Genomic DNA, 144,179 nt, shown 5'->3' on the forward strand with positions numbered 1-144,179 from the left:
GCAATTATGAAATGGGTCAGAATAAAGTAAAGTATCCTAAGAAATAAGCCTCATGACTTTCAGCTTATCCCATGACCCATGATGAACTTCTGCTCTCCAGCTCCATGATGGAATGTGTTCTTTCGAGTCCGAGATATAACGCCRCTTTAAAAAAAGAAAAAAAATGGCAAATAGCCTTTTTAAATAGATACGCCTCAGATTGTTTTGTCTCATTCATCAAACGCTTGGCACCAGGACTAAAGATACAGTACACACTGTAGTGTGGTACAGGAGTCTTGTTTTGGCCTGAGGTTGGCTGTTTTGATGTTCTGCGTCTTCAGTTGAGGTAGAAAAATACATTTTCAAATATACAAGCACATACAGCATCATTGTATAAAAGTTTATTATTCCATAGAATACATATTTAAATATGTGCACAAAGATGTTTCAAACAAGTGCAACATAAAACCAGACCTTAAAGCATGCACTTACTCTCCAAAGATGAGGTTGTGCCATTTGCGGTTTGAGATATATCAGAATACATAGTCATTTAAAATAAATGGTTAAACAAACATCCATTGACATAACCTGTCAGGTCAAATAACATTTTAAAACAGAGGCACCTTTTACTGTAAAACATGCAGATAGCCATCGCTAACATTTTCTTGTTTATTTGTCACTAAAATTGTAAGGTGTAATGTGTGGTGGAAGTTTAGGGTTTGGCCTGAGGATAGGTAGGGACTCAAATGTAGAATAGCCCCTATACCACCCCATTCGTAGACAAACAGTCTCCGGTGTAAACTCTATACAAAACACCAGTCAGCTGTCATGAAACTAAATGATACAATACTGCATACTGTAGTATCACGTCGAGGAATTAAGCTGGGATGTAATGTGACCTTTTCATAATGGTTGCCTGAGTGTAGAGGTCTTTACTGTATGGAATGAGCGGATGTGGCATGGGGAAGTGTGTGAGGCGCGAGAGAGAGCGTGTGTAAGAGAAACAGGTATTTGAGCTTGGGGCCACACTAACACTATGAAACATGCAAAGTCATGAGGTTACAGTAGGTTAGGCCAGACAGAGGAAAGGTTGGGGGCGGGGCCAAGGAGGATTTGTGAACTCTAATGTCCCCATCGGAATGCKGGAGCACGACAGAAGTTCCGAACAGTTCAAACCAACGTTCCTGCCCCACAGAGGAACAGAGGTAGCCTAGCGGTTAGAGCGTTGGGCCAGTAAGTGAAAGGTCGCTGGTTTGAATACCTGAGCRGACAAGGTGAAAAATCTGTCGATGTGCCCTTGAACTAGGCACTTTTTTTSCTCCAGGGCCGCTGAACTACAATATCTGACCCGGGGAACACATTTCACTGCACCTATCCGGTATATGTGACAAAAACATTACTACTACTTTGCACACACAGGAAGTGGGGAATGAGGAGGGTCACAGATGAGTGATTTTTCCAAATAAAATGCTAATAATATACATCTAACTGGTTCATCATTATTTTAAAAAAAAACTGTTCTAGCAAACACTAACGCCTGTAAGGGAGGATTTAGTGTGAATAAGTAGGTTGATATCGCATCTATAGTATACATAGCCGTGAGGCTCATTCAAATTCAGAAGATTTGTGAAGACAGAGTTAGCATAGTCTTGGACTAAGATGCACTGTCAATGACCGGCCACATCATCATCATGATGATGGTGACACTTTGCTTCTTGAAAGTCCAATATCTTGAAAACTTGACTGCTGACATAGAAAATATTTCAAACTGTACCAGGTGGACTATTGAAAAAAATTAACTTGTTTTTGATTGGATTTTCCCTTTAACAGTTCCATTTGAATTCCACAGCCCAGCCAGGCAATTTATAAACTTAATCTCTCCTGTAAAATAGTGTTAAGACATTATTTCCCCACACTACTAGGCTAGTATTTGGTTTGCAACAGTTGGGGTGTCGTCTAAACCTTGCTGCTTGCCTCCGACCTGTGCAACGATGTTGCAGGTTATATTTGCGATCTCCACCGTGCCATCAGAGAGAATGAACGTGACAAGACTGACAGCTTCTCTTAGTCAGGAAAATTTATTTATACAGGGTAATAACAATGGATATGTCAAAAGAAATGGCAATAGAAACAAAGGTAAAACAAACTAAAATGCACATAGTTTGCCATCATTTCAGCTGCTTGATGTGATAGTGTCAGCTTTAGTTAGCTAACTACCAAAGGAAAAGTAGCTAGCCTGCATGGCAACCTTTTTTGGATGACCAGCTCATTTGGCTAGCTACTGCATTATTTCAGAACTATCAACTGGCTTTTGCTCAGACTAGATTGTCTGMTGGAAGGATGAAATAAAACAAATMTACTCATTAAAATAACATTGAATGAAAACACATCTTTAAAAAAAAAAATTGGTAACCGTTTTATAAAAGCAATCAGGCCCCAGGAATTATCGTGAATAACATCCTCCTAAGGGCTGTTTCCCTGATCCTCCATGTTGGGCCTTAGTCGTGAGTTATTCACATGATAAACCTGGGTTCTCATGTCTTATTTCTTAATTACAGTTCTGCCTATGAACACAGCCTACTGTGTACCTATGACCACCCAGCAGATGTTCTTCTATGGTCGGCTCAAATGAACCCTTTATGCCCCATGAATCCTCACACACACTTTGTAACACCTCTCCCAAGACCAACACGGAGCTCACATTTCAGGGTCAGCTCAAACAAAGTTCCTCCCCCCTTTAAAAAAAAACAAGTGTACAGGCTGATGATCCATAAGCTAACAACAAAAACCTAATTGAAATAAATAAAAAAAACTATAAAAAAACAACCATCATTGCTATGACTGTAACCAGTTTCAACCATTCCAGCCCATACCCAGCATTGTATTGAGAGAAGATTGTGGTTTGGGGATATCTTTGGTCATATCCTTACCTAGTTAAAAAGGCACACAAGACCATGTGCTCCTTTCTTCGAAGCATAACTGGCAGTTTAGAGTCGCAAGGCCACTAGAAAACAAGTGACTTGGAGTGGCGATGGATATTAGCAGTTTAGCATTGAAGCTTTCCAACAGCGAAAGCAAGTCACAAGGCAACAGAGGTGAATGCTGGCAACAGCGTACCATCAACCCAATGCCTTGTTCCCAGGTCTTCCAAGGCAGCTAGTCATTAACTGTCCCGGTTTGTAGGCTAATGTTCAATCCAGTCATGAACTGTACTGTAGACTTACTAAGGCAATGTCCCATTTAAAAGAAAGTCCAGCACTAATCTCCTTCTCTCACCCTTCAGTCCTGTTGAGTCCAGTAGTGGTGGGTTCTTTCAATCCCTCGTCTCTTCTCTTCCCTCCCTCCCTCCGTGCTGTAACTAGTCTCTGTGGGTGTCATCAGTTTAGTGTCATGCTGGGGATCAGTTGTCTCAGTGCCAGATGTCTGAGGTGGATCTCTTCCTGATCATGGCACTCAGTGGACTGCGAGACAGGGACCTCCTCTTCTTCCAACGGACTGCAAACCGACACAGGAGAGAGAGAGGGAGTTAAATGTGRTGGCTGGGCTTGGTTTTAATCACATACAACTCTCAAGAAAAAGACAGTGAAATGTGCAAATACAGGTACATACACATTCATGCGTTAACTGAAGACTATCAATTGATCCCTTTGAAAGTTTCCCCTACTGATAGGCAATCCCCTTACCGCCTGCCTAAAAATGTTGTTTTCAATTGAATATTTCAGTGTGTCAGGTGCTCAGGCCATGTTCACCTCGTCTTAAGCTAGCTGTTAGCATGGAGTTTTTGGAGGTAGTAGGGGTGGTGGGCATATCCTCTCCCTCCTTCGCCCCAACCTTTTCTGGGGTCAGTGTGCCGGTACTTCCYCCGTCCCCCTGCCAGTCGCTCAGTGCCCTCTGGAAGGAGTGTGCCAGACAGGCCGTCATGTCACGTGCCCGCTCTGCCCGGCTGCACCAGAACACCCGGCACTGCAGCTGTTGCCCACGCTGCTTACAGATGTACAGAAACACGTTGGGTCTGGTGGCGTCGGCCGCGCAGTAGGCTATGTCCTGGAGGTACGTCTTCGTGAGCTGGCGTCCTGTGCTGAGCTCTTTGACTTCGACATAGCGTGGACGAACAACCAACGCGTGGTCTTTGCTCAGCTTCTTTCCATTTGCGGCCCCTTCGAGCAGACGGGCTATGGCATCCTGGGCCTGCTCTCGATCCAGGGAGAAGATTTTCTCAGTGCCCAGGTAGTGGACCTTGAATAGCGGATCGCCGTGGGAGTCCAGGGAGAAGATTTTCTCAGTGCCCAGGTAGTGGACCTTGAATAGCGGATCGCCGTGGGAGAGGGACTCTGTGCGGTCGCGGCAGAAACGGCGGCGTAAAGCAGCCGGGGATTTCTTGAGGGTCTCCATCAGGTGGAAGGTATTGAGAGACATAGTGGATAGGAGGGTGGGTTTTGAAGGGGTCAAGGGGGGGTTAGTGGTAGATGTGGCACAGGTGTCGTGGTCTTCAGTCCTTTTCCTAGTTGTATTTCCCACTTTCTCTTTGAATCGGGTGCAGTTGGAGTCAACGTTTTGATCTGGAATACAGAGAAAGACGAACAAATTGCAGCCTAGTTAAATACATTACCACACAAATCAGACACATGAATTGCCAACACCATAACATAGGTTATGTGGTATATGGACACACGGCTCATGAGAGATTTGACTAAAAAAAAATATATATTTTTTTTTTTTGTTGAGAGGCGAACTATACTTTTAAGCGTATTATGCAGAGTGGACACGTGTCAGTAGTTAAAGGGGACTGTTAGGAGACAATGAACTGGGTTGTGGAAAAACAACCTAAGAGCCAGCCCAGGATCAGGTGCAGCAATAAAACAGTCTGAGGCAATATTCACTCACTAGATTCAGTACAGAACCATCAAATATTTAACAGTTACTGTGCCTCATCTTAATAAACCCAGCTCAACCTAGCTGCTGAGCTGGAAAAACAGCAAATCAAATGACAGTCCAGTGGAGGTGTATCCCCCCCCCCTTCCCCATATTAACACCAAGGCTGTCATAGGCTTACCCTTCACCTCTAGCGCATGATCTGTAGGCTTAGAAGACAAAACATTTTGTTTTTTACATTACAAATCTTAAGTGATTTGATGTGTACTTACTGCAATTCATGGCATTGACTTGACCGGACTTGTGTTACAACTAGACACTACATAAGAGCCAATGTGACCCAAACAATGGACTGTCTAACGGAGGTTAAGCATCACCAGCTGGACATAACTCTCCCATTGTCTTAAGAATGTCCCGAAAACACCACTCTCCTCTTGGCACATTGTGTGAGATGTACGGCCCCAGCCATTGTTAGGCACTTCCCCTCCCCTTTCTCTTTTCTCTGCCATTCTCTCCATATCCTACAGCCTCCCTCAGATGTTGCTTTGACTGCGAACCGCCGACTGTTCCAAGATGATGGCCATTGTTAGGCAAGCCCACTTCTCAGGAAACAGCTTCGCTTTCTACCCCGCCACACATAATATTTATCCTCCTAAAAAAAATGGCATGCTTTGGTGAGATGTCAAGAGACCTAGACATCAGAAATAGTGTTATCACACACAAATACAGACCTCTTCTCACCCCACCCCAGGCTACAAGTTAAGTAATCTTCCACAGTAAATATGTTCAGTTCTTTTGGCATGTCTACAAACTGGTAGATAGCAGATACAGGTGAATATGTACACATACAGTAACGCCGATCGTAACTATGTTCAGAATGTGGTCAGACTGCATTTTTCTGCACAGTCCTTTTTAATAGGATCAAGAATGTCCATTAGTAAATAGAGCAATGTGACAAATCCCAGAGGATATTAACTGATGTACTGTACTGCCCTAGTGGCAGACAGTAAGGTCTGTGTGTCTGTGCAGACTGGGAAATATGGAGTGGTTGAAATGCCATTATGCACTGAGGACATAAGCGGTTTTTCCCTTAGTAGAGTGTCTTTACTAGATGGCCCCGATTATGAGCCAAAAGTCAGCAGCACATTGACGTTCCAATGACTCCACAATTTCGTAAACCCACAATTTCAAACACATTCAATATGCGCCAAAMGACACTTGATTTATTGGTAAATGCATGTACTTTGGAAATTCACAAAAATAGCCAACTGCGTCGAACGTCAAATAATTTTCATTCTGAAAAATAATAGTAATAGTCACATGAAATTGGTTTGTCAGTTTCCCTTCTCATGACTCCAATTACATTACAGTGGAGACTGTTACTGAATCTAGTTGATAGGTAATCGACGTGTTGGGCTGTTCCCCGGACTCCGTGTGTAGGGATTTGTACAATGCTTAAACAAGGCTATTGAACTTGGTGTCTTGTCTTTAATCTTTTATCCAACATATCATACTGAAACAGAGACCACGTCCCATCATTTTGCCTTGAGTGAGTCTAAACGCAAATATGCCTCGCACGCTATATGGTTTTGGAAACATTTGACGTACCTTTCATGTGAGCGAGATACACACACGATTATTTACGTTTCTAAACGTTTAAACATAGTGTCGGGATTGTAGATCACATGGAGCCAGCTGTGGTCCGTACCATCAACTGAAATCCCAAAACGGGCTGAAAACCCCTCGAGTTCAGTAGAGTGAGGGAAAAAAATATGCATCTTACCTGGCTTCAGTTTCATGCAAATGATGTCCTGTGGCGCTTCAAAGAGTGCCCGTCTTCACAACTGATTGGATGCAAATGAACGGTRTCTGCTTCAGCACGGTTGTTTTCTCAATTATTGGAATACTTATATAAGATCAACCAAAATGCGCGTCTCGTTTAAAAACATCCCAATTCTGACCCAAAGCTTCGCTTAGCATTGCCTGCTCAAGATTCACGATACATTCCAATAATGTATTTTATGGACTAAAACTAGAAAAGAACGTGGCACAATTTAGGATATTATGACTGTTCGGGACTAAAAACTCGTGCTTCCCTCGTCGGCTTGTGTGATACTCATCCGCTCAACTTTAATGTGGTGACGCCTTCTCGAGCTGAGCTTATGAACAGCGTGGGCGCGCCTCCGGCCTACTATGCAAGTGGACGAGCATTTGCGTCTGTGAGGGGGTTTTGAGTGTGTGAGTAAAAGGTGGGAGAAATGTGTGTGTGTGTGTGTGTGTGTGTGTGTGTGTGTGTGTGTGTGTGTGTGTGTGTGTGTGTGTGTGTGTGTGTGTGTTTGTGACTGTTAGTGAAAGGCGCACAGGGGGATAAGGGGAAAACTATAGGGCTTTGAGCATAGAAAGAGGAGAAAATACAAAGCCAAGACAAATAGTACCTGGAGGCGACGTTAGGGCTTACTATAGGGGAATGCTGGTATAGCCTATATACATAAATGCACACATAACTAAAGATGCATTGACTTGATAAAGAGGACAAGGAAAGATAACAACTCAGTCACTGTGTGTCATAAACAAATAGAAAGTAAATGACTGATAACATAATTATAGACACATTCATTGTAACATTATATAAATTAGGCCATTAGCCTAGCTCTTTCAATTAAAACAAATACACAATTGTTTTTTGTTGACAATACAGTGTCTCAGACAATAAACTGCGGTAGCCTAGGTCTATAGCCATAGCAACATCTGAAAACCACTACTGCCCATCAGTACATTGCATCATTTATAGCCTCTTGCTAATGAGGGTTATTAACCCTAGTTTGTATGTTCTTTTTTATATTTTTATGTTGGGGGCATTCGAGCTGAGGTGATGGAAAACGCTATATGGTTCCATGTGTGTGTGTGTGTGTGTGTGTGTGTGTGTGTTTCAGAGAGGAACAGTGCGCCCCTGTTTAATCTGGGTTTGGCCCAGCAGGAACTGTTAAGGTTTGGAAGTCACACCCACCAAAGTACCTTACAGTACACAGTGGAACTATTATTAGGCACCGATGACGCTATGAACCATCTACCATACCCACCCACCCACTAAACTAACATGATTTCAGCTCTACCAATGAAATAGAGCAGAACTGGCTAGGATGTGAATTGTCACGCAACTTGGGTCAAGATCTGTTTCTTGCTTTGCTCTTAGGAACAGGGCACCATTGAAAGTAGTCATTTCTGGGGTGGCGTTAAGTGTGGAGGTGGAGCAATTGAAGTTGAAAATTCATGGTGTTTGTGACGCCTGCCGTTTGGTGCGACGCAGGCCTGGTGGGGAGCATGGTGAAACAGAGGAGTCACTGTCAGTCCTTTTGAGTTTTGAGTCAGAGTCTCTAGCCAAACAAAGTCATGTTAGGATATATCAGTTATCATGTTAGAGCTTTTGTGCCGAATCTACTGCAGTGTTTCAGGTGCAACATTTATGGTCATGTCACAGCAGTGTGTAGGAGGGAGACTCCAAMATGTYGGAAGTGTGCAGGAGGACATGGGACAGAGGATTGTGTTGTTCCCGTGTATAAAGTTGTGTGTGTCAACAGTAGGGGAGCTCATGTTGCTGGGGATCGGAAGTGTCAGGTGCGAGAGAGGCAGGTTGAGGTGGCCAGAGTCAGAGTAGCGCAGYAGGTGTCATATGCGGAGGCAGTGAAGAAAGTAGAGGAGGATGGGTCAAGGGTGAGGGAGCCTGAAAGGATCCCAGGGAGTAGTAGATTTGTGCCAGCACAGAGGAATAGGGCAACAATTAATTTATGCTTCAGTAAGGTCTGCTTTTTAGTGTTTTATAGSAATGGTTATCAAATGTACCGCAGAAATGGAACGTAAATCACAGAACATAGATGTTGTGGTGGCAGCTGCAGAGAAGTATTTGGGTATACGAGATTTGTCTTCAGGAGAGTTACAAGGTGTGTTGAGGGGTGGTGTCCCGTCCTCCCAGGCCGTTGGCTTGGTGTAGAATCAGTTAGGGTCAAAGTAGTGGAATGGGGTGGTGATTTTATTTCTATGAAATAGTGGTATATAGGTGTAGGGTTAGCTGGTGGTGCCATTTTTTCCTTTTCCCATTTCCTTTTTATTTTTGTATCACAAATGTTTGATGCGATCCGCCAACCCAATCCTCAAAGAAGAAGAAGAGGAAGGCTGTGAATMGACAATCCGAAAACYGGGGTTAAGGCAATGGGCGAAAGATGATCTTAGTGGTACGAAGCTTTCAGGAAACTCACACCAGAGTATTTGCTGGTTGAAACTGGTTGCGATGGGTGGCTAAATCCYTCATGACACCGTGTCTACAGTCATATCAAGGAGGTCAGTAACCTCTTTTTTTGTTTCCAGCTCCAAGCAGCCACTTCCTGCATCTCWGAAGCAAAAGATAATGAGATTGAAGCTTTTTTGAGAACCACACAGGGGCTCATTCTAGTGGAACAATATGTTAACAAGATGTTGTGTAGATAAAATGAGTTGAGTTGACATCCACGGTAGCAGCAGTGAACCCAACAATCCAGTATTCTGTTATCTCATGTTTCCAWCAATACATTTTTGGACATCAGTGTTAAAAGAACACGCTGACATTGTTGACAGAAGMGAACAAATGAGCCGTAAAAAAAGACATTGTGAATGGGAGATTTTATCCCAAATCCATTTTCCATTTTTCCATCCAATCAGAGCATCCACTTTTATTAATTCTACTTACAGTTCTCAACAAGTAGAAGTTTGATCTGAGATCTTGGCTTTTGGGAAATAATAGGAAAAACCTCAATATATTGCAACTTTGCAAAACAAAACGGAATGTACATTTGACCAGAGCATAATGGCATTAGTTCAGGTGATTAAGAATGACTTAGATTAATGTGTGAAGTGTGAAGATACACACACTCATGAGATAATCAATGACATTCAAATGATCTCAAATTATTAATTGTACTTCCCTACCCATCAACAGCCTGTTAAGACTAACAAACACAACTTTTTTGGAGAGTGGTTAGAGAACACTTTGAGGATTAGAATTGTACAGTTGTCACAAGCTCATATTGATCAGCCAACAAATCTCTGCTGTTGCAAACCAAATGCTAGTCTAAAAGAAATGGGAGATCATGTCTAGATGCTTTTTACAGTGTAGTTCTAGCATATAAATTGCTGAGCTGATGAGATAGCGGATTTCGCAATCAGATGAAACAGAGTAAATASGCATTTCAACGTCATAGATTTTAGGCGGTGATAACTTGTGGAAAAGACACCGACTGGAATGCGGTTTTAACCAATCAGCATCCATGATTAGACCCACCTGTTGTTTAAAATATAGTAATACAGGATATTGGTATTGAGTGCAGCCAGGTCARCCTTGATACAAGTCAGTATTCGATGTCTCTCCATGTCTGAGGACGTCGGGACATGATGTGGAAACCGGCCACTAGGGGCAACAGTAAGCGCTGTTACCTTCAAGTAGGCCTCTGGTGCCAAAGGTTGCATGTTCGAATCCAGCAATAGAAACTTGTTTTTGAGAGTTTTGTTTTCAGCCTATCTCAAACTTTAACCCTTACCTTAACCATTCGGAGTTAATACCCAACCTTAAAACCTCTGAGTTAATGCCTAAACTTAAACCCTAACCTTAAAAATGTGTAGTTACGTAACCTTAAACACATAGAAATTTGACATTTGGAACAACTTAGAAATTTGACGTTTGAGAAACATGGATGAATGTCTAATTCTGACATAAGACTGTGAGAGCTGGTTAGACCCAGGCTTCCACTGAATCATATGACGCATCTGAACACCAAGGTCTGTTGAGGATAACCGTGTAAGTCGGGTTACCAGTTAGCCATGCAGGATAACCTAGTAATTAGAACATTTTGCCAGTATTGAGAGAGTGTGTATGTGTGTGTTTGCATGTGTGTATGTGTGCTTGTGCATGCGCTTGAGTGTGTGTGACAAACCCTCAAACCCTCAGTCGGCTTCTATTGAATTTAGTGATAACAATGCCCAGTCCCTGTCCAGAGGGTATACTACAAATCAGAATCAATGAGTTAGCCAGCTAACTTGCTAAATATTATGAAATAACTTTTTATTTTTTAGAAGGATAAGCTTGAAATGGGTATGGTCTAATTGACTTGATAACCAAAAACACATATCTAAGCTTTCTTAATGAATCAGAAAATCAATAGTTATTTCTGGTCGTTTGTCAAAGTTAGCTGGCTAACTCATTGATGCTGCTACCCCTGAGATGTCTTCAAAAAATTAAACAAAAGGTTCCCGCTCGCCCCACCAAACACTCCATTCAGTAGAATACTAAGCACAACAGGCCTGCGCTTGGCTGCTAGCCAATCCCTAAACATCCTTATCCCTTCCCAAAAGGAAATGTTGTTTTTGCATTCTGAGGAATGAGCGTAAAAACGTATATTTAAATCGTTGTTTCACATCACTTATTGTCAGTGGTGTAAAGTACTTAAGTAAAAATACTTTAAAGTACAACTTAAGTCGTTTTTTTGTGGTATCTTTACTTCACTATTTATATTTTTGACAACTTTTACTTTTACTTCACTACATTTCTAAAGAAAATAATGTAATTTTGAAACCATACATTTTCCCTGACACCCAAAAGTACTCGTTACATTTTGAATGCTTACCAGGACAGAAAAATTGTCCAATTTACACACTTATCAAGAGAACATCCATGGTCATCCCTACTGCCGATGTTCTGATAGACTCACTAAACACACATGCTTAGTTTGTGTTGGAGTGTGACCCTGGCTATCCATAATAAAACATTTAAAAAGTGGTGTTTTTTTATGTAAGGAATTTGAAATGATTTATACTTTTACTTTTGATACTTAAGTACTAGACTTTTACTCAAGTAGTATTTTACTGGGTGACTTTCACTTTTACTTTAGTCATTTTCTATTGAGGTATCTTAACTTTTACTCAAGTATGACAATTGGGTACTTTTTCCACCACTGCTTATTGTCATATTTTTACGTTAGGCCAATTGGTCAAAATTGATCGGAAACATTCAAAAGCACCCCCATAAACTCAACAACACAACACTGCGTCCAAGATGGCCGCCTTTGAAGGGTCGTTAGTGTAAGGTCTGTTATGGGAAACTACTTCCTCAGGATGTCGCTATGCTATTTGCACCCTGCCTGTGTTGCACTGCATTATAGGCCTACTGTACGTGCCTATATCAGAGGCAGGCCCATTGAAATGTTTACTTATAGGAATAACAAGTGGCCTCTGTTGTTTTGTTAACTGACAACAACATTTTTATGGGCCAATGTAGGGTGATATATTGGACAGGAACTGGGTTGTATATTGTGGCTTACTGTAAATGCAGGTGTGAATGGCTGTTAAACATTTATTGAGCACATTGCAGATAAAACTGTAGCCCTAGAGCTATCTTCATAGTTTCTAAATTGTTGAGAAGTACTTTTCATCAGTACATATAATGTAGTTATGAAAGTTCAATCAGTAAGGCTGGTCTGAATGGATCATCACTTCATCTTGTAAACTATAATTCATATTGCTTCTATCTCACTCATCAGCATAGCAGGTATTTATATAGTATAGTCTATAACATTACCTCATCTGTAAAGCTGCTATTTATAGGGTAGTGTTTTATAATGTTCCCTCATCAGCATAACAGGTATTTATATGGTAGCTGTTATGTTACCGCATCAGCATAGCAGGTATTTATATGGTAATGTTTATAACGTTACCTCATAAGCATAGCAGGTATCCATTGTAGTGTTTATAAAAGGTACCTCATAAGCATAGCAGGTATTGATATGGGAGTGTCCATGTTACCCCATCAGCAAAGCAGGTAATTTTATGGTAATGTTAATAATGTTACTTAATCAGGATAGCATCACGTTTTTGGTTTCTTCATGATTCCATATGTGCTATTTTATAGTTTTGATGTCTTCACTATTGTTCTACAATGTAGAAAATAGTAAAAATAAAGAAAAACACTTGAATGACTAGGTGTGTCCAAGCTTTTGATTGGTACTGTATGTAAATGTAATATTTCAGTTTTTTATTTTTAATAAATTAGCAAAAAATTGTAAAAACCTGTTTTTGCTTTGTCATTATGGGGGATTATGTGTAGATTGATGAGGAAAAAAATCTATTTAATACATTTTAGACTAAGACTAACGTAAAAAAAAATTGGAAATTGTCAAGGGGTCTGAGTACCTTCCGAATGCGCTGTATATATTTTCAAATAACTGCCCTATTTCTGGTCCACAAATTGATTTTGACAAACAAATAGGTCCCAAAACATCTGTGCAGCCCTCCATTGAATTTTGAAATCCCGACGTGGCCCTTGAGCCAAAAGTTTTGCCCATCCCTGATGTAGGCCGACTACAAACGTAAACTTTGTACCCAGGTCTATTGGGAAACACCTGAACCAGTGCACGTTTACAAGAAAAAGTAGGCTAGAACAATTTACAAAGTTGTGCCTCTTGTTTCAATGGCAAGAAATGAATGTCCATTATCTGTAAATACCTTTTACTTTGAGAGAGGCCTAGGGCAAGGCAATAGGGGCAACACAAGCTTTTGCTGAATAGGTAATTCTGGGAAGTAAGCCTGAAAATCTACGCCTATTTAATGTCTGTGGATAAATTATCTGATTTACCAGAGCAGGTTGCACTGGGTTATTGTTTAATTTTCTCTCTAAACGTCCACTGTGTCAGACAGAGACTGACCTGACCTGACCTTCTTGAGTCACATGTCCAACAGTTATCAGTAGGCGTGAGACGCGAAGTCGAGCTGAATAAACATTGTTCATTGCCTCTCGCCCTGTAGTGGGCTGCCTACTGGAGTGACACGACAACCACACATTTCCTAATATGGTTTACAGATGAGAGTTTAAAGTCTGTGGCGGAGAATGACTGAGTGAGATTGTGTCTCCTTTTTTTCTTCTCTCTTTTTCTTTCTCTTTTTCTTGCGGCAGGGTTAAGTCAGCGCACATGATGATCTCATTTCCTATTTTATCCTGGATCACCAGACAAAGTAGTGACTGATTGTTTTAAAAGGAGGAATTCAGTTTGAAAAGAATAGAAAAGACTATAGACTGTCATTTGAGGAGGGGCTGTAGAAATCCCTTTTTTATTTTTTTTACTTCATGGCCTAGCCCACTGTGCTGTCCTGATCTGCCCTGAACAAGTCATCATCTATTAATTAACATACCAAATAAACTATTACATTTCCCATAAATCTATGGTAGCCAAATTCTGGTCACAAATGTTACTGCAGCACAAGCACTGAGAGTTGTAACAACCAGTGACAGATACAGTGCATTCGGAAAGTATTCAGACCCGTTGACTTTTTTGCAAAACATTTTTTTCTAAAAAACTATTTTTGCTTTGTCATTATGGGGAATTGTGTGTAGATTGATGAAGGAAAAAAACGATTTAATCAATTTTAGAATAAGGCTGCAACGTAACAAAATTTGGAAAAAGAATGCACTGAGTCTACCAAACATCAGAAACACCTTCCTAATATTGACGCCAATATTGACTCCAATGCTTCCCGCAGTTGTGTCAAGTTGGCTGGATGTCCTTTGGTTGGTGGACCATTTTTGATACACACAGGAAACTGTTGAGCGCCTGGCACCTACTACCATACCATGTTCAAAGGCACCTAAATCTTTTGTCTTGCCCTTTCACCCTCTGAATGGTACACATTCACATCCATGTCTTAATTGTCTCAAGGCTTAAAAATCATTCTTTAACTTATTTCCTCCCGTTCATCTACACTGATTGAAGTGGATTTAACAAGCGTCATCAATAAGGGATCATAGCTTTCACCTGGATTCACCTGGTCAGTCTATGTCATGGAAAGAGCAGGTGTTCCTAATGTTTTGTACACTCAGTGTATATATGAGAGAGAGAGAGAGATCCATCCTTGATATGTAACAGCCTTGAACAGAAGGAATCATATGCACTTTTATTCCCTTGTGGCCATTCATTCCTATGGGAAAAACCGCCAGCCTACATAGATTAACACTAGAAGGCGTCTAGCCACTAGAGTAGTTCCCTTATCACAATGGTCCTATATTCCCCACACTGGGCTGGGTTGTTGTTCTTTGTGCTCCAGGCCATGTTATATATCCAGAAGTATGCTTATGCGACTAGTCTATAGGGCAGAGAGTTTCTCCTTGACCTGACCAACAAACAGTCTTAGCATAGAATTAGGGTTCAGAGTTTTTCCTGATGTTGCATCTATCAACCATACATTTTGACTAACTTATTGCTGCCTTCTCTTTGGCCTTTGTTAGATATATGTTTTGGCGAGGTTTGGTGATGTTGGTGATGACTGAACTGCCATGGAAATACTCCTCAGCTCACAGACCAATCACAGGATAGACTTAACAGGAAAAGAAGGCAGCTTCCTGTTCCGGCTGAAAAGAGCTCCTAAATTCTTTGGGAGCACATCAAGTCACAACACCAGGCCATTCAAACGGACTAAGATAAATGCCTTGGGAATCAAGTGACCCATTACAAGACTAAACATCATACATTATTTATGCTCAGTGAGATCAAGAATGACTATGATTAATTAGACAGAGAAGTTTAGTTCCAGATATTATTGAAGGGTTCTGGGCCTGTATTCACAAAGCGTCTAAGACTAGCGGTGGTAATAGGATCAGGTAATTGGATCACGCATTCAACCAGTTTGAATAGAGAAATGGACTCGTTCTCCTGTTTTGTGTCACTGTGTGTACCGCAATGAGCATTGAGAAAAGAAAGAAAACCAGAGAATTATCTTAGGTGGTCAGACACAAGATTGTAGCCAAGCATGGACAATCTCAAGGCTACAAGTCCATCTCCAGAGACCTTGATGTTCCTGTTTACACCGTACGTAATGTTATCAAGAAGTTTAAGGCCCATGCCACTGTAGCCAACCTCCCTGGATGTGGCCGCAAGAGAGAKCTTGATGGAAGATTGTAGTAAAGGATTGTTTGAATTGTGGAGAAATCACCTCGATCAACTGCCACACAGATTCAAGCTGACCTTCAGACACAAGGTATGACAGTTTTCAACTCCACCATCCGTCGCCAACTCAATGAAAGGTGGTTATATGGTAGGAGACCCATGAGGACCCCACTGCTGAGAGAAGACATAAAAAAGTCAGACTGCAATTTGCCAAAACACACCTGAACATGCCAAAATCTTTCTGGTAGAATGTCCTGTGGACAGATGAGACCAAATTAGAGATTTTGGTAAAGCACACCATCTCTATGTCACAGAAAACAAAATGAAGCCTTCAGATAAAATAACACCTTCCCTACAGTCAAACATGGAGGAGGTTCCGGCGCCGAAAAGAGAGGCCGCCTCGCTTCGCGTTCCTTGGAAAATATGCAGTATTTTGTTTTTCTATGTGTTATTTCTTACATCGGTACCCCAGGTAATCTTAGGTTTCATTACATACAGTCGGGAGGAACTACTGAATATACGATTAACGTCAACTCATCACGTTCCACCGAATGGATAGACTTTCCCGAAACGGATCCAGTGTTTTGCCTTCCACCCAATACAATGGATCTGATCCCAGCCGGCGACCCTGTGCGACGCCGAAAGAAGGGGCAAACGGGGCGGTCTCGTGGTCAGGCTTCGGAGACGGGCACATCGCGCTCCACTCCCTAGCATACTACTCGCCAATGTCCAGTCTCTTGACAATAAGGTTGATGAAATCCGAGCACGGGTAGCATTCCAGAGACATCAGGGATTGCAACGTGCTCTGCTTCACGGAAACATGGCTAACTCAAGGGACGCTAACGGAGTCGGTGCAGCCAGCTGGTTTCTTCATGCATCGCGCCGACAGAAACAAACATCTTTCCGGTAAGAAGAGGGCGGGGGGGTATGCCTTATTGATTAACGAGAAGTGGTGTGATCATCATAACAACACACAGGAACTCAAGTCATTCTGTTCACCTGATCTAGAACTCCTCACAATCAAATTGTCGACCGCATTATCTACCAAGGGAATTCTCTTCAATCATAATCACAGCCGTATAATTCCCCCCCAAGCAGACACATCGATGGCCTGAACGAACTTTATCTGACTCTTTGTAAACTGGAAACCACACACCCTGAGGCTGCATTCATCGTAGCTGGGGATTTTAACAAGGCTAATCTAAAAACAAAACTCCCTAAATTCTATCAGCATATCGATTGTGCTACCAGGCTGGAAAAACCCTAGACCATTGTTATACTAATTTCCGCGCGCATATAAGGCCCTCCCCCGCCCCCTTTCGGAAAAGCTGACCACGACTCCATTTGTTTGATTCCAGCCTACAAACAGAAACTCAAACAACAAGCTCCGCCGCTCAGGTCTGTTCAACGCTGGTCCGACAATCTGAATCCACGCTTCAAGACTGCTTCGATCACGCGGATTGGAATATGTTCCGCATCGCGTCCAACAACAATATTGACGAATATGCTGATTCGGTGAGCGGGGTTCATTAGGAAGTGCATTGACGATGTCGTACCCAAAGCAACGATTAAAAACATTCCCAAACCAGAAACCGTGGATGACGGCAGCATTCGCGTGAAACTGAAAGCGCGAACCACTGCTTTTAACCAGGGCAAGGTGACCGGAAGCATGACCGAATACAAACAGTGAGTATTCTCTCCGCAAGGCAATCAAACAGGCTAAGTCCCAGTACAGAGACAAAATCGAGTCGCAATTCAACAGCTCAGACACAAGAGGTATGTGGCAGGGTCTACAGTCAATCACGGATTACAAAAAAGAAAACCAGCCCCGTCGCGGACCAGGATGTCTTGCTCCCAGACAGGCTAAACAACTTTTTTGCCCGCTTTTGAGGACAATACAGTGCCACTGACACCGGCCCCTACCAAACCTGCGGGCTCTCCTTCACTGCAGCCGAGGTGAGTAAAACATTTAAACGTGTTAACCCTCGCAAGGCTGCAGGCCCAGACGGCATTCCCAGCCGCGTCCTCAGAGCATGCGCAGACCAGCTGGCTGGTGTGTTTACGGACATATTCAATCAATCCTTATCCCAGTCTGCTGTTCCCACATGCTTCAAGAGGGCCACCATTGTTCCCGTTTCCCAAGAAGCTAAGGTAACTGAGCTAAACGACTACCGCCCCGTAGCACTCACTTCCGTCATCATGAAGTGCTTTGAGAGACTAGTCAAGGACCATACACTCCACCCTACCGGACACCTAGACCACTCCAATTTGCTTACCGACCCAATAGGTCCACAGACGACTCAATCGCAACCACACTGCACACTGCCCAACCCATTGGACAAAGAGGAATACCCATGTGAGAATGCTGTTCATCGATTACAGCTCAGCATTTAACACCATAGTACCCTCCAAACTCGTCATCAAGCTCGAGACCCTGGGTCTCGACCCCGCCCTGTGCAACTGGGTCCTGGACTTCCTGACGGGCCGCCCCCAGGTGGTGAGGGTAGGTAACAACATCTCCACCCCGCTGATCCTCAACACTGGGGCCCCACAAGGGTTGCGTTCTGAGCCCCTCTCCTGTACTCCCTGTTCACCCACGACTGCGTGGCCATGCACGCCTCCAACTCAATCATCAAGTTGCGGAGTGACACTACAGTGGTAGGCTTGATACCAACAACGACGAGACGGCCTACAGGGAGGAGGTGAGGCGCCTCGGAGTGTGGTGTCAGGAAAATAACCTCACACTCAACGTCAAACAAAAAACAAAGGAGATTGATTGTGGACTTCAGGAACAGCAGAGGGAGCACCCCCTATCCACATCGACGGGTCAGTAGTGGAGAAGGAAAGTTTTAAGTTCCTCGGTGTACACATCACGGACAAACTGAATTGGTCCACCCACACAGACAGCGTTGTGAAGAAGGCGCAGCAGCGCCTCTTCAACCTCAGGAGGCTGAAGAAATTCGGCTTGTCACCAAAAGCACTCACAAACTTCTACAGATGCACAATCGAGAGCATCCTGTCGGGCTGTATCACCGCCTGGTACGGCAACTGCTCCGCCCACAACCGTAAGGCTCTCCAGAGGGTAGTGAGGTCTGCAGAACGCATCACCGGGGCAAACTACCTGCCCTCCAGGACACCTACACCACCCGATGTCACAGGAAGGCCATAAAGATCATCAAGGACAACAACCACCCAAGCCACTGCCTGTTCACCCCGCTATCATCCAGAAGGCGAGGTCAGTACAGGTGCATCAAAGCAGGGACCGAGAGACTGAAAAACAGCTTCTATCTCAAGGCCATCAGACTGTTAAACAGCCACCACTAACATTTAGCGGCCGCTGCCAACATACTGACTCAACTCCAGTCACTTTAAAAATGGGAATTGATGGAAATTATGTAAAAAATGTACCACTAGCCACTTTAAACAATGCCACTTAATATAATGTTTACATACCCTACATTACCCATCTCATATGTATATACTGTACTCTATATCATCACTGCATCTGCCATCTTTATGTAATACATGTACCACTAGCCACTTTAAACTATGCCACTTTATGTCTACATACCCTACAGTACTCATCTCATATGTATATACCGTACTCTATACCATCTACTGCATCTTGCCATGCCGTTCTGTACCACCACTCATTCATATATCTTTATGTACATATTCTTTATCCCTTTACACTTGTGTGTGTGTGTAAGGTAGTAGTTGTGGAATTGTTAGGTTAGATTACTTGTTGGTTATTACTGCATTGTCGGAACTAGAAGCACAAGCATTTCGCTACACTCGCATTAACATCTGCTAACCATGTGTATGTGACTAATAAKATTTGATTTGATTTGATTTGATTTGATTTGAGGTTCAGTAATGTTTTGGGGTTGCTTTGCTGCCCCTGGCACTGGGTGCCTTGAACGTGTGCATGGCATCATGAAATCAGGAGAATACCAAGGCATTTTGGAGTGCAATGTAGGACCCAGTGTCAGAAAGCTGGGTCTCCGTCGAAAGTCATGGGTCTTCCAGSAGGACAATAACCACAAACATACTTCAAAAAGCACCCAGGATTAGTTCAAGACAAAACACTGTTCTGAAGTGGCCAGCAATGAGTCCAGATATAAATCCCATTTAAAACTTGGAGAAATCTGAAAACAGCAGTTGGGAGAAGGCCCCCTTCTAATCTGGGAGAACTGGAGCAGTTTGCACAAGAGGAGTGGGCCAAACTACCAGTACAGAGGTGCAGGAAGAGATTTTCGATGTACCGATTCCATGGCACATGGTTTATGAATTGACACACAAAATGACACCAGATTCAAAACTTTGAATTTTTTTATTTAAATTATTATACAAAATTAATGCAACTTATAGAATGTTATATATATGGGGGATACAATCTTCCCAGTTCTGCAGATTTTGCTGCGAGGAGGCAGAGTCATTAGATATTTAGAGATTTGAAAAGTCATAGTCAATCGATCAATAATATAATTATTTTACAATCTGTAGGAACTATGAGAATAGAAAGGTTCAGTGCTTTTGTGAAGCATCACAGCAAGGTTTAAAAATATATAGCAAATATAAATCCAATATGGATGGTGTTAAGAGATAGATGGGAGGGGTTGAATGGAGCTGAAGGGTGGGTCTAATAACGACAAGATAACAAATGTAAAACATACGGGTCTGTAAAATGTATATAGGTTCAGAACTTTTGTGAAATAGCACAGTTACAAATATATGGCAAATAGAAATCAAACTGTATGGACCAGAAATAGAGGAAGGCCAGGACTAAAAACAAACAAAATATAACTATTGTAAATTAGATTGTGTCTGTAAAATGTGTATAGTACTTATAAGCTAGAAGTAGAAGCCCAAGTGTTATTGTTTATTAGTTTACTCCAATTGGGGGAGCGGTGGAGGGTTTGCGGGGAATAATAAAGGAAGTATATAAACAAAAATTGTGTATGTATATATATGTGTATTTGTATGAATGTTTATATATATATGTGGGTATGTGTATGTATGTATATATATATATATATACATAGATAGATAGATATTTATTTATCCCCAAAATATATGGTGGATTGGAAATTATGCAGACAATTACATTGATGGAAGCAACAATCTATCCACAATATTAAAGTTGATCCACCCCCTAAATAAATAAAAAAATACAAGGAGTCGCTAGAACGCATTGAGCCAAATAAAGCCCCTCCCCTGGTCAAACCCTCCCCTAACCCAGACAYCGCTGGGCCAATTGTGCGCCGCCCTATGGGACTCCCAATCACGGCCGATTGTGATACAGCCCAGAATCAAACCCGGGTCTGTAGTGACGCCTCTAGCACCGTGATGGAGTGCCTTAGACTGCTGCGCCACTCGGGAGGCCCTTCTGTTTATTTTCTGATTTAAATGGATGTAATAAGTTCAGAATAAAACATTTAAAAGGTTCTGTAATATTAACAGTAAAATCAAGAGTTGTGGGAACCTGTCACGCCCTGACCCTAGAGATCCTTTTATTCTCTATGTTTGTTTGGTCAGGGTGTGACTCGGGTGGGAAAGWCTATGCTTTCTGGTTCTTTGTTTTTGGCCGGGTATGATTCTCAATCAGGGACAYCTGTCTATCGTTGTCTCTGATTGGGAATCAGACTTAGGCAGCCTTTTTTCCTTTTCTCATTTGTGGGTTGTTGTCTTTGTTAGTGGCATGTATAGCCTTACAGAGCTTCACGTTCGTTTTGTTGTTTATTGTTTTGTTGGCGACATTTAAAATAAAAGAATGTACGCTTACCACGCTGCACCTTGGTCCGGTCATTTCCTTGATGACGATCGTGATAGATCCAAATCCTTGGGTAAATTTAAACTTATTTTAAGGGAGAATTGTAAGTTACTTGAAAAAAAGTGCTATGGTGCCAATATTTTTGGCCACGATTGTACTTGGCTCCAGGACTAGGAAAGCAGTTACAGCTCTTAGTAGTCTACATTAGTAACCCCATCCACCAGATGTCCCYCTTGGAACAGTGCCCAAAATAAGTTAATTTTATTGACCAGGGTCTGTGTAATGTGTACCTTGATAATGTGTGCTGTACACCTATTAAGTGGAATTGGCAAAGTGAAGAATAAAACCTTAAAATAAAAAAATCTACCTAAAATTGTTTTTGCACGTTGACATTCAACAGTTTGACGCAGGAAGCCCTAATGTTACCAAAATATTTTATTACATGTATTGATAATGTCAACCTTGTATAATGGTTGGTTAGTAGTTAACACTTGGCACAGAAGTCTATGCAGGGTTGGGGAGTAACTGATTACATTTAATCGGTTACATGTAATCTGATAACAAAACTGTAACATAATAAGCAAAAATATATAAGCAAAAATATTGTAATCAGATTACATATACTTTAGAAAAACTAAAGGAAAACCTTTAAATTCAGAAAGGATGTTTGTGGGAAAAAATACATTATGACAACTTTCTGTTTTGTCAATGACATTTAATTCAGCATTGAAAAACAGTGCAAGTTTAAGTTTGTTGCACCTGAGCCAGTCAGAGACCACTATGATAACACACCACATGTATTTGTTGGATTATTTTTGTCTTCTCCTAATGCCTGGGAAAGTATTCTAAAAGTAATCAGATTACATTACTGAGTTTGAGTATTCCAAAAGTTACGTTACTGCTAAACATTTTGGACAGGTCACTAATAACTAATTGATTACTTTTAGAAAGTAACCTACCCAACCCTGCACTTATGAAACAATGGATAATGTCATGTATTGATCTATAGCAGGGGTATTCAACTGTTACCCTACCAGGTCTGGAGCCTGCTGTTCTTTTGTTCTACCTTATAATTAATTGCACCCACCTGGTGTCCCAGGTCTAAAGGCCAATTTATGCTTGCTCTGAAAATGGGATCTGGAGGCTCCTTACGGAGGGTGTGACATAACCAAGCCTCTGGAGGCTTGCAGAGGCCAAATCGATCTCCGTACCGCATTGCTGTGCGCCTCCCAGATGTTGTAACAATGTAACATGGCGGGCTCTGTAAGGCTCCGCATTGACAGGATTGGACGATCTACAAACTTCAGGGCAATAAATATAAATATTTTATTACACATGTATTACAATAGGCAATATACGTTTATTATTCCTTCTTTACATGTGAAATAAGGGGATGCAATAAAATGCAAGATGCTGTTTTTGTGCATATAACCCTTGCCTTGATCTCCAGACTTTTTCTGGTACTTTTTCTGCAATCCTGTATGGGCCTGATATGACGCATTATGAGTAGGCCTAACAGTAGCTTACTGAAAGCTCCCCTTTTCCTTTTTCTCTCTGACTTTCTCTCTCACTGTTCACACTCATATTCTTTACAATGTTTCCATATCTAAATGCATGAGTTCCAGTGCTGGAAAAAGTACACAATTTTTATACTTGAGTAAAAGTAAAGATTCATTTTTTTTWAATTACTCAAGTAAAAGTGATTCACCCAGTAAAATACTACTTGAATAAAAGTCTAAAAGTATTTGGTTTTAAATGTACTTAAGTATCAATCATTGAAAATGTCTTATATTACGCAAACCAAACATATGATTCAAACATATGATTTTCTTTATTTAAAAAAAAATGTATGGATAGCCAGGGGCACAGTTCAACACTCAGACATAATTTACAAAGCATTTGTGTTTAGTGAGTCACACGATCAGAGGCAGTAGGGATGACCAGGGATGTTCTCTTGATATGTGCATGAATTAGACAATTTTCCTGTCCTGCTAAGCATTCAAAATGTAACCAGTACTTTTGGATGTCATGGAAAATGTAAGGAGTAAAAAGTACATTATTTCTTTAGGAATGTAGTGGATTAAAAGTATAAATTCTCAAAAATATGAATAGTAAAGTAAAGTGCAGATACCCCAAAACACTACTTAGTACATTAAAGTATTTTTACTTAAGTACTTTACACCACTGTTGAGTTCTCTAGTGAGTCTATAAAAAACCTCCCAGGTTCTCGCGCGCGCGCGTCATCAGCAGGACCCAGAGAGGCTGATTGGAACAGTGGCAAGCTCTGCCTTTGCTTACGTCAAATGAAAGAAAGAGCCGTTAGTCCGTCTAGGACGAAACCGCACTCCCTGGCTTGAACGTAAGTGTTATTTTAGACACAAGTCACCATTTTTCGAGGGTAGAGTCTTGTAATGACGGCATTTCCTCCCCACCCTGTACCTACTCAATGCCCTGTACTGTGAAAACCCCTCTGTGTCAAATCTATTTTTACCCCCAACCACTACCTCTTTTCTATTTTTAGGGATAAAATCTGCAGCCTGGTCTCATAGACTAGACGTAACATACTAAATGTAAATCCAGGACACTGAAATTAGTATGAAATGTTACGTTTGGTATGGTTACATAAGACTGAAGGTTACTTAAGGCAAAAATGAAAGGAGGGTGGTTGGACGGGGTGGATAGTTGGGCTTATAGTGCGAATGTCTAGCAACCTAAAGGTTGCACGTTCCAATATCATCACGGGCAAATTTAGCATTTTAGCTAATTAGCAACTACTTACTACTTTTTAGCTACTTGGCATGTTAGCTAACCTTTCCCTAACTTCATACCTAACTCCCAACCCTAACCTTAACCCCTAACCCCTAGCCTAAATAACTTTAGCCACCTAGCTAACGTTAGCCACAACAAATTGTAATTCGTATCATATCATACGAATTGTAATTCTTAACATATCATATGAAGTGGACGATGGACATCCACAAATTAATACATACCAATACGAAATGTAACATTGCATACTAAATGGAGGGAGACAGATTTACATGTACTATTTTACATCTACCCGTACTACAGGTTGAAAATCCCTGTACTTTGTCACTGTTATGGGTCTAATATTTAACCAGGTGATGATATGCCAAGTATAAGTGTTATAAAGTGTTGTTATTTTATAAGCTACAGGTATGGTGCACGAGCGCAAATATAACCACCACAAAACATTGTTGATATTTTTTATATACATATTTGATACACTTTTTTGCGAGAATGARGCTGCAATGGATAGCAGCTGTCTTACAGGCTCCTGACCAATTATGTTATTTTGTGTTTTTTTGCACTGATCTTAACTTTTTTGGTACATAATGTTTCCGCCATCGTTTCATATGACTGAAAAGAGCTTCTGGACATCAGAACAGCAATCACTAACCTTGATTTGATTGACGTTTTCTACTTTAACAAGTCAGAGGCGCAGGACATACTGCTCACCCCGGATCAGGCCCTTATCCAAGAGAAAAAGGCAGTGTAAGAGACTACATTGGCGAGTACATAAACTGCCTCTACCCTCCATTCTATGGGTGAAAGTACAATCACTGGAGAACAAATAGGACAAGCTCCATTCGAGACTATTCTATCAACGGGACCTGAAGAACTGTAATATCTTATGTTTCTCGAGTCGTGGCTGAACAAGGACATGGATAATATACATCTGTTTTTTTCTATGCATCAGCAGGATGGAACGGCAGCGTCGGGTAAGCTCAAGGGGGTAGGTGTTAAAAACAGCTTGCACAAGATCTCTAATCTCAAGGTTCTGCTCACCTGAGATAGAATACCTCATGATAAGCTGTAAACCATACTTTTTACCAAGATAGTTTTCATCTATATTTTTCGTAATTGTCTATTTACCACCACAAACCGGTGCAGGCACTGACACCGCACTCAACGAGCTGTATAGGGCCATAAGCAAACAAGAAAATGCTCATCCAGAGGTGGTGCTTCTAGTGGCCGATGATTTGAAAGCAGGGAAACTGAAATCTGTTTCATCTAATTTCTGGCCCAAAAAACTCTAGATCACCTTTACTCCGCACACAAAAACACATACAAAGCTCTCATTCGCCCTCCATTTGGCAAATTTGACCATAACTATAATCTTCTGATTCCTGCTTACAAGCTAAACTACAGGAAGACTGTTTCGCTAGCACAGACTGGAATATGTTCCGGGATTCATCCGATGGCATTGAAGAGTTTAACACATCAGTCTTCAGCTTCATTAATAAGTGCATCGACATCGATGTTCCCACAGTGACCGTACGTACATATCCCAACCAGAAGCCATGGATTACAACCAACATCCGCACTGAGCGGGACACTAATACGGACGCTTATAAAAAATCTTGCTATGAACTCTGACAAACCATCAAACAGGCAAAGCATCAATACAGGTCTAAAATCGAATCCTACTACACCGGATCTGATGCTTGTGTCAGGGCTTGCCAAATTAGCACAGATTACAAAGGGAATCGCAGCCACGAGCTGCCTAGTGAAATAAGCCTACCAGATGAGCTAAATGCCTTCTATGCACGCTTCAAGGCAAGCAACACTGAACTGTGCATTAGAACACCAGCTGTTCCGGACAACTGTGTGATCACGCTCTTCGTAGTCGATGTGAGTAAACCTTTAAACGGGTTAACATTCGGATTACCAGGACACATACTCAGAGCATGCGCTGACCAGCTGGCAAGTGTCTTCACTGACATTTTCAACCTCTCTCTGAACCAGTCTGTAATACCTACATGTTTCAAGCAGAACAACATAGTCCCTGTGCCCAAGAACGCCAAGGTAACCTGTCTAAATGACTATCGCCCCGTAGCACTCACATCTGTAGCCATGAAATGCTTTGAAAGGCTGGTCATGGCTCACATCAACACCATCATTCCAGGCACCCTGGACCCACTCCAATTCGCACATCGCCCCAACACATCCACAGATGATGCAATCTCTATTGCATTCCACACTGCCCTTTCCCACCTGGACAAGAGGCACACCTGTGTGAGAATGCTGTTCATTGACTACAGCTCAGCGTTCAACACCATGGTGCCCTACAAGCTCATCACTAAGCTAAAGACCCTGGGACTGAACACCTCCCTCTGCAAATGGATCCTGAACTTCCTGATGGGCCGCCCCCAGGTGGTGAGGGTAGACAACAACACATCTGCCATGCTGACTCAACACAGAGGCCCCTCAGGGGTGTCTGCTTAGTCCCCTCCTGTACTCCCTATTCATTCACGACTGTGTGGCCGAGTACGACTCCAACACCCTCATTAAGTTTTCAGATGACATGATGCTGGTAGSCCTGATCCCCGCCGACAATGAGACAGCTTATAGGGAGAAGGTCAGAGACCTGGCAGTGTGGTGCCAGGACAACAAACTCTCCCTCAACATCAGCAAGACAAAGGAGATGATTGTGGACTGCAGGTAACAGAGGGGTAAGCATGCCGCCATTCATATTGACTGGGCTGTAATAGAGTAGGTCGAAAGCTTCAAGTTCCTCAGTGTCCACATCACAGATACATGTTCAGATAAATTCAGCAAGATGTTGAGACCTTAACTTTACTCTTCTTTAAGTCACCACACTGAGAGATATTGAGAGAGAGAGAGAGAGAGAGAGAGAGAGAGAGAGACTCAGTTAGCTTACCATTTGAAGTATATTATTAGGCTATGTGGTCTAAAAAGGAAAATACAATCATGAGGATCCACTTTTATATAAAATATATATTTATTTAATTTGAACTTTTTACCCATTTTTCTCCCCAATTGGTAGTTACAGTCTTGTCCCATCGCTTCAACTCCCGTACGGACAGCGATGCGTCCTCCGAAACATGACCCTGCCAAGTCAGACTGCTTCTTGACACACTGCTCGCTTAACCCAGAAGCCAGCCGCACCAATGTGTCGGAGGAAGCACCGTACAACTGGCGACCGTGTCAGCGTGCATGCGCCCGGCCCGCCACATTAGTCGCAATCAGCACCAACTGATTGTATTCAACTGAAATGTGTCTTCCACATTTAACCCAACCCCTCTGAATCAGAGAGGTGTGGGGGGGCTGCCTTAATCAACATTCACGTCTACGGCACACAGTGGGTTAACTGCCTTGCTCAGGGGCAGAACGGCAGATTTTTACCTTGTCAGCTCGGGGATTTGATCCAGCAACCTTCCGGTTACTGGCCCAACGCTCAAACCACTAGGCTACCTGCCGCCCAACGCACAGAGAGAGCAGTGTGCAAACAAAACAAGCCTTGTAATATAAACTGTAATTACATGGGTGTATTAGTGAACTTTTTGTTTAAAACAAATATTTGAATGGGAAGAGACTGTCACTGGCAAACATGGTTACAGACCCAACAACATTATATAGTATCCCCTCCCCGAGAAGAAAAGCTCATGAGCTAATTATAATACACAAAGTAAGCAAAATAATTAAATAATTCAAACATTGCCAAATGATGAATTAGATACTAATGAGGTACACCTACAGTACCAGTCAAAAGTTTGGACACACCTACTCATTCCAGGGTTGTTCTTTATTTTTTACTATTTTCTACATTGTATAATAATAGTGAAGACATCAAAACTATGAAATAACACATGGAATCATGTAGTAACCAGAAAAGTGTTAAACAAATCAAAATGTATTTTATATTTGAGGTTCTTCAAAGTAGCCACCCTTTGCATTGATGACAGCTTTGCACACTCTTGGCATTCTCTCAACCAGCTTCATGAGGTAGTCACCTGGAATGCATTTCAATTAACAGGTGTGCCTTGTTAAAAGTTAATTTGTGGAATTTCTTTCCTTCTTAATGTGTTTGAGCCAATCAGTTGGGTTGTGACAAGGTAGTATAAAAGGCACAGGGCGAGACCCAGATGCAGACACAGGAGGCAGATGGTCCGTGTCTCTGATATTTATTGTAATACAAGGGACACCTGGAGGGGGGCACAAGCACAAGGACGTTTGAAACAGATGCGGGTGTGACAGTACCCCCCCCCCCCCTTTAGGGGCACCACCTGGGGTCCTACCTGGGCGCATACCTGGTTGACCGGGGTGCCAGCAGTGGAACTCGGTGATGAGGGCCGGGTCCAGGATGTCCTTAGCGGGGACCCAGCACCTCTCCTCCGGGCCATAACCCTCCCAGTCAACCAGGTACTGGAATCCCCTGCCCCGAGGTCGAACCCTTAGAGGCGTCTCACCGTGTACGCCGGATGACCGACGATGAGACGGGAGGTGGTTGGGCCTGGAAACAGGAGACAAAGGACTGTGAGACAAGGGCTTAATCCTGGACACGTGAAAAGTGTGATGTATACGGAGGGTACTGGGCAACAGAAGACGAACAGCAGTGGGGCTAAGGACTTTGGAAATGGGGAAAGAACCAATAAAACGGGGGGAAAGTTTACGGACTCTACGCGGAGGGGCAGGTCCTGCGTAGACAGCCATACCCTATTCCGCCCACACAAGTTGCCGGCTCCAGGTGGTGGGGTTGGTTGAGACYAGGCACCTACGCGCAGTCTCCAGGTCTTGATTGGCACGCTCCTACTGGCCGTTGGACTGGGGATGAAACCCGGAGGACGCAATGAGGGTGCAGAACGCCTTCCAGAATTGGGGCGAGAATTGAGGACCACAATCAAAGACAATGTCGACAGGGAGTCCATGGATTCGGAAGACGTGCTGCACCATGAGCTGGGCCGTCTCCTTTGCTGTAACATGGGGAGAGGGATGACATGGGCGGCTTTGGTGAGGGAACCTATCCACTACTGTCAGGATAGTGGTGTTGCCATCAGTCGGAGGAAGCCCAGTGACAAAATCCAGGGACATATGGGACCAGGGGCGATGAGGAACAGGGAGTGGCTGAAGGAGGCCAGCTGGAGCTTGCAGCGAAGTCTTATTCTGAGCACACACTGTGCATGTGGCGACGAAGGCTGAGATGTCAGGAACCATAGTGGGCCACCAGAAGCGTTGTCGGAGGAAGGCCAGGGTTCGACAGGAGCCGGGATGGCAGGTGAGCTTGGAGGAATGAACCCATTCCAGGACCTGAGATCCGTCCGAACCAGGCTCTCGATATCCCAGACAACTGTAGCTGCCAGTCATGAGTTAGGGAGGATGGTCTCAGAGTCAGATGGTGTGGCAGCGGAACTATACAGGCGAGACAGAGCATCCGGATTCACATTCTTGGACCCTGGGCGGTAGGAGATGGTGAAGTTGAACCTGGTGAACAACAGGGCACAACGGGCCTGCCTAGAATTAAGGCGCTTGGCAGTGCGGAGATATTCTAAATTCTTATGATCGGTCCACACCAAAAATTGATTTTCCGCCCCTTCCAGCCAGTGCCTCCACTCCTCCAACGCAATCTTGATCGCCAGAAGTTCCCGATGTCCTATGTCGTAGTTTCTCTCAACTGAGTTGAGATGATGGGACAGGAAGGCACAGGGACGCAGCTTTTGGTCCTCGGCAGACCGCTGGGACAGGACGGCCCCACTCCAACATCAGAAGCTTTGACCTCAACCACGGACTGACGGAAAGGATCTGGATGGATGAGGATGGGGGCTGTAATAAACCGACGCTTGAGGTCCAAAATGCCCTGTCAACAGCTGGAGACCATGTGAATGGCACCTTGGGAGAAGTGAGTGCAGAGAGGGGAGCTGCCAGTGTGCTGTAGCCCCGAATTAAGTGGTGGTAGAAATAAGCAAATCCCAGGAAACGTTGCAGCTGCACTCTGGATGTGGATTTGGGCCAATCCATCACCCCTCACCCCTCACACCTTTTTAGGATCCATCTGAACACTCCCTTCAGCGATGACGTATCCCAGAAAGGAGGAATTCTCACTTCTCAGCTTTCACAAACAGCTGGTTCTCTAGGAGATGCTGAAGGACGTGTTCTTGAGCAGAATGGGAGAAAACAAGGATGTCGTCAAGGTAGACAAACACAAATCTATTCAACATGTCACGGAGCACATCGTTGACCAGGGCCTGGAACACTGCAGGAGTGTTGATGAGTCCAAATGGGCATGACCAGGTACTCATAGTGTCCACTAGCTGTGTTGAAGGCCGTCTTCCACTTGTCTCCTTCGCGTATCCGAATTATGTGGTAGGCATTCCGAAGATCCAACTTGGAAAAGATGGTTGCCGCCTGGAGAGGTTTGAAAGCTGAGGAGACGAGTGGTATAGGGTAGCGATTCTTCACTGTGATGTCATTGAGGCATCGGTAGTCGATACATGGACGCAGGGTCTTGTCCTTTTTTCCACAAAGAAGAAACCTGCACCGGCAGGGGAAGCAGAAGGACGAATGCACCCGGCAGCCAGAGAGTCCTCAATGTACTCCTCCATGGCCTTTGTCTCAGGGCCAGACAGGGAATATAGCCACCCACGAGGTTGTGTTGTGCCCGGGAGTAGATCAATAGCACAATCGTAGTGATGATGCGGAGGGAGGAAGGTGGCGCGAGCCTTGCTGAACACCTCCAGGAGGTCCTGGTATTCCACGAGAACGGCAGAGAAATCGAAGGCTTTACCAGAGCCCACAGGAGGACGTCCCAGGGCAGGCCTTAAGGCATTACCTTAAGGCAATGTGAGTGGCAGAACGGGCTCCAACCCAGGATAGAACCAGCGATCCAGTCAATAACGGAGTTGTGCCTCTGGAGCCATGAGAATCTCAAAACAACAGGAACATGGGGAGATTCAATGAGAAGAAGCTGTATGGACTCACTGTGATTGCCCGGCACGCACAGGTTAATGGGCACCGTACTATGAGTGACCCTGCCTATGGTGCGTCCATCCAGTGCTCTGGCATCCATGGGAACAGAGAAGAGTTGTGTGGAGATACCAAGCTCCGATACCAGAGTAACATCCATAAAACTCTCATCAGCTCCAGAGTCAATGAGCACTCAGAGAGATTTAGACCGGTCACCCCACAGCAGGATAACATGGAATAGAGTACGAGTAATGGTAGTTAGAAAAATCCCAGTATGTCCCACCATAGTACTCTTACCTAGCTGATGAGTCTGGTCTTTTACTGAACAGGCGGATTTGTAATGCCCTGTTGCACCACAATAGAGGAAACTGTTGGAGTTAAGCCTCTGTAGCCGTTTGTGAGGCGACAACCTAGCTCTGCCCCGTTGTGTAGGCACAGTAGAAAACGAGTCGCTCATTCCCGATGATTCCCGAGGGTATTCGGGTGCCTTCGAATCCTCTCGGAAATGCAGGCATCAGGGACTTCCGGGGTTCTTCGGGGGCGAGCAAGCAGCCTTGGACCAACGAGTGGGGCCGAAAACAGACCTCCTCTCCCTCCTGCGTTCCCGTAGATGTACATCGATCTATATTGTTAAGGCTATGAGGGAGTCGAGGTCCAGGGGTAACTCCCGAGTTGCGTGCTCGTCTTTAATCTCCTCGGATAGTCCATGAAGAAAGGTATCGGACAGAGAATCCGGGTTCCAAGTCTACTGCGTAGTCTGCCACACTACGGGGTTATTGACGTAATTGAAGTAGCTTTCGGGCCGCCTCTCTCCCAGACACCGGAGAATTTAATACCTTCTTCACCCATGCAATGAAATCCTCCAAATGAAGGCAAACCGCCATAGCCCAGGAGAGCAACCTACCAGACATTAGCGTTATAAGATAGGCTATTCTCGAACGGGATGAAGGGAACAAAGAGGGCTGCAGCTCAAATATGAGGGAGCACTGGGAAAGAAACGCCCTGCAGGTTCCAGGGTCCCCAAAATAGCGATCAGGAGAAGGTAAGCGGGGTTTTCGGGAAGCCGGGGTGGGCTCTACAAAATCACTGGCAGGGGAATTACTGAGCATCCGGGAGGTCTCCGTTGTGGCATGCTGCCTGATAGATAGTCCACGGAATTCTTCTAGTAACGTCTTGAAACCCTGGTCATGATGTACCCAACAGCGTATGGAGACCTTCCATAAGGCTCTGAAGTAGCTCATCATGTTTTTCATGTAGCTAAGAAAGTAATACTAATTGCATGTTGTATCGTATGCTGTTAGTAGCCCATGTGCCTCACCCTAATAATTTGGTACCTTTCCCTCTCATAATTTAGCCTACTGTTCTGACTTGGTGGTGCACARGTAGCCTATAGCCTGTTTTAGAGAAATGTCATCATCGAATATTGTAAGAGCTTTCATTGTCTGCCTACATGCCCCCTTTATTTATCTTACGGTTCTGACTTGGTGTATAGGGAGAACACAAAGAATGGCCCATGTTCTGAATTCTGTCGCTGTACATTTCAAAAGTGCTGAACAAATAATTATATTGACTATGTCCGTCTTAGCTCGCTCATTAATGTCTTAATCGAAATTTGAGAATTGCTTTGCAATGCTTGATATTTTCCGCTGGCTGCCCCTCCACCACAGAAAGAACTGAGCTAGCCTGCATTTTGGAACTGCCTTATTCAAGAAAGCAAAAAAGAGACCATGATTTTAACTCAATAAAAATGTTTTACATTGTTTGCAAACTGATATGTGACACATATTAATGTCAAAATAACATGCAAAACACTCAAAAATAATAATAATKAAATAAAAATCGTATCTGTTAGCTAAACAGTTGGGGCTCAAAAATCTAATCTAATTAAATCAAATCAAATGTTATTCGTCACATACACATATTTAGCAAGATGTTATTGTGGGTGTATTGAAATACTTGTGTTCCAAGCTCCAACAGTGCGGTAGTATCTGACAATTCACAACAATACTGTCACGCCCTGGCCATAGAGAGGTTTTTATTTTCTATTTTGGTTAGGCCAGGGTGTGACTAGGGTGGGCATTCTAGTATCTTTATTTCTATGTTGGTGTGGTTCCCAATCAGAGGCAGCTGTCTATCGTTGTCTCTGATTGGGGATCATATATAAGTTGTCATTTTTCGTTTGGGTTTTGTGGGTAGTTGTTTTCTGTTTAGTGTCTGCACCTGACAGGACTGTTTCGGGTTTCCCTCTTTGTTATTTTGTTCGAGTGTTTTGAGTAATACATTTATCATGAACACTTACCACGCTGCGTTTTGGTCCACTCCTTCATACGACGATCGTTACAAATACACACAAATCTAAAAGTAAAAGAATGGAATTAAGAAATGTATAAATATTAGGACGAGCAATGTCAGAGTGGCATTGACCAAAATCCAGTAGAATACAGTTTATATACAGTTGAAGTCTGAAGTTTACATACACCTTAGCCAAATACATTTAAACTTAGTTTTTCACAATTCCTGACATTTAATCAAAGTAAAAATGCCATGTCTTAGGTCAGTTAGGATCACCACTTTATTTTAAGAATGTGAAATGTCAGAATAATAGTTGACAGAATGATTTATTTCAGCTTTTATTTCTTTCATCACATTCCCAGTGGGTCAGAAGTGTACATACACTCAATCAGTATTTGGTAGCAGTGCCTTTAAATTGTTTAACTTGGGTCAAACATTTTGGGTAGCCTTCCACAAGCTTCCCACAATAAGTTGGGTGAATTTTGGCCCATTCCTCCTGACAGAGCTGGTGTAACTGAGTCAGGTTTGTAGGCCTCCTTGCTCGCCTACGCTTTTTCAGTTTTGCCCACAAATTTTCTATAGGATTGAGGTCAGGGCTTTGGGATTGCCACTCCAATACATTGACTTTGTTGTCCTTTAGCCATTTTGCCACAACTCATGATGCCATCTATTTTGTGAAGTGCACCAGTCCCTCCTGCAGCAAATCACCTCCACAACATGCTGCCACCCCCGTGCTTCATGGTTGGGATGGTGTTCTTCGCCATGCAGCCTCCCCCTTTTCTTCCAAACATAACGATGGTCATTATGGCCAAACAGTTCTATTTTTGTTTCATCAGACTAGGGGACATTTCTCCAAAAAGTACGATCTTTGTCGCCATGTGCAGTTGCAAACCGTAGTCTGGCTTTTTTATGGCGGTTTTGGAGCAGTGGTTTCTTCCTTGCTGAGTGGCCTTTCAGGTTATGTCGATATAGGACTCGTTTTACTGTGGATATAGATAATTGTGTACCTGTTTCCTCCAGCATCTTCACATGGTCCTTTGCTGTTGATCTGGGATTGTTTTGCACTTTTCACACCAAAGTACGTTCATCTCTAGGAGAGAGAACGCGTCTCCTTCCTGAGCGGTATGACGGCTGCGTGGTCCCATGGTGGTTATACTTGCGTACTATTGTTTGTACAGATGAACGTGGTACCTTCAGGCGTTTGGAAATTGCTCCCAAGGATGAAGCAGACTTGTGGAGGTCTACAATTGTTGGAAGAATTACTTGTGTCATGCACAAAGTAGATGTCCTAACCGACTTGCCAAAACTATAGTTTGTTAACAAGGAATTTGTGGAGTGGTTGAAAAATGAGTTTTAATGACTCCAACCTAAGTGTATGTAAACTTTCAACTTCAACTGTATATGCCCCACCTGCCTAGAAGGCCAGAATCCCGGAGTCGCCTCTTCACTGTTGAGACTGGTGTTTTGCAGGGTACTATTTAATGAAGCTGCCAGTTGAGGACTTGTTAGGCGTCAGTTTGCGCTGTTCTTTGAAGGGAGTAGTACACAGATTTGTACGAGATCTTCAGTTTCTTGACAATTACTTGCATGGAATAGCCTTCATTTCTCAGAACAAGAATAGACTGACGAGTTTCAGAAGAAAGTTATTTGTTTTTGGACATTTTGAGCCTGTAATCGAACCCACAATTGCTGATGCGCCAGATACTCAACTAGTCTAAAGAACGCCAGTTTTATTGCTTCTTTAATCAGAAACAACAGTTTTCAGCTGAGCTAACATAACTGCAGAAGGGTTTTCTAATGATCAATTAGCCTTTTAAAATGATAAACTTGGATTAGCTAAAACAACGTTGGAACACAGGAGTGATGGTTGCTGATAACGTGCCTCTGTACGCCTATGTAGATATTCCATAAAAAATCTGCCGTTTCCAGCTACAATAGTCATTTACAACATTAACAATGTCTACACTGTATTTCTGATCAATTTGATGTTATTTTAATGGACACATTATTTTGCTTTTCTTTCAAAAACAAGGACATTTCTAAGTGACACCAAACTTTTGAATGGTAGTGTATGCTGCTGCTCCTCTTTATTATATGTCACTTCCTTCCTAGTTATACAGTATTTACATATCTACCTCAATTACATAGTACCCCTGCACATCGACTCGGTACTGATACCTCGTTTATATAGCCAATTTATCGTTACTCATTGTGTATCTATTATTACGTGTTTTACGTTGCTATTTTTTCTTTATTTTCTTTCACTCTGCTTTGTTGGGAACGGCCCGTAAGTAAGCATTTCACTGTTAAACTACACCTGTTGTTAACAAAGCATGTGACGAATAAAATGTGATTTGATTTGGCATTACACACATATTTCAAAATGCAAAATGTAATGGATGTCTCAGCAGATGTGGAAAGACTTTTAAACCGGGCTGAGATAGAGCAGCGTTTATGAGACAAGGGCGGATCCCCAAGGGTTATCTACGAAAAGCTGACACAAACATGTAACATGTTTTGCTCTATGACGCTCACAAGTCGTTAGAAGGTAAGGGGTCCTTCTACATAGGAGATCATAGGAAATCCAAGGACATAGTGCCTATAATATTGTAATAAGCTCACATAGATGCCGTCACAAACTCCAAACAGTTGTCACTAGCTAATTGTATATTAATTTCCCACTGAGAAAACAATTTCTGTACTTACAGCATTCACATAAATTCATTTTTTAGCAGGTTTCTGCTTTTTCAGACGTATTTGTTTTATTGACATTTGCCAATAAAACTCATGAATGCAACTGTRTATGTCAAATTGTTTTGTGTTGTACTTGTATCCCTGGTTGTCCTGAAAATAAAATMGTTAGGCTAAATATAAGGTCTGGACATGCAGATAATTGAAAGGCAGATAAATGAAAAGACGATTTTTGCTGGGGCCTCGGGACTGATAGGGTTAAAACTGCACCAATGTTCCTCACGGTATGCAATGACTTTGTCCATGTTTTTCCAATTCATGCTTTTTGTGTTCGAAATTAATATTATGTAGGCCCAGTATACTTTCGAGGTCCACTGGTGCTACTCGGGTTGACTGCGTTTCCTGGCGAGTTCCCACGGTCGCCACCTACGCACGGAGGGCGCTATTAAATTATTAACAGCCTAGACTTTACGGTTGTGATGTAAAAGCGAGTTTATCACGTTCCTGCACTTTTCCGGATTACTGTACCTTGGTCTGACCTCGGTCTATCTTGTAATATTCTACATCCTTGARATATATTTCATAATATGGATTTCTCCATTCGTGCTTCTACACTGGAAGACTGCAAAGATATCGCGCGGATGATCTTGGTGAGCTGTCACAAATGCGCGTGTGCATGGCCGCCCCGCACGTGCTTGGAATTTGGAGACATGAATGATACATTTGCATAGAAATATTACGTCAGTATCCACAATACATAGATTGCTGCTCCTCATCATGAGAAATAAAATAATTTGTTTGCAGCTACTGTTAGGCTACATTGTATCCATTATTTGTCTGGCAAAACAAAATAATCTTATTCGATATGCTACAGTAGCCATATTTGTACAGTTATTTTTATACAAATGTTTTTTCAAACCTGGCCCCGTTATGTTACCAAACGTTGTCGAACGTTGGACCAAATGYCATAAATGGAGCCAACATGATTCCTTGGTCTATATATCGGGGAGAGGCATGTTTGTTCTATATTATTTATTTCTACCGGAACCTTCCAAAACGTGTACTTGGGTCTATTCATTAGTCAGATTCTGTTGCAACACGTTTGGTCTGTTGTAAAACTTTTTGCAACGGAAAACGTTTACTCCAAACGCAAAACGCTTTGCAACAAAAAACGTGTCCCTAGTGTGAGATAATCTTTTATAAACTGGGTGATTCCAGTCCTGAATGCTGATTGGCTGACAGCCGTGGTATAACCCGTATACCACGGTTTACTGCTCTGGTGGTAACCAGTTTATAATAGCAATAAGGCACCTCGGGGGTTGTGGTATATGGCCAATATACCACAGCTAAGGCCTGTATCCAGGCACTCCCTCGTGCCTTATTATGAATACAAGCCTTCTATGATAGTCTCAGTGCTAAATCAAAGTTACGTTTGGAATCAATAACACTAATGCCATTTTGTTAGGCCTAATGTGTATTTTATGTCCTCATGTGTCCTCAGGAACTGGCTGAATACGAGAAAGTATTGGACCAAGTGAAAGTTACACAGAAAGGTAGATTAATTCATTCCAGCTATTTAAAAAAATCACTATTTCATTTTTTGTAATTTAAATGCCATATTTTAACATACTTTTTCTTTCACTCAATGATGAGTTTACYCTCTTCGAAAAAAGGTGCTATCTAGAACCAAAAAGGGTTATTTGGCTGCCCCCATAGYAGAACCCTTTAAAGAACCCCTTTTGGTTCCAGGTAGAATCCTTTTGGGTTCTATTTAGAACCCTTTCAGCAGAAGGTTCTACATGGAACCCAAAAAAGTTCTATCTGGAACCAAAAGGGGTTCTATCTAGAACCAAAAAGGGTTCTCCTATGGGGACAGCCGCAGAATCATTTTGGAATCCTTTTTTTCTAAGAGTGTAGATCACTTTATCCCTTTCTGTTCTGTATCTTTGTCATCTCTCCCCTCCAGATTTGGAGCAGGATGGGTTCATTAAAAACCCATTCTTTCATGGTATCGTCGCAGAAGTACCCGAACAACACAGGACCAAAGAGGGTGAGAGAAGAACTAACCATAGACACAGTTTCAATGTGCTGACATGACCAGGGTTGGGGTCAATTCCCTTTGAACGCCATCAATTCAGAAAGTGACTGGTAATTCAAATAATGTCTTAAAAAAGAGATTGGAGATAAATTATACTTTAACATCTTCTCCATCTACCCCCCCCCCCCCCCCCCCCCCCCCCCCCCCATCATAGTAACCAGGCTGGCTCCATATGTTAATTAGCTCTCTTTTTGTTACCTAACCATCCTCTGTCAGGGCTGACTATGCTGCTCTCTCTCTGCCCACTCATTATCTAAGGGGCTTGACATATTTTTTTATGAAGCCACCAGAACAAGAACATTATGCATTCCAACAGCTGCCAGACTCTTTCCCTTCCATAACACGTCTCTTTTTAAACATTCAGAACAGAAGCTGCCTCCCTGGCCACCTGGTTCATTTCATTAAGAGACACCTCTTCACATCTATTGCTCTGTCTTTATGGTTTCTCTGTGTGTGTGTGTGTGTGTGTGTGTGTGTGTGTGTGTGTGTGTGTGTGTGTGTGTGTGTGTGTGTGTGTGTGTGTGTGTGTGTGTGTGTGTGTGTGTGTGCCTGCGCACGTACCTACGCCTGGGGAGAGGTTTTAGTTCTTCTGTGAGTGTGTGTCTGTTTGTTTGCGGACATACACACATGTATATGTGAGTGAGTTTTAAGTGTGTGTGGACATGATGTCTTTCTGTGTGTTCAGTATTACAGTATGTCCTGAGGCATAGACTTGACCTTAGTGTCTGTCTGCCAGCAGATGGGCCGTATGTGTGCGTTTATGTGTCTGCCTGTTTGTCCGCAAGCGTGAGCAGCATGTGTAAATGTATGTGTGTTTTAAGGGTGTGTGCAGTCAATATGATATATATTATTATTGATATTATTGACCTTGACCTTGATACCTGTGTGTTTGTTTGCAGGCCATGCCAAGGTGGGCTACGCACTTTACTTCTATACCTACAGCTCGTGGAAAGGACGGGCCCTCTACATGGAGGACCTGTATGTGATGCCTGAGTTCAGAGGTTAGACAGCTACTTAAGGGCCCGTCTTCACAAAGCGTCTCAGAGTAGGAGTGCTGATCTAGGATCAGCCCTCCCCACCAACCCCTTTATTTATCATGATTTAAAAACCGATTCTAGATCAGTACTCCTACTCTGAGATGCTTTGTGAATATGGGCCTTGGTCTTGACCAGTTTTGTTTTAATCAAACTAGATAGGAGGATTCAGAATATACAGTGCCTTTGGAAAGTATTCAGACCCCTTGACCTTTTCCACATTTTGTTACGTTACAGCCTTATTCCTCATCAATCTACACACAATACGCCATAATGACAAAGTGAAAACAGGTTTGTWAGGGAGGTGATCAAGAACCCAATGGTCACTCTGACAGAACTCAAGAGTTCCTCCGTGGAGATGGGAAATCTTTCCGAAAGGACAACCATCTCTGCAGTACTCTTCAGTAAAAGACACACTTCCAGACTGAAGCCACTCCTCAGTAAAAGGCACATGACAGCCCGCTTGGAGCACCTAAAGGACTCTCAGTCCATGAGAAATTAGATTATCTGGTCTGAATGCCAAGCGTCACGTCTAGAGGAAACCTGGCACCATTCCTACAGTGAAGCATGGTGGTGGCAGCAGCATGCTGTGGGGATGTTTTTCAGCGACAGGGACTGGGAGACTTGTCAGGATCGAAAGAAAGATGAACGGAGCAAAGTACAGAGAGATCCTTGATGAAAATTTACTCGAGAGCCCTCATGACCTCAGACTGGGGCGAAGGTTCACCTTTCATCAGGACAACGACTCTAAACACACAGCCAAGACAACGCAGGAGTGGCTTCGGGAGAAGTCTCTGAATGTCCTTGAGTGGCCCAGCCAGAGCCCGGACTTGAACCCGATCGAACATCTCTGGAGAGACCTAAAAATAGCTATGCAGCAACGCTCCAAATCCAACCTGACAGAGCTTGAGAGGATCTGCAGAGAAGAATGGGAGAAACTCCCCAAATACAGGTGTGTCAAGCTTGTAGCGTCATACACAAGAAGACTCAAGGCTGTAATTGCTGCCGAAGGTGCTTCAACAAAGTACAGAGTAAAGGGTCTGAATACTTATGTAAAAGTGARATTTCCGMTTTTTGATTTTTMATTATAAATTTGCAAACATTTCTAAAAACATGTTTTTGCTTTGTCATTAAGTGGTATAGTGTGTAGATTGATGAGGGGGAAAAAATTCATGAATCCATTTTAGAATAAGGCTGTAACAACAAAATGTGGAAAAAGTAAAAGGGTCTGAAACCTTTGCGAATGCACTGTACGTGGAGGTCTTGCAGTTCACCTATCCTGCTGTCAACTTCCTGCACATCTGTTAAACTAGTGTGACGCAACATGTGCCTGATCCACTAAGCGATTGCACAGTTTGCACCTGTTTCTCTCTCATTTCCACCAGTGTACAACAAAACAAATTCTAAAAGTAGAACTCGCCTCGCACCCAAATAACTGAGTCTAGATGGTCTCCAGGAACAATATTTGTCAAACCAAAAAACGTGGACCGCACATTGATTAGCATTTTGCTTAATCAGTTCATTTATACCAACAGCATTAAGCCGATAAATAACCCTACGTTTCGTATCTCATGTATGTCTCTCTTTTGGCATCACAGGTAAAGGTATCGGGAAGGCACTGATGAGCAAAGTGGCTCAGGTGGGTGATGCTGCCCTGTTACTCAACTTTGCCATATAATTAAACCCTCTAGCTGTGGTGCAATTGTATTGACAAAGCTTCCCCTTGAGTGCAATTGATATGTGTATGGACCTTTGCACACGTGTGTTTGTGCATATGTGAATATGTACAGTTGAAGTCGGAAGTTGACATACACCTTAGCCAAATACATTTGAACTTAGTTTTTCACTATTCCTGACATTTAACCCTAGTAAAAATTCCCTGTCTTAGGTCAGTTAGTATCACCACCTCATTTTAAGAACGTGAAATGTCAGAATAATAGTAGAGATAATGATTTATTTCAGCTTTTATTTKTTTCATCACATTCCCAGTGGGTTAGAAGTTTACATACACTCAATTAGTATTTGGTAGCATTGCCTTAAACAATTTAAACTTGGGTCAAACGTTTCGGGTAGCCTTCCACAAGCTTCCCACAATAAGTTGGGTAATTTTTGGCCCATTCCTCTTGACAGAGCTGGTGTAACTGAGTCAGGTTTGTAGGCCTCCTTGCTCCCCTACGCTTTTTCAGTTCTGCCCACAAATCTTCTATAGGATTGAGGTCAGAGCTTTGTGATTGCCACTCCAACTCCAACTTTGCCACTACAACTTTGTTGTTCTTAAGCCATTTTGCCACAACTTTGGAAGTATGCTTGGGGTCATTATCCATTTGGAAGACCCATTTGCGACCAAGTTATAACTTCCTGACTGATGTCTTGAAATGTTGCTTCAATATATCCACATAATTTTCCTTCCTTATGATGCCATCTATTTTGTGAAGTGCACCAGTCCCTCCTGCAGCAAATCACCCCCACAACATAATGCTGCCACCCCCGTGCTTCACGGTTGGGAGGGTGTTCTTTGGGTTGCAAGCCTCCCCCTTTTTCCTCCAAACATAATGATGGTCATTATGGCCAAATAGTCCTATTTTTGTTTCATCAGACCAGAGGACATTTCTCCAAAAAGTACAATCTTTGTCCCCATGTGCAGTTGCAAACCGTTGTCTGGCTATTTTATGGCGGTTTTGGAGCAGCGGCTTCTTCCTTGCTGAGCGGACTTTCAAGTTATGTCGATATAGGACTCGTTTTACTGTGTATATAGATACTTTTGTACCTGTTTCCTCCAGCATCTTCACAAGGTCCTTTGTTGTTGTTCTGGGATTGATTTGCACTTTTCGCACCAAAGTACGTTCATCTCTAGGAGACAGAAGGAGTCTCCCTCCTGAGCGGTATGATGGCTGCGTGGTCCCATGGTGTTTATACTTGCGTACTATTGTTTGTACAGATGAATGTGGTACCTTCAGGCATTTCGAAATTGCTCCCAAGGATGAACCAGACTTGTGGAGTTCTACAATCTTTTTCTGAGGTCTTGGCTGATTTCTTTAGATTTCCCATGATGTCAAGCAAAGAGGCACTGAGTTTGAAGGTAGGCCTTGAAATACATCCTGAGGTACACCTTCAATTGACTCAAATTATGTCAATTAGCCTATCAGAAGCTTCTAATGCCATGACATAATTTTCTGGAAGTTTCCAAGCTGTTTAAATGCACAGTCAACTTAGTGTATGTAAACTTCTGACCCACTGGAATTGTGATACAGTGAATTATAAGTTAAATAATCTGTCCGTAAACAATTGTTGGAAAAATGACTTGTGTCATGCACAAAGTAGATGTTGTAACCAACTTGCCAAAACTATAGTTTGTTAACAAGACATTTCTGGAGTGTTTGAAAAACTAGTTTTAATGACTCCAACCTAAGTGTATGTAAACTTCCGACTTCAACTGTATGTACATCTGTAGTTTATTGTAGTTTATCCTGAAGCCTTTGCTTTTCTCGTGAGGCAAAGTGCAAAATACACAATCATGCATGTTTCCATCTGTGTGTGCACCGCTATGTATTGCTTTTTGTTTGTATGTTTGTTATTATTTATGTTTGTGACAATATGTCACTTTATTTTATCCTCAAGCATTTTTTTTTCTCATTTGACTTTATTTGACATTTTCCTCCCTCTCTCTCTCGCTCTCTATCTCCCTCTCTCACACACACACACACACACCCACCCCCTGTACTGTAGTTGGGCCTGGCCGCCGGCTGCACCCAGCTCAACTTCGCCGTGCTGGACTGGAACAAACCATCTCTGGATTTCTACCTCAGCCAGGGATGTTTTGATGTGACGGCAGACATGGGGTACCACTGCATGCGCTGTGAGGGGGCAGCGCTGGAACAACTGGCCCAGGGGGACACCTAAACACCACTCGCCCCCCACTGGGTTGACGTCTGACCATTGCAATACTGAGGTCAACCTAGAACATATGCAGGGATAAAGAACCAACTCAAAGCCCCTGTTACAATACTTAAAAAATGCACCTTTCCTTTCCTTCTTCTCTTCCTTTCCTGTAGTAAAGTAGTCACTGATTTAATATGATTGAATAGGCGAACATTAGGGAATTCTTTGCATAGCTCTCGTTAATCTACTAATATCAGATCAGTGATTACCTTTAACGAAACGAGGAAGACAGGATGTATTTTCAAAGTGTTGGAACGATGCCAATGCAATGCAAAAAGGTTGTAGCTGAACTAACAGTTCACCGACTATCTTATAGTTGTTGACATTAGTTGTGTGAACAGTAATGTGTTGTTTACCTGTGACCCCATAGCACCTTTCCCCTGCTTTCTAAGCTAAGGTAAGAGACACCCATTGATAATATGTGAGAAATCTGGTGAAATGGGAACCTATACAATACTATAAAATCACATGTCGAAAACACATRGAGAGCTTGGGACTATAAGGTTCTACAGTATGTGCATTTTTGTCAACATTTTGTTATTGACATAACCATGTTCTTTCTGTTCAAAGTACTCTTAATTCCCCAATTCCTGTTGTTAAGTTCAAAAGAATACAAGATAAAAATGTCTGACACCATTCAAACCAATGGGTTTTGAAATTTAAAGCCAATTATCTCAGAATCATCTTTTTTCAGATATTACCTTATATTCCCAAGCTCTCCACATGTCAATTGATGATTATAACTACTGTTTAATTGTTGTTGTGATGAAGCACAATGTGATTTCTTTCAACTGATTCCTGTTTCACCTTCAACAGGATTGAATGCCTGTTTAAGTTACTCGATTAGCTTCTGCAAGCTCAGACTGTTGCTTTAAGCAAATATGACAAACCAAGCTTGTAATTTGCAATAGTGATTCAAGAACAATTTTTTAAATAGATTTCTTTAATGAAAATATGTTTGATCAGAATTTTTTTATCTCAAGATTATTAGATGGTGGGCAATAACACTAAGAAAAAGGCAATTAAATGTGGCATTAGCTTATAGTTCTATTCGTGACATTTTCCATCAACAATACATTACAATATGTTATTCACCATCAACCTATAAACTAAGCAAAAACAATCAAGCAAAGCAATTACATTAAATACGGTGACAAAACTACAGTAGATCAAAAAACAATCTTACCAGCTATTATATTAACGTACCATATAAGATAATACTCTGGATATGTATTGCAAACGGTCTCTTTATGTCTATTGTAAATCACAACTTAGAGAGCTGTCAAGTGTAGAGCAATGATGATGATGTTGTGGACTGGGCAGATACAGTGAGATATATGTCAAGTCTGTCTGTAAAACTGTCACTGGTGTGTGCGTTTTCTTTTGTCCACTTTCTCTCACGTCTACTTTATAGAGCACCGTTAGAGTCATTGGTAGGTGTATAACTCCTCGATAAAGGTATCACTTTGTGGTATTTGTTGTCCAGCAGCCAAATAGTTTGTCAGAAGCAAAAACTTCAATGTTGGTATATAGGCTACAAAGAGTTACATGAGTTGAAGTCCATAGTTTACAGTGTTGCTATTYGATTATTTTTTTAACCTCCCTTGAGTTGGTGTTTTAAACAAAAGCCACGTGATCCCACTTCTGTTGTCGCTAAGTAAAACAGTCAACCTTTTACACTTTGAAATCACTGTAAGAACCTTGTTTTTTGTGAAATCACACTTCTTGTTGCATCGAAGATGACATTATAGGCTACTTGTTGTGTATGTTACACACTGTGGAATAAAGTGATGTGCCAATACAGTTGTGTGCTCATATTATTTTATCATTCAATATATTCCCTTGAACCAACCAGCTATTGATAAATATACATCTGACATAAAATGTTGTCATCATGGAAATAATGACATTTGGCTAGTCTGTACAATAGGCTATTTTGCTAGAATAGCCACAATTTGGCTATATCTTCTAGTAGAATGGGCTGCTTACATTAGATCCTGTGGTAGGTAGGGTACTTGTACTCTCCATCTCCGTAGTTCCATTGATAGACGGGTCTTTCCTAGAATCTTCAGGACTTGGACTGAAATAGGTTCAGGTACTAATTTTGGGTGCCGGTACTGTTTATATTTAGGTGCAGGAGCTCCACACAATACTTTTGAGGTAATATTTTAAAAGAGGAACATGAGTTCAAGCAGTAGAATATTTGAGGTGCTGGTACTCCGCTAGTCAAGCACTGACTATCTTGTGCCTTTTGGACTTTTGGAAGTAGACATTTTAACTTTTTTTGTATTATATGGGAAAAAGGGCATTTGACTTTCAGAAAAAAATATTGGTCGAGCTCAGGCACTAAAAATCCACATTTTCCACCCGTTAGGCGCATAATCCTAACAGGGTGGAAATGTGCAGCCTAAATAAGCCATAGCTTTGTGGGTAATTGAGAATGCGCTAGCATAATGGTAAACAATTGAAGAGGATTTTTACTTATATCAAACGTTTTTTTAAATTATTTTTTATTATGTGATTCATTTTCTCTATACTTTTGCCAAAGAGGGTGGAGACAAAGAGACTAACATCATGGCACATTGGGTCGTCACTAGCTTCCACAAGAGCAAAGTCATAATTAATGGCGAAACCCTGCCTACTTCTACAATTTATCTTCTTAAAATTTGATTTTAATCCTAACCTTAATCAAACTGCTAATCACATCTGGAGGAACCCTGGCATCATCCCTACGGTGAAGCATGGTGGTGGCAACATCATGCTGTGGGGATGTTTTTTAGCGGCAGGGACTGGGAGACTAGTCAGGATCGAGGCAAAGATGAACAGAGCCAAGTACAGAGAGATCCTTGATGAAAACTGGCTCCAGAGCCCTCAGGACCTCAGACTGGGGAGATGGTTCACCTTCCAACAGGACAACKACCCTAAGCACACAGCCAAGACAACACAGGAGTGACTTTAGGACAAGTCTCTGAATGTCCTTGAGTAGCCCAGCCAGAGCTTGGACTTTAACCCGATCAAACATCTCTGGAGAGACCTGAAAATAGCTGTGCAGTGACGCTCCACATCCAACCTTACAGAGCTTGAGAGGATCTTCAGAGAAGAATAGGAGAAACTCCACAAATACAGGTAGGTCAAGCTTGTAGCGTCATACCCAAGAAGACTCGAGGCTGTAATGTATGTGATATTTCAGATTATTTAAAAAAATTAGAAACATTTTCWAAAATATTGTTTTTGCTTTGTCATTATTGGGTATTGTGTGTAGATTGATGAGACAAAACATGTAACACATTTTAGAATAAGGCTGTAACGTAACAAAATGTGGAAAAAGTCAAGGGGTCTAAATACTTTCCGAATGCACTGTATCCGATTTTGACTTTCTGGCTGAGGGATCTAGTGGAAACCACGTCGTTGTGGAAAGTGGTTGTTTTGTTAAAGGATCATTACTATAAACTAACAGGGTGGAAAGAGATACCAGGGACACACAACAAATCTTAAATACAGTAATAATAAAAATACAATACTCATTAATTTTTTATTGTTGAGAGAGATTTTAACTAAGACTATAAAATAATGAAGAAAGATTTGCTATATTTTATTTTATGGCTTATATTTCTTGTAGAAGTTGACGAATAACATCAGGGGACATGGCAAAAATGCCTAAAGGCACTGAAAACAAAATGGCCAAAATGCATACATTTCCTTTGAGATCCATATCTTTAGGTTTTATTTTAAATAACACCTAACCTTATATTTCAAGCCTTTTGTAATCCACATTTTACACTAAATAAGAGGTGATCTTCCTGGGGACAGAGAAGGCACAGGACAGTTGAGTGTGACCCCATTTAGTTTTGACCATGTTARATACGAACAATCATTGGAGGCTTTGAGTGTGATCCAGGTCATGCGGTGCCTACGGGTAGCGCTCTGTCTTGCACAATGGGTCTTGCCCTATACACCAGAGCCACCTTGTGGACACTAATGAATTAGTTCAGTCCAAATAGATTCTAGTAGCCAAGGCTACAGTTCTGTTTTGATTTGTGCAATGGAGCAAATATAGTGTGACTAATGCTTTAATATCTACTTAGTGGCTTTGGGGAGTGGATCCAAATTGTGGGATGAAGGCTTTGCATTCGTGCGTCTGGCACACGACCGGTGCATTGACCGGTGCATTAAACTGAAAATCCCTTCTCGGAGAAGAAAAGCTGATGCGACAGAGTGAGTGCAGGATCATACGCGGTACTGTATGTCAACGCCAGATATGACCCCAGCGAAGCTGCAAAGGCGGTGGGAAGACAAGGAAGTTGACTCAACGAATCAAGTGGCAGAAGGATGCAATCATAGTGGATGTAAACTAGTCGACAACTTTCTTTGCACCCTTGCTGCAAATTTCTCAACATTGCGCATTTGGCTACGACCTGCAAGGCAGACAGTCCTAGATATTTCGTCTGTTTAAATTAGTTGATTAAAGCAACAGTATTGTCTATTTAGTTGCTGTTTTGAAACCCATGCAATTATTTCATAATTCACATGATTTCCACATTTATCAATAGGGCTATTGAGCTCTCATTTGTACTGCGGCCGGTAGCACTTGCACGCCTTGCCAAAATAATGTGAGCATTTGGATTGCATTTCACAAAAAAGGGAAACGTGTCGCTGTAATGAAGTGAATATGAACATTTCGAATAGTCTGCAATGGTAACCGGGGAATGTGGAACAACCATGCATCGAATTCTGCGGAGGAGAAAAGTGCGCAAACTTCGCTTCGTCTGGGCATTCATGGCCATGGTGGCTCTGTCGCTCTCCGCCTGCAGCGCACTGTTTACGGCGTGGACCTGGAGACAGACGCGGGACCTGTCTCAGTCATTAAAAACTCTGCAAGACCGATTGGAGCAGGTAAGTAGCCGTGCTAAGTAACAATGTAACACTTTTACGAATGCACTTTGCATTGAATGCCCTGCACACTGTCACCAGTTATTTTTTCCATAAAAACAATTTGGAGCTGTTGAAATGACTGTTACGCAACGTCTTTGTGTCTGTTGACTAGTGGTTACAGAAACCGTCGTTGGGGACTATGGAAAATGAAAAGCCACGTTCAATTCCCCCTCTCCCTCCCATCCTGTGGCGTTAAATTGTACACACATAGCGGGCCTCTTCACTGCTGGTGTCCTGCGGATTCTGCAACAGCGGCCGTTTTATTGCTTACCAATAAGTGTACTCAAGCCGTAGAGTTATTGCTTATTCTGCGTCCACAGTCTCTCTGCCAAGTTTAATCGTTCTACCGCCAGTTGTGTTCCAATTTACTGGAATCCCATGACTTCTTGGCTCGAGAGCGCATTATAGCCAACTGACTTTGCACTGAAGGATTGAGCTGCGTAAAACAGAGTAGGCCTAAATGATTTGCAACATGTAAAGCCCACTTATTGCAGGTAGGCTAGGCTTCAACCAGTGGAATATTCTGCAGTCCTAAGGGAATCTGAAGTGATGCTTTCTAAGGCATATTACACTGTAATGCACCCTGTATTAGATTGTAACAATGCACCCTGCACTGGCCTTTTAACAGGAGTTGCTGGTCTTTTCATTCATTCAAAACTAATCCTTATGGATTAATACATTATACATGCGCAGCCTTAGATAGCCTGCTTATGCACTTAATATAACTTATGGTGGGGTTGACAGTAACAGTGGCCTGCTCCTGCCCATCTGTCAACCCTTTTTGCTAGCACTCAATGAGCCTGCCGGGATAGTTCAGGTCCCTWGTAAACGCAACCTCCAGTCCAGGCAGACTACCTCAGTAGGCACTATATCAAAACCACCCCATAGGTTGCACTGCCCAGTACACAGAGAAACAGTAGCTGTATATTGAAACCTACCTCCATCCTCCCCCTCCATCGCTCTCTCTCTATTTCAAGCAATAGGGCCCCTTTGGCATATATACGGTAGGCCCCAGTACTTCAGAAAGTACGAGTTCAACTTTGCCGGCTTGACACATTTCAGTACAGTGTTTTTTTCTTCCTGCTTCTCAGTCTCTGCAGGGGAGTTAAGAAATGTGAGGAATGCGCAGCACTAAAAACACGCATTAGGTGTCACAACCGGTTTAGGAGGAAGGGGTTGACATATTCTAAGCCTTGGCATTGCACTGGCATACTGACATATACTTGGAGGCTGTTTGTTTACGTGTTTTTGCTGAAATCTTCTGTCTGTGTAAATTTGCAGCAGGAGCCGATTTGACAACCTTCATAATAAACTCAACGGTCTCTCTCTCCCTTTTCGCTCCCTTTCTTTCTCCCTTTCTCGTTTTCTTGCTGTCTGTCTTGTCTTGTCTGCCTGTCCTGTCTCTCTCCCTTTCTCTCTCTCCCTTTCTCTCTGTCTCTCTCTCCCTTTCTCTCTGTCTCTCTCTCTCTCCCTCTCTCTCTCTCTCTCTCTCTCTCTCTCTCTCTCTCTCTCGTCTCTCTCGGCGTCCGGTCTCTCGCGTCTCGCTGCTCCGTTCGTTCCTTTCGTGTCTCTGTCTCTCTCTCTCTCTCTCGTTCTCTCTCTCTCTCTCCGTCTCTCTCTCTCGTCCTCTTCCGTCTCTCTTTCGTTCGGTCTCTTCTTCCTCGTCGTCTCTCTCTGATCTCTCCTCTCTCTCTCCTCTCTCTCTCTCTTCTCTCTCTCTCTCTCTCTCTCTCTCGCCTTTCTCTCTTCTTGTCTTTTCGTCCTCTCTGCCTTCTCTCCTCTGTCCTCTGTCGCCTCTCTCTCTTCTCTCTCCGTCTGTTCTCGTCTCTCTCTCTCCTTCTCTCTCTCTCTCTCCTCTCTCTCTTCCGCTCTCGGCGGTCGAGCTGTCCGGGGCGTGCGCTTGTGTGGTTGCTCTCCTCACGCTCTGCTCTCGGTGGTTTTGTGATTTGTTCGTGTCTCAGGTCATCTCATCCGTCTCTCTCTCTCTCTCCACTTCTCTTCCCTCCATCTCCCTCTCCCGTTTCTCCCCTCTGCCTTCTGTCAGCTCCTCGTCCTATCGGTCGCCGTCCCCGCGCCGGGTCCTCCATCTGTCTTCCTTCCTCGTTCGCGGCTGCTTTCTCTCACTCTCCCCGCTCGGTCCTGTGCCTCCCCCGTTCCGTCCTCTCGTCTCTCCTTTCCTCTTCTCTCAAGTCTCTCTCCTTCGCTCTCCGTCCCTTCTCTTGACAGACAGGTGAATACTCAGCGGAAAGCCATTGTCCAACTCATCATGGAGAAGAGAGATTTGCTGGTGGGACAAAGGGTGAAGAGAGATGGTACATGCGTGTGTGCCTGCATGCTGGTGTGTGTATGTGTGTGTGTGTGTGTGTGTGTGTGCGTGTGCATGCCAGTAAAAAAGGATTCATATAGCACTACACATCAATTACACTCTACCGCAGTCAATGCCTCTTTCTCTGCCTCCCCATCATCATACATGCAATACATAATCAACAATAACCGAACGGTCACAATAGATCAGAGATGATAGATCCCATCAATGGTGCTCTGCTCTGTTTTTCTATGGAGCAGCACAGGATTTAACTACAGGGGAATCTTGGCTGCATGGCACCTTGGTTAAACCTCATGGGCACTCGCTGCCTGCTGCTAAAAGTTGACACAGGAAACAGTAGGCAGCTGGGTGACTGATGCAGAAATTATAGGTCTGCTTTAGACTGAAGAGAACCCAGAGAAACCATCTGGCACGAGGAGGGAGACCACGTTGCACGCTTCAGGGACCTAAAGTGATCTTTCCCCCGATGAGACTGACAGTAGCTAGGATCTGTTGAGAAAGATTGAGCAGATTGGCGATTTTTTTGAGGATTAAGCATTGGATTATATATAGGCTGTAGTACCTACATGTTTCAGGCAGACCACCYTAGTCCCTGTGCCCAAGAATGCCAAGGTAACCAACCTTTCTAAATGACTATTGCCCCCATAGCATTCACATCTGTAGCCATGAAATCCTTTGAAAGGCTGTTCCTGGCTCACATCAGCACCATCATCCCAGACACCATGGGCCTACTCCAATTCCCATACCGCCCCAATAGATCCACAGATGACACAATCTCTATTGCACTCCACACTGCCCTTTCCCCACCTGGACAAGAGGAACACCTGTGTGAGAATGCTGTTCATTGACCTCAGCTCAGCATTCAACACCATGGTGCCCTACAAGCTCATCACTAAGGTAAGGAACCTTGGACTGAACACCTCCCTCTGCAACTCGATCCTGGACTTCCTGACGGGTCGCCCCCAGGTGGTGAGGCTAAGCAACAACACATCCGCCACACTGACCCTCAACACCGGGGCCCCTCAGGGTTGAGTGCTTAGTTTCCTCCAGTACCCCCTGTTCACTTACGACTGCGTGACCGCGCAAYACTCCAACAGCATCATTAAGTTTGCCAACGACATGATGGTGGTAGGCCTGATCAACGACAAGACAGCCTATAGGGAGGCGGTCAGAGACCTGGCAGTGTGGTGCCAGGACAACAACCTCTCGCTTAACATCAGCAAGACGAAGGAGCTGATCGTGGACTACAAGAAAAAGAGGGCTGAGCATCCCCCCATTCACTGTATTGGAGTGGGTCGAGAGCTTCAATTTCCTCGGTGTCTACATCACTAAGGATCTATCATGGTCCAAACACACAACACAGTCGTGAAGAGGGCACGACAACACCTCTTCCCTCTCAGGAGGCTGAAAAGATTTGTCATAGGTCCTCAGATCCTCAAAAAGTTCTAGAGCTGCACCATTGAGAGCATCTTGACCGGCTGCATCACAGCTTGGTATGGCAACTGCTTGGCATCCAACCACAAGGCGCTACAGAGGATAGTCCAGTACATCACTGGGGCCGAGCTCCTTGCTATCCAGGACCTCTACACCAGGCGGTGTCAGAGGAAGGCCCTAAATATTATAAGACTCCAGCCACCCAAGTGATAGACTTCTCTCTGCTACCGCACAGCAAGTGGCACCGATGCACCAAGTCTGGAACCAACAGGACCCTGAACAAGTTCTACCCCCAAGTCATAAGACTGCTAAATAGTTAGTTAAATAGGTAATATCTCTCTGCATTGTTGGGAAGGGCCCGAAAGTAAGTAGTTCACTGTTAGACTACACCTGTTGTTTACAAAGCATGTGACTAATAAAATGTGATTTGGTAACATTTGATTTGAGACTAGGCAGTGCACACGTCATCTCTGTGCATCTGGAAATAATTCTGAGGATGGACAATAGTAAACTTGGGTTGAAAATCACTAGGAGGAGACCGCTCAAGACTCAAGAGTTGATGCATGTTCAATTCAGAAGCAAGATGTACATGAAAAAAGGCATCAGTAAACATGTAAATTATGGATCTCTATGGCAAGACGCGTCATTCACCCAAGATTTGTCATTATCAGGCCAGTGGTGTCTGAGATATCTCGTGTGACTAATGTACTTACAGTTGATTACTATAGCACCCACCTTGGGCCAGTCAATTTACTAAAGGGCCGATCTCTATGGCAAAATTGGGCCGGTGGTTTCTGAAATATCATGTGGGTTAGCTAGACTCATATCCCTGGGCATGTGTGCCAAATTCTATCACTCTGAGTCAAACGGATCAAGAGATATCAACATGTGCACGTTATGGTGCCACTGTGAGGTCGATATGTTCTTGCATATGTTGAGTCTTGACCAGACCACGCCCGCGTGAATGTTTATTGGTCAATGTTGTTTTCGGTATTAGTCTGGAAAGTGTTGCGTTGAGAGACCTTTGTTCATTTTGCAAGAAGACAAAAGTAGCCTAGTAGTAGCCTTGTGCAGGAATATATGATGACACTCTTATTCAAAACAAAAAAGCTGTCAGCGAAATATAATAGAAAAATGTGATAATTTGCTGTTAGTGAGAAGAGTAAAAATCCTCACCTTTTCTGACTGTGATGGTTTCATATTTGCGAAATAGTACTGAATAGAACTGATATGCAGCCAGGACACTTCAATTGTAAATAACCTCAATAAGAAACAATATTGTTGCTTTGATCACATCAGAAGATATCCTCCTCACAATCTCCTCTCAAAAATACAACAGCCACAGGACAACTTTGTTTGGACGTCGTAAAGGATCATTTGGCGAAACTGAAGAGATATAGCTAGCTAGCTAACATCCTCCTTTTCCACGTGAAAAAAAATGTGGACAGAGACTTGCTAGCTACAGCAACTAGCTAGCTGAGATTTTCTACAAGAAATCTGCTTCCTGAAAAAAAATAGCTTCTCCCAAGTGAGTGTGATACCTACTCCCATTTTCTGCTGCACTGCTGCTTGGATTCCACCTGGCGATCTGTTCTCCGTCTGCCCTGGCCTGTCTCCTCCTGTCTGGTACAGGTACCCCCGCCACACTCCCCCCTCTCTCCCGAGCTTTCTCTCGCCTCCAGCACACACGCACTGTTGGGGCGAGTGACTCTGAACTTACAATGGCTAGCCCCAAGTCATCATTTTTTTTCTTGTGCTTTATGCTATTTGCCTCATGACTCCTGCGTGCTTTGTTGACTATGAACTTGCTTGTTACTCAACCGTGGGACAGACAATGTTTGTTCTCACATTCGGGACTCTGACTCTGTATTGGTTACACGGACTCTTGGCCTCCCATCTTATTCTAACCAGCTCTGGCTGGCTTTGTATTCCTGTTACCTGATGAAATTGCTATACAATATGATCTTGTTGCCATCTAATGCACATTCAAATGTCATAAATCAACACCGCAGAGCTGTCCCTGTCCTCTGCCGTGCCCTGATTGTATTACTGTTGATGATATCTGGAAATGTGCATGTACACCCTGGCCCATCTACTGTTGCTAGCCCCAATTCTGACTAGTGCTCTGATATCTGCTTCACTGATTTCTGCTCTCGTAAAAGCCTGGGTTTTCTGCACGTTAACACCAGAAGCTTATTACCTAAAATGCATCAATTGAAAGTGTGTGTTCACAGCTCCAATCCAGATGTGTTGGTCATTACTGAGACGTGGTTAAGAAAGAGTGTTTTGAACACTGATGTTAACCTTTCTGGATATAACCTTTTTCAGCAAGACAGATCTTCCAAAGGTGGGGGAGTGGCAATCTTTACCAAGGAACACCTTCAGTGCTCGGTTGTTTCCACCAAGTCTGTCCCCAAACAATTTCATTTGCTGGTTTTAAGCATTAAACTTTCAAATAGCTCTTTGTTGACTGTTGCTGGATGTTATCGTCCACCATAAGCACCGGTCTGTACCCTACCTGGCCTAAGCTTTCTCCTGGCCCCTTACACTAAGTCTGAATTTGTCCTGCTAGGTGACTTAAACTGGGACATGCTTAAACCARCTGACCAAGTCCTAAAGCAATGGGATTCCCTACATCTTTCTCAGATTATTACCAATCCCACAAGGTATGACTCCAAACACCCAGAAAAGGCTACTCTCCTTGATGTTATCATCACAAACTATTCTGATAGGTATCAGTCTGGTGTTTTCTGTAAATACCTTAGTGATCACTGTTTTACAGCCTGTGTTCGTAATGGCCACTCAGTGAAACGACCTGTCCTGATTTGTCATAGACGCTTGCTAAAAAACTTCAATGAGCAAAACTTCCTTCATGACCTGGCCTGAGTAAATTGGTATAGAATCAGCTTGATCCCCTCTGTTGAAGATGCTTGGACCTTCTTTTTTAAATATGTTCAGTGGTATTGTTACAAACACACCCCCATAAAGAAAATGAGAATTATAAACAGGTTCAGCCCCTGGTTCGACTGTGATCTGGCAGAGTTACTCCACCTCAAGAATTCCATTTGGCGAAAGGCTCGCCACACGCATACTCAGGCTGACTGGCTCTCGTTCAGGCAAATGAGAAATAAGTGCACTCAGGCTATCCGAAAGGCCAAAGTTAGTTACTTTAAGGAGCAGTTCTCTCTCTGTGGGTCTAACCCCAAGAAGTTCTGGATAACGGTTAAAGACCTGGAGAATAAACCCTCTTCCTCACAGCTGCCCATGCCCCTTAATGTTGAGGATGTGGTTGGAGCACATGGCTGAGCTCTTTAATCACCACTTCATTAAGTCAGGATTCCTATTTGACTCAGCCATGCCTCCTTGCCCGTCCAACATTTCCTCATCTCCTAGCCCTTCTAATGCAACTAGCCCAGATGCTCCTCCCTCTTTTTCCCCTGCCCCGCTACAGGCGGTCACTGAGTCCGAGGAGCTCCTTAAACTTGACGCCAAAAAACCATCTGGGTCAGATGGTTTAGACCCTTTCTTCTTTAAGGTTGCTGCCCCTATCATTGCCAAATCTATCTCTGACCCTTTTAACCCGTCTCTCCTCTCTGGGAAGGTTTCTATTGCTTGGAAGGCAGCCATGGTGCGTCCTTTATTTAAAGGGGGTGATCAAGCTGATCCTAAATGTTCTAGGATCAATTTCTATTTTGCCCTGTTCATCAAAGTGTTGGAAAAACTTGTCAATAATCAACTGACTGGCTTTCTTGATGTCTATAGTATTCTCTTTGGTATGCAATCTGGTTAACGCTCAGGTTATGGATGTGTCACTGCAACCTTAAAGGTCCTAAATGATGTCACCATTGCCCTTGATTCTGAGCAAATGTTATGCTGCTATTTGTATTGACTTGGCCAATGCTTTTGATACAGTAGACCATTCCATTCTTGTGGGCCGGCGAAGGAGTATTGGTGTCTCTAAGGGGTCTTTGGCCTGGTTTGCTAACTACCTCTCTCAAAGAGTGCAGTGTATAAAGTCAGAACATCTGCTGTCTCAGCCACTGCTTGTCACCAAGGGAGTACCCCAAGGCACGATCCTAGGCCCCACACTCTTCTCAATTTACATCAACAACATAGCTCAGGCAGTAGGAATCTCACTCATCCATTTATATGCAGATGATACAGTCTTATACTCAGCTGGCCCCTCCCTGGATTTTGTGTTAAACATTCTATAACAAAGCTTTCTTAGTGTCCAACAAGCTTTCTCTGCCCTAACCTTGTTTTGAACACCTCCAAATCAAAGGTAATGTGGTTTGGTAAGAAGAATGCCCCTCTCCCCACAGGTGTGATTACTACCTCTGTGGATTTAGAGCTTGAGGTAGTCACCTCATACAAGTACTTGAGAGTATGGCTAGACGATACACTGTCCTTCTCTCAGCACATATCAAAGCTGCAGGCTGAAGTTAAATCTAGACTTGGTTTCCTCTATCGTAATCGCTCCTCTTTCACCCCAGCTGCCAAACTAACCCTGATTCAGATGACCATCCTACCCATGCTAGATTACGGAGACGTAATTTATAGATCGGCAGGTAAGGCTGCTTTCGAGCGGATAGATGTTCTTTACCATTTGGCCATGAGATTTGCCACCAATGCTCCTTATAGGACACATCACTGCACTCTATACTCCTCTGTAAACCGGTCATCTGTGTTTACACGTCGCAAGACCAACTGGTTGATGCTTATTTATAAAACCCTCTTAGGCCTCACTCCCCCCTATCTGAGATACCTACTGCAGTCCTCATTCCACATACAACACCCGTTCTGCCAGTTACATTCTGTTAAAGGTCCCCAAAGCATACACATCCCTGGGTCCCTCGTCTTTTCAGTTCGCTGCAGCTAGCGACTGGAAAGAGCTGCAAATAACACTCCAAATGATGAATGGCCTCTATTCCCCACATTACAGTTAAATGTGAACTGCATAATCAAAAAATGGTATCGCTTGAGGCTCACCCACAGAAAATGCTATGGGGTCACCCACCTGCTAGTAATTTCAGCAAGGGCACAATTTTCCTAAGCTAAGCGGCCCCCCAGGGTTCAATGTTTGCCACTCTTTTTCCCCCACAACATATCCTACAGTGAACTGATCCTGCAGTGAATATATACTGTGTGTGTGTAGCCAGTATCAAGGCCTGGAATCACTCCCTGCAGGCCTGATACTGGAGCTAAAACAAACCTCTGGTGAACAACGAGGCCTGTCTCACCCCCCCTCTCTCCGTCTCTCCCCCAGTTTTCGAGATGGATTTTATTTATTGTATTTATTTGAACGGTGGCCATGGCTGTTGCTCTTGCCTGTTTTTCCTGACAGGGCCTTCACAGCTCATTTGGGTCATAGAACAGCCAAAGGCCTCTCTCCCTCTCTCTTTTGCTCTATCTTTCCCCCCTCTCTCTATCTCTCTTTCCCTAACTGTCTTCTGTCTCTCACATTCTCTTTTGCTTTCTCTCTCTCCCTCTATCTATCCCTATCCTCCCGTTCTCTCCTATTCTCTCTTAATTGACTATGTTTCAGTTGACTGGACCCAGCTGGCACAGAAAGTAGAGAGAGACAGACAAAGTAGGCTAAAAGACAGGAAGTAAAAAAAGACTGATATCCTAGCAGAGTAGAGCAGAGCCGGAGTAGAGGAGAAAGGAAATCCTTCTCCATCTGTTAGAGCCGTTTGAGTGTTCAGGTGGTGGATAAACAACCACAAATGAATACATTATGGTTTCTACGACACACACCACAGCTGTGACAAATGAAGGAAAACAAAAACCCCTCTGAATTTTTCTCGTCTGTCATATTAACTCATTCGTTCTTCCTTCTTCCCTTTGCAAGAGGGAACTGGGAAAGGGAAGAATGGACATGGAAAGAAAGTGGCTTCTCAGTTTGAGAGTAAGTGACTTGGCAGATCTTCATAGTGTTATAATGTAGCATCTGTTGAAGTGGTTTGGATTGGATAACAGCTCTAAAATCCCAATTCCCCTTTTCCCTCTCTCTCTTTCCACCAGTAACCAAAGAGTCTGTTCAGAAAGGTAAGCTTTATAAACGTGGATGATGACATTTATGATGGAAAAGTCTTCTGGATTTCTGGAATTGGTTTCGTAAGATCTCTGTCCCCGATGAGTGTTACAAACTGTAAAAAATCATCCCTACACACACAAACCTACAGTATAAAGAGAAAATAATATGTTGTTATATTTACGTGTGCACCGGTTACTCCCTCTCGGTGCTTTAAATGTGTGTGTCTGTGTTTCAGTGGGAGAGGACGGCTTGATAAAAGGATGGACGGACTCCGAGCACTTGAATATGAGCAAGGCGGTGAAGTACAACGCAGACAGAGGCATCTTCACAGTGGAGAAAACGGGAGTCTACTTCCTGTACTGTCAGGTGAGCCTCTGGGAGTTGTAGTCCTGTGTCCACCTGGACGGAACTACACCTACACAGGCTTAATCAAACGCTGATTTTTTTATTTTTTATTTCACCTTAATTTAACCAGGTAGGCTAGTTGAGAACAAGTTATCATTTACAACTGCGACCTGGCCAAGATAAAGCATAGCAGTGTGAACAGACAACAACACAGAGTTACACATGGAGTAAACAATAAACAAGTAAATAACACAGTAGGAACAAAAAAATGAGTCTATATGCATTGTGTGCAAAAGGCATGAGGAGGTAGGCAATAAATAGGCCATAGGAGCGAATAATTACAATTTAGCAGATTAACACTGGAGTGATAAATCATCAGATGATCATGTGCAAGTAGAGATACTGGTGTGCAAAAGAGCAGAAAAGTAAATAAATAAAAACAGTAAGGGGATGAGGTAGGTAAATTGGGTGGGCTGTTTACAGATGGACTATGTACCGCTGCAGCGATCGGTTAGCTGCTCAGATAGCAGATGTTTAAAGTTGGTGAGGGAAATAAAAGTCTCCAAAAGTCTCCAACTTTTGCAATTCGTTCCAGTCACAGGCAGCAGAGAACTGGAAGGAAAGGCGGCCAAATGTGGTGTTGGCTTTTGGGATGATCAGTGAGATATACCTGCTGGAGCGCGTGCTACGGGTGGGTGTTGTTATCGTGACCAGTGAACTGAGATAAGGCGGAGCTTTACCTAGCATGGACTTATAGATGACCTGGAGCCAGTGGGTCTGGCGACGAATATGTAGCGAGGGCCAGCRGACTAGAGCATACAGGTCGCAGTGGTGGGTGGTATAAGGTGTTTTAGTAACAAAACGGATGGCACTATGATAAACTGCATCTAGTTTGCTGAGTAATTGACCCCTGTTGGTCTGCTCTCTGCTTCTTCTTCCTTCATTTTCTCCATCTCTATCTCACAGGTGTTGTTCAATGAGAACCAGTCTCAGCTGGTGAAGCTGGACGTGGCGGTGGTGAGGGGGAGCCAGCGGCTTCAGAGGTTACAGTGCATGGAGGGCTATGGGACTACGCCTGCAGCCGGATCACACCAGTTCCACTTCCTCAAACCCTGCCAGGTGTCCGGCCTGCTGCGGCTGGAGAAGGGGGTGGAGCTAAAAGCAATCACAGGCCCCGCTTTCAACCTCCACATCACGGGAAAGCATTACTTCGGTCTCTTTAAGGTCAACTGAGCTACCGGAGAGGATGGACATTTTAAAAGGAAGGAGGAGAAACCTGTTTTAAAGGAAGTGTTTTGTCTTACTCCGACCTGTATCAAAGAGACACACCAATGTGATATTTCTGGAATCGTTTTTATTGTGAAATCTGGACCAACGATCTGAATCGTTGGAATAACTATGAATCATGTTACCTACAGACACTCTGTATGACACCTTTTCAAAGACAGAAACTATAAGGAAGACTTAAAGTGAAACTATATTATGCACTTCTAGACTCTCCAAGAGTATCTACCCCTGCTTCTTTGAAGATTTAAAACTAATGGAATATTCTCTGGATCAGTTGATGGATCTCTTTTGGAGCACAACACATCCACCTGACTCTTCTTTCACCATGACTTGGCCTGACGACAGCAGGTGCACCTCTCTGAGGAGCTAAGCTGGTGGACTACTGAATGAGAAGGATTTTGGATAATGAGCTCTACAACTCTTGTCTCTTTTCCATTGTAATCCTAGCTTAGGTTATTTCAGTAGCTTGGAGATAATATAAGCACCCCCCCCCCCCCTTCAGAACAGCCTCAGTTTGTCAGGGCATGAACTATACAATTTGTCGAAAGTGTTCCACATGGATTTTGGCCCATGTTGACTCCAATGCTTCCCACAGTTGTGTCAAGTTGGCTGGATTTCGTTTGGGTGGTGGACCGTTCTTGATACACATAAGACTGTGTTGAGCGTGAAAAACCCAGAAGCGTTTCAGTTCTTGGCACCTACTACCATACCCTGTTCAAAGGCACGTAAATCTATTGTCTTGCCCGTTCACCCTCTGCATGGCGCACATACACAATTCATGTCTCAATTGTCTCAAAGCTTAAAAATCCTTCTTTAACCTGTCTCCTACCCTTCACCCCTTCATCTACACTGGTTGAAGTGGATTTAACAAGTGACATCAATAAGAGTAGGGATCATAGCTTTTTTTAATGTCATGGAAGGAGCAGGTGTTCTTAATGTTTTGTACACTCAGTGTATATCATCTTACCAGAAGWATGCATCTCAACCTGTTAACATTATAGGCCTATCATATATAATTTTCGGATGCAAATATTGTTCTGTTCACATTCAACTAAACAGCGATGCGCACCTCGGCTCAAGCCTAAAAAAAAATTCAAATGTCCATTATAGTGCACTGCGCTATGAGACGCATTGGATTGAACCCTGACCTGTATGTGAAAATAAGGGTCAACCTGTGGAGATATTTCATGGTGGAAATAGAAAGGATTTTGTATATTGTATTCACAATACTTGTACTCATTCCAAAGCGCTCTTACGTGCCATTTGCAGCAGTATGTTTTGAACACAGACATTACAAACAAAGTATTTCTATCAGGTGGTTTGGTTTAATGTTTTACCACTCCTACTCTGGTTTATAAGTAGTATGTGGGAGACCACATTGGTTTCTGCTCAGCAAGTTCCACACGTGCACGCATGCACACACACACACAGCAAAAGTTAAGTTATTCTGGTTTCCAGCTCTAAACGTCATTTCTCATCATTAGATCAAAAGTGTAAAATGTGGTAATGTATACATAGTTCTTGTTTGATTTCCTAATCCTTCTCCGCTTCCCTTTTGTGTTTACCCCCTTTGCACACACACACACACACACATACACAGCTCTTCAACTCTCACTTCCTGATTGCGATCTTGAACCAAATAGCTGAATGCTTTTGATGAAAAACATGCCGGGCACTTCCCTCCCCAATTCCTTTTATTTGAAATGTCAAAGTTTATTGCCACTTTAAAAAGCCTTATTTTGCACAAAGAGGCCTTTCGCTGAGAAGTGTAACTAGTAGGGCAAGGTTGAAGAACCAGTGAGGGGATATTGTGTGTATACATGTTTGCGAAATTATGTCTGCAACGCTGGTTGTTGTTCTAAACTCACTTCCTATAAAAATGTTAACCTTTAAAACCTTTTTCCGTTTAAATATCTCCTTGTGTTCGCTTTTGACTCAGACCAGGGATTACTACTGTACAGAGACAGGATCTTAATTTGAGCCAGTTTGCTACAGCAGGAAAAAAAATCCTGAAGCAACAGGAAATGTAACTATTATGTGGATTATAATTAAAATACATTTTTTGTAGGGTTTGATACATTTTTCGGAAGGAAAAATCAAGTCTGAAATTTCAAAGTGGAAATTACAAACTTCAAAAGCCTTTTTAAACCTCAAATACACCACAAGTTTTAAATGTCCTGAAATGCAGGAAAAAACTCCTGCAACAGGGCGATCAAATTAAAATCCAACATATGTACTATGATACAGTATGACACAAAACAAATAAATCATCTTCTTGTCATCTTCTAACCCCATTCTTCGCCGGCATCCCTCGATGACATCACTGTGTTGCTGAATAGAACGCGTTGAATCCTGCTCTATTCTAGTTCTTTAATCATGACTCACACACTACTGTGTACTCAGTCGTCACCACCTGTGATTCATAGATCTGTAGCTTTTCAAGGTCTCGACTCAGTGCAACACAGTGCAGACAGACTGGGATGACCTCATGTGGGGGCTGGAGGAGAGGACTCAGTCACAACTGATCTGCGTCACGTTATATCCTGTAGCGTCCCTATGCTCCCTATCCTATTGTAGTATCCTGTAGCACGGTATAGTATCCTATAGTAGATTTTTACCCATGATCACTGAATCAGCGTGTGTGTGTGTTTTCCTTACTGCTGCTATTCCAGCATCCATTCACATTTATTTTTATTTTTAAATGTGTTTATTTTTATTACAAACAAAACCCCAAATAAAAGACAAAGAGATGCATTATTATTGTGGCATCATTGCCACTCATCGTTTCATCGATCGGCATCACAACAACGTACACAGTAACGCAAGATATCAAGAAATGAAAAACAAAACAGAATCTGAAAAAAAAGAAAGAAAAAGCAAGAAAATGAGAAAAGAAGTGCTTGATTTGACAGTATACAGTATACATTCTAGTGACGGGGTTGCAAAACACTTCTTGCGAAACGTAATCAGTGAAATGTTGTTTAGACTCTTCAACTTGGAACACCACTGTGGAGTATCCAGGGTGCTAGCTAAATAAATTAAATGTTTCTACTTTAATTATTTGAAATAAGTCCAGGGAACTAACTAAAAGTAGACTATTTCAACTAGCATATATAGAGTTTACATCTCCTGATCTATTCAGGTTTAACACACTTAATTCAGACATAACTTTCTTTACAGTTATTTCAGCTATGTTATGTTTAAGGCGTATTTGTGGATACAGTATATAAAATTGACTCGATTCAACTGACAGCCTCTGAGTTTCCAGAGAATAATGAATTAATGTACTTTAACTGTTAAGATAGTACACGGTTTCATTTTGTCTTAACGCATTTAGGGTTACATATGTAATCTATTATAAAGGTTATTTGCAAGCCCCAAATCTAGAATGTCATTTTTTTGTTGTATTATATCAATTTACGAAGTTCAAAGGTCAACCTCTGTTTGCTTTCTGTTCTGACTATAAGATGTCAGATGCAGCATAAGAAGTGCACCAAATCATAAGATTTTATCGTTTTCTCAATTTCTCATTTGGTAAAAGCTCTTTTTTCAATAGTAACAGCAAAGACAACAGCAACGTCGACGACAACAATAATAATCATAGTCGTAGTAAGTTAACAAGAGTAAAAACACAAGAGAACACGAATGAGCCAAGTTTAAATATGCAAAGAATATCACAGAATTCGTAGAAAGAAGTAGAAACTCGAAAAAACAAACAAGGAAGAAAGGATTGATCGAGAGGAAGATGAAGAGGAAGGGAAAAGTGGGATAGAAGCCATAGGAAGGGAGGTCAGAGAGAGCAAGGGGAGAGGAGGACTGTAGTTGAGGGTAGTCAAGAAGCTTTATAACACTGTATGACTTGCCTATGAAAGGTTATGACCATTCACAGGGGTACTGAAACTATCCATTTGATTGCTGTGAGTGAGACCTATCCTGAACCAGCACCGGAACCTCCCATCCCAATAAAAAAACAAAATATGCACCCTGGTCTGTAAGAACATCCACTGGCATAGGGGCTATACGCTATACCTCACTCAGTCAAGTTGGAGTTGAACTGACTGACTGTTCAGTATTTCTACATGGACCATCAGGTCAACATGAAAGGGAAATGGTCTGAGAGTTTCCTGCCAAGTTTAGAGCCCCCTGAGTCCTATAATACTTCACATCAATTCTCCAACAGGAAGATTGATGGTTTTCGGCAAGCCTCTGAGACAGCAATAGAAGAAATACTGTAGGCACAACTTGAATGATAACACACCATTTTTAGTGAGTATTGCATGCGTCAGAGGACAAATGGCGGGAATGGTGTTAAGAGTCAAATGTTATACTGTTATATTATGCAGCTTCCTGTTACTGGAGCGACCTGTGGAAGGGTCAAAGGTCAAGGGTCGGGCTCTGTAGTGGTTATTAGTTCTAGGTATTTGGTGTTGAGGGTCTGTGAGCGGTGCCAGGATAAAGAGGTTCTAGCTTATGGTACTACATGTATATTGTTCTGGAGTGGAGTGGAGACCTATGCATATTAGTAGGCTGCTTGTGAGGAGTATTGGTTGGTTTGAGGCAGACAATAAGAGATTGAGCAGGTGAGGGTATGTATGTATGTAACAGCGTGGACCACGTGTGTGTGCACACATGTATATTTTAATCTGTTTGTATGTGTGTGTCAAGGTTATTATAGTAAATGAAAAGGGAAATTAAATAATTAACAGATCTGTTTGAAAAACTAAAACTATACTGAAACTATTATCTTTGACTCCAAAACGAATTAAAATAAAATTAAATCATCATGAATTATGTTCAGTTTGATTTAAAAACTTTTTTTAATACTTTGAGCAAAAATCAAATGGAGTTTTCAAGCTTCTGAATCTGTTTCAAATAGACCTAGCTTGTGCATCACTATAACTAGTTATTGCCAGAAATACTTTAAGATATTAGGAGATGGGAAACTCGTGTATGTTGCCCGTACGTTGTCAATGGGCCGTGCGGTGCATTCGGAGCGATTCTGGGACAAGGAGCACAACTTCTTCAAGGCTTGAATGGGAGTCAATTGGGTGCTAGCAAAAAATAAAACATTAGCATGAATTCCAGACTGTATCACAACCGGCCGTGATTGGGAGTCCCATACAATTGGCCCAGTGTCGTCCGGGTTAGGGTTTGGCCAGGGTAGGCTGTCATTGTAAATAAGAATTTGTTCTTGCCTAGTTAAATAAAGGTTAAATAAAAAATAAAATAACAATTTAAATATGAATTAGCCTACCAGAACAAGAAACACAATATTACACATATTTTCCAAGATGTGAGATAATGAACTTGTTCTCTGTAATATCGTATAGCTTTGAAATAGTAACATTACGTACATTCGAGGACAATAGGCAGGTTTCTAGACTCATACCCTGACTTTTACAAGGGATCGCGTGACGATTAGCTTAGCAACCACATTACACAGCATGACAACGTGAACGCGATTGGTCGACAGTCTGGGTGTTATACGTGCCTTCATTCCTTGACCAATGAGATTCCTCTCCTCATTTCCTAAACAATTTCTGCTGTCACTAGCTAACAGGGAAGAAATCCGCTATTTTCTGTCGCTAAAACGAAATAATATAAAACAAAATATAAATATTTTTATAAAACTCAAACTAAATAATAACTAGTAAACCAGATCTGAAAACGAACTGAAACTAAACTAATAAAAAGAAAAAAGAAAAAAAAGAATAGAAATAAAAACTAATAGAAAAACACAAAACTATAATAACCTTGTGTGTGTGTGTGTGTGTGTGTGTGTGTGTATAGTCAGTGAGTGGTGTTATTTAGTCGTCGATACAGATGACTTCCCCAAAGCGCTGGTCTCTCCTGCTCAGGAGCTGCTCGGCTTCCCTCTCCTTCTTCACTGACAAGGGAGGCCCGTTCAACACTGTAGGGGGAAGAGAACACACGCATGAGCATACACACACACCCATGTATACGGTATATGCTTCCCGTACATTCAGAAACACTCACTCACAGAACGCGTCGAACCCTTCACTCTGTTTGATGTCCTACTCTTAACTCTTCTCCATTCCATGATTAACTGAGGCATTAAGTGCCGAATCAAAGCACCATCCACCACAAGAATGATCACAATGTCACTCTATCACTCTCTGAATTATTACCCTGAACTCTCAGCTTCAAGTATGTGGGAAGGAGAGAGAGAGAACGAGAGAGAGAGAGAGGGGAGAAACAGACACACACAAACACAACATAACAAGACGCACGCACACACACACACACACACACAATTTAGATGACACGTACTGCACTGATGAATAGATTGATACACACCGGCTACCGAGCACTTATGACAACCTTTTTAATGAGCGAGCTTGCATATACATTCAGAATATCATACATTATATGTCATGGTAACAATACGAATGAAAAACAGCTTATATAGTTTAATGGGGGTCTTCTTGAGGACACACACACACACACACGCACAGGCAGCTCCTGTCTGCTCTAGGCGGCGTGTCCCCGGGAAGGCATAAATTGTCATAACACCCCCGTATATCAAAGTACTGATAGTGTACTGTACGAGAGTGGTGGGTGTGATGATATGATAACTACTGCTGGTGTGGCTGCAGCTGCTGTACATATAGCCAGAGAGAGACAGAGGGGGAACAGGGAAACCTTATGGCACGTGGCCCAGTGGAGGCCACTGGAAGGGAAGGAAGGCAGAGGGACTACTTAACTTAGTGCTGTGTGACTGTGTGTGAGAGTTCAAATCTGATTACCAACAATACAAATAAAGCTGGATAGTTGGAGTGACGGGGAGAGGGGTGGGGGGTTTAGAGAAAGAGAGGGAGAGAAAGGGAGATGAGACATGTAAAAAGTGAGAGACAAAAGAAAGAGAGAGGGATATGAAGAAAAAAAACAGAGAAAAAGACAGACTGGGAAAGAGAGGGAGAGAACAAGAACGAGAGAGAAAGAGAATGCGAGTGGGGGGAATGTTATGGATCACTTGTGCTGTTACAAGATAAAGGCTTTTCCCGCTCTGACACCTCATATCATATACTTCACTCTCACTCAAAATCATTCCAAGCATATCGCTCTCCCTCTCTCTCTCTGACTCCAAAGTCACCCCGTGCACTCATCCAACACTTTCAACTCTTCACTCCGACTCATCTCCCCCTCTTTTTCCCCTCCCTCTCTCTCCCTTCTCAGGAGTGTAGTCTAATCCCTCGTTCATTCTGCTCTACCTGTTTCCTTTGTTCAAGCAGCTGTTTCTTGCCTATCAGAGAGAAAGAGGGAGAGAGAGAGTGAAAGAGTGTGTGTGTGAGAGAGAGAGAGAGAGAGAGAGAGAGAGAGAGAGAGAGAGAGAGAGAGAGAGAGAGAGAGAGAGAGAGAGAGAGAGAGAGAGAGAGAGAGAGAGAGAGAGAGGTGAGAGAGCACTGACAGTCAAGACTTTGTGGGCCTGATCCTCTCAACAGCCAATGCCGTGGTGCAGTCTATCATTCACCTCAGAGAGAAATGAAAACCAGAAAGAGAGGGAGGAGGAGGAGAAGACCTGGCAATGAAAATGAGAGCAGGCAGCAGATGTTTTGTAGACATAGTTGTCCATTTTGGACAAGAGCAGTCCTGGAGAGACAGACTTGCAGCTTGACTTAGCATAACAAGAATATCCACAATTACTCTATCAGAGTTGTTTTTGTGTGTGTGTGAGTGTGTATTCCCACATGTGTGTATGCCAACACTTTCGCACATGCATGAGCGTGTGTGTGTGTGTGTGTGTGTGTGCACAGGCATGTCCTGTACAATATCACTTTCCCTTTTGCAGATCCAATCTAATCTTTCTGTAATGTCATTCCGTTAAAGAATTTGGGCCGACAAGTCAAGCCACGCTTTGTGCTTTGAGGTACATGAAACGCCAGCTGATCACTTTTTCACACATTCACACTTCATGACACTACACCACATCGTTGTCCCAATACCAGACCCCCTATTGCCTGCGTTTCCTTCTTACGTCCATCAAGATAAAGTGACCCCATATAAAGGTGCTACAGTAAGTATGGTTGGCCAATACAGTACAAAGAATACAGCTCTCTTCCCATTGGTCACTGTCCTCTTCACATCTCATGTTGATTGGTTCCTTACGACGACAACAATATAAAAACAGGAAGTACTTTTGTTTCTACATCTGTGCTGCTTTACGGTTGGTTGGGCTTGGAATCTGGAATGCCGAGGGGTGATTCAGTCCAGGGACAATTTTTCCTCATTCTAATTTTTTGGGGTTGAAATGAGAAAATCCAGCATGGTCCACTTTGGCTTGCATTTGCATTGCAGTGCCTTGTATTGAACAGAGGAGGGTAGTACAGAGAGAGACCAGTCTTAGTAGGTTTAGGTAATGTTGTGTGCAAGGTCTGCTGTGTGTGTGTGTAAGAGAGAGGGAGGATGAGGTGTGCAGGACAGAGAGGGATTGTGGAGGAATGAAGGAGTGCAGAGTCGTTCACTCAGCCGTCGGATAAAGAATGATTCCGGAGGGGAAACGTTGGGGCAGAACGGGAGAGAAGGGATAGAAACGGGCCAGTAGATTTGTCRGAGGAATGAAAAAGAACAAATCTCCCCTTTCTTTGCATGTTTCTCTCTTTCAGCTGCTCATACCTACATTCTTGAACCCCTTCTCTCTTGATTACATTAACATACTCTCGCTATTTTTTCCTCGTTGCCTTTTTCTCTCTGCCAACACTTCTCCCCCAGAGTCAGCTTACGGGCCTCTTTCCTTCCCTCTTTCCCCCTCTATTTTTTGGCCAGACAATTCACCTTCCTCTCACTATAAATTGTCCATGTTTTACTTCAAAGCAGTGCCTTTTGGATTCTCTCTCTCTCTCTCTCTCCCTGCCTCCCTCCACCTCCCTCTCTCTCTCACTATCCATCGTCCATGCTTTACTGCAAAGTGCCGTCTCTTCTCCTCTCCTCCTTTTGGATTCTGTCTCTCTCTGTGCTTCTCCACCTCTCCCTCCATCTCTCCATCCCGCCATCCTCAGGGTTTCTTGGGCCGTCCGTTGCGGGGCAGGTTCTCCACGGTGTTACTGAGTCGGTACTTGACGATGATGCTGTGCACCGTGGACTTAGGCATCCTCAGCTCCTGCCCGATGGACCCCTCCGATTTGCCGTCCTTCCACAGGTCGACCACGCGCTGCCGCTGCATGATGTCGTGCTCCTTGGTCTTCAGGAAGCCGGCGCCGCCGCCACCCGGGGCTTCTGGGGCTTCTGTGGGGGCAGACAAGCGGCAGAGCTGTAGAGACTGGGTGGGACTGGGAGGGAGAGGTGGGGGTCACCACGTCAACGCCACGGCAACACCCCAGCAACGCCATGGTAACACGAGCGACAGTCAGTCAGTTCAGGCAGTCTGGCACTCAAAACTCCACTACTGAGGGTCAGCTTCCTCGAGGTGTCATGGAAACAACAACAACCACAACATCATTGTTACACTTCCCAAAGGGCAAGCCATTTTGAGGGACAGTCAATGTTGTTGAAAGTTTGTGTTCTCACAATTCAGGTGTGTTGAAATGCCATTACGTTTTGCTTGGAGTTCACCGAGGTTAGCTACAGTTACACAGTGAGAAAAGAAGCAGGGCAGACAGAAGTTGTTTATTTTGACGCAGTAGCAGCTTTGCGTACTCAGGACTGGGATGAGGTGACCAGACTGTTGAAGTGAGGTTATTATCAGGTTATTATGAGGTCATAGAAGTGTTAGCTTTTTCCATTCACTGTTTTTCCTCACTCACTCTCTCCCTCCGCTCCTCTCCACACTCCTCTCTGTCTCTCTTCTCTCCCCCTCTCTCATCTTTCTCCCCCTCTCCTATCATTTCCTGCTCTCTCTCTCCCCCTCTGCTCTTCACTCTCCTCTTCCTCTCTCCCCCTCTCTTCCTTTTCTCTAAAAAGGGGTCACCAACCAGAGCTACCCTAATCAAGACAACAAACCCAACGCACCCCCATATACCAAATATTTATAGCTCTACCCAGAGAGCGCATTCATTCGTTCAGACTGTCTGTGTGTTCAGCTGCTTCAGCAGCACGATCCACTCAGACTCAACACCCACAGAGAACAGACAGACGGTGTGTGATCTAGCGACTATTTCTGAACACCAGCGTTCAGCCCAGCATTCTGTTCAGCCAAGCCTCAGAGAGTTCTGGTTCACAAGTCACAACAAGGAGTTTACACAAGCAACTTCTGTGTGGTTTGGTGTCCTCTTAAAATACCTTTGTACAAAGTCCCTGGAGACTGAATTACATCTTGGCACCGCGATGCGGTACGAAATGAACTAACGGCACATTTTCAGAAAAAGAAAAAACGAATCTCCCAGAATGCTGTCTCAGACTGATGGGTCCCACTGCAAATACATAAATCAAGATGTAGGAATGCAGGTCCACACTACAGACGGACTGGATCACAGCACCCTGGATCACAGCATCCTGGATCAGCCAGGCCAATACAGAGTAATACCAGTGGGGAGTATCAGGTTTACCAAATATCTCTGCATCTCTGTTAGAGTTCTGTTACACACTCCAGAGCAGACGTATCTGGTCAACATCTGCTGTAGCCAAACTAAATTGAGGGAAAACAAATTGTTGGCAGTTGGAGTGGACTTAAAAACGACTGAAAGAGCTGGACAATAAGCGCGCCCCAAAAAGGTGGAGAGTTTGAGGTGGAGAGTTTAGAATATTTTAATTACGCCAATGAGTAGAATAAACCTTTAGGAGGAAAAATAAACATCTGTAAATATTCTTCCAAAATTGTTTGTGGGGTTCCAACGTACTGGACACCTTCATATTCTTGCAAGCTTGGTTCAGAATAGCTAATAGAAAACAGTTTGTAGGTTTTTCAACAATTGAAAAGATAAAAGGGCAAATCCTAACTTCCACCAAGTAGAATTTTCAAATCTCCCAATATTGACATCAGTGCATGACTAAGTGAAAGTTCAACTTAAGTGGAAGGATTCACCATAGAAACAGAATGACATCATTCCAGTTCTGAGGGATCCACCCCAAAGTGACAAAAACATTTTGACATCAGAGATTGTGATTAGCAGTGAACCTGACTACTTCAGATGGCAATCTGACACCACTAACAGCAACGAAAACAAAGACAAAGATAAAGTAGATCTCACTGATCTAAGTGTCTCCGGCATTGCCAGGGTTTATTGAGCCATGACAGATGAGAGGACGTTCTCAACTCAGTTTTCTTCAATAAATACTGCTTAGAAGGATGTTACAAACCAGGGAGTAATCCCACAGTGCCATTTGAGAAAAAACAGGTGACTACTACACACTACCTAGACACGTTCACACTGCGACTTAGCCCTGGGCTAAGATACATTTTAGCCCAGGGATAATCGAGTGTTCACACATGTACATTCCAAAGTGGGCTAGCACCAACCTTAGCCCAGGGCTAGCTGGCCCTGCTCCGGAGCAGGGTTAGCACCGACTTTTCGGGGGCACACGGTGCCAAAATAGCCAGTGTGAAACGGGGTCGAGAATAACGCATAGAATTGTCACTGTCCAATCACAAAAGCTGCACTTTCTCTTCATTTGCATATGCTTGTGATGCCTGTGATGCGTTCGGCACACTATTTTGATAAGTACATTTATACMATTTCATCTTTCCATCTGAGGACAAAAATAACTGAAATACTTTAATCCGTTCAAAAACAAAAACGGTTGTTAGGCAGGCTGGCCAACGTCTTCRCACTGGGGACACATGGGTTGAATCAACGTTGTTTCCACGTTATTTTAATGAAATTACGTTGACCCAACGTGGAATAGACGTTGAATTGACATCTGTGCCCAGTGGGTTTCATTTAGCTAGCCTCTGAATCCACAAACTCTACAGCTGGAAGGGCAGCAAACGCTCCATTTCCGTCTGTTTTCTATTGACATTTAATTGTATATAGCTATCCATGATAATAATATTGTTGGATGATATTGCTTGGATCAGAAAAGTCGATGTATCTTCCTTGCACAGCGTTCTCTATACAGAGCAAGATCGCATTTCAAGTGAGAAAAATTGTTTCCGAAGGTCGGACAGGCAGACACCAAACACTGTTGGAAATAAAACGCTAGGCTAGAGGAAAATGAATATGTTAATAAATGCCTTATTGCTTATAAAATTGGTCGCGTTGCAGCAATAGAATGTTGGTCGCGTGTTGTGTTTGTCTGTTATCCCAGGGCTTTGGAATACAAGTGTGAATCCTTAGCCCATGGCAAAAGCTCAGCCCAGGGTTAACAAATGCTTGTGTGACACAAAGGATAAGCTAGCCCAGGGGCAGATTTAGCCCGGGGCTAAGAACAATACAGTGTAAAAAGGCCTAGAAGCATTAACCTCACCATAATGATCTATATAGCAACAGACGCAAATATCTCACTACAAAATGTATGACCATATAAAGATGCTACATTCCCCATGCATTATCTGGTACAGATTTGACCCATCTGTCCCAAGATTCCAGAGCCAGAAGCCAATGCATTCTAAACTATACCTCATTAGGTCTATATCAACATAAATATAGTGCAATACACTGGTATAGTACATACTCTCGGAGGTACTGCAGCTTAAGCGAAATGGATTTGTCTTCTCTGCTTGGGCTGTACAGACGCCCTACTTGGAACGAGTAACACACCACACCACCACACACACACACACACACACACACACACACCACACACACACAACACACACACACCAACACACCAACACACACACACACACAAACCACATTTTTTCCAAAGCTTCACTGATGAAGGATTGACTTTATCAGATAATAAATGAAGGATTTCGGCAAGAAATGCAGCAGCTGCAGAGTAGCAACCCATAAAAAACAATTCTAACTGATAGCAACATGGAATCATTCATTAGTCGTTTTGAAAGCCCTTTTCAGTGAATGGGTGTTACAGCACAGTCTAGCACTGACCTGATACGAAAGATCCAGGGGGCATCTTGCTGTAGTTGGCCCCTCCCATGGGTAAGACTCCCGGGGGACGGGGGTGAAGGCGGGTCCAAAGTTCTGAGGAGTGGCGTACGGTCCTGGAGGGATGATCTGGAGGGGAGCGGGGACAGACTGTCAATTTGTGATCGATCGAAATCAAAAAGAATAATGAGAAGTCTGAGTGTGTGTGTGGTATATATGTGTCTGTGTGTGTTCACAGGTAGTTTGTGTGTATGCGTGTTGCGCGGGCTTGCGTTACTGGTGTGTTGAACTCAGTCTACTTACCGGGGGAGTGTGTGTGTCAGTACCCTTGCTGGCTAGTCTGCTGAGGATGCTCCTCTCTGACATCTGCAGGCGTGCGGCGATGGGCGGGACTCGGGACAGTGTGGCAGGGAGCCGCGTCACGTCAGCCTTCATGTCACTCAGCAGCTCCTCCAACTGGTTCAGCACTGAAATTACAACAACTCAACGGTCAATTCCTTCCATTAGCCATTCCAAGCAGCTATTAGATTAGTAAATTACTGTTAACCATTACAAGCAGCTATTGGTGTGTTAGTATTAACCATCAACTACGTACTCTATCAGTCTCCCACTAGGTTTGAGTTACATTATACAGTGAGACACTTTAGGCCACAGGGCATGTAGAATATGTTGTGTTGGAAGCAAAAGCCTGCCCCACTGAAGCACTACAATATTGAACGCTCATTTTCGTTTAATGTCACGAAACCACATGGCACATTTTGTATAAACGTATCTCTATCTTTCAGGATTGTTGTAGAAATACTGAAAAAGTCAAGCCAGTATGTTGTCCTTTCAAATGAACAATACCAACACACCAACTCGTCAGAGATCGGATGAGGACATTTTCTGAACTAACAAACAAGTCTGGTAACTGAGATTGTAACGCTATCCTGAAGTTGATATGTGAAATGTTAGCTTCTGGCAGCGCAGCTCTGTGAGGCCTGGTCTGCTGACAGATTCAGGTCAAAGAACGTTGAAAAGATGTAGTCTGGGAGATTGTTTCTTTATCTTTATTTCTGATATAAATGCGTACAGACGACACACACACACACACGCAGAAAGGGGAGGGAGATTTGGGGTGTGTGTTGTGTCCCTCACCCTTGTGCAGCACCTGCGTTGGCAGGTTTGTTCCCGGCCAGGGACTCCTTGCTGAGGTGCTGTGGGACTCAGCCAAACACTCCACCTCGGCGAAGCGGGCGTTCAGGGCCATGGCGGGGTGGAGCGGTCCTGGGTCAATTCAGTTAGGCTGGCCCTCCTCAGCTGCTCCTCGATCACCAGGGCCTGCTCTAATAACTGGGGGGGGGGGGTCAGTTCTTTCATCAAGGATTGTCCTAAAACTCGTCTGCTTCTTGACATATATCTGGCCAACATGTACAGTGTGTACTGCATTTCACGGGAAGAAAGTTTTATTGAGTTTAATTTATCTGAATCGTAATAGGCAGAAAGAGGAGAGAGATAAACAGAATGTGAGGATGGCATGAGGAGGAGGAGAGAAGAATGAGTCAGAAAAAGACAGATGATATGGGGAGAAATTCTAGAAAAAATATTCATATTTACAGTGTTCTTTTAGCCACCATCATTGTGTGAGAGTGAGAATGCGGATGTTGAGGTCAGGGCATGAAACATGTGAGGCCATCAAAAACAGGATGAGTGCCATTTCACAAACGCACCGGTCAGCAATACCACCCTGGTATCTGTCTGTCAATTCAATATCTGTCATTCATAGGGTCTCAGGCTTACATCTTTTAAAACAGATGTGTTCTATTAGATATTGAACTGCACTTAAATACAGTGAGCTCCAAAAGTATTGGGACCGTGACACATTCTTCTGGCTCTGTACTTCAGCACTTTGGATTTGTAATGATACAATGACTATAAGGTTAATGTGCGGACTATCATCTTTCCTTTGAGGGTATTTTCATCCATATCGGGTGAACTGTTTCAAAATTACAGCACTTTTTGTACATAGTCCCCCCCATATTATGGGACCAAACTCACTTATAATTGTTTTATTTAACTAGGCAAATCAGTTAAGAACAAATTCTTATTTACAATGATGGCCTAGGAACAGTGGGTTAACTGCCTTATTCTGGGGCAGAATGATAGATTCTTACCTTGTCAGCTCGGGGATTCGATCTAGCAACCTTTTGGTTACTGGCCCAACACTAGGCTACCTACCGCCACACTTATATGTGTGTTGAAGTAGTAAAAGTTATTTGGTCCCGTATTCCTAGCACGCAATGACTACATCAAGCTTGTGACTCTACAAATTTGTTGGATGCATTTGCTGTTTGTTTTGGTTTGCGTTTCAGATCATTTCGAGCCCAATAGAAATGAATGGTAAGGTATTGTGTCATTTTGGAGTCACTTTTATTGTAAATAAGAATAGAATYTGTTTCTAAACACTTCTACATTAATGTGGATGCTACCATGACTATGGATAATCCTGAATTAATCGTGAAGAATGATGAGTGAGTGAAAGACGCACAAATATCATACCCCCAACACATGCTAACCTCTCACCATTACAATAACATGGTTAGCATTTTTTGGGGGGGGGGGGGGGGTATGAAACACAACCAAAACAAACAGCAAATGCATCTCACATTTGTAGAGTGACAAGCTTGACGTAGTCATTGCATGCTATGAATATGGGACCAAATACTTAACTTTTTACTACTTTAATACACATATAAGTGATTTTGTCCCAATACTTTTGGTCCACTAAAATGGGGGGACTATGTACAAAAAGTGTTATAATTTCAAAACGGTTCACCCGATATGGATGAAAATACCCTAGAATTTAAGCTGACAGTCTGCACATGAACCTCATAGTCATTGTATCATTTCAAATCCAAAGTCCTGGAGTACAGAGCCAAAACAACAAAAACAAAATGTCACTGTCCCAATACTTTTGGAGCTCACTGTATGTCCTGAATTGTGTTCATCTTGTCTGTGTCATGGTTGTGTGGTGTCATAGTTATGTGATGGTTATGTTATAGTATGTCATGTGATGTGTAGGGCTCAGAGTGTTTCCTGGCCTTTTAGTTATTCTACGCTATGTATCCTATGCCATGCTACACTGCTATGCAATGTCATGTCATGCTATGTCATGTCAGGTTATGTCATTTTATGTCACGCCATGTGGTGTCGTACCTTGAAGCGGCGGGCCAGGAACTTGTTCTTCATCTCCAGGAAGTTGCCCTTGTTGGCCTGCGACTTGAAGGGCTCGTTGACAATGGCGAACTGGGGGTCGTTCTGGATGTCCTGCCACCTCGCGTACCCATGACTGATACAGAGAGGTCAAGGGTCATACAAGCTCAATACATCATTGGCAAATCCCAAACAAACATCTAGCTTTTCAGTAGTAATAAGTATTTTAGCACAACTTCTACTAAGCCTATGAATAGGGCTATCATCATCAAGCTTATTCCTATCGAATTCTTTCAGATCTTTATTGTGTTTCTTGTGTTAGGAGGGCTAGGGTTAGATTTCCGGATTGGGAATTCTAGTGAAAGTCACAGAAATAGAACAAACAGAATGGACTTCCAATCTCTAGTCCGTGTGTAGATCTCTGCAGACACAATCTAATAGTTCTCTGCTACACAAAGGCATCAGTGAATGGACTTGTTGACTTCTAACAAGAAGCCCCTGCTGCAGCAAGATCAATAAATAAACACGACAAGACGGTCTCCTTGGCAACCGCCGTCAAGGATACAGAACGATTCCCGCCAGCAGCCAGAAGTCGTGCCGCCGGTGCCAGATCTCATTCATCTTCCCAGAGGAGATGGCCGCCCGCTCCTCGTTCTGCCACAGCGTATGAAGCTCTGCAGGGTGAAACGTTAGCATAATGTTGTGTCAAAGTTATAACAATGTTAAAACAACTTGTGAGTTCTGCCACAGCGTGTGGAGCTCCGCAGGGGGACAACGTCAGCATAATGTTATAACGTCAACATAATGTTGTTTTACTGTTAAATGAACAACGTGTGTTCTGTCACAGTGTGTGCATCTCTGCAGGGTAAAGTCAATATAATATTGTATCAATGTTATAACAACAACCTGTGATACTGACTGAGGGTGTTCTGGACCTCTAGTCCAGAACTAGGAAAAAGTCACTAGGAAAAAGTCAACACAACATTGTGTCAATGTTAAAACCCTCATGCTAAAGCAACCCATGATACTGAATCCCTGTGTGTGGAGCTCAGCGTGGGTGAATATCAACATAACATTGAATGAATGTTGAAACAACCCTTGATACAGAGTGAGTTCTGCCACAGCTCTAACACACAGTACCAGATATGACAGGGGTCATATGATAGGGGTCGTTTACCCGTGAAGCCCCCGTCAGCGATGTTGAACATGAAGCGCCGTCGCTCGGGTGGGATGATGGGGGGTTTCGGCAAGGTGTCTTTGGCAACCTCCTCCTTCGCCACTTCTTTCCCAGCATCCTTTTCACCTTTTACTTCCTCTGTGACCAAGAAGAACACAAGCAAGTTCCTTTAGATCAGTGGATGCCATTGAAAGATACCTAAGAGTGTACATATATCTACCAGTGACTAGTCAGTGAGTCACTAACTAACGAACTGACTAACAGACAGGTACAGACGAATGGACGGACAGACAGACAGGTGAGGTCACTCACCTTTCATCACGTCAGAGGGTAGCTGTCTGTCCATCTTCTCCTTGTTGTCTGATGCTTCTGTGGCAACAGGGGCTTCCTCGCTCTCCTTGTCGTTCTCCTTCTCTCTCCCCTTCTCCTCCTCCTCCATCTTCTCTCCGGGTGAGAGCGTTACACTACCTGGTTTCTCATCTTTGACCGCCGACCCTTGTTTAGTTGTTCCTCCCGGTGTGCCCTCCGTACTCTCCTCTTCTCCTTTCTTCTCCTCCACTGGGGCCGGAGGGGTGTCAGTCGTTTTTGTTTCTTTCCCCTCCTCTTTTGTATCACTCTCTTCCTTGTCTGTTGTTGTACTAGGGGATAATTCTTGCGGAGCTTCTTTCGTAGGAATTGGAGACTGGGGACAAGACAAAACATAGTGTTCAGTGACAGTCGTTGGTATAACTGTATGTAGGTTAGCAAGATTTCTTAAGACTGTGAACTGTGTAATTAACAGCATTCAATCTCTCACCACTTCAGGATCTGCACTCCTGTTGCCCTCTACCGCTTTACCCCCTTCCGTCTCTTTCTCTCCATCTTTCTCTGGCTCAGATGGGGCCTTACCCTCCTCCTTCTCTCCCTCCTCCTTCTCTCCATCTTTCCCGTTCTTCTCTCTCTCTGAGGGAGCAGGGGTAGCTGAACACAACACACAGGCAGAGGGTCATCCCTCGCTCACACACACACAAATGTACACACACACACAGTTATCACAGTCAGACTTGGAGTGCCCCCTGCTGGATATGTTTTGAGCTGCGTGCCTGCCTACGTGTGTGTGTGTGTGTGTGTGTGTGTGTGTGTGTGTGTGTGCATGTGTATGCTTGCTTGTGTGTGTACTTTGTTCACCCACCTGGTTTGGAGGTGCAGGGGGTGTTGTCTGAGGTACAGCTGGGGTCAGGGGTGGGCGTAGCAGTCTTCATGGTCCCTCCAGGGGAGGAGGCTCTGGAGGAGGAAGACACACTGACCTCTGGCCTCAGCGCCTCAGGCTTCATCTCTGGCTTCAGCTCTGGGAGACTCCACCGCCCGTTGATGTGCTCAAACTCCTGGATCTGAGCAGAAAGGAGGGGAGGGGATGGTTCAGAGACAGGACCAAGCAGCTGTCAATCATTGTTGACTGGCAATAAAGTATTCTATTCTGTACTGTACTGTGCTGTTCTGTACTGTTCTGTACTGTCCTATACTGTTATTTTCTGTACTGTTCTGTTCTAATTCTAGTCTAGCCAACCGTCTCTTTCCCTGGGAAAAATTGGCTCTAATTTCTGTGGCTTTTCATTGATGTATCTTTATGTCACGAGGAAGTCACAGCCTGGGAAAATCTTAGTGGAAACGAAAGAGGTCGAATGACTGTAAAATATCTCTATTTCCTCATATGATTTCCTTTGTTAGATTCTGGTCTGACAGGTCTGAATGGGTGACAGCTGTGCTAAAAAAAACAACTGTTGCTATTGGTTGAAATGTAACTAGCTAGCCTGTTAGCTTAGCATTGTGGTTGCTAGGATAGACTTTGACCCCTAACCTTCTTCTTGACCAGGGACATGACCCCGATGCGGGTCAGCACGGGCTGACGGCACAGGCCCTCCCTCGGCACGCCGTCGGCGAACGTCTCGGCGCCGTCGGCCACGGGCTCACACAGGTGACGCATGAACAGAGACACATACGCTCTGAAAGAGAAAGAAGAGAGAAGTGAGGGAGAGAGAGGAACCAGGCAGAGAGAGGCAGTAGGAGAGCAGAAAAGGGGGAGGGGGGAAGAGAGAAAAAGGTTTTGAAAAACAGCAAACAAAGAGGGCTCAGCAACTACAATGTAGTATGAAGATCTCAGTGTAAGCTCATACTGTAGCCGGTGACGCAAACAATCACAGTTCCTCTCCACTCACTTGAACTCCTTCTCACTCTTGCCCCTCAGGTCTCTGACCAGCCACTGGCAGGAGAAGGCGTCCTGGGCGGGCATGCCCCAACGCATCACCGCGTTTAGGAAGGCCTTCCGCTGGCGCGTGTTGAAGCCCAACACCTAGAGGGCATAAGGACGTTATAACACATTCACAACCCATACACATTGCATTCATATGCAGTTCATAAGCCATGAGAGGGGGGACGGCGAGAGAGTGGTGCCCAGGTGAAAGGTACCTACATAAGGACTTCATAACCCATACACAGCAGAACAGAAGGTTATTTTGTCTAACCTCCAGGTTGCCGGCCACTCTGGCCAACAGGGGGGGCAATGGCTTGTCTCTCTCGTTCCTCATCTGGCGGCGGGACTGTCTGCGAGAACCTGGAGCGAGAGAGAGGAATCAGGTAGAGAGAGAGAGAGAGAGAGAGAGAAGAGAGAGAGAGAGAGAGAGGGAGAGAGAGAGAGAGAAGAGAGAATGAGAGTGAGATAGAGAAAGGAGGAGGAGAAGTCAGGAAAGTGGCTGGTAACCAGCGTAGTACTTACGGTACCAGTTGACTTGGACTGAAATAGGTTTGGATGCCGGTACTGTTTATACAGAATTCATGTGCAGTAGCTCCACAATACTTTGGAGCTAATATTCTATAAGAAGAACAGGAGCTCAAGCAGTAGAACATTTGAGGTGCCAGTTGTCAGCTCCGCTGGGCTGCTGCCCAAGTCAAGCACGGGTACTAGTAAAGCAGACATAATATCAATCTAGTCTCTCCTTTAAAATCCAAACACTAAATGTGAGAATAAAATAATCTATCACAACACATTCAACAGAGAAGGCTTCACTCCAAATGTGTTGTGCCTTGTGTACTTTGGCCTACCTTCTGGTCTCTCGTCGAAGTCTTCATCCTCCTCCTCAGAGCCCACAGAGTACTCGGACTGGTTATCTGAAATACCAGTATGCCAGTCTGAAACAGCACATGGTGTACCGTCAACAGGCTAGGCCCAGTATCCCCATGCAGCTACTACTAGCAATACTTTAACAAAGCTTCAGCATTACTTTAGCATTACCTAACGTATTGCACAAAGACCGTGTATGAAAATATCTAAATCTAACAAAGAGCACAACATTCTTCTATCAACCATGAATGAACCAATACACGGACATGATACAAAGTCTATCAACAACAAAAAGTTATTCAGAATGCCCCAGGTTGCCATAGTGATGCGCCTACACCCATCTCCGTGACAACCACGACTGATGGTTCCCAACTACCTACCTTGGTCCTCCTGTGCTGCGTCGTTGTAGTTGACAGGCTTGCGGTTCCTCTTGCCCTTGCCCAGTTTACTAGCCAGGTCCTCCTGTTGTTGCTCATAGTGATGTCTCAGCAGCTTCTCCCAGTATTCTGGGTCSACACACTCCTCCTGCTTAATGATCTCACGCTCCACCTCCTCAATCTGGATACACACATGCAAGAACATGGAAGAACAGTTTACYTATAACCAATGTGATGTAATCTACTTACAAACTCTTRTATAGTTCAATGGAAAGTGTTAACAGTTTAGATTAGCATAAGAGGAACAAAAATACACCAACGTGCCATATAATATTTCTGTATAAATGCAAGCGTACAAAAAGTTGTAATCTGAAACAGCAATGTTATCACTTCTCTCTCTCTATCCTGCTCTCTCCATCCCTCCCTCCCCCTCTCACCTTATCCTCCTCTCGGACCATGTATCGGGCCACTTTGAAGGAGCTCAGGTATTCGTTCATGTTCTGCATGTCTGTGTCATCCGTAGCGTCCTGGCTCCGGTCCAGCAACCTCTCGATGGCCGAGCTGTCGTAGTGGATCACACTGCCCTCATCGTCCCTGTTGTCCCCCGCTGGACACCGTAGGGGAGAGAGGGTGGACATACGTGGTGGTGAGAGGACTTTGGGGGAATAGGAAACGGTGATGAAACAAAGATGAAGATGTGACTAAAATAATTCCATATACAGATGTATGTAACAACCCCCAAAAAGAAAGTGTAGTCCCTAAAGAACCCCTCATATTAAGTCCCTAAAGAACCCCTCATAATTAATTCCCTAAAGAACCCTCATATTAGTCCAATACGCCCTCATATTAAGTTCCCTAGCAACCTCTCATATTAAGCTAAGAAACCCCTCATATTAATCCTAAAGAACCCCTCAATTAAGTCGCCTAAAGAACGCCCATGCATAATTAAGAGGTTTCTCCTAAAAGCCCTCATATTTTAAGTCCCTAAAAACCCTATTATTAAAGTCGCCTAAGAAACCCTCGATTAAGTCGCCTAAGAACCCCTCGCTAAGTAAGTCACCTAAAAGAAGCCGCCTTATCATATTAAAAGTGCTAAAGAACCCCTCATATTAATCCCTAAAGAACTCATAATGAGGCCTAAAGAACCCCTCCATATTAATTCCTAAAGAACCCCTCATATTAAGTGCCTAAAGAACCCCTCATATTAATTCCTAAAGAACCCCTCATATTAAGTCCCTAGAAGAACACCTCATATTAAGTCCCTAAAAACCCTCATATTAAGTCGCTAAGAAAACCCTCATATTAAGTCCTAATGAACCCTCATATAAGTCTAAACCCCGTTGTCCAAGAACCCCTCATATTTAAGTAGTCCCCTAAAAGAACCCCTCATATTGTGGCCCTAAAGAACCGCCATATTAATGTACCCTAAAGAACCCTCATATTTAATCCTAAAGAACCCTCATATTAGTCCCTTCAAAACCAATATTAAAGTCGCAAGACCCTCAATATTAATCCCTAAAACACCTCATATTAAAGTACCTAAAACCCCTCAATTAACCCTAAAAACCCTCATATTTAAGTCCCTAAAGAACCCCTCATATTAAGTCCCTAAATAGACCCCTCATATTAAGTCCCTAAAGAACCCCTCATATAGTCCTAAAAACCCCTCATATTAAGCCCTAAGAAACCCCTCATATTAAGTCCTAAAAACCCTCATATTAAGTCCCTAAAGAACCCCTCATATTAAGTCCCTAAAGAACCCCCCTCATTATTAAGTCCCTAAAGAACCCCCTCATATTAAGTCCCTAAAGAACCCCTCATATTTTTCCCTAAAAAACCCACTCATATTAAGTCCTAAAGAACCCTCATATTAGTCCCTAAAAACCCCTCATATTAAGTCCCTAAAAGACCCCTCTAAAGTCCTAAGACCCATATTAATAGTCCCTAAAGGAACCCCTCATATTAAGTCCCTAAAAACCCTCATAATTAATCCCTAAAGAACCCCTCATATTAAGTCCTAAAGAACCCTCATATTAAGTACCTAAAGAACCCCTCATATTAAGTCCCTAAAGACCCCTCATATTAATCCCAAAGAACCCCCTCATATTAAGTCCCTAAAAACCCCTCATTATTAAGTCCCTAAAAACCCCTTCATATTAAGTACCTAAAGAACCCCTCATATTAAGTCCCTAAAGAACCCCTCATATTAAGTCCCTAAAGAACCCCTCATATTAAGCTCTCGGCGTCCTATCCTCGCATTTGAGATCCCTCCATCCTCCTCCTGCTCTTCCCCTATCCTTCCCCCTTTCTCCTATCCTCCTTCCATCCCACATCAACAGGTGCCACAAAATGCTTGACAATAACTCACATTCAATCTCGTCCTTGAACAGCTCCTCGGTGCCAAACTTGAGGATGTCGTCCAGCTCCTGTTTGGACATGGATCCAGCCTTGGAGCCCAGGCCGGGCCGTACCACGAGGTGGGTCAACATCATCTTCCTCTTGGCCACCTGGGTGATGCGCTCCTCCACACTGGCACGGGTCACGAAGCGGTATATCATCACCTTGTTGGCCTGCCCGATGCGGTGGGCACGACTGAACGCCTGTGGGGGAGGGAGGGTAGAGGGGGAGGGAGGAGTGAGACAGCAGGGTGGGACAAGGGAGATTGAAAGAAGTAGAGGGGGGTGAGACAGAGAGGGGTAGAGAAGAGATAAGACGAAAAAATAAAATAAAAAACAAAATATGGCGTAAAAAACCATACGAGCTTTTAAAAATATTTGTATTATTTCTTATTGTTGTCGCATTGTCGAGAGGGAACCTGCAAGTACATGTGTATCCTGTGCATATGACAAATAAACATGACTTGATTTGATACAAGAATGCTGTCAAGACTTAATGACAGATCTGAGTGCATTGTGGGCTATAGAATGGCAGTGAATGGCAGACATTCTACCTGGATGTCATTGTGGGGGTTCCAGTCTGAGTCGAAGATGAAGACGGTGTCAGCTGTAGCCAGGTTAATACCCAAACCCCCTGCCCTGGTGGACAGCAGGAAACAGAACTGAGGCGCACCAGGAGCTGAGAGAGATAGAGGGAGGGTGGAGTTGTATTACACACACACCCAAATCTCACAAGAAACTAAAAAGGACCCTTTCATCTATAGTCGTGGCTTTTGTTTCTAGAGCCCTTAGACGATGAGTGTCTCCCTCACCATTGAACCTGTCTATGGCCTCCTGTCTCAGAGCCCCTGTGACTCCTCCATCGATCCTCTCGTACTTATAACCCTCAAAGTCCAGGAAGTCCTCCAACAGGTCCAACATCTTAGTCATCTATCAGAGAGGGAGGAGAGAGAGAGAACAGCGAAATGGTTACGGAAGTGCTAACAGTGCCCCTGTGTGTGTGTGTGTGTGTGTGTGTGTGTGTGTGTGTGTGTGTGTGTGTGTGTGTACCAACCTGTGAGAAGACGAGCACGCGGTGTCCTTGGTCCTTCAGTTTTCTCATCATCTTTTGCAGAAGAGTCAGTTTCCCAGAAGCCTTTGTGAGGTCCGTGCCCTCGTACGCTCCGCTTGCAGTCTTACGGGCTTCCTAATACCACGGTAAAGACAACACACCGTGTCCATGTGATGACATATACACAGATATAGCTTATTTACTGAACTTGCTATTTTAAATCCCTGGACAAGGTCATCTGATAAATAACTGAAAGAATATAAACTTTTTAAATTCCATAAACATCTATGTTTGGACATATTTTCATTCATGCATATTGCTAGATTTCCCCCTGGACTGTAATAAGCTGTAATAGGCTGGACACATTTGTAGCTATAATACTCAAATCTACCAGAAGGTGTCACTGTACTGCAATTCAGAGGTGAATTACAGTCTTACAGTGGAAAATGTTGATACAGTATTCCTGTAACATAAATGACTATATAATTATGATGATAGTTACCATGGAGGCGACAGGGAAGAGGTAGGGGTGGTTGGCACACTTCTTCAGGTCCATCATGATGTTGAGTAGAGACACCTGGTTACCTCCTCCTTTCGAGTTCAGAGCCTCAAAGTTCCTCGTCAGAATCAACTTGTAGTATTTCCTGTTAAAATACATCAATTGAGATGGGCACAGTTAGTGTGTGATTGTTTTTATGATTAACTAGTCAAATACTCCCTCTCTCTCTCTTTTTCCATCTCTCCATCTACCACACTATTCACCTTACCTCCCCTCTTCTTTCCACCCTTCATTACGCTCTTCCCTCACTCTTTTTTGACCTTTCTTTCATCACTACCTCTGTCTATTCCTTCCCTCCCTCCCTCCATGCATCACTACCTCTCTCTTTTCCTGTCCTCTCATCCTTTCTTACCCCTTCCTTCCTTCCCTCCCTCCCTAACCTCCCTCCCTCCCTACAACCCTTACTTCTGCATGGGGCTGAGTTCCACTCGTACGATGAGCTCTGTCTTGGCCGGCATGTTCTTGAAGACATCAGCCTTCAGCCTCCTCAACATGTGTGGGCCCAGCAGGTCATGCAGCTTCTGGATCTGGTCCTCCTTGGAGATGTCGGCAAACTCCTCCAGGAACCCCTCCAGGTTACTACAGAGAGAGGGTGGGGAGGGGGGAGGGAGGGAGGTAGAGTGAGAGAGAAAGGATGTCAGGTGAGTAGGGGCCATTTTGGTTGAAAACATGTAAGTAGAGGTAGAGATGTGTGACTGGTTATGTCTGTTAGCCAGTTTCTACGAGTGTGTGCGTCTATACATACAGCACGTCCAAGTGTGTATCAGTCTATACATGTTATGTGTATGTGGTTCTATGTGTGAATGTGTGTGTGTGAGGCTGGCCCTACTTGAAGCGGTTGGGAGTGAGGAAGTTGAGCAGGTGGAACAGCTCCTCCAGGTTGTTCTGTAGAGGAGTACCAGTCAGCAGCAGCTTGTGGTCAATCTTATAGTCATTCAGACGTCGGAAGAACTGACCAGGGAGAGGAGAGAAATCGCAGGCAATAATTCATTGATTGATTGATTTGACTTTTATTGTCTTTGAAGAGGAAATTCAGTAAGGTTATATACAGTACACACACACACACACACACACACACACACACACACACACACACACCACACACACACACACACACACACACACAACAACACACACACACATCACAACAGAGGGAGCCAACCTTGCTCTGATTGTTCTTGAGGCGGTGGGCTTCGTCCACCACTAGACATGCCCAGTCTATAGACTTCAGGGAAGTCTGGTCTATCGTCACCAGCTCATAGGAGGTCAACAGGACATGGAACTTTATTGGGGCTTCTCTCTGGAGAAGAGAGAAAGAGAGGGAGGGAGATCGAGAGGGGTATGTTGGGGGAAAAGGGAGATTGTATTGGGAGAGAAGTGGAAGGAGGAGGGGGGAAGGAGATGCTGAGATTAGTCGAGGTCGTAATAAAAGGACACAAAGATTGGAGCTTTCTCTCATCTCTTTTCTATTGCCCTTGTCGTTCCTCTCCTCCCTCCCTCCCTCCGTCCCCTCCTTCCTCACCCTCAGTTTGAAGGCTTTCTTCCCTCCCCTAATGGCCGTGTCGTCAAAGGTCAGCTCATTCTCTCTGATGATTGCTCTGCTGTCCTTGTCCCCTGTGTAGGTCACCACGTAGAAGTCCGGGGCCCACATCTCAAACTCTCTCTCCCAGTTAATGATGGTGGAGAGGGGGGCACTCACCAGGAACGGGCCACGAGTGTGGCCCTTGGTGGGGGGAAGGAAAGAGTGGAGGGGAGGGAAGAGATGCACCATATTTCCAATGGTGACTGTGATGCAGAAAGACCCATTGATAATGCATAGAATAGAGCAGAATATGTTAAGAAGGAATTGGCATTGCAATTTACATTTTAGTCATTCTTATCCAGAGCGACTTACAGTAGTGAGTGCAAATATTTTCATACCTTCTTCGTACTGGTCCCCCCATGGGAATCGAACCCACAACCCTGGCGTTGCAAGCGCCATGCTCTACAAAATGAGCCACACAGGACTAGAAACCCTAGCAAGAACTAGAAGGGACTAGAAGCACTGGCAATACCAAATACAGGTGTACATAGTACACAGAGCCACCTGACAGCGACGTCCTACCTCTTTAAAGAGTGAGTAGAGGAAGACGATGGTCTGGATAGTCTTGCCCAGCCCCATCTCGTCTGCCAGGATGGTGTCAGTGCCCTGTGCCCAGCTGAAACGCAGCCAGTTGAGCCCCTCCAGCTGGTACAGGTGCAGAGTGCCCCCCGTCGCCGTCACAAAGTCTGGCTGCTCCTCGTACTTTATCGTAGGCTGGAAGATAAAGACAAGGAATGAGTAGGCGGGATGTTGATGTAAGGGGAAAAAATGAGACCAACATAATTGGCATACAAGTAAAGAAGGATAGTAGAGTTTTGACTTGGAAGTGTTAGTTGATCGGCTACCAGAATGACGACCGATAGATGTGGCTGTTACAGAGTGAGTGAGCCAATCAGAACTCACGTCGTTGACAGGTGATCTGTGGGGGTCTTCGCTCTCCTCCATCCTCATGCTCCTCATCCTCCTCGGCATGTCTGGAGCCTCCTTCATCACCTCATCCCTGAATCAATCAATCAATCAACCTATCAACCTATCAAATCCAGTGTCCTTGAGCCATATACAATAGCCTACAGAGTTGGGTAAACTTGGTTTGAGATGAACTTCCACGGTTCCCATATTGAGTCTATAAATACAAAGACAGTTTGAATGTTTTAGTGTTTGGTGCCAACATGGATGCCAATTGGCCAGTACACAGTACCTGTGTGCCCAGTAGTTGGCCTTGTGGATGACAAACTCTGGCATTTCCAGATTGTCTCTCTCCCATGTGCACTGGTCGTAGGTCAGGTCTCTCCACTTGACCAGGTAGTGGTATATCCCCTTCTTGTCCACACTGGGAAAAACACACACATTACGGCCTCAACTGCAGACATACCAATCAATAAACTAGCACACGCCCGCACACACACCGACACTCCCCCCCCCTCACACACACGTACCTGTGGTTAATGATGCGGTGGACCATCATCCATTCAGGCTTGATGCCGTATTTATAGAACTTGTCATCCAGGGCAGCATAGTCTGGGTCTTTCAGCCTCCTCTTCTCACTCTTAACACTCTCCTCCTCTCCCCCTGACCCATAGTCCAGACTGGGAGGCTCATCCATATCGGTCTTCCTCTGGTAGTTACGGAACATCACCGAGTGGAAGATCTCCAGCTAGACGGATGGAGGGATGAAAAAGAGGAGAGGAATAGAGAGAATTTGTTCAATGAAAACAAGGAAGGCAAGACAGACAGGTGGTAGACACACTTGCATGCCAAGCATTTCAGCTGTTCATATTATTTCATCAGCCTCTCTCTCTCTCTCTCTCTCTCTCTCTCTCTCTCTCTCTCTCACACACCTGTATTTCAGTGATCCAGGTACAGTGCCAGTAGGACTGTCCGGCCAGCTTGACAAAGAACTCCCTCTCGGCCCTGCCCTTCATGGGGGTTGGCAGGGGAGCATCAGGAGGGGAATCGGGGGCGGGGGGCACGGGTACAGGATCGGGGGGCTCGCCCCATCGCCAGTGGAGGATCCTCTGTACCCTGCCTTTGATGGCAGGACACTGGGGGAAGAAGACGAAAATGAAGAATAGAATAAAAGTGCTCCACACAAAGTAGAAACAAACAAACATGACTTACAGTGCAGCGCGGACACAGCCACTCTCCGTTGGGGATCTCAGGCAGGGGCGGGTTGAGACAGTGGATGTGGTAGGAGGAGGGACAGGTGTCGCAGCATAATAGTTCCCCCCCATCCTTACAGACCCTGCAGAACTCCATGTGCTCATCCTCCTCTTCCTCCAGTCCTACCAGCAGTCCAACCCCAGGTACTTCTGGTACCACCATGTCCTCACTCTCCTCCTCAAACTCCTCAAAGTCCTCATCCTTCGCTTCCCACTGGATCCCCTCTTTCTCCTGTAGGAGAGGAGGAGGACAGGAGAGGAGAATGAGACCATGGAGAATGAATAGGTTGAGGAGCACTTAAAGTAATAGTGTGTATATGGTGCGAAATGGTAATACATTATTCCATACAATAATATAAATCAATCGTAGACATGACGATTACGGTACAACCAATTTTAAGCATTACAGTAACTCACACAATGGGGGCAGCTCCACTTGCCCTCGGGGGCCTTCTCCAGCTCAGGCTCCAGACAGACCAGGTGGTAGGCTCTGGGACAGGTGTCACAGAGAATGATCTCCCCTCCCTGCTGGCACACCTCACAGTAGTCCTGGTGGTCTGTCTCATAACCATCCACCTCCACATCACCCTCACCCAGCACTGACAGAGAGAGAGGGGTGGGGGAGAAAATTAGGGAGAACAACAATGTGAGGGAGAGAGAGGGAGAGATGTTGTGGAGAAAGAGAGACCATAGAGAGAGAGAAAGATGGAGAGAAAGATAAGAGGAAGAGAGACGCAAGGTACACTCTTATAAAAAACGGTTCCAAAAGTGTTCTTCGGCTGTCCCCATAGGAGAACCCTTTTTGTTTCCAGGTAGAACTCAAAAGGGTTCTACCTGGAACCAAAAAGGGTTATTCAAAGGGTTCTCCTATAGGGACAGACAAAAAAAACTTTTAGGTTCTAGAGATGAGGCAGAGAGAGAGCGAGACCTGGGAGAGAGAGAACGAGAGAAAGAGAGAGAGAGATAGAGAAGAGAGGGAAAGAGATAGAGGGAGTGAGAAAAAGAAAGAGGGAGAGATTGGGAGACACCAGATTAGAATAGAGAGTTGACTTTTTCTAAGGAACATTTAGTTTACTTTTCTTCTTCTTCTTGGCGGGCCGTCCTCTTTTGTTCTTCTTGACGCGGGGCGAGCTGTCGGAGCGGACCGAGGAGCTGTGGACACTGGAGTCCTCCTGCTCCGAATCTTCCTCCTCAACATCATCACCACTCTGAGAGGAAGGGAGGGAGGGAGAGAGCGAGAGAGAGAAACACAGTCAAATCTGTCGACTCTCACACACCTGCATGCTCCCACAGACAGTAGCCCACACAGCACATCTATACATCCATATACATTACATAGCATAGTGAAACTCACAGAGCTGCTCTTCTTCCTCTTGTTGCCTAGGGCCCCTAGTTTGATGCGTATTGGAGCCATCTTCTTGGCCTTTGCTGCCGCTGCCGCCGCTACTGCTGCTGCCGCAGCCGCTGCCACCGCCTTCTTCCTCTCAGCCAGAACACGAGGACTCTTACTGCGACTCTTCTTATATCCAGGGCCTGAAAAACAGGGAGAGGACCGGGGCAATTGGTTAGGACCAAACCCATTCCAATTCAGACCCTGCTACTGTACACATACTATTACAATAGACTCTTCCACCCTCCTCTTTTTCTAACCTTTGCCCTCTTTGGTCTTGGCCTTGCGGAGCGGGGGCGGCGGCTGGGGGGCCGGCCGGGGGGTTTGGGGCTGCTTCCGGGGCGGAGGGGGCGGAGGGGATGGGGAAGCGGTTGCCGCGGAGACCTGCTCGGCGACGGCAATGGCGGCGGCCGCGGCTGCAGCTGCCACGGCCGCAGCACCTGAGCCCTTGAAGGGGTTGTTGGAACTGAACTCCCTCCACTTGACCCCCAGGATGGTCATCATCTTAGACATGGGGATCTTAGGGTTCTTCTTGGCGATCATGGGCCTGCGAGGGGCGAAGAGGAAGACGAGGAAGAAGAGGAGTAGGGGAGAAGGGAAGCTAAATGAGTACGTTAGGAATCTAATCTCAATCAATAACTCAGTAAATTGTCCCCTTTGACTGAGAACGAGGCGCGATAAGCTACATGTTTCTAGGCTAAACATTCTGCCACCAGAATAGAGTCAGCTGCGTGACATCTCCACAGTACCTCATGGACTGGCTGAAGGCTTTGTAGTTGGTGAGTGTGCGGTAGTCATCTTCAGTGAAGGTATGATCCACATCCTCCAGACCCCAGTCTTTAGCCAGCTGGGCCGACGTCTTCTGTTCTATTGGCTGGTGGAAAGAAACAACGAATCAGAGCGCTAGACTTGAGCCATCAGAGTGAGGCCAAGAAGAAGCAAAACAATGACAACACTTTTTGTTGTGTCCTTACCTTTATTGTCTCCTCTTGCGTGCTGTCCCCATTGTCTTTTTTCATCTTTAGTTTTTTTTTCTCCTTCTTCTCCTTGTGTTTCTTCTTCTTCTTTTTCTCACAAGCGAAGATGCTGGCTGCACTGTCAGAGTTCTCTCCATAGTCTCTCTCTCTCTCCGAGTCTCTCTCTACATCACTGTCCTGAGAGGGGAGAGGAGAAGAGAAGGGGAGAGAGGGAAAGAGGGAAAGAGAGAAAGAAAGAGAGAGAACATAAAAGGGGGGGCAATAAAAATAGAATGAAGTGTGATCAGAAAGTATGGCTACAGATGGAGTGATATGGTCATGTCTGAGAAACTTACAATCCTTTTCCGTTTTTTAGCTTTGGAGAGTTTTCCTTCTTTCTCTTTCTCCTTCTTCTTTGTCTCCTTCTTCTTCTTGGGCCCTCGTTTCTTCCTCCCTAGACTGTCCCTGTCCAATGCCTCCCCTTCTTCCTCTATGGCAGGTTGAAGAGAGGAGATGTGGATGAAAAGAAAGAGAGCGAGTTGTGACTAAATCATATTGACTATAATCCTCTTTGAAGGCTTTGAATCGTCAATCTAATCTCTTCTGAACACAATTAAGCACAACAGAAGCCTTGCACCATCCCGCTGTGATGTGTGCATTGACACCACATGTGTCATATGGGAGGGACTAGTGTCTTAACATGACTTTCTACCTTGACTGAATTCTGACAAATTTTCAATTAGTTCCAGTCAGTGTGTTTGACAGATAAGTGTATTTGACAGCTGCTTGGTATAGTTCAATGAAAAGCAAAGCCATAACTGGCTATATTGACATTATATGTCAATGAGTGTTGTATAGCACACAATAATAGTATTCATGGTGGTATTTGGAAACTGAGGCTGTCATATAAGAAATGTATACCCATAGCAATATATTTGTCCTGCAATAAACAATTGGGGAAATAGAAACCAATAAAACATGTCATAGCTTTATTTCGAAGACAACACCACCGAACGTTTTGAGGATCTTTTAGTGAGTTTTCAAGGGACTTCCAAATGAGTCTTTCAAACCTTTATTCAAGTTTTTCACTAGGCAAAGCGAGAGACAGTAGCCTTTTTGAGAGTGAGAGAAAGATAAGCCTATGTATTGTCAGGAGGGTGGAGAAAAGGGGAAACACATCACCAAGAACTATCGCTTACGGCCACCATGCACATCGTATAAATTAGTTCGTTTTTATTGTTTGTCTTTGTTGGGCGCCTACAGTAGGGTTACAACACGCAGCGCGCTCCCAAACAAGGTCTCCGCATGTCTGCTGCAGAGTGCAGCCAGAGGCGGCAGCAGCACGCACGCGGGGCTCGGTGATTCTAAGGCCGCAAGCCAGTCTGTCTATATCTGATGAACTGAACCAGAGAGGAAGAGGCGAAGCGAGAGGGATAACTAGGCCCAAAATCTGTCTTCTCCAGCAGGTGGCGGTTTTGCGTTTTTATCGCTCACCAAGCGAGGAGTTTTGTATGGAGATCAATGAGAGTGTCGAATTTGGTTAAAACAAATATGTAAAGGCTTATTTGTTACTTGTGGCTTATTTGACCGAATAGAAGTTTCGTAATGCTTAGGTTGCTACTAGTGTACTGATATAAGTAGCACATGTGACATACCTGGAACTTTGAGAAAAAACCCACTTTATATCGGAGTTGTGCCTGTTGTTCGCAGGCGTATCTGCCCTCTCATTGGCTAAAATGGTCCCACCTGCTCTTGCCTCCTCCCGACTGCCTTCCATTTTATTTACATGTATTTTTATTGTTAGAGCGGCCACTTGAGTATCTAGTCAATATAATGMGGCGTCTGTGACTGAAACAACTCCCTACCCTAGGCTACTTCCCGTTAACTCCAAAACCTGGGTCCTGACCACAAGAGCGACAACCGCTGGCGGAGGTCGCTGGGGGTTGGCAACGGCGGGAAGCGCACTAATCGATTCGCGCGCTTGTCCGTCTCYAGACAATCAATTCAGTGATTCTAAATGGGCCCTTGTTGAATATCCCAAAATCATGATATGCAATAGCCTATCGAATGCTACTATTGAATAGGCTACATGCACATGCATTCTATTTAATTAGGCTAATTCAAATTAACTGTAAAATAATGCAAGCATGTTACTAGGTTTTCAGGAACCAGGTAGGCCTGATCATAGTCCCTCAAAAATAAACTTATTTGYAAAAAAAAWAAAATGTTTTGCACATTACATTGTTGTAGGCAAGTCCTTTCTTTCATGTGGCTATATTTATTATGTTTATTACATGCCTGCTTGTTAAATATGTGTTAGTCTGCTATGACAACGAAAAGAGAGGGAAAACAAAGGCCCTGTTGGCGACACATAACGGTTCTATTCATAACTTTAGTAGAGTGTCAGTGTCCTATCATGTACCGTCCCTGTCAGTGTGGAGACAGTCAGGGGGTAGGATCAAGTTTATTTACACGCTGTCATACCAGCACTCACTCCATCATCCGGTTTTAACGCTTACGCCTTACACATCACTATTCTAAAGATCACTATCAGAAAGCGTATTGCTGGGGAGTCCATGTTTTCTAACAGTGATGTCGTGAGCTTTACCCTTCACGTCGACCTATTCATATTGAGATATGATATATATTGATGAATGTGGKACCATTCTACGGATGAAAAGAAAGTCGAGGAGGATCAACTTTGTTAATTGTAGGCAATATATATGGGATAAAACGAAAAGAGCATTCTCAAGTTGGTTTAGAAGTTGGAATCCTCAACTCTTTCTATTTCAAASCTGCGCTATCCTCTGGAGCAACGGGAGCGCAACTAATTATATTGTAGCAAAYGATAACTATTGAGATGAGCAGCACAACGTGTCCTGTCTTACTTTTTTCACAATTTGGAGTATGTGTTTCTATTTTGTGTGCGCGCTCCCGAGTCTTTCGCCAGTGTCTGTCTCCTGTAGCCTACTATAGCCTACCTGGCGCGGCTAGTGTTGCAGTTTCTCGAGGCGCCGCCGGCGAGTTTATGTCGCTTGCGTTCTCGTCTAGATCTCCGTCGTCCTCTTCTTCATCAAAATCTCCTCCCTTGGAATTAACCAACATGCCCTTGTATTCCTCACAGGACCGGAGAGGAGAGGACATTATATTCCTGTCATCGGCTCCGTCCTCGAAATCAGAAACCCTCCGGAATTATGATATTTATTTAATATTCAAATCGACACCAGAAAAAAGTGGGGGCCGTTTTGGAATATTTTACACTACAACGCAAGGAAACAAAGATGGCCGCCCTTATATTTATTTTTTAACAACCCCCCCAATAAGAAAAATCCCCTTACATAAAAAATGGCTGACTATATTATTGCAGAACGCCCCCCACCACCCCTCCTCCTTTCTCTCTCTCTCTCTCTCTCTCCCTCTCTCTGCCTGTCTCTCCCTCTCTCCGCGCACCCCTCCCTCCTCAAAAAACATTCACATTGTTACAAGAAAGGGGGTGTATGACTGCTTGTATAAATTGTTACTTGTTTGTTCCCCCCAAATCAGACACGAAGGCAGACTTGCCTGGTAACTGTGCCCCAAGATCACACGAAACAACGCTCCCTTTCTACACTGCAGAACACGACACAAATCTATGAAAAATTCTTAAAGGCCCCCACCGTAGTATAAAATTATACGTGTGTGTGAGAGAGCGAGAGAGAGAGAGAGAGTCGGGGAGGGAGCTTGAAAGCGTGTGTGTGGGGGGCGGGGGGGTTGGAAAAATCTGCCGCAGCCATGCCCAGACTTRACATCAGATTGGATTGCTTAAAAATTAACCACTTGTGGTGGGGATAAAAAACAATGCAATATGCAGACTGTCATTTTTTTCAACTGGAAATGATTTCGGATTAAAATATAAATRGAATAAATTATTTTCAAGATGGTGAACACAGAGAAATGAAAGAGGACACATTTTTAACGCATCTTGTACTGTTTCAGTAAGGCAATGTGAACTCTAGTAGTCAGACTACCTTGTCTCCCCTTTAGGCAGTTCAGTTTTGATTAAGGGGTCTACGATCAAACATACTATACATACAATCCCTTCAGGAAGTATTCACACCCCTTGACTTTTTCCACACTTTGTTGTTACAGTCTGAATTTAAAATGGGATTACATTTAGATGTAGTTTGACTGGCCTACACAATAAATCATAATGTCAAATGTTTTGAGATACAGGCGTCCTTCCTAACTCAGTTGCCGGAGAGGAAGGAAACCGCTCAGAAATTTCACCATGAGGCCAATGGTGACTTTAAAACAGTTACAGAGTTTAATGGCTGTGATKGTAGAAAACTGAGGATGATGAACAACATTGTAGTTACTCCACAATACTAATCTAATTGACAGAGTGATAAGAAGGAAGGCTGTACAGAATAAAAAATATGACATAACATGCATCCTGTTTGCAACAAGGCACTAAAGTAATACTGCAAAATATGTGGCAAAACTAAATTAAATGTTCCTGAGTGGCCTCGTTACAGTTTTGAATTAAATCTTCTTGAAAATCAATACAAGACTTGAAAATGCCTTTCTAGCAATGATCAACAAACAACCTGACAGAGCTTGAAGAAAGGTTTAAAGAATAATGTGCAAATATTGTACAATCCAAGTGTGCAAAGCTCTTCTTAGACAAACAGACTCGCAGCTGTCATCGCTGCCAAAAGGTGATTCTAACTTGTATTGACTCAGGGGTGTGAATACATATGTAAATGAGATATTTTTGTATTTTATTCTCAATATATTTTTACACATTTCTAAAAAATATATTTTTACTTCGTCATTATGGGCTATTGTGTGTAGATTGGTGAAAAACACATGAATTCAATCAAAATTTAATTCAGGCTGTAACACAACAAAATGTGGAATAAGTCAAGGGGTACAGTATGAATACTTTCTGAAGGCACTGCATGCACATTTTACAGTAAAAAATGTGTGTGTTGAATAATTGTGATGAAAAACTAGACATTGATAACAATGACACGTCACTGATTTAAAGAAATATGTGTAACATGGCTTTTCACAACTAGCTAAAACTGCTACTGTTACAGTAGATTTGGTTTCCTGCACATTCTGTAGTACAGGAAATTAAAACTCAGCAGAGCCACAAAGGAGCTGTTGAGAGGAAGTAGCCTACTATTAAAWATCACATAAACAATTACCATGGTTACCATGCAGTTTTATGTACAGTTTTGGCAGACTATTGTTAATTTATTAACGTATGTTGGCCTATTGTAGATGCAAGAAGGTTTGAAGGAATGACAAAAGGAAGACACTGGGATAGAATGGCAAGGAAATTATGTTGATTGTGAGGTTATGAGTTCTAGTCCTTTACGMGCTCAAATTCGCTGTAATAAAATGTTAATAACAATATCACAATATAAAATAAATTAAGGACATGTATTTTGTAAGTCAACCTTTTAATAGATTGCTCATATTGCTCATCACCATTTTCTGACATCCTTACATATGAGGTCAAAGTTCAGTGGGATTGTCGTTGAGTAGAGACCCGATGGACTGGGAGAAGAGGTCGCAGTCCATGCGTCCACTGTAGAAGTCCTCATCCTTGTTGAGGATACCGTTCTCCTCCAGTGTCTTACTAATGTCCCGGTTGACGCAGTTGTGCTTCCAGGTGGAGCTGGCGGCGTGGGAGCTGTTGCGAAGTTAACGCTGGGGAATCTCATTCAAGGTCTCCTCGGAACACACTTGGGAAAAGAGAGGGAGAGAGGAGAGAGAGAGAGAGAGGAGGGAGGATTTGCTGTTTTAGACCTTATTTTACTTTTCCACCCCATGTACAGTGGTTATTGACTGTAGCTGAAATCAGTTGCAGCAGTTTTAGATTTAGAAACTACAGTCAGTATACCAAACATTAGGAACACCTTCCGAAAATTGAGTTGCACCSCCCCTTTTCCCTCAGAACAGACTAAATTCGTCGGGGCATGGACTCTACAAAGTGTCGAAAGAGTTCCACAAGGTGACTCCAATGCGCCTGGCACCTACTACCATACCCCGTTCAAAGGCACTTAAATATTTTGTCTTGCCCATTCAGCCTCTGAATGGAACACATACACAATCCATGTCTCAATTGTCTCAAGGCGTAAAAATCCTTCTTTAGCCTGTCTCCTCCCTTTCATCTACACTGATTGAAGTGGATTTAACAAGTGACATCAATAAAGGATCCAGCATTCAGCTGGATTTACCTGGTCAGTCTATTTAATGGAAAGAGCAGGTGTTTGTTCTGTTTTAATGTTTTGTATACTCAGTGTATAGCTTATATTTATGATACAGTATATAAATAGTAATAGTAATTTTTTTATTTTACCTTAATTTAACTAGGCAAGTCAGTTAAGAACAAATTCTTATATACAATGACGGCCTAGGAACAGTGGGTTAACTGCCTTGTTCAGGGGCAGAACTACAGATTTTTACCATGTCAGCTCGGGGATTCGATCRAGCAACCTTTCCCCAACTGGCCCAACGCTCTAACCACTAGGCTACCTGCCGCCCCGGCTACCAGCCATTGTCCTCTAATGACAAGAGGATTTTAGGATTTTTCATTCAAAAAACTGTATTTTCCATTGGTTTATCTATGAAAATCATTCTGTGGACTATGGGCAAGTTTTGCAACAGGCAGTTAAACGACTCTAGCTTGGCTTCCACGATTTTAGAAAAAGAAGAAAGGAATTTGTTTATGCAGGGTCCAATGGGCACATTTGCCAAGAACCACTAGAGAGAAAGTGAGGGAGGAATGAGGGGGGAGGGAGGAGGCAGGGCAAGAGAGAAAGAAGGAGGATAGACTGTTTGAGGAAGAGAAAGAGAGTGTGAGTATGTGTGTGCAGGGACAGAGTGTGGGAGAGAAAGAGCGTAATTTGTGTGTTTTGTGGTTGTGTGTGTGTGTGTGGTGTGTTGTGGTGTGTGTGTGTGTGTGTGTGTGTGTGTGTGTGTGTTGTGTGTGTGTGTGTGTAGTGTGAGAGTGTGTGTGAGAGAGAGAGAGAGAGAGAGAGAGAGAGAAGAGAGAGAGAAGAGAGAGAGAGGGAGAGAGAGAGAGAGATAGAGAGAGGAGAGAGAGAGAGAGAGAGAGAGAGAGAGAGAGAGAGAGAGAGCATGTGTCTGACTTGTTGAGTGGAGAGTGGAGCACCCACACTAAGCCTCTGGCTCAGTAGAAGACTAGTAGTGCCAGCTGGGGCGGGTTGGCGGGAAAGCCTGCTCTCCCACCGTGCTCTCCCACCATGCTGGAGAGAGAGAGGTGTGCTCGCGGGTGTGTGAGTGTGCTGTGTGTGTGTGTGTGGTGTGTGTTGTGTGTTGTGTTGTGTGTGTTTGTGTGTGTGTGTGTTGGTGTGTTGTTGTGTGTGTGTGTGTGTGTGTGTGTGTGTTGTGTGTGTGTGTGTGTGTGCTGCAGGGGGAATGAGTGAACCCAGCCAGGACTCACTCATATGCCCCCAGGGTTTGACAGTGACACAGTGCACTACTAACTCCACCTCGTCGTGTCCCGTTGGAAGCGAGTCATGTACAGGCCAGGGCTACCTAAAGGGCAGTGTGGTAACCCATATATTATGCAGCCAGTGGCACACAGAGAAAGGGAGAAACAGCACCTGTGCTCCACTCAGTGATATTATGCTGTGTGGGTGAAACCGTGCCAGATGAATGGACACACTCCCAAAAGACTGTTACTGTGATATGCTGAGGGGTAGAGGTGAGGGAGGGGGTAGGAGGATAAAGCTTGAACAACTACAATAGAATGCATGATGGTTATGTATAAATGACGCACGTATGCATGTAGGTGATATGTATGTGATATGTAGGTGATACGTAGGTAGGTGATATGTATGTGTGCAGAATGATGTCTGTATGTTGTCTGCATATCTATTGCACATGTATGATGCAGCACTGATGATATCTATGTAAGACACTAGGCCTCGCTTGCCAGGGGATGGTGTCAGGCTAAGTGAGATTAGTATGATAACACATGTAGCCTATACATGTGGCATGTACACATGTAGCTTCTTGTGCTCTATGCATGACATTCTCGCTAATCTAAATAAGGATATTTTACCTCCAGCCTATGCTCCTGGGATGTGAGGGTGTTGATGATGCGGATCCACCTGGTCTTGGCAAAATAGTCCCACCTCATATTGGGTATCCCTCCACCAGGGTTGCCCAAAGTCATTGGTCCAGTCAGTACTAGGGCAGGGAGACGACACGTGCACAGAGCGCCCCCTAGGGGTGTAGTACATCAAACAGTCAGATAGTGGGTTAAGGGGGGTCCGAATCTAAGAATACAATTTGTGAATTACTCATGATGAAAAATAAACTTTAAGAAGACAAATATGCTGAATTCTTGATAAAGATTATTTTCAGATTATTTTCTCACTCACAAATMTTGTCTTTAATTCAAACCATTGACTGATGTCATTTCCTGCACAGTCAATAATAGGTTTCAGAAGTACATCCCCTGAAAAATAATTGTGTAATTTAATAAATGTTTGTAGCCTAATAATAGCCTATTATAAATGCATGCATCTGACAACTCACGTTTAAAGTCATTCACCAATAGTGTCAGGTCGTACACCTTGCCCAGGTATGACACCCACAAGTCGCCAAGGCATGGTGTTATGAAAGGACACCTCGTTCGGAGTGAAATACTTTGGTCGCGGCATTTGTATTACTTCTGAAAGTTTACCCAATGTATGGAGACCTATAGAAGGTCATGTAAAATGTAACAACTGAGCATATGTCATAGATATAGAATGTTATTTATTTTGTTTATTTGCAAGCTCTTTCGCTACATTGCAAACAAGCTCCGTTACTATGGTAACCACGGAAGCATCTGGTATAGAGACAGCACGAGACTCATATCAGCTTTGCTGCTCCTCGTGAGCGGCTGGACAGTCCATAAATCACAAGACAGATATTTGACAAATGTAATGCTCAATTTGAAAAGTAAATAGGCGAAAAGTTTCAGCAAAGTTTTAACTCTTAATTTTTCATACCTACCTTGCATTCTACAATACCCATAATGCAAAGTATTCCCGGATGCATTTCCGGTTGTACGTCAGAGAAATAATTCCGCTAGAAAAATAGAATCAAGAAAGGGTGGAATGGCAACAATGATTGAAGAAAATGGTCCATCAACTCATGTAGGGGTGATATATGTTTAATATTCTCGTACTTTACACACTTTTAACGCATAATATTCAATTTGCCTAACTGAAAGGAGAGCGTGCGTAACTGATCCATACATTTGTTGGGCAAGTTGGAGCCACTAGCTAGCTATGCTAACGTAGCTACAGTAGTAGCTAGCTAACGTTATTTGTCCACAACCTACAGTACCATTAGCCAGCAGATCCGACCTGATTTCTTACAGCTGCACTAGGGTCGGACATACTTCCTGTTTAGATTAAAGGGTGTATGTGTTGTTCTCTGAATTGTCCCATTATCCCAACTATTATAGCGAGAAGATTGAACAAGATCTGCTAGTTTTGCCGAAAATCTGTCAATTTCGCCCGCATGCTTTGGTAGCAGAAGCCACAGCAGCAATTTTGGAATGGCAATGTCAGCCAATCAGCTCCTTTGTTCAACAGCACGTTCCATGCTACAATGGCTGCCAGTGCTTTGGCTACGGGCGAAAATCAGCAAATCGTTCAATCTTCTCGGTGTAACAGTTGGGATAGTGGGACAATTTGAAGTACAATACATTTCTCATCCCTGGATTGAGGTATGTTTTCCTGAGCCATATCTTGTGCCGGCTGTGCAGTGTCTTAATCTACACAGGAAGTCTGTCCGACCCTAGTGTAGCTGTAAGCAAGCCGGTCGMATCTGCTGGCTACAGTACTATTGGCATTACCAAGAATAGTTGGACCAGAAACATCTGTTAAAAGTGGCACGCTTTTGCATTTCTTAAAGGGTGCATTTCAATAGTCTAAAGTAGCTTCTTCTCCTTAGCTCTAATCTAACCCAAAGGCTGGCAGATGGCGATATTGAGTCGTTTCGTCTTTAAAGCTCATTTAAGCTTGATCCGGAAATGTGGACCGGAGGCTCCGTACAGAGTGTGACACAATTGTAGCCAAATCATGCTCAGTACTGCATCGCCGTGCACCTCACAAGTTTTGTAACAATGCGGAGGGCACCTTGTCAACCTTGCCAAGGGGAAGCTTGACAAGCATACGAGGAGAAGAAGCCAYACGGTTGAGATCCACCCAGTATCACCATTATGCTTCTTTTACTTGTGGGTAAATCCATTTGAATTCGATCACTTTTTGACAGCACCCCTTTTGATTTGAATGAAACCTTTCATACATGCCCATTGTAGAAGTGCTCAGAAAGTTACTGAGCCCCTTAGGGGTCATGGCCACCAGGCTAATCCATTCCCTCAGTTTTATTATCCATTCCCTCTGATTATTTATGTCCCTCTGTTTTTGTTTTATTAGTTCCCTCAGATTTTGTATTCGTTCCCTACATTTAAAAAAATCTATTTCTACAGATGTTTTATTTGTTACATTGTTTTTTTATCCATTCCTTCAGTTTTTTTTTCATTCATTCCCTCCATGACGGTCCCACTTGGCCAATAACATATTACAGCCTAATTGTTTTTCTATTTAGTTAATTACATGCTTCAAATGGTGATGATCACTGACCATTCATTAGCTCATTTCCAGTTTGTGTTTTCATATGTCTCCGAATCACAAGGGCAAATAATAGGTAACGGATGTGCAAAACCACTCAAGGTGCAAATACGGTGCTCTCATCCCTAGGCAATAAATCCGTCTGGCTCTGCTTCATGACCTTAGCTGTTCTGTCTATTTTCCAAAGGATTTCTTTAGCTACATCAGCTGATTTCCAGCTGATTTTTCATCGCAACCAAGCAAATAGCTATCAGTTTTAGTTATAAACATACCACATAGAGCCAGAGCTGCTTTAAACCATCTTTCTGTGTGCCTGGTTGGCTATGGCAGATGTTCACCTGCCTAGTGCAGGGATGAGAGCGCATCATTGCACCAGAATTATGCACAGTAAATTCGCATGCCGTTTCTTTCTGCCACCGGTGAGTCACATGCACAATTGTGTTTGTCTGGACCATGTTTTACTGGACATATGTCCCTGACTTTATGCACAAGGGGTAATACACTGGGTTGCGGGGAGGAGAGGTGCTCAAAATGGATCCATGTGGCATGAATCCGAGTGTAGCCTATCTGGTMTGCATCCTAAACATGCATCATTCATTTATGACTGCAAGTGATGCTCCTGGCTTTTCAGGCATATGAACACACCATTTGAAGCATGTAATAACTAAATAGAAGTACATTTAGGCTGCAATATGTTATCGGCCAAGTGGGACCGMCATGGTAGCCTACATAAGGAGAAGCGGGAACGAATAAACAAATAAAACAGAGGGAAAGTATAATTAATCAGAGGGAATGGAGAGAAAACAAATGATGGAATGGATTAGTCTGTTTTGTTTTTTTAACACACCATGACCCCTAAGGGGCGCCATGACTTTCTGAGCACGTCTACAATGGGCATATGTATGGAAGGTTTCGTTCAAATCAAAAGGGGTGCTGTCAAAAAATGATCGAATTCAAATGTATTTACACACAAGTAAAAGAAGCATAATGGCGATATTGGGTGCATCTCAACCGTCTGGCTTCTTCTCTTTGTATGCTTGTCAAGCTTCCCCTTGGCAAGGTTGACAWGGTGACACGACTTTTGAACACTTAATTTACCTAGCTCTGATCCATTCACATGCGTCGGATACGCACGCATGCGCATGGACCAGAGCTAGTTTGACGGTAAACAAAATGCTCAAAAGTAGTTTGTCTTATAGTCCTGGACAGTCATGGTAGCCTACATAAGGAGAATMATGTTTTTAGGCCTAGAGATAGGCTACTTAAATCCACAAGGACTTCAGGAGTAGCTTATTTGTTTTGTAGGGAACTAATAAAAAATTTGTAGGGAACAAATAAAAATTCGTAGGGAACAAATAAGTAGGGAACGGATACAATTTTTTGTAGGGAACGGATAAAAAAAACTGAGGGAGCAGATTAGCCCGGACTTTTTTTTCACCACCATGGCCCCTAAGAGGCACCGTAGAAAGTGCCTTTTTGGATCTGAATGCCAAAACATTCAAGAGATAAAGGTGCTCAAAGTTGACCCATTTTGCATACCCTACCATACCATGAGACATCCATATCTTCATCACTGGAAAATATAAACAGTTGAGATTGATCTCATTTAAAAGCTTACAAACAGGGTCGCCAAACAATTATATAATTTCCCTCCCACATTTTTTTTACGTCAATTATCAAAAAATGCATGAACTCAGATTATTTTCATATTTGCATATGTTGTAGCCTAGATCCTATTTTACATCATCTAAGGTTTTTGTGTTTTGTCCACTAACGTTTGAGATYCAACATGCTCTTGAATACATGGTGAGTTTCATGTTTTGGGTGATAAATGTACTAAAATGGGAATAAAAAATAGACATTTCTACTTTCAAATGGTACCACAGAGATGGTTGGAGGTCCACACATCAGAGAATGTTGACTTGAATGGGAATATCTGTTGTTTTAAATTATACTGTTAATCCTCCATAGGAAACCTATTGAAATCATAGAAATATAGATAATAGAATAGGCATGACGTTTTACGTTGACATTCGATGGTGGGTGGACGAGCGGTCATCTTTGTGATAGTAATTAGAAGTTACAATTTAAATTTAAATGTCTATGCTGTACCAGATAAATTGCAGTGGTCTGAACTGGGATAGGTCCATTCTTTTAAATCTATTTCTATGATTGAAATGACACCAACCCTGTATTCAAGAGCATGTTGTATCAACTGATGGCGGTCACAACACAAAAACCTCAGATAATGTGAAAGAGGGTTTAAGCTACAACCTATGCGACTATGATTTTTTTTTTTGGGGGGGGGGTTTATATGTATTTTTTATCATTTACGTTAAGGTTTAAAAAACATTTTTTTCAATAAATAAAATAGTTTGACAACGTACGCTTTTAAATGATATCAAACTCAACTGTTTATATTTTTCAGTGATGAAGACATGGATGTCTCATGGTATGGTGGGGTATGCGAAATGTGTCAACTTTGAGCACCTTTATCTCCTGAATGTTTTGGCATTCACGATCAAAAAGTCAATTTCTGACCGGAAGGGATGCTGTCAAAAAGTGATTGAATTCAAAGGGATTTACCCTTGAATGATTATACGCCTATCATCTAATTTCTCCCCAATCCCTATTTCTAGGGGCAGAGTGAACTGTCATCCTCTTCTTCCAGAGTGCGTCAGAAGCTGGAGAGCCTGCTGAACAAGAACATGAGAATCAGAATGACAGACGGACGGACGCTGGTGGGACTGTTCCTGTGCACAGATAGAGACTGCAACGTCATCCTGGGGTCCGCTCAGGAGTTCCTCAAATCCTCAGGTAACTAAAGTACATATTAGGCCTACATACTCTAGCAAGTTCACTGCTCTTCACCCCTGTTCCTGCAGAGCAGTCAAGGCAGGGTTTTGTCCCAACACAGCACTAAACACCTGATTCAGCTGACCAGTCAATCGTTAGTTGATTTGCTGTAAGAACCTGCAATCAGAAATGCAAACCATATTTCCACATTTTGTTGTGTTACGGCCTGAATTAAAAATTAATTAAATGTATCTGTCACTAGCCTACACCCAATACCACATAATGTAAAAGTGGAGTTATGTTTTTAGATTTTTTTCAAATCAATTCWAAATGAAAAGCTGAAATGTCTTGAGTCAATAAGTATTCAACCCCTTTGTTTTGACAAGCCTAAATAAGTTCAGGAGTAAAAATGTGTTTAACAAGTCACATAATGAGTTGCATGGACTCTGTGTGCAATAACAGTGTTGAACATTATTTTTTTAATGACTACCTCATCTCTGTACCCCACACATACAATTATCTGTAAGGTCCCTCAGTTGAGCAGTGAATTTCAAATGCAGATATTCAACCAATTTTTCCAATTCCTCACAAAGAAGGGCACCTATTGGTAGATGGCAAAAAAGAAAAGCAGACATTGAATATCCCTTTGAGCATGGTGAAGTTATTAATTACACTTTAGATGCTGTATCAATACACCCAGTCACTACAAAGATGCAGGCATCCTTCCTAACTCAGTTGCCGGAGACGAGTGAAATTGAATTTCTCATGGATTTCACCATGAGGCCAATGGTAACTTTAAAACAGTTACAGAGTTTAATGGCTGTGATAGAAGAAAACTGAGGATGGATCAACAACATTGTAGTTATTCCACAATACTAACCTATTTGACAGACTGAACAAAAGGAAGCCTGTACAGTATTACCTTAGTCCAACAAAGCATTAATAAAAAATGTTATGTTGAGGCTCTGATCAGGCCCTACACCCAAACAAGGGCACTGCGTTCATCCACCTCTGGCCTGCTCGCCTCCCTACCTCTGAGGAAGTACAGTTCCCGCTCAGCCCAGTCAAAACTGTTTGCTGCTCTGGCACCCCAATGGTGGAACAAACTCCCTCACGACGCCAGGTCAGCGGAGTCAATCACCACCTTCCGGAGACACCTGAAACCCCACCTCTTTAAGGAATACCTAGGATAGGATAAAGTAATCCTTCTAACCCCCCCCCCCCTTAAAAGAGTTAGATGCACTATTGTAAAGTGGTTGTTCCACTGGATATCATAAGGTGAATGCACCAATTTGTAAGTCGCTCTGGATAAGAGCGTCTGCTAAATGACTTAAATGTAAATGTAAATGTTGAGGGCAAATCCATTACTGAGTCATGTTATGGGTATGCTTGTAATCGTTAAGGACCGGGAGTTTTTCAGGATAAAGAAACTGATTGGAGCTAAGCACAGACAAAATTATAGAGGAAAACCTGGTTCAGTCTGCTTTCCACCATACACTGGGAGAAGAAGACTGTGAATGTTCCTGAGTGGCCGAGTTACAGTTTTGARGTAAATCTACTTAAATCTATGGCAAGACCTGAAAATAATTGTCTAGCAATGAACAGCAACCAATTTCACTGAGCTTGAATAACTTTGAAAATAATAGTGGACAAATGTTGCACAATCCAGGTGTTTAAATTTCTTAAGAGACTCACAGCTGTAATCGCTGCCTAATTTGCTTATACAAACTATTGACTAAGGGGTGTGAATACTTATATAAATAAGATATTTCATTTTCAATAAATTTGCAAAAATGTCTAAACATGTTTTCCCTTTTGTCATTATGGAGTGTTGTGTGTAGATGGGTGAGAAAAAAACATTGAATCCATTTTGAATTCAGGCGGTAACACAACAAACTGTGGGATAAGTCAAAGGGTATGAATACTGAAGGCGCTGTAGCTCTCTGGGACCGGCAGTAAGCACTACTCTAGCTTCCCCACATGATATGTAGTTTCTATTTTGTAACCTGACCATTATTACACTGTGTGTACAGATCCATATTTAAAATGTATTTTGTGTGCTTGTCTTGCTTGTTTTTGCATCAGACTCCTTCTCCCAGGGTGAGCCCAGAGTGCTGGGGTTAGCCATGATTCCCGGCCACCACGTGGTCTCCATCGAGGTGGAGTCAGACACCCTGGCCGACACACAGGGGTTCGGGGGCAGCCACTGAAGAACAAGCTGAGCTCACCCAAAGTTGGAGGACACTATCCTAGAAAAGGCTACAGTACAGACTTGAAATGGAGAATTCAATCAAAGGAATTCCAGGTGTGGCTGATCTCTGGTGCCAGGTGTCGTGGGTTTACCAGTCAGAGCCAAGATATGTGCGAAATGTAACCAAGCATCCCCAGTGACATTAGTGTGTGTGAAGTTAATACGGAGTATAAAAGGTATTTGCGCAATAAGGGGCATGGGACTGAGCCAGACTGTACAGTATGTGTGATAAATGTTTTTCAATACATTTCAGTATCTAAACCTGTCTGATCTGTCAATGAGGAACGATGCAGACTTTCCTTATATACTGATAGTGCAGCAGTTACAGATAGTTCAGAGCATATGAATAGCTAAAGTGAATTACTTGACTTAAAACATTTGGCTTCTATTAGGCCAATAGGTTATTGACGAATGTCCTCCATCTCACTCATCAGGGCAAGTCTTTCCAGGTCACACCATTTGAGGCCATCAGTTAGCTGTTCATAATTCACAACAATACACACATCTAAATGAATGGAATTAATATATAAATATTAGGATGAGCAATGTCAGAGWGGTCTGGACTAAAATGCAGTATGTAAACATTAAAGTGACCAGAGATTCCTTGTCTATGCATATAGGGCAGGGTTGAGTAACCGGGTGGTAGCCAGCTATTTAAACGTCTGATGGCCTTGAGATAGCTGTTTTTTTGGTCCCAGCTTTGATGAGCTCGGGTGCTGTAGATGTCCTGAAGGGCCGGCAGTGTGCTCCCGGGGATGCGTTGGGCTGACCACACCACCCTCTGGAGAGCCTTGCGGTTGCCGTACCAAGCAGTGATACAGCCTGACAGGATGCTCTCAATTGTGCATCTGTGAGGGTGTCAGGGGCCAAGCCATATTTCTTCAGCTTCCTGAGGTTGAAGAGGTGCCGTTGCGATTTCCTGAAGTCCACGATCAGCTCCATAGTTTTGTTGACGTTATTTTCCTGGCACCACTCCGCCAAAGCCCTCACCTCCTCCCTGTAGGCTGTCTTGTCATTATTGGTAATCAGGCCTACTGCTGTTGTATCATCTGCAGACTTGATTCAATTGGAGGCGTGTGTGGCCACGCAGTCATGAGTGAACAGGGAGTACAGGAGGGGGCTGAGCACGCACCCTTTTGGGGCCCCTGTGTTGAGGAGCAGCAAAGTGGTGTTTCCTACCTTCACCAGGGCGGGTTTCAGACTCAGGGCCCCGAGCTTACATGATCACACAGGATTGCAAAAGTTAGCTATTATTTTCTGGTAATGTGTTTGGTATACTCAGTGTATAGGTGTGTCAAATAGTTCAAGCACACATGAACATTTTCATGGAACTAGACAAACCTGCTTGCTACTGGAAGATGATTTGCACAACAAAGACAACTCAAACATGAGCTAGAGATGGTATGCCATCAGTATAGTACTAAAATTATACCTGAACCATGAATTTATAACAGTAAAATAACCACAGAGAACAGGGGTTTGTTCCATATTTTAATAGTTTGAGCATTTTAGTTCAGTTTGGCAACGAGAAAACCCCCTAGAAACAAACCTGTACCAGGCAGTTAATTCAACAAGGTTGTCACATTAAAATGATCACGTAGTTGAGCAGTCGGTGACATAAAAAMCTTTCAGTTACAGCTATACTGCATCCTTAGAACTCAAATTATGTTAACAGTGGACTTAACAGGATGATATTGACAATCCATAATTTGGTTGTAGTCCATAATTTGCTTGATACWCTAAAATGACGCAAGTCATTTGTTTGTCATTGCAGGGAGTCCCTTCAGTTGCTTTGGACTGGGGAACACAGGAGGATTAGTTATTAAAAAGGCCGGCAAATAAAAAGTTTTCAAAAGACACTTTGAAATCAATGAAACGGGGCAGAGCGAACACAGGCTCTTTCAGGAAGTAGACAGACATGCTTCATCCACTCACCCTTTTGACTGGGTACACAACCAGGAAGGAGTAGGTCACCAACTATTCCATAACACCTGTCGTGTCAATTAAGTTAGGTCAAGGGTATATTCAGTGGAGAACATTCAAAGCTTTGCAGATAGAAATAACAGAACAGACATTGTTTAGTGAAGAAGAAAATGACATCAATCTCTTCTAAAACATTCTGAAAATAAATCAGTTTGAGTAGCTTGGGTGCCAGTCTGAATCTGCTTTTATCCAACTTGAGCTTATCTAAGTATTATTAAAAAGGTCCAATACAGRGTTTTTATCTCAATATCAAATCATTTTMGGGTAATAATGAAGTACCTTACTGTAATTGGTTTCATTTCAAATTGTGTTCTCAAGCAATAATTTTGCTAGGACTGTCTGGGAGTGGTCTAGCTTTTATTGGCAGAGGGGTTTGTAACTCTTTCTTATTGGTCTATTAAACTAATTCKCCACCTAGTGATGTCACCAYGCAGGCCAAAACTCCATCCCACCAACACAACAGGCTGAGATTTCAAAGAGCTCTTATACCAAAAAGGGCATATAATTTTCACAATATTAATCCATCCTGAGAGAATATATATATAAAGCAGAGGAAAATCACATTTGACTGCACTGGGCCTTTAAATAAATGGAGAAACAGTCCAGCATCCAGGCTAGTTGAGCAAAAACCAAAAGAGCTACYTTGAATAGATGAAAAATGGAAGAAATACCAAGCAAAAGTAAAAGCAGCAGCAGACATCCCAAAGAAAAATAACATGGAGGGATGCAATGACAGGATCAACAGCCTGGGCCAAGTTGGGAGGACTGAACAGCGCACTAATGCAGGACTTTATTGGCGCGTCATCGACCACTCGAGTCAACAGCCGACAACATTGTCACTTAGTTTCATCCATGTAGAATCTGTGGTAGGAAAGTTTAACTCTGTACAACTCAACCCCTCGCGGTACAGTAGTAGTCCAACGCCTTCGACAGTGCCATTCACATKCCCATTGTCTCACTACATTACCCACAACACCCCACATCCAACCTGAATCCCCCAAATCCAACCCCCGGGTACGTCCACCAGTTACTCCACGGGTTGTCATAGCCCTAAAATCCTCCAATTGTAAATCCTTCCTGGTTCCGTCAGTCAGCTCAGCCCTCCCCCCATGTTTCTTGTCTCGTCCTCACTAGTGGTGGAACTTGAAGTGGTAGTTGCCGCCAGACTCGAAGGGGTTGAAGTGGAAGGGCCATCCCTGGCCACCCTGACCGCCTCCCTGTTGACTCTCTGGGTCCAGGGGGTCCTCACCAGAGTCAAACTTCTGGCGCATTTCTAACGGTTCGGGGTAGGGAGACATGAATAATGCACAACAAGTTTTCAACACATGTAGATTCCAGGAAAGAGGTCCGACAGGACGTTATCATACTGCAAATAGTTTACAGCTTCCTAAATACAGTCATAGATTTTCCAGTATGGGAGGGTTTAGTTAGTTGTGATCTTATCTACCAGCTTGAGCAACATTATCAGGTACGTATACAGTTCATTACCTGGGTCGGTGAGCACCTCTTTAGCAGAGGCGATGTCGATAAACCTCTTCTCTGCCTCCTTCTTTTCCGACTCCTCTCTGAAGTTGTCAGGATGCCACTGTTGGGCCAGTTTCCTGTACGCCTTGATTATTTCCTGTTTGTTGGCACTCCTGGAGAAAAACAACATGTTGGTAATGTAAAAGCTTGTTTGAATACAAGGAGCAAATGCATCCCCATTACCTTGAGGTGATCACAGATGGTGAAAATTAGAATATCATTCAATAGAATCAACTTGTCCAATTGCTTATAGATCATAAATACACTGTAGATTATGCCAAGGAAGGAAGGAATTATGCTTTGAGGTAGTATTGAACAGAGCTCCCTTCTCTAGGTCAGTCATACCTATTGACACCTAGGATCTTGTAATAGTCCCTCTTCTMGGAGAGCTTGAGCAGTTTCTGGGCTCGCTCCAGACCTTCCCTGATCTCATTGTTCTCCYTGTCAAACTCCCTCGCTTCCTGGTAGTCCTCCACCGCTAGAGAGAGGGAGGGCAAGGTAAGGGAAAAAAGGCAGAGAGAGAAAGATCAAAATGGATACTTGACAAAGCTGGTACAATGATCCCGCTGGGATTTGGATGTGCAGTAATCAGGGCGGCGTTAGACTGGTCCTGGCTACAAAACACCGGGTTTGTTTACATGGCAAGTTTGACAGCCAGTGTTTGAGTACTTGACGGAGGAGAAACAAATGCGGCACAAAGTCTTATCACTGCGTGTCATCATTCTCTTTGCTACAGTAATAGCATGGTGAAAGTACCTTTCTCGTAGTCCTGGTTGAGGATGAAGGCCTCAGCTCTGTCTCGGAGGATGTTGATGTTGCGTGGGTCTCTCTGGTGGGCCTCTGAACAACTGTCTATTGCCATAGCAGGCATCTTGTTCTGGTGGAGACAAATGGAGTAACACTTATAAGCATCATCGTTTCCCCATTCTATTTCTAATTACTTAATTAGTAATATCATTTTTAAAGTTATGTGAAATCAGCGGTTGTAAAAGTAATTCAGAGAATTTCCAATACACTAACAATTGACTTGACTTCAGTAGAGGGACAGGTCATGCTAATCTACATACGTGACTATGGTCATAGAAATGGCCCACTCCATGGGTGAAACGTGTCTATGTGATGGGACCCACCTTGACCAGGCAGAAGCAGATTCTCTCCATGGCCTTATTGGTGTAGTAGGGGACATTAGGCTCTGTCCTCATCACCGACTCATACTTGTCTATGGCATCCTGATACCTGAAAACAAACATTTAATAATATTCATTTTAGGACAAGAGTTAAATAGAACCGCCATACAATAGTCATATCTAAAAATCAACCAAAGTGGATACAAATAGGTTGAGTGATAAAACTGTCAAAGAAACCTATTGAGGGAACACAGGAACTGAAATATAAAACTCCTATAGGGAATGAAGCATTGCCCACAGGGAGGGACTACCACAGAGATGGGCTACCACACAGGGAGGGACTACCACATAGAGATGGGCTACCACACAGGGATGGGCTACCACACAAGAATGGACTACCACATAGGTAGGCAGGGATTGACCTGTTGCTTGGGGTATATGAACTGAGCCGTCGCTCAAGTTGAGCCTGCTCTGAGGTTGCCCCATTAGGCAGGTGATAAAAAAAAAGCGAAAACAACCAAACTGCATAGAATTCCAGTAGCCTAAAACATACTGTATCTTTCTGGTTCCTCCCCATTGTTTAAGTGAAAATAGACAATTTAGGGCATTTATGGCAGACGGGCAAGTTGAACCTTCTCTAATATGATGATTTTTTTTTACTGATCACAACAAAAATACAAAGAATTCCAGTACTGATCTTTGACTACTCCCCTTTGTGTTGGTGAAAGGCAGGCAACATATGGCACTTCAGCGTGTAAATAGCTCATTTACARTTCCGGGCCAGTGATCATAATTTCTGGGCAACACCCCCCCCCCAAATTTTTTAAAATACTTCGGATTTGTCTGATGGGCAACTGCATTTTAGTCTTTAATGTCAATCCCTGGAAGGAAAACCTAAGAGAAACCCCCACAGGGACTAGACTGCCATACTAGCTAGATGCAGTGGTACTGACCTTTCCCCCTGGATGTGCTCCTCGGCAGAGTCCAGCTGCTTGCTGATCTTCTTCACCTGTTTGTAACGGGAGAAACACTCCTTGTCGTCCTGATCCAGCTTCAGACACTCCCTGATGTGACTGCAGAGGGAGAGGGAAAGAGAGACAGATTTACACATTGCAAAGCGGTTTGAGATTTTTTGCTTGTCAAATAAAATAAAATAAAGTGTTTGTGTGTTTGAAAGAGAGTAAGCATTCTTTACTCACTCTCAAACTTCAAGTGTCACAAAAATCAACCACAGATACAAAAACACAAACCAATGTTGCTCTGAAGCTCACAACCTCTTCATTTACATGTATTTGCTTGGTAAATCTGGTTGTTTGTTTAAATCACTCCGGCCTATTTCTAATACAATTTTCTAGTGAGCATACCCTAGTGACTCCTGGTGCTCCCCCAGGTCATAGTGCAGATTGCTGAGCTTGAGGAAGGCAGCTCGGTTGTCGTTCCTCAGCCGGGTGGTGGGGGTCAGGTCCTGGATGGCCTTCCGAGGGTCTCCCAGACGAATGTGGCATTCAGCCCGGAGCTCCCGAGACTCAGGGTCCCAGGGGGAGAGCTGGAAAGAGAGAAGGGTGGGAGGTAGGTAGGGAGAGTTCAGTGGTGTGAATTTTTTCTTTGTGTGAATTTATGATTTGATACCAAGTCTGTTGAAGTATAGTGCACCACAGATTGATGAAGGTATTGATGATCAAGTTTAAGAGGCTAGGTGAAATAGAGTTCTCAATGTCTAGGCCCTGTGGCAGAGCTAACCCCTACCTCCATGACCAGGCCCAATGTCTAGGATCTGTGGCAGAGCTAAACCCTACCTCCATGACCAGGCCCAATGACTAGGCCCTGTGGTGGAGCTACTCCCTACCTCGACGACGCGGTCCAGCACAGCGATGGTGTAGCTGTAGTCTCCTCTGTGGTGGGCCGCGTGGGCATCCTCCTGCAGCCCCTCAAGCTCGATGGCCCTCGTCAGCTGGTTCTGCGCCTCGTCCTGGTCAGGGGATTGCTGCAGCTGAGGAAATTTAAAAACGTTAAGGTTTCTGAAGAAACTGTGTGACATAGCAATTATAAATATATAATAGATGACTCATATCAGGTCTATAAATACATAATAGAACACAACTCATATCAAGTGTATCTAATCATTCAGATTCCCTTAACCTCGCCCACATCACATAATTGCAATGACAAAGGGATAATGAATGAGATTTTTTTTAAATGCAATTTGAGAGAGTATATGATGAGGGTATGGGAAAAACAGCAGAGAGATTTTGGTTGACAGATGGATAAGGTGTAACTAGACATAGAAATATAATTAATAGTATGGTAGTAGTAGAATAGCAGCTATATTTTTATGCATCTAGACTTACCACAGCCTCAAAGTCCTCCCGGGCCTCCTGGGTGTTACCCTGCTTCAAGAAGATATTCCCTCTCTGCAGTCTGGCCTGGAAACATGGAGGCAGAGAGAGGGAAGAGGGGATATGGAGGAGAGCGGGATGGAGATTGAGTTTTTTAATCTCAGAGTTAATAACAATTTCACACAATTGTTGTTCATAACCGTGATATATCATGATAACAGAGATGTTGTCGACAACTGTCTGTGTCCACTCACAGCGAGGAAGTCAGGTTTGAGCTGGATGGCTCTGGTCAGGTCCGGCAGGGCAGACTTGGACTTTCCCATAGCCAGGAACACAGCTGCCCGCTTATAGTAGGTCAGGTAGTTCTTAGAGTCGCCCTCTGAGGGAAGGGATAGGGTAAAATACAGTAGATAAGTAGGAGAACACAATAGATTTCTACTTTCATGTGACTATTATTTATTAGGCGTACATGGACACATTTGACTGAGAATGTGTAGTTGACTCAATGTGTTGACCTGAAAGAATAAAAGAATAAGGGAGAGAGAGATCTGAAATAATCCATCACTTGAAGGGACTTTGTTATGTGGAAGCAGCTTGACTTATTACAAACAGAGTACAGACAGAGAGGGAGACCGACAAACAGGCTACATGGGCAGTGATGTTGGAGCTATAATGATGTGTGTGTCTGGTTGGTAACCTTACCCACTGCAGAGTGGTAGTGGGACAGGGCCTCCGCCAGTTGACCGGCAGCCAACAGTTTACGGCCCATCTCCAAGTGTTGCTCAATCTCCACATGAGTTGCCCCCAAGACACCTGAAACAAAACACTTAGTGTGAGCCTCTTGGAAGCCCCCATAGGCAATTGCTCACATAACCACATAGGAACTGACATAAATGAATGAGACAGAGTAGCTATGTTCATGAATGTTGTGTAATTTTAACAGTAGACATACATTCCTCCCTGTAGATTTAAATCATAGGACTTGTTTGTAAAGGGAGTATGTAAAAAAACTAAACCAACAGCCAAAGGGTTTCGATAGCCTAGTTAGCCTACAGTAGTTAACAAGGGCACACAGAAAACTACCTGATTATCCTGTACAATCGGTCGTAGCATACCTAGCTAAGGAAATAACCGAATACTTAGTTACCGGTATTTTTTAAATCAACAACTCTATGCAGACTGAACTATTCGGGCAAAACACATTGCTATCTATCTGTCTGGTCTTACCGTCCAACTGGAGGTCCAGAATGACACAGAGCAGTGACAAGGAAGACAGGACCCCGCTGAGACCTTTCCGTCGCCCCGACTCCATACTTATATACTTCACACTTCTCCTGGAGTTGTATATTTCACGTCTCTCATATAATTTAATTGCAAACTACGTACGATATCATTTAAACGGTAATTTTCTTCATAACGTCTTCATCGTTTTGAGGCTATATGTATTTGTAGTCCGGTTAAGAAATAGTTCCGAGTGACACCTTGGACAGCTAATGGAAGGTTCCTATAATTTACTCGCGTAGGACAACGTTGTTTAGACAGCCAAAATTGCAATATCACATGGATCTAATAAATTATTCCAGTTTTCTCTACGTGGCATGACATTGGATAACTTCGGCAGCTGTCAACTTAGGTCCTTTCTAAAGTGAAACTTCACCCAGTCCGGTTTTTACCCCCTCCTTCACGGATTCAAATGCCCTACATTTCTGTGCGGTGAGTGGCCAGTTCTAGCAGCACACATCGTTGTTGCCTACCAACGTGGGGCGGTCTCATTGGATGAACTATTTTAGCTCGTAGACAACACTCCCATGTCCATATATGGCACATAACGCCGTCGCTGTACAGTCACTGGTCATACCATAATATTCACAAAGGAATTMTATTGATTAGCCTATCCCTCAGTGTTATCTGTGGGCCAAACACTATGTCTATTGTCTGTGATAATAATAAACATATGGTTGATCATGTTCATTCCTCACTAGAAACCGTTACGCATGCTACGTTAGGTTATTAGATACACACAAAATAGTTATTTGAGTATTTAAAGAATCATTTTATTGGGTGGAATTMTAAACAAAACTAATGAACTAAAACAAACATTCAGAATGGCATAGGACAGCAACACCCATCTCAGACATTATAAAACTGTACAAACAATACAAAACATCTCGATAACATCAATACTTGAGAATCAAGTCTTAATCTGTTGGTTTGGACATGCCCCTAGATCTAGATGTTTCATCAAATCATCCCTTTTCATGCCAACATGAGCCTATATCATTATGAAAATAAAAAATGTGATATAATGCAGGCATCAGTCATTAGACATTTCAGCTATTGCACGTTATTTTACAAGCGACATGTTTGCACAGTGCACCACAACCAAACTAACAGGCATAATATCTTCAATATGAGGTGATTGATCCAAATATGAAAGACATAATATAGCACTTAACCTCCCTCAGCACTATAGATATCGTTTACACGTCTTCAGCAACTATGCGGTCAACAGTGAGTCTGGTTTGTAGGCATTGGACATGGTGGATAAAGGTGAACCCCATGGTTCATTGGTGCTCTCTCTCTCTCTCTCTCTTGTTCAAACGTAGGCGTTCCGGCCATAGGAAGTGGCAGCCTGACTCTGCGATGGTGCAATGCCAGAGTACACTGTGCCCCTGGGCTGGTAGGGGTAAGGTCTGAGGAAGAGGATGAGAGGAAGAGTGGGTGAGGAGGGCACACATAGATAAAATAAAACCACCAATCACCAACCCACATGCATTAAGGATTGAAAAACACACACACACACACACACACACACACACACAACAGACGACGACACAGGCAAACGAGCACGCACACAGTATCCACTGAACTCACTGTTTCTCAGACGTGCCCAGTTTGCAGGCACATGTCAAACATGACCCTCCAGTGAGAGCAAGAACAGCCGAGCACCAGCCAATGTAGAGGCCCTCTCCAATCTCATACCTGCAAAACACAGTAGGTCCTACATTTTGTCTAGTTCATAAGCAATAGGCTATATTACATGTTGGCTTGGTGACTGCTCTTCTGTCTAACAGACAGCAGAGGGCAGCAGAGTGCAAGTAGCCTAATTGCAGTAATTGGAATGGGTGGTAATTTCCTTCTCACTTACTTTATCCCGGGATATAATGGATTAAAAAAGTCCTGGGTGATGTTGAAAGCATACCAAGATACTGAGATCATTGTACACAGGCCTGAGAGAGATATATAGTATGTGTATATGTGTTTTTGTTTTTGTTTTTGTTTGTGTTTGTGTGTGTGTGTGTGTGTGTGTGRGTGCGTGCGTGCGTGCGTGCGTGTGTGTGTGTGAGAGAGAGCGAGAGAGAGAGAGAAAGAGAGAGAGATTATTTAAGTTAATTGTGCACAAGATAATTAAGATTTAGCACTTATGACTATAAACAGTTGAAGAAAACAGTTTGAGAATATCCCTTTACCCTGAAGCAAGAATAGGACACCTCCAACACCAGCTATTCTACCCTTTAGAACCATGTTCACTCCAGCTGCTTTAGAACACTGCATCCCGATCAGGGTTGCAAGAAGCCCGATAGATCCGAAAATAATCGCAGCAATCATTAGTGCTCGAGACGCCTGGATATATCCTGCGGAACAGAGCGTATGAATAAACACAAATTGTCAATTTCACAAACAAAATGAATTGGCCTATAACATGTTTTTTTATAGTGTAATAACAAATACGAGGATTATTACATTTGTATCAAATGTGATTTGTAAAGAAACATATTGAGTTCTACACATTTTATAGCCAAATAATAGCCAATAATTATGATGATATTTAAGAATATGATCTATTGAAATGGAACTATCCTTCTGTTTTGTGTTTATTAGAGAAGAAAACAACTCTCAAAACTCTAATTGTGTAGCAAAAAAAGGTCAGATTTGACTGATTTCATATCAACCAATGATTCAACCTAAATTAATTGTTTATTGATGTCGTTCTGGGATGATCAAATTTGAACCTTTTGACRTCTCAGTCACAAACAAAACATTTCTCAGAAAAAGTGTAACATATGGGCCTTGGCATATTTGTTTAATGACAACAAAACAATATCATCACAGGCAGTAAGTCCAAAATATTCTATTTCTCTAGGATGTCCATACCATTCAGGGCGAGCAGAGAGGGGAACTCGTGGCAGTTGTGGACACCTGTAGAGTCCGTGGCACAGGACATCCATAGGTTCTCATAGATGGTAGAGGTAGTGATGACGCTCCCGTCAACYGTGGAAACTTTCCAGTAACGGTTAGGTATAGCTATACCCACCATCACCCATCCTATAAACCCAAGCAGCAAGGCGACGACCTCCACTATTGGATCCATTCTGTTTTTTCAAGTATTTGGCGATAAACAAATAGAGAAGGCGATAGACAAATAGAGATAAAGAAACAGGGTATTTCCTTCGTTAGGTTGTATCCTCTTCAATTTGATTAGATTCACTTCTTTTTGTTTAGGATATTCGTGCTTAAAAAAAAAAAACGAACATGTAGTTCACCGGTGCAAATGTTTTTGAGTGTCTGTTCCCCTTCTTGGACACGGTTGTGTTAGGTTGCCAATGAGAAAGTTTGTTGAGAGCAACAGATATGCTCAATGATTTATCATTGTCTAGCTGTGTTCTCTCCCACCCCCTCACACACAGGTTCACACACAGACACAGACACACACCCACACATACACATACTCACACACACACACACACACTCTCTCTCTCTCTCTCTCTCTCTCATTTTACAGCCTGAAACTGAACAGGTGTCTATCAGGCAATGGAGACTTACGAAAGTCCAATGGTTGCTCTATGTCCTTGTGTTCACAGTATGTCGGAATACATGAAAGTTGACTTAGCCTACATGTATTTTTAGGAAATAAATAATTGAACAACCTGTGGGTGTAACGTTCTTCGTCGGGCGAAAGAGAGGAGGACCAAAATGCAGCGTGACGATTATCCATTTTAATAGAATACTTTAACAACGAACAAAACAATAAACCGACAAAATAACGAAGACGAAACAGTCCCGTAACGTGAACACAAACACAGAAACACAGTAACAGGAACAATCACCCACCACCCACAATACAAAACAGGCTACCTAAATATGGTTCCCAATCGAGACAACGACTAACACCTGCCTCTGATTGAGAACCATATCAGGCCAAACACATAGAAACAGACAAACTAGACATACAACATAGAATGCCCACTCATATCACACCCTGACCAAACAAAACATAGAAACAAACAACGCAAACTATGGTCAGGGCGTGACAGTGGGTACCACAGGGTTCAATTCTCAGCCGACTCTTTTCTCTGTAATACAACGATGTCGCTCTTGCTGCGGGTGATTCCCTGATCCACCTCTACGCAGATGACACCATTCTGTATACATCTGGCCCTTCTTCGGACACTTTGTTAACAAACCTCCAAACGAGCTTCAATGCCATAAAACACTCCTTCCATGGCCTCCAACTGCTCTTAAACGCTAGTAAAACTAAATGCATGCTTTTCAACAGTTTCGCTGCCCGCACCCGCCCGCCCGACATGCATCACTACTCTGGACGGTTCTGACTTAGAATATGTGGACAACTACAAATACCTAGGTGTCTGGCTAGAACTGTAACTCTCCTTCCAGACTCATATTAAGCATCTCCAATCCAAAAATTAAATCAAGAAAAGGCTTTCTATTTCGCAACTAAGCCCCTTCACACACCACCAAAATATACCCTAGTAAAACTAACTATCCTACCGATCCTCGACTTCGGCGATGTCATTTACAAAATAGCCTCCAAACCACCTACTCAGCAAACTGGATCCAGTCTATCACAGTTCCATCCGTTTTGTCACCAAAGCCCCATATACCACCCACCACTGCGACCTGTATGCTCTAGTCGGCTGGCCCTCGCTACATATTCGTCGCCAGACCCACTGTCTCCAAGACATCTATAAGTCTTTGCTAGTAAAGCTCCGCCTTATCTCAGCTCACTGGCAGATAACAACACCCACCCGTAGCACGCGCTCCAGCAGTATATCTCACTGTCATCCCAAAAGCCAACACCACATTTGCCAGCCTTTCCTTCCAGTTCTCTGCTGTCAATGACTGGAACGATTTGCAAAAATCTCTTGAAGTGTGGAGACTTTTATTCCCTCACTAGCTTTAAACATCAGCTATCTGAAGTAGCTAACTGATCGCTGCAGCTGTACATAGCCCATCTGTAAGCCATCCAATTTACCTACCTCATCCCTATATTGTTTTTATTTACTTTTCTGCTCTTCTGCACACCAGTATTTCTACTTGCACATCATCATCTGCCACATCTATCACTCCAGTGTTAATTTGGTAAATTGTAATTACTTAGCTCCTATGGCCTATTTATTGCCTTACCTCCTCACGCCATTTGCACACACTGTATATAGACTTTCTTTTTTTATTCTATTGTGTATTGACTGTACGCTTGTTTATGCCATGTGTAACTCTGCTGTTGTTGTTTGTGTCGCACTGCTTTGCTTTACCTTGGCCAGGTCGCAGTTGTAAATGAGAACTTCTCAACTGCCTACCTGGTTAAATAAAGGGGATTTTTTATTTTATTACATATTATAATGGATGTACTAATATAGCTAAAACATTGAGATATTACATTGTCCAACACTTACATCCCAATCAAATATTTTTCTCTTATTCTTAATTTGAACATAGCCCTTACTTCATATTTTTTCAATATGAAATTCAGTTTCTGCATCATTGCAGGTTGACCTATGCCAGTTCCACTAAAGAATACAGGCAACATGATATTGATGCTGACAAACTCCTAACTGGCATAGAGTCYGGTGTTGTAAATTGGTGTTTTAAAGGGATGACTGAGGAGATCTGGACAAAATGTGTTCCTCCAGTTATATTTGTTTTGGTCGTGAATTMTATTGCTTCAAGGCCAACTGACACAAGGTCAACTGTCACATTTACCATCCCACTAAAACTGCCAGTTCCAAGTAACACACCCAAATCACATAGGCTACCATCTGTTGCATGGTTGTTGTAGAGTAAGTGTAACATAGTCACACACTTCCTGGAACCCGGACCCCCACTAATATTCCCATTCAGAACAATGTTAATCCTTAACCTGATTCAGTGACAGGGGGTTGAAGTATAGGCTGCATCTCAATAGTCTGTGGCTTCCTTTCTTCATCTTCTCATCTCCTCTTCTTCATCTGAACTGATCTGAAAACAACGGACAGGTGAAAGTGATACAGATGCCTGCTGTTGTACATAGTTTTTTGCCCTGTCCAGTTATTTCACGTCAGTAAATGAGAGAGAAAGRTTCTTTAGGCTATTGAGATGCTGCCTAGTAAATGTAGTCTAGCCTATAGCCTGCTAGCTCTGTTGTCCGCCTACACCGGAGTTCACTTGCTCTGAAAAGAAAAGGAGAGATGAAAGATGTTTTCTGCCCATGTTTACCGAAGCCTAATTGTATGGCTTCCTCTGCTCCAGCATGGCTTCTGAGCTGTTGTCCGAACCATTAGTTCTTCATGTTGTTATGACTATAACTGTCAAAAAGATTTTAATGTGATTTTTTATGGAAGGGTGTGTAACTTTCCCTAACTCTTTACAGGTATTTGTCATCATTAAAATGTGATTACTCTGCAAGTACACTGGCTAAAGCTGTGAGCTAGGGGTTGGTTGGGCYTAGATCTAAGGTTCAAGTTAGTCTAGACCAGGTTCTTTTTATGACTTTTTCTGCTTCAGACCCAATTGAGAAATTGACCGTTCTCCCGTGACGCAAATCATCCTCAATGACTCAAATTAAGAAGAAATAGTGTGTGATTATAGATGTATTCTCAMAACTCAGAACTCACCTCTCACATGCCTAGGGCCCACTTTGGGTTCCGACCCATTGTTTGAGAGACCGTGGTCGAGACCAGTGCTTCTCAATGTTGGCACCCACATGTCTATGTTGATTTCACTCCAGCTAAGTATCAATTAGGCACTAAGTACTGTATCTGCCAATTAACTGAGTGGTTTTAAATTATTAGTTATATGGCTGTGTTATTTCATAACATTTGGACTATTTGATGAATCCTTGTGATGTCCTTGGTGTAATAGGTTAAAATAAAAAACGGTCTATTACCATTCCCATAACGGCACTGCTTAGAAAAGTGTGTGTGTACAGGATGTGTGGAAGCCAGTAATCTGATAAATTACTCTGGTATAATGGACAATGCAGAAACTAAYTTGGGTTTCCCGTCAACCTGATATAGAAAGTTAAATGCCCTTCTCTGTAATGCTRATATTAGCAATTGATGGCAGTGGCTAATTTCAAAAAAACGAATTGTGGATTGCAGTCTCTCCTTGCCTTTCAAAGTAATGAAACTAAGGCTGATATTTTTCCACTAATTGGAATTTTGACCGATAAGACAAATAATTGGTCTAAATATCAGAATTGGGCTGCCTGTGTAAACACAGCCAAATATACACATTAATTTGTAATTTGGCTGAACRATCCCTTTTATGTGATGTGCTTRTCCTTGTGTCCCTGGCCTWAGCACACCAACCCAAATGAGAATTATTTTGCCCGATGCTTTGTCATGGTGAGTTTCGGTCGTGTCGAAGAGTTAATGAGTAGCTAGCTAACAACGCTGGCGGCTGATAAGGCCTACGTAAGTAATAACCTATCATCCATAATCTTTAAACCTTCATGTTGTAAAATTATATCCACAGTGAGTGAATCCATTCTGGAGCGTTTGACACCAAACTCAACTAGGCTAGTGAACAGCCAAATCAAATGTTATTTGTCACATGCGTCGAATAATACAGGTGTAGACCTTACCATGAAATGATAACTTACAACCTCTTAACCAACAATTAAAATATATATATATATATTTAACCTTTATTTAACTAGGCAAGTCAGATAAGAACAAATTCTTATTTACAATGACGTCCTACACCTGCCAAACTCGGACGACGCTGGGCCAATTGTACACAATAAAATAACAAAAACAAGGCTATATACAAGGTGTTCAGGTACCAAGTCAATGTGCAGTGTATAGGTTTGTCGAGGTAATAATGTACATGCAGGAAGGGGTCATGTGACTATGCATAGATAATAAACAGAGTAGCAGCAGCGTAATTGAATAGAGTGAAGGAATGTGAATGTAAACTCGGCAAAAAAAGAAACGTCCTCACTGTCAACTGCGTTTATTTTCAGCAAATTTAACATGTGTAAATATTTGTATGAAAATAACAAGATTCAACAACAGAGACATAAACTGAACAAGTTCCACAGACATGTGACTAACAGAAATGGAATAATGTGTACCTGAACAAAGGGGGGTCAAAATCAAAAGTAACAGTCAGTGTCTGGTGTGGCCACCAGCTGCATTAAGTAGTGCAGTGCATCTCCTCCTCATGGACTGCACCAGATTTGCCAGTTSTTGCTATGAGATGTTACCCCACTCTTCCACCAGGTCCCAATGAGCAGGGACCCTGGTTCATCTTTCTTTTGTGTTTTTCAGAGTCAGTAGAAAGGCCTCTTTCAGTTTTCATAACTGTGACTTAATTGCCTACGGTCTATAAGCTGTTAGTGTCTTAACAACCGTTCCACAGGTGCATGTTCATTAATTGTTTATGGTTCATTTAACAAGTATGGGAAACAGTGTTTAAACCCTTTACAAGGAATCTGTGAAGTTATTTGAATTTTACGAATTATCTTTAAAAAGCAGGGTCCTGAAAAATGTTTTTTTTTTTTTTTGCTGAGTTTATGTGTGTGTGAGTGTTTGTGTGGTTTGTCCATGTGTGTGTTGGAGTGTCAGTTTAGTACGTATGTGTGAGTGTGTGGTTAGAGTACAGTGAGCTTACAACGAGCCTGTGCAAGAGTCAGTGCAGAAAAAAATATGAATCAGAATTAGCAATAAGGGGGTCAATGTAAATAGTTCTGGTAGCCCTTTGATTAACTGTTCAGCAACCTTATTGCTTGGGGGTAGAAGCTGTTAAGGAGCCTTTTGGTCCCAGATTTGGCGCTCTGGTACCGCTTGCCGTGCGATAGCAGAGAGAACAGTTTAGGACTTGGGTGGCTGGAGCCTTTGACAATTGTTAGGGCATTTCCTCTAACACCGCCTGGTATAGAGYTCCTGGATGGCAGGAAGCTTGACCCCAGTGATGTACTGGGCCGTACGCACTACCCTCTGTAGCGCCTTGCGATTGGATGCCGAGCAGTTGCCATACCAAGCGGTGCTGCAACCAGTCAGGATGCACTCGATGGTGCAGCTGTATAACTTTTTGAGGATCTGAGGTCCCATGCCAAATCTTTTCAGCCTCCTGTGGGGGAATAGGCTTTGGGGAGTGCTCTACATGACTGTCTTGGTGTGTTTGGACCGTGATAGGTCCTTAGTGATGTTTACAACCAAGGAACTTGAAACTCTCGACCCGCTCCAAACAGAAGAAAATGGACTGAAACAGGGAGAAGCTACATGAACTAGGGCTACCTGGAGTAGGCTACCTGAACTAATAAGAAATGCTTGTTTTTGTTTTCTGTTGCAAAACCTTTTGCTACGGTTTGCCATAATGAACACAACCCTGGCACATGCACATCAACAGTAAAGAGAATGCGAGTTAGACGTGTGAAAACAACGAGCAGGTCAGGGAGGATTGAGGAGTGCAAACTGTACTTTGGTCGATCAATAGACGATCCCTTTAGAGAATGACGTTGATAGATTGAACAGACTGGGAGATGGGTCTGCCAACATTGTGCGTGTATACTAGCWCTGCCCTTTATTCATTTCCTTCCATCCTGTTGATCATTTATAACAATTCAAAACACAACAAAGCATGCAGTGACACAAACGTGTGGTTGGTTTACACTGAACATCTGCAAGGATATGATGACAATGATGTATCTTATCTCCAATAGTGCATTCCAAATGTGTACATTAAGAACCATAACAACTTTAAATGAATTCATTTACAATCAAAAGTTGATAAGTCTTGGTATTTTGATGTATTACATTACACCAGATACAAAACAATCATAATCATGTTAGTATCCTGTTATTACGATCACTTGAGTAAATGGTGCTATATTGTGGATAAATACTGTTATTTTGACTTCTACACTGCAAATTAAAGACAAATTAGTTGGGTATTCATCTTGCTAACTAACATACTGAGGGCAGTAAGTCAAGAAATGCCATTCCATTCAGCTACATATTTCATCACCCTTATTTACACTGTATAATATGGAAGAAAAAAATGTGGCACAATATACTTCTGTATGAATATACACATGTCGAATTCACTGGAATCAAAACACCTGTTAAAATACAAAGACAATTTAAGTGAAATTAAGGCTACTTTCAGAAACCAATCCCCAAACATTATTCCATGGACAATGTGAGTGAGATGTTTTTGGAAGCTCATCGGGTGATCTTCTCATCTTTGGAAACACCATCCATTTCCAACCGTAGTTGAATTTGTTATGGGGGACAAGTTAAGAGAATGCTTGTCGTCAGTCTTTCTTTGAGGTGTGTTAGTAAAGCTAAGGCCCTCCACACTTCATATTAGGACCTCGGACCATGACCCTTAGACACAGCCAATCCGATGAGGCCTGCTAATCCGGCCACGCCCAGGCCGATTCCCCCGACGATCGCCATGCCGACCAAGCCATCTGTGTGGAAAAAAGTGAATGTCAAAACATGAACATTGCCCTTATTACTTACACCTATCCATCTTCTACCCGTCATGTCCTGCTACATCAGTGATCATGAAGGAGACAAGGAAATTATTCAAATTAGAACTATTTGTTCAAAACTAACTATCCAGCCTTCATATATGCTCCCTGTTCTTCGCCATTCACCTTTTTTTAGAGCCTTGTCTATGAGCTTTTCCAGCTCCAAGGCTTGCTTGTTCCCAGGTTCATTCTTCAGGAGAGTGCGGATGTACTTCAGAGCTTTCTCATAATCCTGTGATGATATATGGAGCGATAGAGAGAGAGAGAGATACAATTGAGTAAAAGGTGCAATGATATCTTCCACAATCAACTCAGAGATGGGAGACAGAGTAATCTATTTCATTACAATAAATTATCTCTTAAAACCTGGGGGGTAATAGTAGTAGTAGTAATAGTAATAGTAGTACAGTGAATGTCACCTTAAGTCTGTAGTTGGCCACAGCTAGGTAGAACAGGAAGTCTCTGGCATCGTCCTTTGATCCCTTGTTAACCAGCTCTATAAAACAAATTGAGCAACAGTCCCAGTAACATTATTCTCAGGTGGTTAAACTTTCTAGGACACACGTTCCGCTAGCGGAACCCTCGACGACATTCCGCTGAAAAGGCAGCGTGGGAAATTCAAAAAATATATCTTTTAGAAATATGTAACTTTCACACATGAAAAAGTCCAATACAGCAAATGAAAGATAAACATCTTGTTAATCTACCATCGTGTCCGATTTAAAAATGCTTTACAGCAAAACACAACATATGATTATGTTAGATCACGCTAAGTCCAAAAAACACACAGCCATTTTCCCAGCCAAAGATAGGAGTCACAAAAAGCAGAAAGAGATAAAATTAATCACTAGCCTTTGATGATCTTCATCAGATGACACTCATAGGACATATGTTACCAATACATGTATGTTTTGTTCGATAATGTGCTATTTATATCCAAAAATCTCAGTTTACATTGGCGCCATGTTTCAGAATGCTCCAAAATATCCGGAGAAATTGCAGAGAGCCACATCAAATAACAGAAATACTCATCATAAATCTGATGAAAGATACATGTTTACATATGATTAGAGATAAACTTGTTCTTAATGCAACCTCTGTGTCAGATTTCAAAAAAACTTTACGGAAAAAGCAAACCATGCAATAATCTGAGACGGCGCTCAGATAGAAACAACATTTCTCCGCCGTGTTGGAGTCAACAGAAATACGAATTACATTATAAATATTCCCTTACCTTTGATGATCTTCATCGAATGCACTCCCAGGAATCCTAGTTCCACAATAATTGTTGTTTTGTCCGATAACGTCCATTATTTATGTCCAAATAGCTACTTTTGTTAGCACGTTTAGTACACATATCCAAACGCTCGTGCAGGTCAGCGAACTTCGGACGAAAACTTCAAAAAGTTATATTACAGGTCGAGTAAACTTGGCAAACTAAGTATAGAATCAATCTTTGGATGTTGTTATCATAAATATCCAATAACGTTCAACTGGAGATTCCTGTGTGTCTATAGAAGTAATGGAACGCAAGTCGATATCATGTGGAATGCACATGACCAGACCTGGCTCTCTGCCAGACACTGACTTAAACAGCTCATCCGGCTCAACATCACAGTAGAAGCTTCATTCAACATTCTACAGACTGTTGACATTAGTGGAAGCCGTAGGAAGTGCAAACAGATCCTTATCCACTGGGATTTCAATAGGGATGAGTTGAAATCGACCAGCCTCAGAATTCCCACTTCCTGTTTGGATTTTTTCTCAGGTTTTTGCCTGCCATATGAGTTCTGTTATACTCACAGACATCATTCAAACAGTTTTAGAAACTTCAGAGTGTTTTCTATCCAATAGTAATAAGAGTAGGAGGCAGTTCACTCTGGGCACGCTATTCATCCAAAGTGAAAATGCTGCCCCCTATCCCTAAAAGTTTAAGTAGGCCAATGCACTTTACGTTGCACTATGTCAGCATTTCATTCCAAAAAGATCCAATCACTTATATACAGGGCCTTCGGGAAAGTATTCAGACCTCGACTTTTTCCACATTTTGATACGTTAGGTATTGTTTTTTAAAATAGTTCCCACCCCCCTCATCAATCTACACACAATACCAATAATGACAAAGCAAAAACAGGTTTAGATTTTTTTGCTCATGTATAAAAAATATAAAAATAAAACTGAAATATTACATTTTCACAAGTATTCAGACCCTTTACTCTGTACTTTATTCAAGCACCTTTGGCATCGATTACAGCCTTGGATGGGGAGCGTCGCCGCACAGCTATTGTCAGGTCGCTCCAGAGATGTTCAAATCGGGTTCAAMTCCGGGCTCTGGCTGMGCCACTCAAGGACATTCAGAGACRTGTCCCGATGCCACTCCTGCGTTGTTTGGCTGTGTGCTTAGGGTCGTTYTCCTGTTGGAAGGTGAACCTTCGCCCCAGTCTGAGGTCCTGAGCGCTCTGGAGTAGGTTTTCATCATGTACGTTGCTCCGTTCATCTTTGCCTCGATCCTGACTAGTCTTCCAGTCCCTGCCACTGAAAGACATCCCCACAGCATGATGCTGACACCACCATGRTTCACAGTAGGGATGGTGCCAGGTTTCCTTCAGAATTTACGCTTGGCATTCAGGCCAAAGATTTCAATCTTGGTTTCATRAGACCAGAGAATCTTGTTTCTCATGGTCTGAGAGTCTTTACGTGCCTTTCTGCAAACTCCATGCGGGCTGTCATATGCATTTTACTGAGGAGGGCTTCCGTCTGGCCACTCTACCGTAAAGGCCTGATTGGTGGAGTGGTGCAGAGATTGGGTTCTTGGTCACCTCCCTGACCAAGGCCCTTCTCCCCCGATTGCTCAGTTTGACCAGCTCTAGGAAGAGTGTTGGTGGTTCCAAACTTCTTCCATTTAGGAATGATGGAAGCCACTGTGTTCTCAGGGACCTTCAATGCTGCAGAAATGTTTTTGTACCTTTCTCCAGATCTGGGTAGGCCATCATTGTAAATAAGAATTTGTTCTTAACTGACTTGCCTAGTTAAATAAAAGGCTCAATAAAATAAATACATAAATCTGTGCCTCGACACAATCCTGTCCAGGAGCTCTACGGACAATTCCTTCGACCTCATGGCTTTGTTTTTMCTCAATCATGCACTGTCAACTGTGGGAAATTATATAAACATCTCAAGAATAATGGAAACAGGATGCACCTCAACTCAATTTCGAGTCTCATCGCAAAGGGTTCGAATACTTCTGTAAATAAGGCTTTTCTGTTTTTTATACATGTGCATACATGTCTAAAAAACTGTTTTTGTTTCGTCATTATGGGGTATTGTGTGTAGATTAGAGATCGACCGATTAATCGGAATGGCCGATTAATTAGGGCCGATTTCAAGTTTTCATAACAATCGAAAATCAGTATTTTTGGGCCCCGATTTGCCGATTTTTAAATTATTATTATAATTTTTTTTACACCTTTATTTAATCTTTATTTAACTAGGCAAGTCAGTTAAGAACACATTCTTATTTTCAATGACGGCCTAGGAACGGGGTGGAACGACAGATTTTTAACCTTGTCAGCTCTGGGGGATCCAATCTTGCAACCTTACAGTTAACTAGTCCAATGCMCTAACACCTGATTACATTGCACTCCACGAGGAGCCTGCCTGTTACGCGAATGCAGTAAGCTAWGGTAAGTTGCTAGCTAGCATTAAACTTATCTTATAAAAAACAATCAATCAATGACTGTCATTGCTCCAATGTGTACTTAACCATAAACATCAATGACTTTCTTAAAATCAATACACAWGTATATATTTTTAWACCTGCATATTTAGCTAAAAGAAATCCAGGTTAGCAGGCAATATTAACCAGGTGAAATTGTGTCATTTCTCTTGCGTTCATTGCACGCAGAGTCAGGGTATATGCAACAGTTWGGGCCGCCTGGCTCTTTGCGAACTACTTTGCCAGAACTTTACGTAATTATGACATAACATTGAAGGTTGTGCAATGTAACAGGAATATTTAGACTCATGGATGCCACCTGTTAGATAAAATACGGAAAGGAATAAACGTTTTGTTTTCGAGGTGATAGTTTCCGGATTAGTCAAAGGTATATGGTTTAGAGAGAAATAGTCGACGGGTTATAGTTCCTGTAATAACTTGCGGCTGAACTTGAAAGGGGTTCCTTCGTTATTTTACCGTTCATGTCTTCCATAGAGAATGTCTTGATCTACTTCAAATAAGGTCTGTGTTTCGCGGAGGAGCAGACTGACAGGGGACCATGCAGACAAGCTCTGCTTTCTGCACTACAACCTAAAACTTCTTAACTGGGAATATCGAAGACCCATGAAAGCTGGTGGTTCGTTTTAACATATATTCTCATGTTATTTGATACTAAATTGATTTTATTTATGTATTATATTAAGTTAAAATAAAAGTGTTCATTGTTCATTGAGTATTGTTGCAATTGTCATTATTACAAAAACGTGTGTGTATGTATGATATATATATATATAAATACTTTAAAAAAAAATGTTTTAAATCGGCCGATTAATCGGTATCGGCTTTTTTTGTTCTCCAATAATCGGTATCGACGTTGAAAAATCATAATCGGTCGACCTCTAGTGTAGATTGCTGCGMATTTTTWATTTATTGAATCCATTTTAGAATAAGGCTGTAATGTAACAAAATGTGGAAACGGTCAAGGGGTCTGAATACTTTCCGAAGGCACTGTACATCATTATTTTATGAGAGGCATTTGTAAGGATATCTTATTGTCTTCCGAGTACAGAACTACTGTAGGCTACCCACCTTCCAGCAATACGATTCCTTTCTTGATGTCACTTGAATACTTGCTCCGGGTCAGACACCATGCATATTCAAACTTGGTCTCCTTCGATACGCCCCCCTTCACCAATTCAGAGTTGTACTTCTTCTCAAATTTCTGATGGTCAAAAAACAGAACAAATATGGGTACCTTTAGTGGGTTCAGGGTGTTGATAGTCTTTACTGGTGAATTTACTGAAGGCAGTGATAATAAACAATCTCAATTGTTGTAGCATATTCCAAGACTGTATTCCTGTCATAATAATAAAATAAAAATATTAATCCGAGACCTTTAGTAATGGAAGTTTGATGTTGACAGTACAGTAGCTACATTAATGCTGTATCATGGTCAAGCGTGATATCACTGCGACCTGTATGCTCTAGTCGGCTGGCCCTTGCTACATATTTATCGCCAGACCCACTGGCTACAGGTCATCTATAAGTCTTTGCTAGGTAAATCTCTGCCTTATCTCAGCTCACGATAACAACACCCACCCGTAGCACGGGTGTATCTCACTGGTCACCCCCAAAGCCAATTCTTCCTTTGGCCGCCTTTCCTTCCAGTTCTCTGCTGCCAATGACTGGAACAAACTGCAAAAATCACTGAAGCTGGAGACTCATACCTCCCTCACTAGCTTTAAGCACCAGCTGTCAGAGCAGCTCACAGATCACTGCACCTGTACATAGCCCAACTACCTCATCTCCATACTGTATTTATTTATTTATCTTGCTCCTTTGCACCACAGTATCTCTACTTGCACATTCATTTTCTGCACATCTACCATTCCAGTGTTTCATTGCTATATTCTAATTACTTCGCCACCATGGCTTATTTATTGCCTTACCTCCCTTATCCTACCTCATTTGCACACACTGTATATAGACTTTTTCTACTGTTTTATTGACTGTATGTTTGTTTATTCCATGTGTAACTCTGTTGTTGTATGTGTCGAACTGCTTTGCTTTATCTTGGCCAGGTCGCAGTTGTAAATGAGAACTTGTTCTCAACTAGCCTACCTGGTTAAATAAAGGTGAAATAAAAAAAATAAAAAACGCGTGTTGTGCAAGCTAACTAACGTTGGTCGAACAGCATTCAAGATGCAATATGAAAAACACAACAATGCGCTCAACACTTGGCTTTTAAACTTTTCGTTGGATTAAACTATCAATCAAAAGGCTTCATACATATCTGTATACTGTGTAGTTAGGCAAAACGACCCAACAGAACGCAGCTAGTGTTAGTGATTATGTGTAAGGAATGACAGCTAACGTTACTGTAGCTAGCTAGCTACTAGCAATATGGCTAGATAACGTTAGCTAGCATATGTTTCACTTCTACACTTTAACTGTTGTAAACGTTTGATCACATATTAACGAGTGTATCTGGAAAGCTGGGTATCTCCGACACCGTTTTGTCTGAACATGATACAGCTTTGTTATAAATCAAGAGAATTATAAAACGTAAATTTACCAAAAGGTCTTCGGGTGCTACCAATTCACTCACAACAGCCTCCATGTTTCCGGAAGTAACGGACTGGAAATGCCCACTTTTAGCACGTGACAACAGCCTCCAAGTTTCTAGGTTGAAAATACTGTATATTTTCGACCTAGCCATGTTTCCGGAAGTGACTGGAAACTCCCACTTTTACCACGTGGCAAGCAAATATGATTTTTTTTACCTTTAACTAGGCAAGTCAGTTAAGAACAAATTCTTATTTACAATGATGACCTACCCCTGCCAAACCCTAACCCGGATGACACTGAGGCAACTGTGCACCGCCCTATGGGATTCCCAATCATGGTCAGTTGTGATACAGCCTGGAATCAAACCAGGGTCTGTAGTGACACCTCTAGCACTGAGATGTAGTGCCTTAGACTGCTGCGCCACTCGGGAGCCCCTAGCTAGCCATATAATTTTAGCAAACATTATATTATTTCCATGTTTCCAATTGAAGACGTTTTTGCTAAATCATATGCAAATACAATAATAAATGAAAACACACAAACGTTAAAATCATATGGTTTTATTTGATGCAAACAGTCATTTTAATGGTACTTGAACATAGTTGTATTTTCTCTTCTGAAAAAAACGTGTATATAATATTTCTAAATATAAATTCTGCCTGGCTGTACCACTACATCTAAATGGAACGTGGCGAGAATAAGTATTTTGAATGTGAAATATCATATCTATACTGTGTGAATTACTGTAACTGTGTAGGCTAACTATGGCTATGTCCATGGCTGTGTCAGTTAATGTCCTAGGTGGGCTGGCGAGAAAGCTAGAGGGAGCAGTTCTTTGAGGCTGGTTTCTTTGTATGATCCATCTGGCTTAGTCAAGTACACAACCCAATCTGTTCCAAACTGSGGAGAGAGAGAAAGAGTGAGAGAGAGAGTGACTTATAACACAGTTGACAATTACATATCTATATATATATATCATGTAACTCTATAAGAAAGTAGTACAATTTTTATAAAGATTTAGAGGCGCATTGTGTACAAACATAATCCTTGCCTGCTGCCTGTGGATATATTATTATATTTTGTTCTGTGAAATATCAGTGGTGACCTTACCTCAATGAGCACCTGCCGACAAGCTCCACAAGGTCCCACAAAACTATCTTTGATGTCACTACAGAACACACACACACACACACACACACACACACACACACACACACACACACACACACACACACACACACAACTCTCTTTGGCAATGTAAACATATGTTTCACATTCCAATGAAGCCCCTTAAATTGAAAATGTAATTAAATGGAAATTGAATTGAGAGAGAGAGAGAGAGAGAGAGAGAGAGAGAGAGAGAGAGAGAGAGAGAGAGAGAGAAAGAAAGAAAGAAAGAAAGAAGAAAAAAAACAGAGACAGCCAGAGACATGGTTAGCCTGGTTATTAGAGATCATGGTTATAGACAATTCAATATGTTCAGTCTCACCAGTCATAGAAGTAATTTAGAAGGTATGAATACGGAGGGCTACTGGGCCAGTATCTCACCATGTAACAGCGATAGCACTGAATTTCCTGTGTCCCTCTGCTATGGCTCTCTGTATTGCTGTTCGCTCAGCACATACTGTGAGGCCAAAAGAGGCATTTTCCACATTGCAACCTATTACACAAACAACCACACACAAAGGACAACATATTCCATGTCGAATTCAATTTTACTGCAATTAGCATAAAATGTCAAATGTGCTGTTGAGAGAATAAAAYTGACATCAGTCAGTAATATCTAAGCTCCTTGACTAAGATATTACCCGTAATTATAGCGCCATCTGCTGTCAATATGGCGGCACCGACCGGGAACCGGCTGTAGGGGCAATATGCCATTTCCCGTGCAAGCATGCACTTTAAAACGAGCTCCTTGACTTTTGCGTTGTCTGTGCCTGGGATATGAGTAGGACACAGAATAAATAAAATCAACACAAACTTACAAACGTAATGCTTTTAACTCTGTCTGTCATATTTAGGATTGCCTTACTCTGTGTTTAAAATACTGTTGGCAATAAAAGATAGCGGTCTCTCTATTGTTAGTGCACTTGCCTGTCATATCGGTTGGAATCGAAAAGGGTCTTCCACAAGTAGGCTATGCAACTTTGAATCCTTTTGAAACMGAGAACTTGGAGATCAGAGTAGGACAACTTCATTCAAGTTACGGTACCGAGGCAGCAGCGCACAAGTTGGTTTTGTCTTGCAAAAAAAAATCTTACATCAGAAGGGACTAACTCCCGCTTGTGTAATGTTGACCTCTACGCCATTGGTTCGTTGAACGTGTGCGTCATTTTGGGGAGAATTGCATTGTGCCACCAGCCACAGCGGAACCAGGCATTTCGTTGTTCTGTTGAAAGAATAACTACAGTAAACACACATTCAAAGAATACATTCACACACATTTACATATTTTGCAAGGTGACCAGTTTTCTTACTAGCTTTATTTGTAATTAAAGTGACAAAAAGGCTTGCATACACACACAGTGGTGTATGGGGCTATAGGTATATGCCCATATACCCACTTTTTTGTTTGGCGAGTTTTTTTTCTACACCGCATTTCGATCATCTAGACCTCAAGAGGGCGATATTGCACCTTCTCACACCATGTGTGAATTAATTGTCATGTGTGAATACTAATACATTATCCAATTAGTCCAAAATAAATTTCCAACCATATGGATTGACTCAACGGAAATGTTTGCCTGCAATTATTCTCATCAGCAACCTACAATTTAGCCTAATGCACATATCTTAAGGAAATTAGCTATCAACATAAATCATATTTAATTGTCTGTTATCAAGATTATATGAGAATAATTAAGGAAATGTAATCTATTTCCGAACAAAGTAGCCATTTTTATTCACTATAGAAATACATGTAAAACGTAAATGCTGAGGATATGGCTTCTGCAAGCACCAACATCCCTCTCAGAAAAGTTGACGATCCCAAAATGCACACATTATTTAACACACATGTAAAGAACAGAGGCGCAGTCTGTTAAAAAAAAAAKCGAAAGCCTCTCATATTAACGTACGAATCCACTAACACTCAAGACCAATATGTTCTTAATGTTTTTTTAGGAGAGCTTGGTGATAAGGTGTAGGCCTATTTACAGGCAATGAACTATTCAACAGTGTCAGAATAGCTATCATTCAGAGTACCTGCGCTTTTACGCGTGCTTAGTGGAGTAGTGGAGGTGGAGAAGCATATCTCTCCAAATACTGTGGTCTTAACAGAGTTGGGGAAGTTGTTGGGTTATTTCTATAGCGAATAAAAATAGGCTAGCCATTTATGTTCTGAGAATAGTTGACATTTTCCCCTCTACATTTTCTGATATAAAAATGGCCATCATACAGACCCACTAGGGTTGAATATTTCCCAGTATTTTACAAATGTTCCATTCGAGAGGGTACCCGGTATGTCAAAACGGGAAGTGTCAATAATAAGCATTATAAAGCATATAAATATGTTTGGATTTGATTAGAGCTTTGATCAGCATGAAAATTCTAACCTGATGCTACCTGAGCCTGATGAGCCTGATGTATTAAAAACATTTTATGAGCCCTACAATAAGGAAATGCAATGAGTCCAAGCCCAAAAAATGCCCAAATGATTGTGCCTTTATCCAATACCTATAGGCTATATCAGTGGTTCCCAAACTTTTTATAGTCCCGTACCCCTTCAAACATTCAACCTCCAGCTGCGTACCCCCTCTAGCACCAGGGTCGGAGCACTCTGATTTTTTTTGTTTTGTTGCCATCATTGTAAGCCTGCCACACACATACTATATGATACATTTATTAAACATAAGAATGAGTGTGAGTTTTTGTCACAACCTGGCTCTTGGGAAGTGACAAAGAACTCTTATAGGACCAGGGCACAAATAATAATATAATAATAATCAATCATTTTGCTCTTTATTTACCCATCTTACATATAAAACCTTATTTGTTCATCTAAAATTGTGAATAACTCACCACAGGTCAATGAMAAGGGTGTGCTTGAAAGGATGAACAAAACTCTGCAATGTTGGGTTGTATTGGAGAGAGTCTCAGTCTTAAATCCTTTCCCACACACAGTCTGTGCCTGTATTTAGTTTTCATGCTAGTGAGGGAAGAGAATCCACTCTCACAGAGGTACGTGGTTGCAAAGGGCATCAGTGTCTTAACAGCGCGATTTGCCAAGGCAAGAAACTCTGAGCGCAGCCCTAACCAGAAATTTGGAAGTGGCTTCTGATTAAATTCAATTTTCACAGAACCACTTGTTGCAATTTCGATGAGGCTCTTGTTCACATATGGGTAAGTGGACTGGAGGCAGGTCATGAAAGGGATAACGAATCCAGTTGTTTGTGTTGTCCGTTTCAGGAAAGTACCTGCGTAATTGCGCACCTAGCTCACTCAGGTGCTTCGCTATATCACATTTGACATTGTCCGTAAGCTTGAGTTCATTTGCACACAAAAAATCATCCAATCATACAAATCAAATTTCTATTATAATAATAAATAAATAAATGTGAATCACATTTTTATTTGGTGTACCCCCGACGGCATTGCGTGTACCCCAGTTAGGGAATACCTGGGCTATATGATCAGTGGCGACCCATTATTCAAGGCAGGTGCGGCAATGTAATAACATTTAAAAAATATATATACTAAAGCCGCATGCTAACATGGTCTCTTTTTTGCGTTCTTGAGTAAGGCAGCTCCAAAATGCAGGTMTTTCAGCCTAGCTCAGTGCTTTCTGTGGTGGTGGGGCAGCCAGCGGAAAATACAGAGCGTAGGGGTTGGTAATGTTCTCTAGTTGCGCGGTGAGTAGCTCAGTGTTCTGTCACTCATGATGACAATATGTCACCGCAAAATCTACAGGTAGAGCTCGAAAATCCGAGCCTCTTGGGTGCTGCCATAGATTTACATTAGAAGTGCACATCCAATAAGGCTCAAGGTAATTGGCCACAGATAAAATGATGACAAATCGTTATATCAACCGTAGCTTTGATTGGACTGATATCATACTTTCCAAATCTTAGCTAGCAAGCTAGACAAGCAGTCATCATCAAGAATCAAGTCCACAATCTACTGGCAAATCCTTTTTAATCCTTGAAGAGGATTTTGCCAAGAGTGTGCAAAGCTGTCATCAAGGCAAAGGGTGGATATTTTAAGAATCTGTTTGTTTAACACTTTTTTGGTTACTACATGATTGCATATGTGCTATTTCATAGTTGTGATGTCTTCACTATTATTATACAATGTAGAAAATAGTAAAAATAAAGAAAAACCCTTGAATAAGTAGGTGTGTCCCAACTTTTCGCCGGTAGTGTAAGTATTCAGACCCTTTACTAAGTACTTTGTTGAAGCTGCGTTGGCAGCGATTAATGCCCTGAGTCTTCTTGGGTATGATGCTACAAGCTTGGCACACCTGTATTTGGGGAATTTCTCCCATTCTTCTGTGCAGATCCTCTCAAGCTCTGTCAGGGTGGATGGGGAGCGTTGCTGCAAAGCTGTTTTCAGGTCTCTCRAGAGATGTTCGATCGGGTTCAAGTCCGGGCTCTGGCTTGACCACTCAAGGACATTCAGAGACTTGTCCCGATGCCACTCTTGCGTTCTTTTGGCTGTATACTTAGGGTCATTGTTCTGTTGGAAGGTGAACCTTCAACCCAGTCTGAGGTCCTTAGCGCTCTGGAGCAGGCTTTCATCAAGGATCTCTCTGTACTTTTCTCTGTTCAACTTTCCCTTGATCCTGACTAGTCTCCCAGTTCCTGCATCTGAAAAACATCCCCAAGGCATTATGCTGCCACCACCATGCTTCATCGTAGGGATGGTGCCAGGTTTCCTCCAGATGTGACAATTGGCATTCAGGCCAAAGAGTTTAATTTTGGTTTCATCAGACCAGAGAATCTTGTTTCTCATGGTCTGAGAGTCCTTTAGGTGCGTTTAGGCAAACTCCAAGCGGGCTTTCACGTGCCTTTTACTGAGGAGTGGCTTCTGCCTGACCACTCTTCCATAAAGGCCTGATTGGTGGAGTGGTGCAGAGATGGGAGAACCTTCCAGAAGGACAACCATCTCCACAGAGGATCTATGATGCTCTTTCAGAGTGACTATCGGGTTCTTGGTCACCTCCCTGACCAAGGCCCTGCTTCCACAATTGCTCAGTTTGGCCGGGCGGCCAGGTCTCGGAAGAGTCTTGGTGGTTCCAAACGTCTTCCATTTAAGAATGATGGAGGCCACTGTGTTCTTGGTTTTTGCTCTGACATGCACTGTCAACTGTGGGACCTTATATAGACAGGTGTGTGCCTTTCCAAATCATGTCCAGTCAAATGAATTTACCACAGGTGGACTCCAATCAAGTTGTACAAACATCTGAAGGAGGATCAATGGAAACAGGATGCATCTGAGCTCAATTTCGAGTCTTATAGCAAAGGGTTTAAATACTTATGTAAATAAGTTATTTCAGTTTTTTACTTTTAATACATTTGCAAAAATTTCCAGAAACCTGTTTTTTCGCTTTGTCATTATGGGCTATTGTGTGTAGATTGATGAGGGACATTTATATGTAATCAATTTTAGAATAAGGCTGTAACGTAACAAATTGTGGAAAAACTTAAGGGGTCTGAAAACTTTCCGAATGCATTGTATATGCTCTCTTTGGTAAATAAATGAAACTAGCTCCTTTAGGATAATCTTTTTGAGTGTGAACTGTATTACTGTAATGTATTGTATTATATGGACTGGAATTAAGCAGATCGTTCAAACCATAATAAAGCAGAAGAGAACATGCAATGCTCACATGCAGCCTTCAAAGTTACAAGTATAGGCTAGCGAATTTGATTTACATTTTGAAATATAATAGGGCCTTTTTGTATAGGATAATTAGTAGACTAACCCATATAAACTACCGTTCAAAAGTTTGGGGCCACTTAGAAATGTCCTTGTTTTTTAAAGAAAAGCATGTTTTTTTGTCCATTAAAATAACATAAKATTGGTCAGAAATACAGTGTAGACAATGTTAATGTTGTAAATGACTATTGTAGCTGGAAGCTGCTGATTTTTTATGGAATATCTACGTAGGCGTACAGAGGCCCATTATCAGCAACCATCACTCCTGTGTTCCAATGGCACGTTGTGTTAGTTAATCCAAGTTTATCATTTTAAAAGGCTAATTGATCATTAGAAAACCCTTTTGCAATTATGTTAGCACAGCTGAAAACTGTTGTTCTGATTAAAGAAGCAATACAACTGGCCTTCTTTAGACTAGTTGAGTATCTGGAGCATCAGCAGTTGTGGGTTCGATTACAGGCTCAAAATGGCCAGAAAAAAAGAACTTTCTTCTGAAACTCGTCGGTCTATTCTTGTTCTGAGAAATGAAGGCTATTCCATGAGAGAAATTGCCAAGAAAGTGAAGATCTCGTACAACGCTGTGCACTACTCCCTTCACAGAACAGCGCAAACTGTCTCTAACCAGAATAGAAAGAGGAGTGGGAGGCCCCGGTGCACAACTGAGCAAGAGGACAAGTACATCAGAGTGTCTAGTTTGAGAAACAAACAGTCCTCAACTGGCAGCTTTATTAAATAGTACCCGCAAAACACCAGTCTCAACGTCAACAGTGAAGAGGCAACTCCGGGATGCTGGGCTTCTAGGCAGAGTTCCTCTGTCCAGTGTCTGTGCTCTTTTCCCATCTTAATCTTTTCTTTTTATTGGCCAGTCTGAGATATGGCTTTTTCTTTTCAAATCTGAGAGAGAGAAAGACTGCAAGAGAATGCAAGCGCGTGCACTGATTTAAAGCAACGATATTCGAGTGATAGGCTGTTTTAAAACTCTGCAGCTGCACACAAAAAAACATCTTTACAATTTAAAACCAAGGTGACCCCAAAAGCCAGATGGAGATGGGTATTTTAGACGAGCATTCAGTCTTTATATTACTGTAGCATAGGCTATGCTGCAGCAAATGTAGGCCTCCTTGTCACAAGAAAAAAAGTTACCATAATGAGATGATAGGTCTACATGCATTGTGAACTGCGTTCCATACTGWGATGGACTGTCTGTCACCACCCTGAGTGTTGATTCATCATGCAGAGGCCATAGAGAAGCCAGATTTAGACATTGCATATCATTTAACAATTCAATTTCACGCCATGCTGTTCATAGAAATAATTTATTATAATTTACTGGTTTCTGAAGGTTATTTGTTCCGGGAAAAGTGAGTGGTTTTGGGTGGTAAATCCCGGTAAATTTAGGTAACCCGGTTCCCACCATTCAACCCTAATACCCATATGTTAAGAACAGACAACAAATATGTTTTTGTTGATTGACGTCTTGTTATGCAAGGATGAGACTGCTTCGCTATATCATCCACAACCTTCTAAGATAGAAGTACACTTCTGAGACAGCATAATGTGTTTTTTTGTCAGATGTCTGTCTATCCTGTTTTTCTTTTTACATTCTAATGCTGAATTGCAGGATATACGTATTATTGTCTGCAAAGAGTGTCCCAGCAGGGCATTTGCTTGCTCCTTTTTTTAAAGGATATTGGGATTTGGAATTTTTTATATTTTCTGATTGGATTCATAGTCTCCCCTTTAACTGTCCTAATTGCCCCATTTTTATAACCTCTGATGTTCAGGGATTGAGTCTGTTGGAGAGGATCAGCTTGAGCAAAGTGAGGTGTAGAATCACTGATCTACAAATAGTATTCCCTGCCAAATAATAGGCTTTGTGCAATTAAGATTTGTAGTCACTGGAGGAAAAGGGAATCAAGTCTCAACTCTGATTCCCGGCAGTGCTTTGGGTATGGAAGGGAACACAGAGGATGGAGTTCACAAGCATTGATGAAGCCCTGAGCAGGCTGCAGGAAACCTTTACAGTTGAAAGAGAGCCCAGTGACCTGAGGAGAGGAAGAAGCAGAAAAAGGTGATAATACAGTGATGCCCAAGACCGGTTTACGGTGCATTTGGAAAGTATTCAGACCCCTTGACTTTTTCCACATTTTGTTACGTAACAGCCTTATTCTAAAATTGATTAAATTATTTATTTTCCTCATCAACCAACACAATACCCCATAATGACAAAGCGAAAACAGGTTTTTAGAGTTTTTACAAATGTATTAAAATAAAAAAACTGAAATACCTTATTTACATAAGTATTCAGACCCGTAGCTATGAAACTCGAAATTGAGTTGATTCAATTGATTGGGCATGATTTGGAAAGGCACACAAATCAAATCAAATCACATTTTATTGGTCCCATACACGTATTTAGTAGATGTTATTGRGGGTGTAGCAAAATGCTTGTGTCCCTAGCTCCAACAGTGCAGTAATATCTAACAATTCACACCAATACACACACATCTAATAGTAAAATAATGAAATTAAGAAATACATAAATATTASGACGAGCAATGGAGGAGTGGCATTGACTATAATACAATAAAATATAATATAGTATATACATATGAAATGAGTAAAGCAGTATGTAAACATTATTAAAGTGAATAGTGTTCCATTATTAAAGTGACCAGTGATTCCATGTCTATGTATATAGGGCAGCAGCCTCTAAGGTGCAGGGTTGAGTAACCGGGTGGTAGCCAGTTAGTGATGGCAGTCTACACCTGTCTATATATGGTTCCACAGTTAACAGTGCATGTCAGAGCAAAAACTGAGCCATGAGGTTGAAGGAATTGTCCGTAGAGCTCTGAGACAGGATTGTGTCGTATGCACAGACAGGGGTCCGAATACTTTCTGAAGGCACTGAATGTGTCTGTGCATARGAATGGGAGAGTGAATATGAATATGTGTAGGAGGGCGGGAGAGATTTGGTGTGCGGAGGCATAGGGTATACTATATGTTGTATGTGAATGAAGGAGAATGGATAAGTAAATAGATGTATGGAGAGGTGTAAATGGTTCTGAGAAGAAGGGAGTGGGGAAAAGACGGGAGGTTGGGATAAACTCGGCCTGGTTGGGTAAGAGAAGGCAAAGATAGGAGGGGATGATGATAAGCTTGGCTTGGGTGGGCAAAGGTGTGTAAGAATGGGAGGGTGGGACAAGCGTGGCTTGGGTGGGCTAGGGTGAGTAAAGATGGGAGTTTGGGATACGCTTGGCTTGGGTGGGGTAAAGGGGGGACAACTGTAATTGTATAAAAAAAATTGTGACTTGCAAACCTGCTGTAAAATGAATAAGAGTCCTGAAAAGACTAGGAAATTATGTCAAATCATTATTATTCCTTGTTTGTCATTATAGCTAAGATTCAATGGTGGTTATTGGTGAAAATCGAGAGGGGCTTAATCCAGGGGACTCGGATGGGGTGACTGGGAGGGCATCAGACACTTCTCTGAGGTGTGCATGGGGCCTCCACTCATCCCATTTCAGTCACTTGGTGGACCCACTCTCCCCAAGTAGACCCCCACCAGCCACTATACTTTAATTTAATTTATAAGGTAATACAAACTGGCCACAGTACTTAAGTAACAGTCTTTCTCCAATGTATGTACAATGACATAATCCACATTTTTTTTGTTGGTACATTAGGAGAGGAGTTGGAGTTTAAAAGCCCTAAAAAGGCAAAGCGCCTCATAGTACAACGTAGACCAACAAAATCCAATTTATCACATGGAATATGCACGTGCTTCATGATAGCATWTCAAATCAAATTTCAAATCAAATTTATTTATATAGCCCTTCTTACATCAGCTGATATCTCAAAGTGCTATACAGAAACCCAGCCTAAAACCCCAAACAGCAAGCAATGCAGGTGTAGAAGCATGGTGGCTAGYAAAAACTCCCTAGAAAGACTCTGTGGTCACTAAAGATCCCATGGCACTTATTGAAAGAGTAGGGGTGTGAACCTGAGTGTCCTAGCTAAATTCCCCATCTGACCCTCATACCATCACGGTCACTTAATCATCCCCAGCTTCCAATTGGCTCATTCACCCTCCTCCTCTCCCCTGTAACTATTCCCCAGGTCATTGCTGTAAATGAGAATGTGTTCTCAGTCAATTTACCTGGTTAAATACAATTACAGACCCAAGTTTAATAAATTGTGACAATAAAATAATAACAAAGCTCGTAAGCAATATAATGGCAAAAGTATTACCAGACTTGATACATATCAATCAAACAGGGTTTATTAAAAATAGACACTTGCAAATACAATAAAATGTTTCAGTTTAATGCAGTACGCTAAAAAACAAGATGCATTTATCAATAATCGTTGTTGATGCCGAAAAGGCTTTAGACTGTCTTGAATGGCCTTTTCTATTTAAAACTTTGGAAGCMTTCAGCTTTCCAGCWGAAATAATACATTTAATAAAAATATTAAATKAATGTCCTAAAACAAATATATACACAAATAATACATTATTGGATGAAATTGCTTTAGAAAGGGGCACAAGACCGGGATGTCCTCTCTCCCCCTTTCTGTTTGCACTAGCAATTGAACCGCTTGCAGAAAGAGTTAGACAGAACCAAAATGTATCAGTATTGGTTTGCATGAAAATAAAATAAACTTATTTGCAGATGATATCCTGATATACCTGACCAATATTTAAAACTTAATGCCCCCCTTGCTAAAAATATTCTCAAGATATAAAATTAACTTAATAAAAAAAAGAAATAATGGCAATAGGAAAAATTWAAATAATAACTCATGATCTAAAGCAATCCTTTAAGTGGATTAATATTTWGGATGCTTAATAAGTGACAACAAACAACAAATATTAAAATATAACTTCATCCCATTACTCAATAATATGAAAGCAGATCTAATTAAACAGAGCAATCTTCCCATAAATTTAACAAGTAGAATAAACCTCTTCAGAATTGTATGACTCCCAAAGTTTTTATACTTATTCTTGGTAATACCAATTATCCCACCGAAAACATTTTAAAAAAAATGTAATTTCGGTCAAAAGTATACTCAGGCTATCCAACTGACAATCTCTTAAGAAAAAAAAATGAATACCCGGAAAAACTATGGGAAAACTATTTTTCACACAGTGCGACTTTCCTTCACCGGGCAGAACGTTTGGGAACATTATTGTATACCCACTTCTCCAGCCACCACTACACACACACACACACACACACACACACACACACACACACACACACACCACACACACACACACACACACAACACACACACACACACCACACACCACACACCACACACACACACACACACACACACACACACACACACACACACACACAGAGAACAGCAAATGTTAGTGAGCTTTCTGTCCCACAGAGTTCTCAAGCGTCCACACCATACGATCTCTTATGTGAATGGAGTAAATGGTGTCCCCTAAATGCCATTTTCACACAGGTAATGAAGATGAAATACACTCCACAGAAGAACACCACAGCCATACAGATGCTGCCCAGGCTGGTGAACCAGAAAGCAAACAGGTATATCTTTCTCTGACAGTACTTCTCTCCACCGTTCGAGTCATAGTTCGGGGGATATATGGAGTACACCCACTCACAACCTTAAGATACAGAAAAAAACAAGGAATAATGTTAGACAAAAATAGGTACAGTGCATTCAGAAAGTTTTCAGACCCCTTGACTTTTCCCACATTTTGTTATGTTACAGGCTTATTCTAAAATGGATTAAATAAAAAAAAATCCTCATCAATCTACACACAATGCTGTAGCAATATTGATGAAATCAAATAAAATACAATTTTATTAGTCACATGCACCGAATACAACAGGTGTAGACCTTACAGTGAAATGCTTACTTACGAGCCCCTAACCGATAGTGCAGTTTCAGAAAATATGGATAAGAATAAGAGATAAAAGTAACAAGTAATTAAAGAGGAGAAGAAAAAA

General features: G+C 42.7%; 9 protein-coding genes, 1 long non-coding RNA gene and 1 pseudogene across 12 annotated transcripts in view; 3 read left to right on the forward strand and 8 right to left on the reverse strand.

The window, feature by feature from the left end:
- Nucleotides 1-2,973: 2,973 nt before the first annotated feature.
- On the reverse strand, nt 2,974-4,395 carry LOC111980699 (low density lipoprotein receptor adapter protein 1). Its single transcript, XM_024011593.2, has 2 exons — nt 3,729-4,395; nt 2,974-3,474 (listed from the first exon to the last, which is right to left on the reverse strand). The coding sequence occupies exons 1-2, from the start codon at nt 4,393-4,395 to the stop codon at nt 3,389-3,391; spliced, it is 753 nt and encodes a 250-aa protein (XP_023867361.2). The 3' UTR covers nt 2,974-3,388.
- Nucleotides 4,396-36,775: 32,380 nt separating this feature from the next.
- On the forward strand, nt 36,776-44,017 carry sat2a.1 (spermidine/spermine N1-acetyltransferase family member 2a, tandem duplicate 1). The gene is made up of 6 exons (XM_023973288.2): nt 36,776-36,938; nt 37,790-37,841; nt 38,255-38,338; nt 39,286-39,387; nt 41,019-41,059; nt 43,147-44,017. Exons 1-6 carry the CDS (start codon nt 36,876-36,878, stop codon nt 43,318-43,320), a joined length of 516 nt encoding a protein of 171 aa, XP_023829056.1. The 5' UTR covers nt 36,776-36,875; the 3' UTR covers nt 43,321-44,017.
- A 3,448-nt stretch (nt 44,018-47,465) lies between these two features.
- On the forward strand, nt 47,466-61,619 carry tnfsf12 (TNF superfamily member 12). The gene is made up of 6 exons (XM_023973299.2): nt 47,466-48,252; nt 50,522-50,603; nt 57,903-57,959; nt 58,076-58,099; nt 58,324-58,454; nt 59,400-61,619. The coding sequence occupies exons 1-6, from the start codon at nt 48,052-48,054 to the stop codon at nt 59,664-59,666; spliced, it is 762 nt and encodes a 253-aa protein (XP_023829067.1). The 5' UTR covers nt 47,466-48,051; the 3' UTR covers nt 59,667-61,619.
- A 775-nt stretch (nt 61,620-62,394) lies between these two features.
- Nucleotides 62,395-94,243, reverse strand: LOC111980705 (chromodomain-helicase-DNA-binding protein 3-like; annotated as a pseudogene).
- A 1,877-nt stretch (nt 94,244-96,120) lies between these two features.
- Nucleotides 96,121-99,088, reverse strand: LOC111953822 (uncharacterized). The gene is made up of 3 exons (XR_002875922.2): nt 99,003-99,088; nt 98,681-98,844; nt 96,121-96,332 (listed from the first exon to the last, which is right to left on the reverse strand). It is a non-coding gene; the product is annotated as an uncharacterized lncRNA (long non-coding RNA).
- Nucleotides 99,089-99,650: 562 nt separating this feature from the next.
- LOC111953803 (N-alpha-acetyltransferase 38, NatC auxiliary subunit) lies at nt 99,651-106,543 on the forward strand. 3 transcript variants are annotated; one of them, XM_023973317.2, is made up of 3 exons: nt 99,651-99,764; nt 103,889-104,066; nt 106,131-106,543. In XM_023973317.2, the coding sequence occupies exons 1-3, from the start codon at nt 99,726-99,728 to the stop codon at nt 106,253-106,255; spliced, it is 342 nt and encodes a 113-aa protein (XP_023829085.1). In that variant the 5' UTR covers nt 99,651-99,725; the 3' UTR covers nt 106,256-106,543. The 3 variants fall into 3 exon arrangements, with proteins under 3 accessions (XP_023829085.1, XP_023829093.1, XP_023829079.1); XM_023973325.2 differs by having other exon boundaries at nt 99,659-99,764; nt 103,921-104,066; XM_023973311.2 differs by having other exon boundaries at nt 99,673-99,770.
- A 2,495-nt stretch (nt 106,544-109,038) lies between these two features.
- On the reverse strand, nt 109,039-114,959 carry LOC111953829 (dnaJ homolog subfamily C member 3). Its single transcript, XM_023973340.2, has 12 exons — nt 114,494-114,959; nt 113,969-114,079; nt 113,521-113,645; nt 113,279-113,353; nt 112,777-112,920; nt 112,295-112,476; nt 111,884-112,003; nt 110,934-111,039; nt 110,560-110,680; nt 110,149-110,281; nt 109,768-109,916; nt 109,039-109,552 (listed from the first exon to the last, which is right to left on the reverse strand). Exons 1-12 carry the CDS (start codon nt 114,576-114,578, stop codon nt 109,410-109,412), a joined length of 1,494 nt encoding a protein of 497 aa, XP_023829108.1. The 5' UTR covers nt 114,579-114,959; the 3' UTR covers nt 109,039-109,409.
- Nucleotides 114,960-115,295: 336 nt separating this feature from the next.
- On the reverse strand, nt 115,296-117,906 carry cldn15a (claudin 15a). Its single transcript, XM_023973347.2, has 5 exons — nt 117,422-117,906; nt 116,737-116,901; nt 116,415-116,496; nt 116,141-116,248; nt 115,296-115,959 (listed from the first exon to the last, which is right to left on the reverse strand). Exons 1-5 carry the CDS (start codon nt 117,636-117,638, stop codon nt 115,863-115,865), a joined length of 669 nt encoding a protein of 222 aa, XP_023829115.1. The 5' UTR covers nt 117,639-117,906; the 3' UTR covers nt 115,296-115,862.
- Nucleotides 117,907-124,270: 6,364 nt separating this feature from the next.
- LOC111953852 (mitochondrial fission 1 protein) lies at nt 124,271-131,425 on the reverse strand. Its single transcript, XM_023973357.2, has 5 exons — nt 131,318-131,425; nt 129,832-129,964; nt 125,447-125,523; nt 125,154-125,259; nt 124,271-124,964 (listed from the first exon to the last, which is right to left on the reverse strand). The coding sequence occupies exons 1-5, from the start codon at nt 131,360-131,362 to the stop codon at nt 124,858-124,860; spliced, it is 468 nt and encodes a 155-aa protein (XP_023829125.1). The 5' UTR covers nt 131,363-131,425; the 3' UTR covers nt 124,271-124,857.
- A 429-nt stretch (nt 131,426-131,854) lies between these two features.
- On the reverse strand, nt 131,855-133,568 carry zgc:103586. Its single transcript, XM_024012590.2, has 5 exons — nt 133,405-133,568; nt 133,119-133,247; nt 132,859-132,970; nt 132,421-132,478; nt 131,855-132,210 (listed from the first exon to the last, which is right to left on the reverse strand). The coding sequence occupies exons 1-5, from the start codon at nt 133,409-133,411 to the stop codon at nt 132,100-132,102; spliced, it is 417 nt and encodes a 138-aa protein (XP_023868358.1). The 5' UTR covers nt 133,412-133,568; the 3' UTR covers nt 131,855-132,099.
- Nucleotides 133,569-143,507: 9,939 nt separating this feature from the next.
- Nucleotides 143,508-144,179, reverse strand: part of LOC139029459 (transmembrane protein 272-like) — a 3,380-nt gene continuing 2,708 nt past the window's right edge. The window contains exon 5 of the mRNA XM_070449487.1: nt 143,508-143,833. Within this exon, the coding sequence (XP_070305588.1) occupies nt 143,598-143,833 (236 nt within the window). The 3' untranslated portion in view covers nt 143,508-143,597. The remainder of the gene's footprint in view (nt 143,834-144,179) is intronic.

This window comes from Salvelinus sp. IW2-2015, linkage group LG3 (genome assembly GCF_002910315.2).
Source record: "Salvelinus sp. IW2-2015 linkage group LG3, ASM291031v2, whole genome shotgun sequence".
NCBI classification, from domain to species: Eukaryota; Metazoa; Chordata; class Actinopteri; order Salmoniformes; family Salmonidae; genus Salvelinus; species Salvelinus sp. IW2-2015.

Bases quoted from the DNA above. Each gene is read 5' to 3' on its own strand.
- sat2a.1 (XM_023973288.2), top strand. From the start codon at position 36,876: ATGGATTTCTCCATTCGTGCTTCTACACTGGAAGACTGCAAAGATATC. The intron at 36,939-37,789 runs GTGAGCTGTCAC...ATGTGTCCTCAG, and splicing joins ATATCGCGCGGATGATCTTG to GAACTGGCTGAATACGAGAA. The intron at 38,339-39,285 runs GTGAGAGAAGAA...GTTTGTTTGCAG, and splicing joins ACAACACAGGACCAAAGAGG to GCCATGCCAAGGTGGGCTAC.
- tnfsf12 (XM_023973299.2), top strand. From the start codon at position 48,052: ATGGTAACCGGGGAATGTGGAACAACCATGCATCGAATTCTGCGGAGG. The intron at 48,253-50,521 runs GTAAGTAGCCGT...CTTGACAGACAG, and splicing joins TGCAAGACCGATTGGAGCAG to GTGAATACTCAGCGGAAAGC. The intron at 50,604-57,902 runs GTACATGCGTGT...TCCCTTTGCAAG, and splicing joins ACAAAGGGTGAAGAGAGATG to AGGGAACTGGGAAAGGGAAG.
- LOC111953803 (XM_023973311.2), top strand. From the start codon at position 99,726: ATGGCAACAATGATTGAAGAAAATGGTCCATCAACTCATGTAGGG. The intron at 99,771-103,888 runs GTGATATATGTT...CCCTATTTCTAG, and splicing joins GTCCATCAACTCATGTAGGG to GGGCAGAGTGAACTGTCATC. The intron at 104,067-106,130 runs GTAACTAAAGTA...TTTTTGCATCAG, and splicing joins GGAGTTCCTCAAATCCTCAG to ACTCCTTCTCCCAGGGTGAG.
- LOC111953852 (XM_023973357.2), bottom strand. From the start codon at position 131,362: ATGGAGGCTGTTGTGAGTGAATTGGTAGCACCCGAAGACCTTTTG. The intron at 125,524-129,831 runs GTGGGTAGCCTA...TTTGTTTTATAG, and splicing joins AGGAATCGTATTGCTGGAAG to AGCTGGTTAACAAGGGATCA. The intron at 124,965-125,153 runs GTGAATGGCGAA...TTTTCCACACAG, and splicing joins AGACAAGGCTCTAAAAAAAG to ATGGCTTGGTCGGCATGGCG.
- zgc:103586 (XM_024012590.2), bottom strand. The intron at 132,971-133,118 runs GTAATATCTTAG...TTTGTGTAATAG, and splicing joins AGATGGCGCTATAATTACGG to GTTGCAATGTGGAAAATGCC. The intron at 132,479-132,858 runs GTGAGATACTGG...TGTGTTCTGTAG, and splicing joins AGTGCTATCGCTGTTACATG to TGACATCAAAGATAGTTTTG.